This window comes from Aotus nancymaae, unplaced genomic scaffold (assembly GCF_030222135.1).
Source record: "Aotus nancymaae isolate 86718 unplaced genomic scaffold, 86718_ANA_hifiasm-v0.15.2.pri h1tg000019l, whole genome shotgun sequence".
NCBI lineage: Eukaryota > Metazoa > Chordata > Mammalia > Primates > Aotidae > Aotus > Aotus nancymaae.
This window is the reverse complement of record NW_026988431.1, coordinates 355,844-499,624: the sequence shown is the minus strand read 5'-3', so window position 1 is coordinate 499,624 and position 143,781 is coordinate 355,844. Positions and strand designations below refer to the sequence as shown.

General features: G+C 39.3%; 1 protein-coding gene and 1 non-coding gene across 3 annotated transcripts; one reads left to right on the top strand and one right to left on the bottom strand.

Annotated features, from left to right (window-relative positions):
- Positions 1–8,363: 8,363 nt before the first annotated feature.
- Positions 8,364–8,504, bottom strand: LOC135276006 (U4 spliceosomal RNA). The gene has a single exon (XR_010343576.1). It is a non-coding gene; the product is annotated as a U4 spliceosomal RNA (small nuclear RNA).
- Positions 8,505–23,218: 14,714 nt separating this feature from the next.
- On the top strand, positions 23,219–94,802 carry PDCD6IP (programmed cell death 6 interacting protein). 2 transcript variants are annotated; one of them, XM_012435474.2, is made up of 18 exons: positions 23,219–23,539; positions 34,708–34,762; positions 36,366–36,435; positions 41,907–42,034; positions 44,816–44,969; positions 46,130–46,230; positions 48,546–48,677; positions 55,646–55,868; positions 57,502–57,625; positions 60,887–61,064; positions 69,751–69,862; positions 71,061–71,230; positions 78,096–78,344; positions 79,177–79,311; positions 80,476–80,570; positions 89,170–89,293; positions 90,289–90,476; positions 91,403–94,802. In XM_012435474.2, the coding sequence occupies exons 1-18, from the start codon at positions 23,331–23,333 to the stop codon at positions 91,575–91,577; spliced, it is 2,622 nt and encodes an 873-aa protein (XP_012290897.2). In that variant the 5' UTR covers positions 23,219–23,330; the 3' UTR covers positions 91,578–94,802. The 2 variants fall into 2 exon arrangements, with proteins under 2 accessions (XP_012290897.2, XP_012290898.2); XM_012435475.2 differs by having other exon boundaries at positions 23,220–23,539; positions 48,561–48,677.
- The last annotated feature ends 48,979 nt before the right edge of the window (positions 94,803–143,781 follow it).

The following is a 143,781-nucleotide window of genomic DNA, read 5'->3' as shown; positions in this document are numbered from 1 at the left end:
CTGGGTTTTTAGGTAGAGGGCTGCTTTGCTGCTTCAAGGTTAAGCTTGCCTAATACTCCTCTAGGAGCTTTAATGAGCTAAGCAAAAATCACCCCACTGAACCCACCAAACCCTATGCCTCCCTCAGCCTTGCAGACTTTCCCTATCCCCTGACATCACTCTACTAAGTCAATCCCTCCCATCCCTCTTGCTCTGAGAGAGTCCTATATAAGCTTCCTTCAAGTGGTCTCTAATACTATTTTTGGCCTCACTTTATTAGAGTAGAAGGAGGAGCTTGCTGATATCAGTTAGTATTTCTTACCAACTCTGTTTCCATTACAGTAAGTATCAGGTATGTTAGAAGCATGTGTTTGCCTGGAGAAAAGTTCCTTTTACCCGGCTACTCTAGGGCATCTCTATGATTTTGTTCTGCAAGCTTAAGGATGATAAAAATAAAAAGTAGGAGTATAGAACATCCTCATATTTAACATAAGCTGTATTAATCATAATAACCTTCCCTCCTCCCAGCCAAACAAAAAATTAGACTCAGAAACACCACTGATCTTATGCATGTTGGTACTCCCACATAATTTACTTTTAATACATGTCTATTAGAAATCCATATATAAAGTTAACATTGCAGAGAAGCTTAAATGTGTCATTTGTACACCATGGTTGGACCTTGATATGCTTGATTTTTTTTTTTTTTTGAGACAGAGTTTCGCTTTTGTTGCCCAGGCTGGAGTGCAATGGCATGATTGCCACTCACTGCAACCTCTGCCTCCTGGGTTGAAGCAATTCTCCTGCCTCAGTCTCCTGAGTAGCTGGGATTATAGGCATGCTCCACTAAGCCCGGCTAATTTTGTATTTTTAGTAGAGACAGGCTTTCTACATGTTAGTCAGGCTGGTCTTGAATTCATTACCTCAGGTGATCACCTGCCTCAGCCTCCCAAAGTGCTGGGATTACAGGTGTGGGCCACCACGCCTAGCCCACTGGATGTTTTTAAAAAGACTCTACTATAACCAAAGTTAGATCCAAATCCATAAACAGATACGGAACATTTCTTTTTTATTTTTTTGAGATGGAGTCTCCCTCTGTTGTCCAGGCTGGAGTGCAGTAGCGCCATCTCAGCTCACTGCATCCTCTGCCTCCTGGGTTCAAGTGCTTCTTCTGCCTGAGCCTCCTGTGTAGCTTGGATTATAGGCATATGCCACCATGCATAGCTAATTTTTGTATTTTTACCAGGGATGCGGTTTCACCATGTTGGCCATGCTGGTCTCCAACTCCTGACCTCAAGTGATCAGCCCGCCTTGGCCTTTCAAGGTACTAGGATTACAGGCTTGAGCCATCACACCTGGCCATACAGGTAAAATTTCTATGTATTAAGAGAAAAGGCTGGGTGGGGTGGCTCATGCCTGAATTCCCGTACTTTAGGAGGCGAAGGGGGGTGGATCACTTGAGGCTAGGAGTTCAAGACCAACCTGGGCAACATGGCAAAACCCCATCTGTACTAAAAATACAAAGAAAAAAATTAGCGGGGCATGTAGTCCCAGCTGCTCGGGAGGCTGTGGCACTAGAATTGCTGGAATCCAGGTGGTAAAGGTTGCAGTGAGTAAGCTGAGATCTCACCACTGCACTTCAGACTGAGTGACACAGTGAAGCTCTGTCTCAAAAAGAAAAGAAAAGAAAAATTGCATCCTACATGGTACTGACATTCATAATTCTGTAATTGAGAGAAGTATGTATATAAGCCAAAAAATTATAGTAATCAGGAGAAATGAAAAAAGCGGAAAATTTGTTTGCCTCAAAATTGCCAACCCTGGGCATATTTCATAAAGCTTCCACAAAAAAATGGTTTACAGAGCTGAAAATTAATGTGACTGAATCCTAGATTATAAAAATTAGGCAAATCCCATTCTTTGGAATTATCTATTATGTGCTTTTTCATTCTGACTCTGGGACAGCCTGAAGCTGGTAGTGTCTTGCTTAAGCGCCCCTAGTTTGCCAATCCAGGTGCCTAGTACCTTCCCAGAACTGCCTTTTTCATGTAACCCTAATATTCAATCCTCTCCCAATGTTCTTCCTGGTTAACCTGAAAAATAGCTCCAGGATAGTGAAAAGTAGTCTTCTTTTTCATCCAGAGATTAAGTGCATTTTAAGCATGGTCAACTTCTAAAGGAATGAATCATCCTAATCAGGAAAATCTCAGGCACCAGAACAAGTAGTTATATTTTGCTCAGAAATGATTTTAAGGATACTGAGTGAGGTGGTATGTACCCATAATCCCAGCTACTGGGGAGCCTGAGGCAGGAGGACTGCTTGAGCCCTGGTGTTTGAGACCAGCCTGGACAACATAGTGAGACCCTGTATCAAAAAGAAAAAAAAAAGAAAAAGAAAAAAAGAAAATGCCTTCAGGTGCCCCTTTATATTGTTGTGAGTCTTGGTCCCACAAGACAGGCTCCATAGAGTCTGGGTCTTTTCCTAAGCACTGCAAGAAAGGTAAACACAGGTCACTCTGCCAGGCCTACCAAAGTGTGTCTTCAATCTTCCCTGCCCCATCACTCCCTACTAAGACAGCCCACCCCACCATCTCACACTGGGAAGATTCTGTTTAAGTTTTCTCGAACCTTTAGAAACAATGCTGGCCTCTCTGCTGGGGGAAGGAGTAGAGAATGCTGGTATCTGGGAACTGATAGTTCTGTTTGTTCAGAGGAATAGCTCAGTGGACTACCATTCTTGGTAACAGTACAGCTGACCCTTGAAAAACATGGGTTTGAACTGGACAGCTCCACTTACATGTGGATTTCCGCCACCCCTGGAAGAGTAAGACCAACCCTTCTTCTTTCTCCTCTTTCTCAGCTTCTCAAAGTGGAAGATGAGGAGAATAAAGACCTTTATGATGATCCACTTCCAGTTAGTCAATAGTAAATGTATTTTCTCTTCCTCATAATTTTCTTAATATTTTTTCTCTAACTTACTTTATTGTAAGAATACAGTATATAATATGTGTTATATACTGTATATAATACATGTGTTATATGAAATATGTTTTAATCAACTGTTTCTGTTATCAGTAGATTAACTGTGTTATATGTGTATATCAGTTATAGCAGTAGATTAACATGTGTTATATGAAATACGTTTTAATCAACTGTTTCTGTTATCATCACGCTTCTGGTCAGTAGTAAGCTATTAGTAGTTAAAGGTTTAGGGAGTCAAAAGTTACAGGCAGATTTCTGACTGCGCAGGAATAAGTGCCTCTAACTCTGTGTTGTTCAAGGGTAAACTGAAATTCATAGAAATTTTCATGAAAAGTTTAAGTTACTTTTTGTATGTTTCTGGACATAGACTCCCTCTTGTGGTTCATAGGATATATGATATATAAGATATAGGAGATTTTATCTGCATTTTTGCCATTGCAAAGATTACTTGGGCACTGATAGAAAGATTATTATAGCTGAATGCATTGATAATTTTTAAACAAACATTGTAAAGACCTAAGCTAACTTATTTAAGAATTATACTTCTATGAAGACCCGGTAGACAAGAAATTATAGCATTTGAATAAAGAAAAATCTGATTAACCAGCATTTTAAGAGTAATAACTGGCTAGGCACGGTGGCTCATGCGTCTAATCCTAGCACTTTGGGAGGCTGAGGTGGGCAGATCACTTGAGGCCAGGAGTTCAAGACCAGCATGGCCAACATGGTGAAACCCCACCTGTACTAAAAATGCAAAAAATTAGCTGGGCATGGTGGTGTGTGCCTGTAATCCCAGCTATTTGGGAGGCTGAGACAGTAGAATCACTGGAACCCAGGAGACAGAGGTTGCAGTGAGCCAAGACTGCGCCACTGCACTCCAGCCAGAGAGCAAGTCTGTCTCAAAAGGAAAAAAAAGCAATAATTAATATTTATTGAGTTATTTAATGTTCCAGGTACTATTATAAACACTTTATATAAACAATTATGTAACCTTTTTTTTTTTTGAGACAGAGTCTCATTCTGTCACCCAGGTGGAGTGCAGTGGTACGAGCTTGGCTCACTGCTACCTCTGCCTCCGGGGTTCCAGCAATTCTCCTGCCTCAGCCTCCTGAGTAGCTGGGATTACAGATGTGTGCCACCATGCTGGGAGATTTTTTCTGTATTTTTAGTAGAGACAGGGTTTCACCATGTTGGCCAGGTTGGTCTCAAACTTCTGATCTCAAGTCATCCTCCCACCTCAGCCTTTCAAAGTGCTGGGATTACAGGCACGAGCCACCACATCCAGCCTTGTGTAGCTTTTTATTTTGGAGAATTTCACACTTAAGAAATAAAGAAAAAAGTAAAAAGAGTCTCCATATGTGCATCATCCACTTGCAACTATTTATCAACATTTTAACATTTTGGTATACTTATTTATCTATCACTATTATTCACCACACCCATTCTTTTTCCAGAGTATTTAAAGCAAATATCAGATCTCTTATAATTCACCTATAAATATCATAACATTCAAAGCTTTTAATATATTTTAGCTATTTTCGTCCTCAACAAAAAGTAGATATTGTTGTCATTCCTATTTTATGTATGTATAAACTAAGGCAAAGAGTATTAAGTGATCCACGGGGCTCACGACTTAAACCCTGGAGTCTGACTGCAGAGCTTTATAAGTATGTCATTTCTGAGATTAGGCTGTGGCTTTTGTCTGGGGTGTCCACTCTCTCTCTCTTTCCTGGACCACTAGTTCTTGAGGAAGCCAGCTTATATGTCCAGCAGTCCCATGCAGAGGCCCGCATAGTGAGGAATGGGGCCTCTAGCCAACAGCCAGTTAGGAACTGAGGGCTAACAACAACCACATGAGAGAGCTTGGGAGCAGAGTCTCCATCCCTTATGGAGCTTATATTTCAGTGGGCAACACAGACAATGAACAAGTAAACAAACAAGCAAACAAACAAATACATATATATATAAAATGTAGTTTCAGGTAGTGATTAGGTCATATAAAGAGAAACGAGGATAAAGGAGCAGTGTGTGATGGAGTGGGAGACACTCTTTTTGATGGAGCAATAAAATAAGGTGTGCCAGTTCTTTTGCTTTTGGTACAAATAGAAGAAAACCCAACTGAATGTGGCCTAAACAAAAAAGGAAATTTATTATATCACATAACAAATCCAGAGGTAGGAGTGCTCATAGTAACATAAGGATATCCTCGAGGAACCATGTTTTCTCTGCTTTGTCATCTTTGGTATATCAGTTTTGACTTCCAGACAAAAGAAAAATAGAGATTCTGGGGCAGAGTAAGTTTTTAGCTGAAAATATATAATTTGAATATAATTTTAGTATAAAGTCTTTAATATTTACACATGTTTATCAGTATAGGAAAGGAAGCACAGACTTCTGAAGCCTGTGTCTCCAACCAAAAGCAAGGATGGGACCTCTAAAGGCAGAAATCACACATTTTCACAAAGAAAAATGATGGCTTGGTTTAAACAACCCAACTTGGACTGTCAGCTCAAAGTTGATTCGTTATAGTGGAGTTTGGCAGTTGATTGTTATGCTCCAAGTCAGTTTGTTGAATCCAGATAGTATAGGCACAAATTTATCATCAGGCAGCTTTCCTACTGGTTCTGATGAGCTTTCTGAAAAGTGGTTACTTTGGTTCCATCTTCTGGAGCTCTGGGTTATACAGTGTGCAAATCCGAATGCACATACTTGAAGTTCAGCAAACATTTATTTTATCCTTCTCTTCATGGACATAGATGGCTGCAGCAGTTCCAGATGTCAGATCCCGATACACAATATTTAAGGGCTATCTTGTATTATGCTGTAGCACAGTGATTTATTGTCTTCAGTAATCCCTTTCAGCAGTTAGGACTGAATATATACTAGATATAATGTACTGAATTAAAAATGCAACGTTGTTTTACCCTCTAGCAGTGAAGCAGTAAAATATTGGTCAGAACAGGAATCATGGGTAGGTCTAATCATGCAGGAACAGGCGATTCTAAATAAGTTGCCAAAGAAATTCATTTTGCTTCAGATTATCTTCTTTTCTAGGCAAATGTTGTTTAGGAGCTCTTGGTTACATAGCAAATAATCCCTGAATTCAAGGGCTGTTGTATGATTACTGATCATCTTAAAGAGCTTACTTCCCTGCACTGCCTCCCCTACAAGATCCGTATCAATTTCTGTCTAACTACCTGTACAATAGTTGAGGGAAGTGGGCTTTCAGCGAGAACACATTTGGGATAAAAGTAGAAAATTAACGCCAGAAATCATGGCTGTTTCATCCAGAGAAAATACCAGAGCATATTTAAACTCAGGGGTTGTGTGCTGTCTCTGGGGAATTTGCCCTGAGGCTATTTTGATACACGAATTAGAGGTATCTTCGGTGATAGTGTCAGCATACGACATATATTCTTTATAATTTGGAAACATTAGGGCGAGAGTGGAGAAAACAGGAGGGGATTGTTAGCCTAGAAAAAAGGTTGAAGGAGTTGAGGGGGTTCTAGGGACCATGCAGACGTCCTAAACCAGTTTCATGAGTTTACCTGGGGCCAGGTTGAAATGGTTCCTTTCAAAGCTCCTGTATCTGGTTGAACCACATCTCTGCCCCAGGTTTTGTGTAAATTTCATTCATTATTGCAACTGGTTTGCCATTACCTAACTCAATTATTCTTCAATGAATCTGGCAGTGTATTTCTTAGAAACAACATGAATGATGATGGCTTAAACCAGTTTCATGTCAAATATCCCTTCCTAGTTCAGTTCATGTTTTGGGGGCTTTTTTTTTTTTGAGACGGAGTCTTGCTCTGTCACCAGGTTGGAGCGCAGTAGCACGATCTCTGCTCACCGCAACCTCCGCCTCCTGGGTCCAAGCAATTCTCCTGCCTCAGCCTCCCATATAGCCGGGACAACAGGCGTGTGCCGCCACACCCAGCTAATTTTTCTATTTTTAGTAGAGATGGGGTTTCACCATGTTGGCCAAGATGGTCTTGATCTCTTGATCTAGTGATCCATGGACCTCAGCCTCCTAAAGTGCTGGGATTATAGGCGTGAGCCACCGTGCCCAGCCTTGGGGGCTCTTTTTTACATAAGCAGCAGTATATCCCTTTAAAGAGATTTTGAAGCTTTATAGTCCAGTTTAAATTCTGGTTAACTAGTTATACAATTTAGATTGGCAAAGCAGATACAATGCCAGCATAACATTTATTTATTCAACAAATGTTTTCTGAGTGCCTGCTGTGTGCCATAAATAGGATAGCTGTCTCTTAAGGTTTTAACAATACCTGTTTAGCAATTACTATATATTGCTACTGGAGCTGATAGATGCTGTCTGACTTAGTAGAATTTATTTTAGGAATAAATACATATTAATCATGTTTCTGACCTATAACATAATAGTTCATACTTATCAATATTCAAATATTTTTATTCAACCAGCTTGGGCAACATGATGAAACCCTGTCTCTACAAAAATTAGCTGGGCATGATAACATGTGTCTGTAGACCCAGCTACTGGGGAGGGTGAGGTGGGAGGATCACCTGAACCTGGGGAAGTGGAGGCTGTAGTGAACTGAGATTGCATCACTACACTTCAGCCTGGGCAACAGAGTGAGACCCTGTCTCAAAAAAAAAAAAAAAAAGGCTGTAGTGCAGTGGCACAATCTCAGCTCACTGCAGCCTCCGCCTCCTGAGTTTCAGGCAATCCTCCCACCTCAGCCTCCTGAGTAGCTGGAATTATAGGCACATTCCACCACACTTGGCTGATTTTTGTATTTTTTTCTTGGTAAAGACAAAGTCTCCCTATGTTGTCCAGGCTGGTCTCAAACTCCTGGACTCAAGTGATCTGCCCACCTCAGCCGCCCAAAGTGTTGGGATTACAAGTGTGAGCCACCACGCCTGGCCAACATTTTTTAAAAAATTTGAAACCATACACGCAGGCTCACACTTATATAGACAAAACCCTCTTTTGACCCACCAGTTCCCATTCTCCTTTCCTTTCCACAGAGTTGCTTTTCCTGCTGTCTTTACTTTCCACCCTCATACTCTTGGGCCCACTTAGATCAGGCTTCATGCCACCAAAATCGCTCTTGGAGGTTACCCTTAATGATACCAAATTTAATAATCAAATTTCAATCTTCCTAACAGAACTTTGCATGATTGATCATTCTCTCCTTTTTGAAACATTTTCTCCACTTGGCCTCCAGGACACCATTCTCTTATGGTTCTCCTCCTATGGTTTCAGCTGCTGTCGCCTTTGCTGGTTCTTTACCTAACCTCTAAATCTTGGCGGGACCTGGGCTTATATATGGGGTGTGTGTGTGCGTGTGTGTGTGTGTGTGTGTATTTACCTGTTTAATTCATGATCTCATCCAGTCCTATGGCTTTCTTTTTAAATTCAGTCTCCAGAGAGACTGTAAAAAATTGCCAATGCCGACTATATTTTAAGTTGTCATTGTGGGGTATTGGGAAAAGTTTTCAATTAACAACAATCGTGCCTTGGATAAACCTCATTGGCAACGATACTGTCTCTGTGCAAAGCTGTCCTATGGCTTTTTTATCTTTATTTTTTAATTTTAATTTTATCTTATTAAAATAATACATACAGATTTTAAAAAGTCAAGTAGTACCAAAAAGGTTATGATAAAATGCAGCATTTCCCTTCCCCATCCCTCTCTACTTTCTTCCCTCCTTCCTAGGGACAATTATTATTATTATTATTATTTTTTGAGACGGAGTTTCGCTCTTGTTACCCAGGCTGGAGTGCAATGGCGCGATCTCGGCTCACCGCAACCTCCGCCTCCTGGGTTCAAGCAATTCTCCTGCCTCAACCTCCTGAGTAGCTGGGATTACAGGCACGCGCCACCATGCCCAGCTAATTTTTGTATTTTTAGTAGAGACGGGGTTTCACCATGTTGACCAGGATGGTCTCGATCTCTTGACCTTGTGATCCACCCGCCTCAGCCTCCCAAAGTGCTGGGATTACAGGCATGAGCCACCGCGCCCAGCCTAGAGACAATTATTTTTTAATGCTTTTAGCTCTCTCTTCTGCCATTTACACCTCTACCTAATTTGTAAACAATAGGCATATACCACCTTTAGCTATTATCTATCAGCTTCATACTGTAGTAGATGATAATTTATCTGTCTTACAATGCCATTCTGTCTTCTACTATCCTTAATCTTCTTAACATAGTTATATTACAGTAGTTGGTTAAATCGATTCAGTGTTTACATAATTACATATATGTGAATATAATTCCCAGCAGTGTTGCAGTGTTTTATGATTGTGTTTCAATATATCTTCCAGTTTGCTATCTGCTAGAAACCCATTCACGATCTTAAACTTGGTTTATGGTTTCTTTCCATTGTCATATCCAATCTGATTCTTTTTAAAATATGCTATGTTGCTTGTTATAGTTTCCAGTTTCCTGTTGAAATTTTCAAGCATAATTTTTGTGTCTTTTAAAATAGTAAATACAATTGTCTTATTATTGGTGTTTAATAATTCCAATATCTGGAGTCCTTCAGGGCTGTGTTTGACATCACTTATTTCTGTTGGTTCTTGTTTTCGTTATCTAGCCATATGGGTTCTAGTTAGATTCTCTGGGTCCTTGATCTGTGTTTCTATATTTAGATTTATTCCCTATTTGATGAAGCATATCCACCAAGTTAAAGATACATAACAACGGCAGAAACATGGGAAGGATAGCAGTTGACATAGCTCTCTCTCTCATATCACACTGCCCCGATCAGGACTGCTGTGCAGTTGTCATTTGAACATCACGACTTTGCCACCAGCATGGAGAGTCTTTTCCTTTTCTCTGTGTTGAATCTCTCATTTCCTGTATTCTGTATTTTCTTCTTTCTCAGATTCTTATCTTAGTACAGGCAATGTGATTGTGTGATGTAGTAGACAGAATATCGGTTCCCTAAAATGTCCACATTCTAATCTCTAAAACTTGTAAATATGTTTCCTTAAATGGCAAAAGAGACTTTGAAGATGTGATCACGTTAAGAATGTTTAAATTGGGAGATTATCCTGGATTATTTGTGTGGCCCCATGTAGTAATGAAGGTCTATATAATAGGAGAGTAGGAGGTATATCTGTACATGTGCATGTGCATGTACATATGAGAGAAAGAGACAGACAGACAGAGACGGGGAGAGACAGAGAAAAGAGAGAGATGTCCTGGTTTTAAATACGAATGTATGAAGGAAGGGGCCACAAGACAAGGAATGCAGGCAGCCTCTGGCAGGAAGGAAGATAAGGAAATGTATTCTCCTCTAGAGCCTCTGGAAGGGAAACAGTCCTGCTAACATCTTGATTTAGAAATTCCGATCTCCAGAACTGTAAGAGAATAAATTTATGTTCTTTTAAGCTACTAAGTTTGTAGCAATTTGTTATAGCAGCAAAGAAAATCAATACAAATAATTTTTTTTCAGATTTTTTTTTTTTGAGATGGGAGTCTCACTCTGTGCAGAGGTGTGATCTTGGTTCACTGCAACCTCTGCCTCCTGGGTTCAAGCAATTCTCCTGCCTCAGCGTCCCAAGTAGCTGGGACTACAGGCACCCACCACCATACCCAGCTAATTTCTGTCTTTTTATTAGAGACGGGGTTTCACCATGTTAGCCAAGCTGGTCTTGACTCCTGGCCTCAAGTGATCTGCTCTCCTTGGCCTCCCAAAGTGCTGTGATTACAGGCATGAGCCACCGTGCCCGGCCTAGTTTTTTCCAGATGTTGCAAGTGTCTACAGTCAATCTTCACATTGCCAGTTTGGTTGGTTATAGGATTCTAGGTTGGAAGGCATTTTCCTTTACACTGAAGACACTCTTCCATCGTCTTCTTCCTTCAAATGTTGCTGAGAAGCCCAGAGTCATTTTTATTATCATTCCTTATACATGGCCTGTTTTCTACCCCTCTTCAGACACAGCACTATCTGTTTGTCTCTAATGTTCTGATATTTCACAATGTATGAGTCTATAAGAGTAGAAAATTCCACGTCAGAAACTTAGTGCTTTAAAATTCCATAAATATAATGAAAATGCAAGCACAAATTGGGGAAAATATTTGCAACATGAAAAATAAAGGGCTATTACTCTTTTTTTTTTTTTGAGACGGAGTTTCACTCTTATTACCCAGGCTGGAGTGCAATGGCACGATCTCGGCTCACCGCAACCTCCGCCTCCTGGGTTCAAGCAATTCTCCTGCCTCAGCCTCTCGAGTAGCTGGGACTACAGGCCTGCACCACCATGCCCAGCTAATTTTTGTATTTTTTAGTAGAGACAGGGTTTCACCTTGTTGACCAGGATGGTCTCAATCTCTTGACCTCGTGATCCACCCGCCTCAGCCTCCCAAAGTGCTGGGATTATAGGCGTGAGCCACTGTGCCCGGTGGGCTATTACTCTTATAATAGAAAGCACTCCTACAAGAAAAAATACATTCTCCAAAAGAAACATTCACAATAGTAATTCAAGAGAGTACATCTGCAGATCTAGAACTGAAAAGAAAGACAAAAGAAAAAAGCATAAAAGAGTATAAATAATTGGCTAAGAAACATTTAAAAATCCATAGCCTTACAAGAAATTAAATAAATGCAAATTAAAACTGTGAGAAAAAAATTTTCACCTTTTAAATTGGTGAAGATTAAAGAAAACCCTCAAAATAGCTAATGTTGGTTAAGATATCAGCACTTACATACACTGCTGTTAGAAATGCAGTCAACCATCTCTTCTGGATGAGGCAAAATTTTGTAAACCAGATCAAAAGCTTTTAAAAATGTCCATGTTAGGTCAAGCACAGCGGCTCATGCTTCTAAACACAGGACTTTGAGGCTGAGGCAGGAGGATCATTTGAGCCCAAAAGTTTGAGGCTACAGTGAGCTATGATTACACCATTGCACCTGGGCGACAGAGTGAGACTCTGTCCCAAAAAAAAAAAAAAAAAAGAAAAAAAATTAGTACTTAGAATTTATTCCACCAAGATAAGATAATAATGAATGACGAATGTGCATAAAGAGTTAACTACCATTTTGGCCATGTTGTTTACAAGATTAAGAAAGTGGATACAGGTCCGGTGGGGTGACACATCTGTAACTCCAGTGCTTTAGAAGACTGAGGCAGAAGGATTGTTTGAGGCCAGGAGTTCAAGACCAGCCTGGGCAACACAGTGAGACCCTATCTCTAAAAAGAATTTAAAAATTAGCTGGGCATGGTGGTGTGTGCCTGTAGTACTAGCTACTTGGGAGGCTGAAGCAGGAGGATCATCTGAGCTCAGGAGTTTGAGGGTACAGTGAGCTATGATTGCAGCACTGCATTCTACACTGGGTGACAGAGTAAGACCCTGTTTCTCTCAAAAAAAAAAAAAAAAAAAAAAGAGTAGAAACAACCTAAATACTCAACAATAGAAAACTGGCTTAAATTTCCTATGGCAGTGGGATGTTTCAGCAGTTTTAAAGTAAATAAGGCCACTAGCCTGAGGTTGTCTCTGCACCCTGAGCCCTTACATAAGCAAGGTGAAGCCTTATTTTTTTAGATTTAATTATGTTTTTTTTTGAGATGGAGTCTCACTTTGTCACCCAGGCTGGAGTGCAGTGGCATGATCTCAGCTCACTGCAACCTCTGCCTCCCGAGTTCAAGTGATTCTCCTGCCTCAGCCTCTCGGGTAGCTGGGATTACAAGTGCGCACTACCACACCCGGCTAATTTTTTATATTTTTGGTAGTGACAGGGTTTTACCATGTTGGCCTGGCTGGTCTCAAACTGACCTCAAGTGATCTGTCCGCCTCGGCCTCCCAAAGTGCTGGGATTACAAGCATGAGCCACCACACCCAGCCCAAAGCCCAGTTTAGAGGTATTTTTTATAACCGACTTAAATAGACAAACAAAAACAAAGCCCTAACCAAACAAAAACAGCCATTGAGTGGATTGGCTGTATAATTAGGGGTCTCCCGTCAGACTATACCCAAATAAGGCAAACACTTAACTGTAGCAATTCAGGTAATTTCTTTACTTTGCTTCTGTGTTCAGCCTATAAAAGGTAGCTGCTTCCAGAGCAGAGCCCATAACCTCTTTTGATCTTGGTGCATCCAATTCATGAATCATTCTTTTACTCACATAAATGTGTTAATTTCATTTAAAGTTTTTTAAACAGCAAGACATAGTGTTAAATTTATCATATAAAAAGTGGTCATTATTGGTAAGAAGTTGAGTCATGGGGAACTGAAATGAGAATTGGTGAGAAACAAAATTCTCTGAACTCTGTCGATCATTTATTAATAGAATGTTTTCTTTCTAGTTAATAGAATGTTTTCTTTCTAGAGATAAATTATTTCTACTTCTAAACATTGAGGAGATAAAAAGAGGGGCTTTTGGCTAGACATGGTGGCTCATACCTGTAATTCCAGGACTTTGGCAAGTTGAGACAGGAGGATCACTTGAGTCCAGGAGCTCAAGACCAGCCTGGGCAAAAAGCAAGACTCCATTTCTATTAAGAAGAAGAAGAAAAAAGAAAGAGGGGCTTTCAGCAATGATAGTGATAAAATTTAAAAGAAAAAAAGCAACAGTAGCTAACATTGAGTACTTACTGTGTTCCAGGTAACCTGTCAGGTATTTAATGTATTTTATTTAATTCCCACAATAGCCCTTTGGGGTAGGTAGTATTCTTTATCATCTTTAGATGTGAAGACTGAGGCTTGGAGATGTTGAGTGAATGGCTTAGAGTGACACAGCTGATAAATATTATAGTTTCAATTTAAACTCTGGAAGTCAGGATTCCAGACATTCTTATTCACTGGACTGAACTGCCTTAAATAAGTAAAGCAACTCTGTTAGTGGAGATCCCCCAATAGCCCTTTGTTCTTGGAGACACACTGAAGGATCATTTTAATTAGGTAGGAAACACAGGGGAAGGTTGCAGTTGGACATTTGAGAATCGACAAAGAAGCTCTTTTCATCATTTCCTTTGGTACAAAAAGTTTGAAGGCTGCTGGGAGAAAATCAGCAAATTTTCCCAAAGACTAAGCTTCTGGGAAAGCAGTTACTGAGACCGTGACCACTTCCTTTAGGAAGGTTCATGTTACTATATCATCTCTGGTCTGAAGTGGCCTGGACTTGACATGGAAGCAAAAGACAGGAGAAATTCACCACGGAGAGGGGAGCCGAGCCTGGACTGCTTACCTGGGCTTAACATTACTGGCTGCAATGACAAGTTTCTAGCTCAGTTCCTACAAATTTTACTCTAGCATCACAGGTGTGTCCTAGGAAAAAAAGCCACAGAGATTTTTAACTTTGGAACCACAAATTGTCAGAGCATTTAAATTTCAATAGCTCCATCTTGTGAAAGGTCTTGATATAGCAGGCATTCTGTGTCTCAACAGTGACACCTTGTGGGGCAGAGGTAGCAGAGGCTGGTGTCTGTGTGGACTGGAGGAGTTTTCAATCTTTCTTAAAGTCAGTTAGAAGCAGGATTGATCCTTTGGACTCTATTCCTGAACTTAACATGGAAGAACAAAAACATAGAGAAAACATCATGTACTGTGTACATCTAGTCAGTTTGAATGTTAAACACACACACACACACACACACACACACACACACACACACCCCAAAAGGCACATGACAAAATGGCAACGCAAGATATAGGACAAAAGGATGATTTTCTTAAATAAAGAGCATTTATTAGTCAATAAAGATAATGATGAGTAATCCAATAGAAAAAGGTCCCAAATAAGCAGCTAACAGAAATACTGATAACACTTAAAAAAGAGTTTTGATTTCACTCATAATCCTTTCATTAAACATAAAGACTAAAAGTACAATGATACACTACTTTTCATCTAACAGGTTAATAAATATTAAAAAGTAGGATAGAATTTAGTGTTAGCAAGGGTATGAGAAAACTATCAAAAATTATTAATAGAAATAAAAAATTGTGCAAAAATTTGGAAGGTAATCTAGTATAATATATATCCAAATTTAAAACGCACATACTTTATAATCCAGTAATGCTATCATTCAGAATTTAGGAGTGTTTTCTAATGATTTTTTGTTTGTACACTGTATCAATTAGGATGCAGTCATTTGTAAAGAACAAAACAAAAAACCCCAATTCAAACATGTTTAAACAATGGAGGGGATTTATTAGGTAATGGACTGAGATCCCAGAAATAAACTGGACTTCACCTGGGGTTTGATTCAGCATCCCAGAGGTATTATCATCCACCCCGTTTCTTACTAACTCTGTTTTCTGACTTCTGGCACATCAGGCTAATTCCCTATCAAGGTTACAAGATGGCTGACAACAACTCCCAAGGTATAGTGGACATATGCTTTCTTTATGGCCGCAAGGCACCTTTGAAAACCTTTCCTATGGAGAGTTCTCCATCTTATAAGTCCTTATTTCCTCAATGTGAAATTCAGAAATTCTGTTTCCCAGTCTCCCTTGCAACTCTGTGAAGTCTGGTGACATGAAGACATAAGCACCATGCAGAAACCCTCCTGGCAAGAGTGGCAGTATTATCTCCAGAAGCAGCAGTTGCAGAGGTTCAGGTAAAAGTCCCTAGGGCCCAGCACCCTTTCCCAGTGGGGTATTTGTGCTCAGTGAGGGCAACGGTGTTTTCTCTGGAGCAGTTCCGCAATAGTATATACTGTTGTGTGGCTCTCTCTGGGAAAGCTGGATTCTTTGGCATTCCCATAGAATCTGTGAACTCCCTGATATCCTCCAATCAATTTGCTTTCTGCTTAAACTACCTACAGTTCATTCCTATTGTGTGCAAGAACCGTAATACACAAAGATACGTTTTTTTTCAGCCACATCTAGGGAGAGAGGTCACTTTCAGAAATTCTCTCAAAAGAGCAAAGAAGCTTCCTTCTCTGTTATCTCTGGGAAACCTCTTTTTATATCTCTATAGTCAAAATCGGGTCATTTTTGTTTTCTGTACTACTGGGGCTTGAGGACAGGATTATGATAATGATCTAAGGCCTGAGCCACATCCTTATCCCTTAAGGCTTAAGACAAAGAACAAAGAGGGAGAGGTGAGGACACCCAGGTGAGATCAGGATACTCTCAGAGAGGGGTGAATGGGTGAAAGTATATGGGAGGTAGAAGAACCACACCTACTAGACAGAGCAGCTTACATCAAACCCCTTGAACTTCCAAGCTTGCTCCTCACATGTGTGGAGAAGTCTGCATAAACCGCTATATCATGTCGCTGTTGGTTATCACCTGGAACATCTAGACAGAGTCCCCAGGATAGGATTCAGCTTCCTTTCCATGGGGCCAGTCACATTCTTTGCTGTCTTGTTCCTTCATTCTGCCTTTAATGAGGGATGGGTCAACAAAGAAAATGGCAATGACCTTCTCTTTAGTTTAATGGAAAATTCCTCCAGAAGTTCAACCCTCATTGGTGTAGTCCACTTCCTTATTTTTCTCCCCTATTCTTAAGCACCAACATCTCTGCAACAATGTTTCCTTCTTCTCACCTCTCAAAGCAAGACTTCCTTCATTCTTTGGAACAACTCATCCCTTGCAAATAGATCAGACTATACCCTAGCAGTATATTTCTCAAAATTTGAAGGCTGTTCTGAGCAATAATGCTTTTCAAGTGAATTTCACCCTTAGTACTAGTGACATTTGGGGCTGGATAATATTTTTGTTATGAGAGACTGTCCTGTACATTGTAGAGTGTTTAGAAGCATCCCTAGCCTCTATCCACTACCAGCTAGTAGCATCCTCTCCTGCCAAGTTGTGACAACCAAAAATGTCCACTGGAGAGCAAAATTACCCATTTGATAACAACTAAGCTAGACTAATACTCTGGGGTAGAGTGTGCTCAGTAAGGACAGAGGAATTCACTCATATTCCAAGTTAGGATGGGGAATGTGGGGAACTTTGACTATCCAGGTTTCACCAAAAAGTACAGGACAGATAACTCCTCTTGTGAGTTATCAATGAACTTCTTTGTTGTCCTGACTGTGCCGCAGGGGACTGTTGAATCGCCATCTCCCAAGGACAAATGTTAATTTTCATAGAGTACAGCCTAACCACAAGGTAGAAGACATACACATTCCTATCTGTCCTATAATTTTACAAGGCCAATATCTCTTTTGTTTTTTTCTGAGACCCAGTCTCACCCAGGCAGTAGTGCAGTGGCATGATCTTGGCTCACTGCAACCTCTGCCTCCTGGGTTCAAGCGATTCTCCCGCCCCAGCCTCCTGAGTAGCTGGTATTACAGGCACCTGCCACCACGCTCGGCTAATTTTTTTTGTATTTTTAATAGAGACAGGGTTTCACCATGTTGGCCAGGCTGGTTTCAAACTCCTGACCTCAAGTGATCTGCCTGCCTCGGCCTCCCAAAGTGCTGGATTATAGGCATGAGCCACTGTGCCTGGCCGTGGCTACATCTCTTATAATGAGGTATGACAAATTATTGTTCAACACAGACTTAATCCACCTATCTTGCTTCCAAATGTATCTTCTTTGGATCCATCCCTGAGTAATATTTTTTAAAATTCCCTTAGCTACTCATAGGGTTGGCCAAAGATGAGAAATTATTACTTGGAAATGTAATCCTGTAGTTTCTTTTTTATGATGGTGGTTGCTGTGTTATTTAGTACACAGATATTTTGGGTTATCTGACACAAAAGTTTCATATTTCAAACTTTTATCTTTACTGTGGCCTTTAGCTACATTTTTTTTTTTCTGGCTAATTTTAGCCTTTAGCATGATGTTCTTAATTACATTTAAGCCATTTTGGTCCGAATTGTCTGATATCAAAAGAACAAGCCTGCATTCTTACTGTTTCCATTTGTCTGGTGTTTTAGTGAGTCCAGGCTGTTAGAGACTGGGTGGCTTCAACAACATTTATTTCTTACAGTTACGGAGGATGTGAAGTCTAACAGCAGGGTGCCAACATGACTGGGTTTTGGTGAGGGCCCTCTTATTGCTTTGCAGACAGACACCTTTTTACTTTATCTTCATGCGGCAGAGTGACACAGGAAGTAAGCTCTGTTTTGTCTCTTCTTATAAGGGCACTAATCCTATTCGTGAGGGCTCTGCGCTCACGACCTAATTACCTTCCAAAGGTCCCACCTCCAAATACCATTACATTTGGAACTGAGCTTCAAGAAATGACTATTGAGGGTACACATTCAGTCCACAGCACTTGGTATGTCTGTCTATTCCTTTCTATTTAGCCTTTCTGAATCATTTTGTTTTAGGTATATTGCTTGTATTTACCATAATGATAGTTCACTTCTGTTGCATAACAAACCATACCAAAAATTAGTGGCTTAAAAACCAGCCATTTATTTAGCTCATAATTCTGTACATTGGCTTAACGTTTCTGGTCTAGGTTGGCTCAGCTGATCTCTGAGGCGCCTGCTTATGTGTCTGAGATCATCTAGGGTGTTGCCTGGTGGTTGGATGATCTAAGATAGACTTGTTCCTATGTCTGACAACTGTTGGCTAGGACTAGGAGAGTGACTCTACCACATCTCTCATAATCCAGCAGGCAAGATGGCACACATGGAGGTCACAGGGCTATAAGTGCAGTAAGAGAGGACAAAACCTGATGACTGAAGTGTCTGCTTGCATCACAACTGCTAATGCCCCATTGGCCAAAGCAGCTCACATGAATGACCCAGACTTAAAGGTGGAGAAAAGGAGTCCACCTCCTGATAGGAAGATCTGCAATGTCACATTGCAAAATCATGATAAAGGGAGAGGAAAAATTTATGGCCAATTTTATAATCTATCACATAGGGTTTTCTTTTGTGAGTCATTTTAAAAGTCTTTTTCTTTCAATGGTTGATTTAAACCCAAATACATGTATTATACGATGTTATATTTGATTTCAATTTTGTCACATTATTATATACTCTTTATTAAATGTATTCTTATTTTTACTGTATGTCCATGTGCTTACTTTCAGGCTATCTTCTCAATGTGGACTTGAAACACACTATTTTGAAACTCAAAGCTGCCTTCAGCAGGGTTCTGTCTATCCGAAGAGGCAACTATTTCCATTGGTTCAATCAGTGGGATTAAAGATAGGCCCAGAACTAGGAATTTTCAAGAAGGAAAATCCATTGACTTAATATTCCCAGAATATACTTGTTATGCTGAGAATACACAATAAGAACATATGGCATTTCATTACATAGGTGAAAAACTAACATCATCATAAGCAAGTTTAGAAGCAGTGAAACACACACTTGGAAGGCATTATTAATGCTCCCTAATATCTGATTCTTCCTTTTCAGTCCCATTGCAGTTTGGTGGAGCCATGTGAAAGGTTCTAGCTAGTGAAATGCAAGTGGAGGTGGGAGGGCTGAGGTAGTGATGAGCTGCTGCATGATGCTATAGATTCCCTCTTCCGTAGTGAAAGTGGAATCTCATGTTGGGATGACAGAGCTATAAGATCAAAGTAGTCTGGATTGCTCAGACACTGGTTGGAGGACAACTCTCAGCCTGTTACATATTAGACTTCGTGTGAGCAAATAACACGTTTATTAAGACACTAAGATTCTGAAATTGTTTATTGTCAGAGCATGAGCTGGCCGATCTTGACTAACATACCATCATTCTTTGGTCACCGGCCTATTGCCTAATTAGTTGGGGAGCTTGTTGTTGGGAAAAGTATGTTATTTTGAAAGTAGAGTATATAAATATCATACATGTATATATGCATATATATATTTAACAAGAGGTGAAACTTATTTAACAATATTTATTGAGTGCCTGCTTTACCAAGTGCTAGAGACCTATTAGTATAAAAAACATACAATTTTTGCCTTCATGGAGCTTACATTCTACTGGGGAAGTCAGATAAAAATTACATCAACAAACAAAATACTTGTAAGTTAGGATAAGTGTTATGAAGGAAATAATGGCTGAGCTAGAGGTTAACAAGGGAAGGCATCTACTTTACATAGTATGATGATGAGGAGAGGAGACCTTTCAACTGAGGTATAGAGAAAGGGAGAAAACATTCTAGATCAAATGAGGCAAGAAAGATCTTGGTGAGTTTGAGAAAGTAAAACGACCAATGTGACTCAGCAGTAACAAATCAGGAATCAAGAGGCAAAATATGAAGTTGCAGAAAAAGATCATCACGTTGTAGCAGGGAGACTGGTTTTCATTCTAAGCCATCAGATAGTATCACCTTAATCTTCCTTTGATCAATGCCACAAAATTAACATCTTTGTTAACTTCCCTCCCTGCTCCACCCGCCAACTGCCTCAACAAATGTCATGTCCCTCATCTTTCTGACGGTTAATCACTCTGTCTGTATCTTCCTTCCTCTAGTTACCCTTTCTCCTCCTCTTTTCATATATTTTGCTTCTTCATTATCTTCCCAATGGGTCAGTCCTGTCAACCAACCTGCAAGACACCACCCATCCCCGACCATCTTCCATGGGTTATCGATTGGTAATGATTCTACCAATCACTCAGATATTCAGTCCCCAACACCAGGATCTATCCTTGACCACTCCCTTTACTTTTCTATGCAGTTCATTGGTAAATTCTTCAATTTTAAACTCAAAGATATTATCAGTTTGGTTCACTCTTGCTAATGTTAGCTTTCATGATCTTTTGCCTTGATTTCTGAAATGGTGTCATGATTTGCCTCCTTGCTTCCATTCTTTCCTTTCTCTAATGCTTTCTTTATGCATCAGCCAAGGGTGGCTACTTATTTTAATCTAGAATAGCTTAATTAAAATAAACAAAATTTTTTTATAAATTGTGGTAAAATAGGCTGGTGCAGTAGCTCACGACTATAATCCCAGCACTTTGGGAGGCCAAAATGGGTGGATCACTTGAGGCCAGGAGTTCGAGACCAGCCTGGCCAACATCGCGAAAGCCTGTCTCCATTAAAAATACAAAAATTAGGCAGGCATGGTGGCTCTTTCCTGTAGTCTCAGCTACTCAGGAGACTGAGGCAGGAGAATCCCTTGAACCCGGTATGCGGAGGTTGCAGTGAGCCAAGATTGTGCCACTGCACTCCAGCTTAAGTGACAGAGTGAGACTCTGTCTCAAAAAAAAATTGTGGTAAAATAAACGTTTACTATAATGAAAGTAGTCAATGTACTGCAAAAGTTACAATAAAAAATATAGGCAAACCTAAAGAAAAAATACACATTTCCACTTCCAAAGATTACCACTCCTAACACCTTAGAATATAAGCCCACTAAATCTTTTTTCGTTGTACGTAAATACATATATGTGCATTTTTAAACCAAAATGAGATGTAGTAACATACATACCATTTCGTGACTTGCTCTTTTCAGTTAATGATCTTTTCCATGGCAATACAGTCCTATTTTATCCAATACTCAGTCCATCTACATTCATATTTCTTTAATGGTCCTGAAAATGCATTTTATAGTCTGTTCAAAATGGGATCCAATTCAAACTGTTATGTCCATTAAATTTCTTTTCATAAAGCAGTTGCTTTTTCATGACAAATTGTTGAAGAGATGGGCCAGTTATCCTGCAGAAAGTTTCACCTTCTGGATCTATCTAGTTACTTCCTCTGGCATCACTAAATTTGTTCATCTATCAGTCAGAGTCGCGCTCTTTTGCCCAGGCTGGAGTGCAGAGGTGCAATCTCGGCTCACTGCAACCTCCGCCTCCCGGGTTCAAGGGATTCTTCTGCCTCAGCCTCCCAAGTAGCTGGAATTACAGGCGTGCACCACCACGCCAGGCTAAGTTTTGCATTTTTAGTAGAGACGGGGTTTCACCATATTGGCCAGGCTGGTCTTGAACTCCTGACCTCATGATCCACCGGCCTCGGACTCCCAAAGTGCTGGGATTACAGGCGTGAGCCATTGCGCCCGGCCTATCAGTTGTTTTCATAAACTGTGTTATATGCAAAAGCTTGATAGATTCAGGTTAAATATTTTTGCCTGAATATACCATGATGATACTACATACTACATCCCATCAAAAGACAAACTATCCAATTGAACAAGGTGGCCTTTAAAAAATGTAAATTTTAGGCTGGGCGCGGTGGCTCACGCCTGTAATCCCAGCACTTTGGGAGGCCGAGGCGGGTGGATCACGAGGTCAAGAGATCGAGACCATCCTGGTCAACATGGCGAAACCCCGTCTCTACTAAAAATACAAAAAAATTAGCTGGGCATGGTGGTGCATGCCTGTAATCCCAGCTACTCAGGAGGCTGAGGCAGGAGAATTGCCTGAACCCAGGAGGCGGAGGTTGCGGTGAGCCGAGATCGCGCCATTGCACTCCAGCCTGGGTAACAAGAGCGAAACTCCGTCTCAAAAAAAAAAAAAAAAAAAAAATGTAAATTTTAAATATATATTGCTTAAATCTCACACTTCCTCGGCATTTATTATACAATACTAAACAAATTCTTCAATTTGGACTACAAGGTTCTGAACGATTTGACGCCTGCTTACTCCTCCAACTTTATTTCATCCCATTCAGTTTTTAAAGGTCTTGTCACATGTTTCGTTTCCACTCCCGGAACATGGTAAGTGCTTGCCTCCCAGGGCCTCTGCAGGCTTTTGGTTTGGAGGCTCTCCTTTGCCACTCCACCCCTCTCCATTCTTCTCCTCTTCTGATATCAAGCATCTTCTCAAATTACAGGTGTTGTTTTAAATGTATTTAAAATTTTGTTATTTCTACAAAACAGCAACAACAGATACAGGTTCGTTTTCAGTTCACCTAGTCGAAGAAAACCTACTTTATCTTATTTAAATTAGGGTCCATCAAGCGATCTTAACATCCTAAATCCCAAGCACCCTGTTTTTTTCCTGATACTTTTTCAGTTTACCTTAAGGTCTGTGTCAACCTGACAGTAAGATGCACGATGGCAGGGATCTCGCCTATTAGGTTCCCTGTGCACTCCGTACCTGTGCACAGCAGCCCATCAACAGTAGTTGAAGAAACTACATTGGTCACAATAACCCTGGGGCCGCGTCTAGGGGAGGCAGCCGCAAACTCTCGCAGGTGGCAGCGACAGAAGTACTTCTCTAGGAAGTTGTTCGAGTGGAGGAATACTCTTACGTCAAAGTGCTCAGTACACTACAGCGGCAGGAAGGAGGAAGGGAAGAATTCTAGATGCGGAGAAAGTCAGTATTTTACAGCACAGTACAGGTTAAACTGGATCCTGGAAGGCGTCGCCGCCGCGACACCTTCACGTGACCGCGGACGGCCGAAGGACCCCGCGCCCAGTGCGCCTGCGCTGGCGCTCCCGGAAGTGGCCGGACCAGGAACGCAAGCGGAGCTCACGTCCGTCAGCCAGTCAGTCCGCCAGTCCGGCAGCCCGGTACCTCTCTCTCCTCGGCCTTCGTAGCTGTCCGCGGTCTGTTTGGCCCGAACGGCGGCGGAGGCGCTGATCATGGCGACATTCATCTCGGTGCAGCTGAAAAAGACCTCAGAGGTGGACCTGGCCAAGCCGCTGGTGAAGTTCATCCAGCAGACTTACCCGAGCGGCGGGGAAGAGCAGGCCCAGTACTGCCGCGCGGCGGAGGAGCTCAGCAAGCTGCGCCGCGCCGCAGTCGGTCGCCCGCTGGACAAGCACGAAGGCTCGCTTGAGACGCTCCTGAGGTGGGCGCAGGGCCGGGGGTGGGTAGGTTGTCTGCCAGCCGTCCCTCGCCGCCCCTCTTCCTGTCTCCCCTGCTTCCCTCAATCCTGTAACCTGGGCCGAGCCGCCCCGCCCCGGCCTGACCGGGCGCGTAGGTGTGGTCTGCATTCTTTCCTGGTGATCAGGACCCGCCCTTCAGGCCCGCTGTGACTGCCCGCTCGTCCTGCCTGCCAGCCTGCCCCAGCCCTTGGTCTGCCAGGGCTCGGTGGATCAGATGCCTGGGTGCACCAGTCTGCCATGTACGGATCTCTCGCCACATTTACTTATAACTAGTTTTTACTTTTTTGAGTATCTAACTGAAGCTTCCCCCTTTTCCCTCATTTTTCCATCACTGTCTTTCTTGGACCAAACCTAGATTTCATAATAGTAGTTGTTTGAAGGAAGTGGGGGAATTGGGACACTGGACCAAATGTCTGATCAACTCATTACATTGTCCACATGAAATGGACCATCTTCCTCAGTTCAAAATTATCAAATGACAGAAAGTTAGGCGCTACAACTATTTGAAATAAAAATCTGGTTACATAATAGAACCGTTCAAGGTAGGTTGTTTAAAAGCAGTTTGTTCACCAACAGATATATACATAGTGGAGTAAATGTGTTATTTTAGCAAATGCTTATTTAGCTCAGCTGTATTTAATGAGGGTTCCTTTCATGATACTTAATAGTTATGATAAGAACATTATTATAGGACTTTAGAGTTAAAACTTTCTTTTGCCTACCTTGTTAATGATCTCATTTCTCTGTATAATATACTCTACTTGTTTCACAGGAGAAACACAATTGTATTCCGATCCAAGGAGCAGAAACCCAGGCTAAACCTAGCTTGAGCTAAGAAAAGACTTATTCTGCTAACTGACAGACAAGTCTAGGGATGTTCCTTCCTTAGCTTTAGGTATCACTGGAGATCGTCTTACCTACATGATGCTTCCCTCGAAAGCATCATGTATTGACAGGGATGGGTGTAGTGTACTTACGAAAGTCCACAATACTCAGTATCTTAGAGAAGAGAGTAGTTTTCTCCTTAGTTCTGGTGGAAGTCCGTGGGAGGCCTCTGGCCCTTGGGCCATCATATTTGTTTGCACCAGTATATGTTGGTGGGAAATGGACTAATTTAATTGCCCTTGTCTGAGTCATCCAGCCAGTTTAATTTCTCCTTACCCCATGGATCAAAGCAAGATGAGTCCAGACTGGGAAAGGGTTGGTTCTCCAAAGGAAGGAATACTGAATAGATGACCCAGAGAAATAATGACCCCTTGGTGTCAAATTCTAGAGGTAGGACTGTTGGGCTGCAAGGATCATTAGTCTGATAGTATAAGCATTTTTTTTTAAGTTAACCTAGGAACACTTAGCCATTCTTTAGAATTAACATAAACAGTTTCAAAGTAATTTTTGTGTAGGCATGAATAGCATTCAGTGAGGATTTTCCATTAGCAATATTAAGAAAACATAGTTGTGGTACAATGAACTCTATGATAAAAGTCTTGTTGAATAGATCAAATTTGATTCCAGCCCTCAAATTTGGGATCTTCAGAGGCATTTGGTGCATGGGTTTAAAACCAACAGACATGGAAGGATGGTGGATGATGGTTTGGATAAGGCTGTCCTGTGAACTTTAAAAATTCATTCATTTGTTCATACTTTTATTTTACCAGACTTAAATGTGTCAGCTGTTCCTAATAGATAGTGGACCTGTTGTAGATATAGTCTCTTTGAAACTAACCATGTTTTTTTAGTCACCTCTGTATAATCCCCTTCTGCCACATTCATTCAACAAATACTAAGTATTTTCATTTTTTGGTCTTCTAGAGGGGTTAGGTTAAGCTTGGAGATACTACTAAATTTTATAATGGGTGTAGGTACAAAAGTTCCTTAGGTATATATGCTGTAAAATTAGATGTGAGTCAGTTGTGTGATGTTTATTCAAATCTGGCAGAATATCTTATTTTTAATGATTATGTTTGGATAATTGTGTAAACTTAACATTAATTTTTTAATTTAATGGATTTTTAAACTAATGAACTTTGAAAAAGAGGGTTTAAACTAATTCCTAAAGAATCGAAGCTATCTTAGTAAGTCCTGATATGCAGCTCCATATATATAGCTCTAGTGATAGACTTGGCTTCTTATTGCTAACTTGTAGGTGTTCTATTAAAATTTCCTAAAGTATATATTTATGCATATTATAATAATGAGAATGATTACTTAAAAATTCATTTGTTCTAGGTGTGGTAGCATGCACTCATAATTCCAGCTGAGGCAGAAGGATCACTAGAGCCCAGGAGTTAGGGACCAGCCTGAACAACATACTGAGACTCTGTCTCAAAACAAAACAAAAAACAACAAAAAAACCTTTTTGTATGATACTTCTTTCTTCATAAAGTGGCTTTTACTAAAAATTGATTAGACCTTGGTAAATGGTGAACTAGGGTGATCAAATGGGAACCCTGCTGGTTTTTTATTTTTTTTGAAACTTCAGATATACCAGTTAACAGCATTGTGTCATTTCTTTTATGGTGATCGATTTCTTTAGAGAAGAAAGCTTCTAGTCTCCTTCCATGAAAAAGTCTGCTTATCAGCTTTCTAAATTTTATCCTGGGGAATAGAGGTTGGGGATCTTAACAATCATGTATGCAGTCTTTCTTTCAGGAACATCTATTTTTAGTGACACCTCCATTAGGGTTAGGTTCATTTCTGTCTGGTAGATTCCAGATTATCTGAGTTAAGGTTTTCTTTCTTTTATTTTATTTTTTTCCTTGTAATGGAGTTTTGCTCTCATTGCCCAGTCTGGGTGCAGTGGTGTGATCTTGGCTCATCACAACTTCCGCCTCCTGGGTTCAAGCGATTCTCTTGCCTCAGCCCCCCGAGTAGCTGGGATTACAGGCATGCACTGCCACGCCCAGCTAATTTTGTATTTTTTGTAGAGAAGGGGTTTCTGCATGTTGGTCAGGCTGGTCTCAAACTCCCGACCTCAGGTTATCCACCCGCCTCGGCCTCCCAAAGTGCTGGGATTACAGACGTCAGCTGCTGCGCCCAGCCAAGGTTTTATTCTTTTGTAAAAAGTTGGCTGGCAGGTAGTTCTGGTAGCCCAGGTCTTATATAGTGGTTCTGTGAAGTTCATTGAGGTTCAGATTCCTTTCAGCTTTCTGCTGTATAAAACCTAGAATATTGTTCTCAGGTCCAGGTTGCAATCATATTTAAGTTCCAGGTAGTAGGATGGAGAAAGGGAGAAAGGCACAGGGCTCGACCCTTAGGGTGTTACCTGGCAACTATTCCACAACCCCCTGCCTATATGTTACTGGCCATTATGTGTGTCCACTTCTCATAGGATGCTATGAAAAGGGATTTTCATTATGAGCAGCTATATACTCAGCTAAAGATACAGGGTTTTGTTAATAAGGAAGAGGATAGAACTGATAATGATGTAGTCAATTAGCATGCCCTACCCCACTTAGCAGTGCTTGATCTCCACCTTAGTTGTATTTGCTATCTCTGACCTTTTTCTGAGAGTGAACCTACCCTCATAGTAGAGGATCTGGGAGCCTGAAGGTTTCTTTGAAGGATTTTTTAACCATACCTCGTGCTTACATTGAACTCCTACCTTCAGAGGTACCTCATGTTTCTTAATTCAGATCCTTTTCGGGCTTCTCTAGCATGATTTGGCTTCTACTTTGGCTCCCTTCCCTCTTAGCCAGTTAGATTTTAGATTTCTCTTTTTCATTCATTCATTCATTCATTCATTCATTCACTCCCTTCACCTTTTAGTAAATTTTGTTGAAACCTCTTATATGCTCTGTGCCCTTCTCATTCTTTTTGTCCATGTTCATGTACATCTTTTACATTTTTAAATTCTTGTTTCAGTGGGTTTTGGTGGGGAGCAAAGAAGGGTGTTTATTCAGATTTCTTTGTTTAACTGTAAGAGGAAGGTGTTTGCATTTTCAGCTCTCTGCAGTGCTTATAACTGTAAGGCCGGTTGCCTCGCTGGGAGCTCGGATGCACATCCCCCGCCGCTTTTTTCTGAAAGCTCGGACATGCTCGGGTTGTTCCCTTTTCCCCTTCTTGCACAGCCTGGCTTTCCCTTAAAGAACCCAGTATGCAAGCGGGGTCTTGTGATTCTAGTCAATAGCAGCTAAGTCTTTCTAGCCAATAGCAACCGAGTAATTCTAACTAATAGCAGCCAAGTCCTATATGCAAACAAAAGCTAGTAACCTTACCCAATAGTAGTCCTGCTCTCCCACAACCAGTCGAGCTCCTTTACTACCTATAAAACCCCACGTCTGAGAGGAGTCCGTGCAACTTCTCCGGCCCCTCCTTTCGGACCTCAGAACCTCGCCCGGGAGCCTGAATAAATTCCTTCACATTGGATCTTCTTGTGTTGGCCTCAGTTTCTTCCTTTTTAAACTCGGCAAGAACCCAAGAACAAACCTTACAATAACAATTTACATTCTCATCAGCAGGTGTATGGGAGTTTTTTATTCCTCCATATCCTTGCTAATACTCACTGATTAATAATTTAATTTATTGTTTTTGCTAAACTGATTGGTGAGAAATAGTACCTTTAGTTTGCATTCTTCTTATTTTGCTGAGGTTGAACAGTTTATGTTTACTGGCCACTTTGTTTCTTTTTCTGTGATTGCTTGTTCTTTTCTTTTGCCCATTTTCTATTGAGTTGTTTTTTTCTTTACTGATTTATAGGAGTTGTAGCATTTTCTGGATATTTATCTTTTTTTATTACGTGTGTTGCAAAAATCTTCCAATCTGTTTCTTGTCTCCTAACTGTGTTATGCTATATTTTGTCATATAAAAGTCCTCTGAAAGTGTTGTCATCTGCTCATAATTTGTAGTAAAGATTTTTTTTCCTTATTCCTAATGTTGTGCACGTGTTATATGTGATTTTCCTCGCTCAGATTTGCCAAAGGTTTGGAGCCACCTTTTCTTGTTTAAAACCAAGCCTTTTTGGTTGGTTTTCTGCCCTTGTCATTCTTTTTTTATTTTTTTTGTCATTCATTTTTTAAAAAAAATTTTCTTTGTTCTATCTTTGTGTATGGATTCGTTAGTTTTCCATCTTTTTGGTTTTTCTAATATATTTTAGGACCGTATTATTTTCTCAATCTGTATTATTTGCATCCTGCTGTCTTTTTCATTTGTAAAATGAAGTTGATGGAATAGTCCTGTCATTTCTGAAATATTTTCAGAAATTATAGTGTTTTATAGATCAGGAAAGAAAATATTCTGTTTTACTTCACAGCTGTTGTTTGCATTCTGATTGTTGGTTTGGTGGTGAAGATATTGTTGCAGGACTTTTCCTTGTCCCATGGCCATGAACTCTGGCAAGGCCAGAGTTCCAGCTAGAGTGCATCCCACCTGGCAGCTTGAATCTCAGGTTCCACACAGGAAGAAGACAGGCTAGGCTCCTCCCTGTGGAACTTCCAAGGCTCCACCTTAGTGAACAGGCTGGCTGGAGTTTCCCCAGGGACCCCCTTCCACCTGGCTGTCTCAATAATGAGATAATATTAGCACAATGATATTGCTACAATTTGTTAACCAAATACTAATGGAGAGTCTATGTGAACCTTACTATAGGAGACAATGTGGAGGATTTAAGATATACTTGGTCCCTGGTCTCAAGGAATTATTGCCATACCTTTTCGGCTCAGTAATTTTATTCTGCATAGATGAAACATAAGGGAAGATTTTAAATCTGATTTGTTTTTCTGTGTTTTGACTTTTCTGGTGTTTATTAAATAAGAAAACTTAGGACTATCATCATTCTGTGAATCTGTAAGAAGAATCTTCTGAGGTGTTTTATACAGGAGGTTTAAGCCCACACACCTATCTTTATGGCAGAACTGGACTAAGTTCCTGACCTCTTGATTCCCCAGCTAGTTACTTTTTACCATACTCTGCTACAGTAGTGCTTGATTAATGATTTTTCACTTGTTAAATTGGATGAAGAATGAAGTGTGAAAATAAAGTTCACAAAGACCCTGTGAATTCCAGCCAGTGTCTCTGGCCCAGCTCTTCTGATTCTCTTGTTTCTTCCTCTAGTTGATGGTCTGGAGTTGCATATCCCTAAGTACAGATTGGAACTGAATAGGGTTGTGTGAATTAGCATTGCAGTATTATTTTGGCCATGTGGATTGGTTGTTCTTGATCCCCACATTTTCCCCTTAAATTAAAAAAAGATTTCCTTTTTAAAAATTAAATACAGAATTTAATCTTTATTTAAACATTTTAACTTTTTTTTTGAGACAGGGCCTTGCTCAGTTGCCCAGGCTGAAGTACAGTGGCACCATAATCGCCCACGGCAGCCTCGATCTCCTGGGCTCAAGCAGCCCTACTTCAGCCTTCCAAGTAGGTGTGTACCACCACACCTGGCTAATTTTTAAATTTTTAGGAGAGAGGAGGTCTTGCTATGTTCCCCAGCCTGGTCTTGAACTCCTTAACTCAAGCAGTCCTCCTTCCTGCCTTGGCCTGCCAAGTGCTGGGATTACAGGTGTGAGCCACCATATCTGGGCTTTTTTTTTTTTAAACTAGAATTTCTAATGAGAATTTGTCCTGTACTATTTGTGATATTTTCAAAGAAATATATTTATTTCCTAGTCTTTTTTCCCCATGAGATTTTTAAATTGAACTATTATATATTTGTGCTAAAGTGGTTGAGTTTTATAAAATACTGGAGAACATATATAAGCACTTCTACATAGTTGCAAAACAATAATCTATAATAACCATTTGTCTTACATGTATTACTGGGTGTCCAGGCACTATTTTAAGCATTTGATATACAGTATCATTTATTCCTCACTCTTAAAGGAGGTATTATTACTCTTACTTTAGGAAAGATTCAGAGATTGAATAACTTTTTCATGCTCACATAGCTCAGAGTTGGGATTCAAACTCAGGGCTTTCTGATTTGAAAGTCTGTAACTTCATACCTTTTAAATATATTTGGGATTTTATAGTTTTGGTTTAAAAAAATTCACTTATTTCTAAAATGGAATCTATAAAGACACCAATTTTTTTGCAGTGTTATTTTCCACAATGTGCTAGTTTTCTCTCTGGCTTAGTATACTGGCTTTTGCTGTGCCTACTTGTACAAAACTTGCAGCCTAGGTCTACTTTGTTAGAGATACAGCCTAGGCTGGAATCTGCTGCTATGGTAAAGCCTACTTAAATGTTAAAGAGAAGGGTGTGGTAGATTCTCTTGTTTCTGTGGGTTCCCTATCTAGAGAACTTTGATACTTGAGATCTAGGCTGAACTGTGAGGGATAATACCCTGTGGAATTATATTGAAGGAGTAGCTTATCGTAGTTGGTTCTCCTGGAACAGCATTTTGCTTGTTGTAACTGCAGTTAGCAATGACTGCTTTCTTTTGTAAAGTATTACTTGATCTCTCATTTTGTTGGGATTTGCTCCATACTGATCAGATATTGTTGATTTTCAGTGACTGCCTTCCTGTTTTATTTCAACTTCTATAATCTGTCCTAAGATAGCCATTTTACTTTGAGGATTTCATCACATAGCTTCTAATCATTCAAATATAGGATATAAATACACTGTTCCCCCTCATACAACTCAGGTTTTGTGAATTGACCTCAAAAGCTTTGGGGTGAAGAAAATGGGTATGAAAATTTTAGTGCATTCAGTTTAGCCATTCTTTTCTTCACCCATGTGCAGAGCAAGTAACCTCATTTCCTGCTACTACCTTCCTTGTTTACTTTATAGCAAGGGTCAGCAAAATAAGGCCTGCCCAGCTGCCTGTTTTTGTATGGCCTGTGGGCACCACTCCAGTGGGTTAGCATTGTGACTGTTGGAGACCTAACTAAGCTGTTTGCCTCTGTTCCATTCTCCCCTTTGCTTCTAGCTCCTGCCCTGCTGGCCAGTGGCCATGCTTTATTGCTGCCCAGACTTACTCTGGTGCTGCCTACACGTTGGATATTCTGCTTGGCAGTGACTTGGCACTAAATGGTAGAATTTCAGTCTGGAAATTGGTGACTCAGCAAATTACCTTACCTCCAGCCAGCTGGAGCAGGTGCCCATTGTAGGCCCTTTTTGAGAATTTGGGTCTCATTGAGGGCAGAGTAAAACTAACCATGTTGGTCACTCCTCCCGTCTCCCCATGGATCCTCTACATCAGACAACTACTTTTCCTTTGGAGAATGTCTCCAGCGGATGGTACCTGGACAGCTGTGTGCCATTATTTTGGGATGGCCCAATCTAGGCAAAAAAGGTACAGGCCAGGGCAGGGGTTTTTCTCTTGTTTATAAGTACTTAGATACTTTTTACAAGCTTGATTTAGCCTTTTTCCCAGCGGAGTCTAGAATATCACTGTTCAGAAAAAGTTTGCCAGTCCTGAGTCTATAGCCATATTGGCCTCCTTGCTGTGCCAAACACACCTTTAGGTATGGTTGCCTCAGGCCGTTAGCGCTTGCTGTTCTCTCCTTATGGGCTTATTCTTTGATAGCTCCTGTTCATTCTCAAACTAGAATTTTAGGTTTTACTTTTGAGGGACAGAAGAAAACTTTGCATTTTACTGATTCATTTGCTTGGGGCTAGCAACAAAACAGAGAGTAAATACATCCAGTCTTTGCTATCATGGAATATAGAATCCTTTGAGAGAAAAGACAGTAAACATAATCCCACAAATATATCACAAATTGTGTTAAATCCTATGAAGGCAATGTTCAGGGACCTGAGAGATTATAAATAGAGGGAGAACTAATTTTAAAAAGGGGTTATATTGACTTTTTTTTTGAGACAGGATTTCACGCCATGGCCTATCCTGAAGTACAGTGTGTGGGATCACAGCTCACTTTAGCCTTGACCTCCTGGGCTCAAGTGAAACTCCCACCTTATCCCCCTGCATAGTCCCCTTGCAACTGTAGGCCCACCACTGCACCTGGCTAATTTTGTGTGTGTGTGTGTGTTTATGTTTGTGTGTGTTTGTGTAGAGATGAAGTCTCACTGTGTTCCCCAGGATGGTCTCAAACTCCTGGGCTCAAGTGATCCTCCTACCTCAGCCTCCCAAAGTGTAGGATTACAGGCAGAGCCGCAGCGCCTGACCTAGATTGACCTTATCACTTCTGCTGCCACCGTGGACTACATTGATCCATGCTAGCATCATCTCTTGACTGGATTACTACAGTAGCTTCCTAACTGATCTCTCTACTTCTGCTCTTGCATACCTGCAGTCAGTTTTCTATACAGCAGTCATGGTGACTCTATGAAAATAAGTCAGGTTACTGTTTTATCCAAACCGTTTGATGGTTCACCCTCTTAACACTGTATAGTAAAACTCAGAAGTCTTACAGTTGCATTCAAAGCATCATTACTTCTTTGACTTCATCACCCACTATTTTCTCCCTTGCTCTCTCTATGACCATGTTGGTCTCCTTGCCATGCCGGATACCTTCTCAGGTACCCTCTTGTTCCAGGGTACTGGCACTTGATTTTCCCTAGATTGAAAATTCTCAGATATCAGCTTGGCTTCCCTCATCACCTTTTTCATGCCTTTTATAGTCGTGCTGTTTTACAGTTAATTTTTTTTTCATGTAGTCAAACAATCATGTTATTTAAAACGACAACCTTTTTACCTCTCCTTATGTATTCACTTTATTCCTCTTATCTCTGTATTCTCCATGGCACTTACCACTGTTTTCTGTATCATATTTTTACCTATTTTGTCTTCCCTTGTAAAAGCTTCACAAGAGCACAGATTTTTAAATGTTTACTGACCTCATGATCCACCCACCTCAGCCTCCCAAAGTGCTGGAATTACAGGTGTGAGCCACTGTGCCTGGCTAGTTAATTTTTGTATTTTTAGAAGAGACAGGATTTCGCCATGTTGCCCTAACTGGTCTCGAACTCCTGGGCTCAAGTGATCCACCTGCCTCAGCCTCCCAAAGTGCTGGAATTAGAGGTGTGATCCGCTGTGCCTGGCCCTTTCAAGTATTTGTATCTCTGACCTTGAGAAACTTAGCTTCCATTATCTTCAATGTGTTTACTTAATTGCCTAGTTTTTCCTATTTGTTTTTTTTTTTTTTAGATGGAGTTTCACTCTTGTTACCCAGGCTGGAGTGCAATGGCTCGATCTCGGCTCACTGCAACCCCCGCCTCCTGGGTTCTAGCGATTCTCCTGCTTCAGCCTCCCGAGTAGCTGGGACTACAGGCGCTCGCCACCATGCCCGGCTAATTTTTGTATTTTAGTAGAGACGGGGTTTCACCATGTTGACCAGGATGGTCTCTATCTCTTGACCTTGTGATCCACCTGCCTCGGCCTCCCAAAGTGCTGGGATTACAGGCGTGAGCCACCGCGCCCGGCTAGTTTTTCCTATTTGTAACCAAACTCATAGCCATGCCAGCTAAAAGCTTGGTCTCAGATATGTTGGTCACTCCTGCTGAAAATTTGCCCCCAGAAATAATTATTAGAAAAATACCTCTGGTGAAGGATTGGGGGAAGTATAAGAGGAAAAGAGAGGAGGAAAGATTAGAGGCCAGTTAAAAAGCTTGACCTGACCCTTTTCTCTTCCCTTCCCTGCCAGACTTGCTGACTGAAAGCTCACCCTGATAGGGGTAAGACTGCTTTATATTTAGTGATCATTCTGGCTGCTATGCAGAAAACAGGTTGGAAAGAATGAGAAAGGAGATGGAGAGATTGGCTAGGAAACTTTTGGATTCCTAGCTAAAAGAGAGTGGTAGCTTTGATGTGCTGTGTGGCAGTGCTGGAGATGGATAGAGGTGAACTTACCTAAAACATTTGAAAGTTGGTAAATCTGTTTTTAATGGGCAGTTTGCCGGAGATACTAATTTGTCCAATGGATATAAACATAGTTATTTTAGTAAAAAATAGTATTTTTAAGAAACTATTGATTTTTGGAGCAGATGTTAGTTTGCTTTTAGCCAATAACAGTTGATAAATATTTTTCTGTGGTGGTGGATATGAGTTTTTGCTTATAGATTTTCACTGCATTCATTTTTTAAGCTCCTGGTTTATGTATTAAAAGATTTTGTTTAATGTAAAATAGTGCTCAAAGTAAGCATAAATAATTTTTCTATTAAACCAGTTGTATTTACATAAATGTATGTAATAGTTAGCTCTGGTAATTATTTATTCTGCTCTATTTTTTAGATATTATGATCAGATTTGTTCTATTGAACCCAAATTCCCATTTTCTGAAAATCAGGTAAGTCATTAATTCTGTCTTAAAATTATATGGTAATGACAAATCACCCATTTCCTTCTGCCAATATTTTCACTGTCTTTAGAGTTTTATGAGATAGTGTTATAGAAGCTGGGCGTGGTGGCTCACGCCTGTAATCCCAGCACTTTGGGAGGCTGAGGTGGGTGGATCACCTGAGGTCAGGAGTTCAAGACCAGCCTGGCCATCATGGTGAAACCCCATCTCTATTAAAAAAAAAAAAAAAGAGAGATAGTGTTATAAAAATAGAAGCTTTTAGTTCTGTCTGATGTGAATATGTATGCTTCTGAAGAAAGAATCTCCTGGAATTCTGGTCATGTTCTTCAGTCACTTCTCGGGCTCATGTAGAGCAATGGTTTTTTTTTTTGGACTTCATTTTATGTCAGTAGGATCTATTGGCTGATTAATCTGCTGTGTCCTTTCCCTTTGACTTAGGATGGAAACTGCACAATTCAGGAATCATTAGTCTCAGTTTATGTGCTTTAAAAATTATTTGCACAAGTTACATTTGCATGTAAAAGTTGCAAATTCTGTTGTGCTTAAATGTTAATTACATGAATGTCAACTGTATTTTCTCTTTAAAGGCTAGATGTTGAAAATGCTGATAATTTCTTACAGTTTTATTTTGGAGATTGGATAAAGGTTTTAAAATTAGTGATACTTTAAAATTTTAAAATTATCATAAGAAAAGTACTTTAAACATTCATGTACTAAAGTTTTTACAGGTGAAATAATTATATGTTGAGATTTCCTTTAAAATATTCCTGGAAAAGAAGTGTAGGTGGCTGGAGGCAGGGCAAGTTGGGAGGTAGATGAACCAAGAAGGGCAAAAGACTAAAGCCACTGATGGGTATACTGGAGTTTATTCTCTTTATTCTTTTTAGTTTTTCTGTATGTTTGAAAATTTCCTTAATCAAGAATTTAATTTTTGTATTAGATTGCAATAGATAATCTAAATGAGGTTTACTTCTTTTTAATCTTTGTATGTGATAATTCATATTTTAGGAGCAGAGAGAGAGAGTTTTTTAATAAAGTAAACTTTTAATTTTCATGTAGCATACAGAAAAATGAACAAATCATGAGTATCGCTTGAATCTTCACAAAGTGAATATGCCTGTATAACCAGTACCTAGATAAAGAAATAAAATATTAACCCAGTACCTAGATAAAGAAATAAAATATTAACCCCCCAAAGTAACCATTCTCCTACTTTTGTCATCATGGAATAGTTTTTAATTTCATCTTCTAGGAAACCTGTAGTACTTACTTTTATTTTCCTTGCTTTTCTTGGCTTATTTGGCAAGCATCTGTTACTTATTTTGTTCCATTAAAGTCAGTGTGTGTTTATAAATACGAAAAAGATAGTGTTTATGATTAGCAAGGCAGAATGACCATATGAAATATCCCAGTGCCAGTATTTTACTTTGTTAAAATTTTGATTTAAATGAAAAGGAGAAGGAAAGGGAGTTGGGTGGTTATAGGAGATAATATTTTAGACAGGTTGAGATTTTATCCTTTTTTTCATTGTGGATTTCTCTTCGGATTCAGGAAGGTAACACAGTTTTCTCTTTTCTTTCATTCTATCCAGATCTGCCTGACGTTTACTTGGAAGGATGCTTTTGATAAAGGTTCACTTTTTGGAGGCTCTGTAAAACTGGGTATGTAATTTTTAATAAAAATGGTAGGAAAATTGGTCTAACTACTTTGCATTGTTTTTGGTTTTTAAAATTGCCATCCTAATGACTCTTTTTAAATACTAAAGTTGTTTACATCTCATTTTCTTTTTAACTTCAACTTTTAATGCAATTTTGAAATATTTGTAGAGAGCCCATGCCTTGCCAGGCACTGTCCTAGTTATAAAAATGAATAAGGCAGATCTACTCAGTTCTTGGGAACATAGTTGATCATTTAAAAGTGTAATATGTACTATATAAAATGTAATATGTACTATATAAAATGTAATATCAGCCTATGAACAAACTCATGGAAGCATATATGAGGAAGAAAGTAATTCTACCTGTTGAAAGCAGACAATGTTTGAGTTAGGCCTTGAAGGATGAATTTGTAGAAAATAATATTATACGTACAAAATTATAACCAAAGGTTAGAAGGGTGAAGGCTTTTGATCTACCACTCCAGCAAGATAACCTGTCTGTGCCTTAATTTTCTCATCTGTGAAATGGAGATAATACTGTTTATCTCATTGGATTCTTTTTTGTTTGTTTTTGAGACGGAGTTTAGCTCTTGTTCAGGCTGGAGTGCAGTGGCACGATCTCGGCTCACTGCAACCTCCGTCTCCTGGATTCCAGCAATTCTCCTGCCTCAGCCTCCTGAGTAGCTGGGATTATAGGCGCCCGTTACCACCCCTGGCTAATTTTTTGTACTTTTTTAGTAGAGATGGGGTTTTATCGTGTTGGTCAGGCTGATCTTGAACTCCTGACCTCAGGTGATTCACCTGTCCCGCCTTCCTGAACTGCTGGGATTACAGGCGTGAGCCACTGCACCAGCCTATCTCATTGAATTCTTATGTGGATTAAATGAGTGAATACATGTAAAGTCCTAAGAACAGTGCTCAATAAGTATTAGCCGCAATGAAATACTTATATTATCATATAACATTGTAATATAATGTATATATAATATTATAAAGGTATGTATGTCTTTTATAGTATATCCCTTTTATAGTATACATATACATAAGATATGCTATAATATATATCGATATGCCTTATAAGATATATATATATAATATAGTATGTACATACCATATACATACATATATCTAAGGTTTATACTTATATATAGGTGAAGAACTGGAAATATATATTTTATAGTAGATATTATATATAATGTTAATTTAATAATAATTATTATTGTTATGGCTTGTAACCATAGGTTGAATTGAAGATTATAGAGGGTGATGATAATAGAGAGCAGATTATGAAGAGTTGCAAATATTATGCTCCTGACTTTATACTTTCCTCTCTTATAGTGAATGTTTATTGGGCATTTATTTTACCTAGGTACTCTGGAAGGGATTATTTATAAATAATAAGATTATTTATAATAATATCATATTTGTCTCTACGAAAAATATAAAAATTACCCGGACATGATGGCGTGTGCCTGTAGTCCTGACTATTTGGGGGTCTGAGGTGGTAGGATTGCTTAAACCTGGGAGGTTGAGGCTACGGTGAGCCATGATCATGCCAGTGTACTTCAACCTGGGTGACAGAGTGAGACCTTGTCTCAAAAGGAAAAATAAGATAGAAGAAAAATGTAGTGAAAAAGAGAGCAAGTAAGAAACAAAAATACAGTTAAATATTTAAGAAGTCATCTTTGAAAAAAGGAAATTAAATATTATTTTGAAAACCTGGTTTAAATTTAGATGGATAGAAGAAATAAAGGAAAAAAGGTAAGAGTTAATTGCAAGATCAAAATAGGTCTTATATGTAAAATCTCATAAAAGCTCCTATACATGAGAAATTGTCAAAATAAGAGACTACAGTCTGGGATGATAATATTTATGGTCAACATAATAGACTGAGTTACGTATCTGGTATATAAACAGTTTACTTTTATTTCTTGCCTGAAATATATTTTATCCTTCTCTTTTTTCTTTGAAACAGAGTCTTGCTCTGTTGTGCGGCTAGAGTGCAGTGGCGTGATTTCGGCTCACTGCAACCTCTGCCTCTGGGGTTCAAGTGATTCTTGAGCCTCGGCCTCCTGAGTAGCTGGGATTACAGGTGTGTGCCACCATGCCCAGCGAATTTTTGTATTTTTAGTAGAGATAGTGTTTTGCCATGTTGGCCAGGCTGGTCTTGAACTCCTGCCCTCAACAGTTTCACCCGTCTTGGCCTTCCAAAATGCTGGGATTACAGGTGTGAGTCACTGCACCTGGCTGATGTTTCATTTTGTTCCTTGCTCTCTCTTGCCACACTGGCCTAATGTATATATTTATTGAATTATTTAAAGTTATGTTAGGAACTTGAAGGCATTGTTCTCTTGCCTTTTAATATCTAGTGTTACTGATGAAAAGTCTGATTTTGTTATTTTGTAAGTGATCTGTTTCTTTGCTCTTGGGAATATTTTTACAGTCTTCTTTTTATCTTTCATATTTAGAAATCTCAAAAGATCTAATGGGATTTCATTTTATTCATTGTGTGTAGGGCATTTCTTTTTTGGCCCTTTTAGTTAGAACACATATCTCCCTTCAGCTCTGGGAAGTTTTCTTATGTGTCTTTGATAATTTTCTTGTCTCTTTTGTCTGTCTTTCTTTGGAATACTTTATTAGATATTGGTTGGTCTGTATTGTTCACTCATACTTTATATATATTTTCTTTTTTTAACTTTATAGTCTACTTTCTGAGATTGCCTAGTTATTTTAAAACTTTTGAAAAAAATTTTTTTCCTCCCTCCACTGTTAAAACTTTTGAAAAAAAATTAACAATCAAATTTTTAATTTTTAGGAGCTTTTTCTTATTAATTAAAAAAATCCTGTTCTTTTATGGATATACCATCTTTGAATCTGTTTAAGGAATGCTAATTATGATCTTTGAATATTATCTTTTATGACTGGAATTGTCTTTATTTTGGGTTTAGTTTTTCAGTTCACATTGCTCTTCTTTTATTTTACTGCAGGCTTTTTTCACAACTTGATTATTTTAGATTTCCCATATATTTAATACAGTAGATTAGAGTAGCTGGTGTTTATGTCAGCTGTAGTTTAGAATGAGGAGACTAGATTTGGTTGGGAAGTGAGTTGAAAACTGGCTATGATTACATAGGAGGCTACCAAAGTACTGTAACAGGGAGGGCTTTACTTTATGGCACTACTCTGTGACACAAATACACAAATGTAGTGTTCTTATTCTCCTAGATGGTTTGTTCAGTGTTTTTTGTAAGGAGCCTTATTTTGCTTGGTGGTCAATGCCTTGCACATTATGCAAGATCTTGAATTCCACTGTGAATGAATTCTGTAAATAATAGGGAGCTACTGTAGATTCTTTTTTAAAAGTTATTTTTCAATTGTGATACAATATACATAACCATTATGTGTACCATTTTAAGTGTACACTTCAGTGGTATTAAGTACATTTACATTATTGTGCAAACATCATCTTGAGAACTCTTTTTTCACCTCCCAAAGCTGAAACTCTGCCCAGTGAATGATAACTTCCCAGACCAGGTGTGGTGGCTCATGCCTGTAATCCCAGCATTTTGGGAGGCCAAGGTGGGAGGATTGCTTGAACCCAGGAGTTCGAGACCAGCCTAGGCAACATAGTGAGTCCCTGTCTCTACGAAGGATACAAAAATTAGCCGGGTGTGGTGACCTATGCCTGTAGTCCCAGCTACTCAGGAGGCTGAAGCAGGAGGATTGAACCCAAGAGGTAGAGGCTGCAAGGAGCGTGATTGCACTACTGCACTCCAGCCTGGGGACAGAGTGCGACCCTGTCTCAAAAGAAAAAAATAAATAATAATGTTCTGTTCTTCCCTCCCCACTCAGCCATGGCAACCACCATTCTTTCTGTCTCTGAATTTAACTGTAGGTACCTCATACAAGTAGAATCATAGAGTGCATTTAAAAAAAATTTCACAACATGAAATTGATTATCTTAATCATTTTTAAGTGTACAGTTCACTAGTGTTGGGTGTATTTCACATTGCTGTGAAATAAATTTCCAGAACTTTTTCATCTTGCAAATCTGAAATAATGTACTCATTGAACAACAGTCCCCCTCCTCCTGCCAACATCCCTGATAACCATCATTCTAATTTCTGTCTCTATGAATTTGACTACTCTAGGTAACTCATATAAGTGGAATCATACAATATTTGTCTTTTTGTGACTGATTTAGTTCATTTAACTTAATGTCCTCAAGATTCATCTGTGTTATAGCGTATGATTTCCTTTTTGTTTAAGGCTCACTAATATTCCATTATGTGTATATACAACATTTTGTTTATCCATTCATCAGTCCACAGACACTTGGGTTGCTTTCATGTTTGGCTATTGTGAATGATGCTGCTATGAAAATGGGCATACATGCATCTTTTTGAGACAGTGCTTTCATTTCTTTTGGGTTTATGCCCAAAAGTGGAATTACTGGATAAAATGGCAATTCTATTTTTAATATTTTGAGGACCTGCCGTACTGTTTTCTGTTTTCTGTAGCAGTTGCACTTTTTTATTTTTTATTTTGAGACAGGGTCTCGCTCTTTTGCTCAGGCTGAAGTATAGTGGCATGATCATAGCTCACTGCAGCCTTGAACTCCTGGTCTCAAGTGTTCCTCCAGCCTCTGGGTAGTTAGGACTACAGGCATGCACCTTAATACCTGGCTATTTAAAAGCGATTTTTTTTTTTTTAATGTAGAGGTGGGGTCTTGCTGTGTTACTCAGGCTGGCCTCAAACTCTTGGCTTCAAGAGATCCTCCTGCCTCAGCCTACTAAAGTGCTGGAATTACAGGAGTGAGCCACCATGCCCGACCACCATTTTGCATTCCTGCCAACAACAGTACATTAGGGTTCCAGTTTGTCTGTATGTTCATCAACACTTATTTTCTCTTTGTTTTTTAATATGAGCTATTCTAAGTGGATGTCAGGTGTGTGGATTTTTTATCAGAGTTGGGTTTTATCCAAACTAATCTACTAGCCCTTTGAGAAGTGTATTTGCATGAGGGAGGAAAGCATAAGGCCAGCTAGGAGGTAATTGCATTGACTTAGATTTATAGTAGTGAGGAACTGGTGTCACTGTGGTGGGATAATATGATTTTGACAGGTGATGGAAAAATGGAAATAATTTATTTGAATTTAAGAAATTGAGAGAAATAACATGAAAATGACTTTTACATTTGAATTTCATTGTAATAGAAGTATGGAAGTAAAAGGAAGGAGAGAAGGAATAACTTACTGATCTTTAGAGTTTTAGGTGATGGGAATATTGTTGTGGAAATAAATACCTCTAAGGGCAGCTTGAAATATGGGAGCATATGACAGTGAGAAAACAGGTCTGGAAACTTGTTTTTGTGTGAGTCAGTGGGATGATAGAGGTTATAGTACTTCTCTTTGAAACATTTGTTTTCTTTAGAAAAAATAATCTGATAAATTTTTCCTTCTCAATTTTTTACAGCTCTTGCAAGCTTAGGATATGAAAAGAGCTGTGTGTTGTTCAATTGTGCAGCCTTAGCTAGCCAAATTGCAGCAGAACAGAACCTGGATAATGATGAAGGATTGAAAATCGCTGCTAAGCATTACCAGGTATGCCGAAAAGTAGTTATTACATTAATGATCAACACTAAATTGGATTAAGTGGAAAGTAATTTGCGTTTAGGTTTATAGATGCTTCTTATCCAACAGATGTTTTCTTGAAAACTAATGCACTTTTAAAATGAATTGATTCTTATTCTTGAAGCCCTTAGATAAACTGTGTATAGACCAGGTCTGTTTTTCCTCACTGTTTTATACCCAGCACCTAGCACAGTGCCTGGCACATAAGAGAGGCTCAACAATTGTTGGTTGAAGAAATTATGAAATGTCTGAGATTTCATCTCAGACTTGTAGCGTAAATCCATTTTAAATAAATAACCAAATTAAAAAAATTTGTACGTTATTTTTATATGTTGTCTTAGAGTAAGACACACTTGAAATTTCACTGGTGTTACAAAAATAAAGACAAGAAATTAGCAAGAAAATAAAATTTTAACTTTGAGACTTGTGGAGAGGTCATATTTAAATGTGGTCAAACAGCTAATGTTCATAAGTGCCTGATCTGTTTTGGGTTCTAATCATATACTAATATGGCATGTTATTTTGTGGCAGTTGTTTATTCAGCTTTTTTTTCTTTGTTTAAAAAATTAGTATTAAGTAATATATATAATCATGTTGCCATATTTTATATTATTTTCTAATTTACAAAGTGTTTTCATGTACATTATTTGACTCTCAGATAAACCTTGTGATATATGTTATATAATGTCATTCCCATTTTACATACAAGGAGACTAAAGGTCAGAAGTCTTAATAAAGCTGTCCATTTGGGTTTCAGTAGTTCTGATTCCAAATTTCATGTAATTTCAAATGTTCTTCCACTGTTTCATCCCCAAACCTCCCATGAAATTTGCTTGTCTCAGAGGTAGTCTGCTTTTTCCCATTGTTTACTTTCAAGGGAGAGGTGAGGGATGCTGTTCTGAGAAAGTGAAAGGAAAATATACTTTAAGGAAACAACATGCTCCAAATTGTGACTTCCCTTACAGTTTTCAATGGGCGTAGATGACAAACATAATGCATACACTATTTTTTTTTGATGCTATGCATGGAAAATATTTTAAAATGTGAAAACAGACTGGGCGTGGTGACTCACGCCTGTAATCCCAGCACTTTGGGAGACCAAGGTGGGCAGATCACGAGGTCAGGTGTTCGAGTACAGCCTGGACAACATGGCAAAACCCCATCTCTACTAAAAATACAAAAATTAGCTGGGCATGGTAGCAGGCGCCTGTAATACCAGCTACTCGGGAGGCTGAGGCAAGAGAATTGCTTGAACCTGGGAGGTGGAGGTTAGAGTGAGCCGAGATTGTGCCATTGCACTCCAGTCTGGGTGGCAACAGCAAGACCCTGTCTTATTAAAACAAAAAAAGATTAATAAAATAAAATGTGAAAACAAAATTTTATTTAGCTTTCAGTTAATTGCAACTCAGTTAATTGGTATGTGAGATTTTAGAAAGGTCATTCTGATTTATTAAAGAAACATTCCATTCCATGAGTGTTCACAGCAGGGTACCTGGTATCATGGAAAGATAACTGGTGGTATTAGACCTAGGTCTTTGTCTAGGCTGCTTGCCACCCAGAAGCTTTGTGCCATTGGGCAAGTTCTTTAACTTCTCTAGACCTTTGGTTCCTTATCTGTAAATGAGAGACTCAGATACCTTGCTGTTCTAGATTGGTTCATTAGTTTACCAAACAAGGTCAGTTATGCATTCCTAGGAGATACTCTAGTCTTATAATACTTCATGACTGCAGAAACATGCTGTTCATTTTAATACATTTGGCTTTGAGTTTTCTCTGTGTTGTCTACTTATCTAACTCATGACTCTTTTTTTTTTTTTTGAGATAGAGTTTCGCTCTGTCGCCCAGGCTGGAGTGCAATGGCGCGATCTTGGCTCACTGTAACCGCTGCCTTCTGGGTTCAAGTGATTCTCTTGCCTCAGCCTCCTGAGCAGCTGAGATTACAATTGTGTGCCATCATGCCTGGCTAGTTTTTGTATTTGTAGTAGAGACAGGGTTTCACCATGTTGGCTAGGCTGGTCTCAAACTTCTGACCTCAGGTAATCTGCCTGCCTTGGCCTCTGAAAGTGCTGGGATTACATGCCTGAGCCACTGTGCCCGGCCTACTCATGAAACCTTTTAATCCCAGACTGACTTCTTTTTCTTAGTGTAATTTGTTTCATAAAAGCAAAGTTATTTTAGTTTTAACAAAATATAATTGGGACAAAAAATCTGATCGGAACATTTCACTAGGAAGCTCTGAAGGCCAGACAGAAATCACTAGCAATGGGTAGTAATGCTGTTCCTTAGAGGACTAGGTATATGTACTGTTTGGGGTTTCCCCTGACTATGATTATTAATTAAATATTAATAATATTTAATTATTTGAAAGATGAATTTGTTTGGGACCAAAGCAAGAGCATTTCAGTACTAAAAATATTTTAATGTTTATCCCTGCCTCTGTTCTCACGTTAGTTTTGAAGAAGTGTATCTAAAAATAAGCTTAATCAGATTGTTCCATTAGTTTACTTTGTTTTTCCTTGTAATTTACTTTTAATTTTTGTTAAATCTCTTATCGTACTATAGAGTTTTAGAAAGATAACCTTATTGTCTGTAGGTCAGATGTTTTAGATTAGTTTTGCATATTAGAAAAATTTAAATATATTAAATTGTTCACTGAATTAACATTTGAAATGAGTTTTATATGTAACAGTAGCAAATTATGTCTTGTTGAGTTCCTATAGATTTTAAAGAAATTCTTTTTCCCCCCTTTAGTTTGCTAGTGGTGCCTTTTTACATATTAAAGAGACGGTTTTATCTGCCTTAAATCGAGAGCCTACCGTGGACATATCTCCAGATACTGTTGGGACCCTTAGTCTTATTATGCTGGCACAGGCTCAAGAAGTATTTTTTTTAAAAGCCACAAGAGGTAACTCCAATTTGTCTTCCGTTTTGTTGAATATGAAAAGAAGTGATAGACTTTTAAATTAAGGAAGTGATTAGAATATAATATGTTCCATGTAGAATTTTCCTTCTTGAACTTGATACATAGATTATTGAAAATTTTCAGCTATCCTTTTCTGAACTTATGGCACAAATGCACATTTAAGAATGTAGGCTGTGTTTGAAGTCATGAAATGGTTAGTTAGTAATTGTCTTTAAACACTCTGTTCTGGAATAGTATTTATGTATGTTTTTAATACATCAGACATTTATTCAGAAAATATTTATTAGGTACTTACTCTGTGCCAGTCACTGTTCTAGTTTCTAGATAAGCAAAGTTAGAAAACAACCTTACATTTTGGTATTTTGGTGCCGGAGAGATGATAAACAAGAATTAAGTAGCCGGGATAATTTCTTAAAGAGTTGCTGTAAGATTTCAGAAATAATTGCTGTAAAAAATAAGAAAGAATTACATGATAGTGGCTGGTAGTATGGTTATGGAATAGGGATGTAGCGGAAATTGTGCTAATTTTAGATTCATTAGTCAAGAAGGCTTTCTTTCAGGAAATCCTGTTTAAAGTAGACCTAAATGACAAGAAGGAGTCATCCAGGCACAGTCCCAGGCCCTGGGAATGAGGGAATAAGAATTATTCTTATAAGGCATGTAAGTTAGCATGAGAGATTGAAATATGGGCTGAATGTGTAAGTACAGAGAAATCGAAAATAAGGGATCAGTTATCATGTAGAAGAGATAGGAATTGGAATACTTTTTTTCTTTTAAAATAACAGCTTATATTGAGAAAAAATTACTATACACTAAAGTTCACCCTTTTTAAGTATACAACATAATAGTTTTAGTATATTCATAGTTTTGAACACCACTATCTTATTTTAGAACATTACCATCATCCCAGAAAGAAGCTGTGTACCCATTAGCAATCACTCCTCGTTCTCCTTTCCCCACCTGCTGGCAACCACTAATCTATTTTGTCTTTGTTTTAAATTTTGTGCAGAAAACGTGATTTCATCAATAAGGGAATTTTAAGATGCATGTACAAACTTGTGATTTCAATGTTTATACTGAGACATGTCAGATTAGCTCATATTTATTTTAATTATAATGGTCAACTTCATATTTTATTCCAGATAAAATGAAAGATGCCATCATAGCTAAATTGGCTAATCAGGCTGCAGATTATTTTGGTGATGCTTTCAAACAGTGTCAATACAAAGATACTCTCCCCAAGGTCAGTTATTGTTTTTATAAACACTTACTTACTTTGCATGTGGAAATATTTAGACATTTTTTGTGTATGAGAAGCAAGTTGAAACTTACATATTGTAAAGAAATTTGAAGTTTTAATAGAGTTATCTGAAGAATATATAGTGGAAATAGTTTTTCTTTTTAAATTTGAGGTGCATGAACAATTCTTTTATATTTCGGGGATGCCTTTGTCTTTACCTTTTACTAAACTTGTTTTTTCAAGCTAAAACTCTTTCTGGAAAACATTGACGAGCTGTTTTCAATACTTTTATTAAATCAAGGCTTTGTGTAGTTCTGAATCATTGGTGATTTAGTACAAGCATGTATACTTGAGCATGTTGATTATTCACACTTTTAATTATTGTCCTGTTTTCTTAAAGATGAGTCTTAAAGCGCAAAAACAGACATAAAGAAAAAAGGAAAAGAAAACTTAACAAATTCATCTGATACTTTGATTAGAATTAAGTTTTGCCAACAGGGATTAAAAAATTGGGCTGCTAATGGACAGCTAAGGAAAAGCAACCATCTTAAACCACATATCACAGGAAGTATAATGTTTTAATGTAAACCTTTCTGAAGTGACAGTGTGACAATTGAAAAGACTATTCAGTGATGATCATCTGTTAATGACGAAGCAAATGACTAACAAGTAGATTTGGAATGATTAATAAAGAAAACTCAAAAGTTTGAGTGAAATATATGCTTCAACTATTCTCCTTCAGAAATGTTCAAGGAATTAGTTTCATCATATGGTATCATATACCGTATGATAGCATATGCTATTTGTTACATTATTTTTTTTTGGTAGGGGAATTTATTGATTTATAAGTCATATTCAGGAATCTTTGTACATTAAAAAATTGCAGACAACTTGGGGGTGAAGTAAAAATGCACATAAGTGCATCAGTAATACTTATTACTTAGAAAATGATCAATAAAGAATTAATGTGAAGATTCCTGGGGATTTAAGATATAGCAAGAACCTAGCAGAAATTTGCCCAGGACTCTTGGGTGTTAATAGCCTTCCTCTTAAAAAGAGACTTGGGATCTCCTCTCATGTTTTTTTCATCTGAAAGACCTCATGTTCAGCTGCACAGTGTACCGTTACATCCTGTTGGGCCATTAGTTCAGTCCTGTCATGGAGAGAAGAATGTCACCTACAAAGACTTGGAAGCTACCTCTGCAGCATTCCTGGTATTCCTTGAAAATCTCCTGTTTCAGAACCAAGTTGCTCCAGCCTTACCCTGAGAACTGGCATGAGTGTAGTTTGAAATTTAGATGTCTTTTATTTTTTTCTTTTTACTAATAAAGCTCATAAGATATTTTCAAATTCTAGTTATAAAACTGAAATATCTGCAAATAGTGATCCAGGAAGGTAGGAAATTATTCCCTGGAATACAGGAAAGCACACAAGGTAGTAATTCAATTTTTTATTCTCTTGCATTTTTTGACTAGACAGTGATTGTCTAGCCTAATTTCTTGGATTTTTAAATATCATATACTTTCTAAAAGCAGTGAGGTTACAGGTTAGGTTTTGGCATTTTGGAAGAGCCACTACTGGCATAATTGCTTTCCTGCTTTTTGTCTTTGGATCTTTTAAAATTAATTTTGACTGGAATTATTTTCAAAACAAATAGGCAAAATAATACTTTATCATATCATTGGTCATATACTTAATGCATTTGTCTATAATATGTTTTTGAGTATATGATACTGAAATATTAGTGTATCTATGATACTAAGTCATTTTTGTATGGCTAAAATTATTAAGAACCCTCCTAGGATATGAATTTAAGTGAAAATTTACTGTGTTTTTTCTTTTAAACATGATGAAACAGTCAGCTATAGAGCAATTTCATTAGTATATGTGAATAGTGATGGTTTAGTTAACTCTACAGGCTGGGTAAGGGCTCATAAGAAAGCTTCTAAAGCCCTGTCCTTGGTGTTCCTCTGTGAATGTCCATTCTACTTCTCTTTCTAATAATGCATGCTTTTCTTTCTTTTTGTAAACAAAATGTTGACTTCATGGATCAATTAAAGAGAATTATAAAAGCCTAAATTGGCTTCAGTTAACAGTTAAAAAAAAAACCCTTAATTTTAATTGGAAGAAAAAAATTTGATTCGTAGATTTCAATCCATTCAAAATCATGTCGTCTTCTCTGTTTACACCTGATGACTTTACTAACCTATCTCTAAACCATTAATGGGGTGATTCTAATTTCTGTCTTCTTTTCCTTTTTCTTCCTGCATCCCATGTTGTCTGTGGTGGTTTGTGTGGTTGGACTCTCCCCTGGTCAGTATTTTTATTTCCAGGAGGTGTTCCCTGTCTTGGCTGCAAAGCACTGTATCATGCAGGCCAATGCTGAGTACCATCAGTCTATCCTGGCAAAACAGCAGAAGAAATTTGGAGAGGAGATTGCAAGGTTACAGGTGAGTCTCTTGATAATAAATATTTAATTAACTAACTTGGATCTCTGTTTTTTTTCTAGTGAGATTTCCAAGTTTGCCCATAAAATTTTTTCCCATTCATCACCCCTATCAGAGAGACAAGTGATTGTTTTTATCTTTAGACTTTATCTACTAAATGTTTTTTTGAGGTCTCATATTTTGTCTAAAAACATTCATGCAAAATTTATATTCAGATCTCTTTTTTATCCATGTTTGTTTTAATGTAAAAATAATTCTAAATAAATTGCCATGCTCCAGGAGTATGTGCAGTGTTTAACTTGTGGCCGGGTCTTTGTCTAAACTGGGGCATATACTTCCACAACTTGAGGACAGTGGAGATATGTGTATGCACATTTATATATGTATCTTATAAACAACAGAGGACCTTCTGTGCAGTTGTAGTCATACCATTGGTATTGGGTGTGACCTTGTGGCACCTGAGGCAACTTGCCAGCAGGAGCAAGAGCTGTTTGTATGAGTTGTTTGTGTTTTGAGTATTGGTAGGTAGAGGATAGGAAGATGACTTAGGGCATTTGAGTTAGGGAAGTTTAAATATGGACTGATTATTAGAAGATACTATGGATGTCTTGGTTCATTTTGTGCTGTTATAGCAGAATACACGGACTGGTAATTGATAAAGAACCGAAACTTGTCACAGTTCTGAAGGCTGGGAAGTCCAATATCAAGGTGCTGGCTCGTGGTGAGGGCCTTTGTGCTGTGTCACCCTTGGTGAAAGGTAGAAGAGCAAGAGAGTGCTAGTGAGTAAGAGAGAGCCGACCTGTTCAACAAAGCCACTCTCTTGATAACTAACCCTCTCCCATGATAATGACATTAATCCATTCATGAGGGCAGAGGCCTCTTGACCTAATCACCTCTTATGCCCTCACCTCCCAATATTGTGGCACTGGGGAAACCTGAACTTCTGGGGACACATTCAGACCACAGCAATGGAAATGTTGTTTAGGAGGTTCAGATTAATTAGCCTTTTCATGAGAAAACAATTTCACAGTGACCAAATCAGAGAAAGGCTTTTTAAAAAAGTCAAACCTAAGATTTGTCTGGGGCTTCACTTTGATTACAGTAACTTAGATTTATATATAAAAATGATTTTGAGCAAGGAATTTGTGGGAAGGATTTTTTTTTTTAAGGCTATTATATTTAAATTTTAAGTTTAGTTTCTTTATTTTCTAGTTTCTGGAAATTAGATTTAAGTAAGCCCATATTTAGTCTCTGTAAATAAGTCAGAGAAAGAACTCCTTTTGAAATTTAGTCTCGCTTTTAAGTACCCCTGAAAAAATGAAACTATTTCAAATTCACACAGTGGGAGGTAAAGACTTTTCCTCAGTTATAGACACATAGATTTTATAGCTTTAGTTTTACAGCTTTAGTCATAGGTTAAAAGTTAAGACAGAAGTTGAGTGTGATGGCACCTGCCTGTAGTCCAGCTATTCAGGAGGTTGAGGTGGGAGGATTGTTTGAAGCTCATAGTTTGAGGCCAGCCTGGACAATAGAGTGACAACCTTCTCAAAAAAAGTTAATACAGAACACACTCACTGATCCATATTTCAAAGAGCAGTTCTTCTTTCCTGTAGGCATGAAATATTTTTTACTTGATTTGAGCTTCTGAGAAGGCAAACAGAGCAAACAGACAAGAAGTTGACCAATAAAGTATATTCTCTATAGTTTCTCACTCAGTAGAGATAATACTCTGTGATTCTGAAGGAGATCATTAGGAGGTCATGCTATTGAACTAGCTTTCTTTTTTTCTTTTCTTTTTTTTTTGTAGAGACAGGTTTCTCCATGTTGGTCAGGCTGGTTTTGAACCCCAACCTCAGGTGATCCACCACCTCGGTCTCCCAAAGTGCTTGGATTACAGGCATGAGCCACCGTGCCCGACCTAAGCTAGCTTTCTAGTTATGGCTACTAGCAAAGAGAAATAACTTACTGGTCTTGTGCAAACCGGAAACGAAAATAAAATCACAGTCAAGAAAATCAAAACAATAGATAAAATGGCAGCAAAGGTAAAATTACTGCTTAGAATCACTTCTAGGGCCAAGAAAAATTGTACCTGAGCTTAATACAGCTCATATTTCTTGAACAGTGCAGTTTATGTGGCCCTAGAAGATGGATCTTCTAGTTCATTTTGGTGGATCTTCAAAGATGATGCAGTACAATTTTCAAAAAGATACAGAAGCACACACATATAGACACACATATAAAAACATGACATATAGAATTACTATATGTCAAAGATTTATTTAACTCATTAATGAGGGACCTAGCAAGACTGTAAATCTGATTTTGTGAAAGTATTGTTTTCTTAGTTATGATAGTAGGTTGTAGGTATTAAGGAGATTGTCCTTATTTGGAGAATACTTACTGAGGTGTTTAGGGATGAGGGCTTATAGCATCTAACGTCAATTTCAGATAGTTCTGCAATAAAAGAAAAAAGGTACATGATTATGTGCGTGTATGGGAAAGGAATAGATAAAGCAAATATGGCAAAGTGGTAATTGTTGAACCTAAGTAATTATTTTGTGGGCTTGAAATTTTTCAAAATAAAATTGGGAAAAATCCTTTATTCCCACTGCCTCATAGTTAATTTCCATTAGTTTTTTGTTTTTTTTTTCTTTCTTTGAAATAGAAGCAAATACACGCACACACACACACACTGCACATCGTCACTTCTCGTCTACTGCCCCATAGTTAATTTCCATTAGTTTCTTGTTTTCTTTTCTTTCTTTGAAATAGAAACAAATACACATGCGCACACACTCGTGTGCACTCTCTCTCTGCACATTCTCACTTCTCATTCTTACCTAAGTGGTAGTACACTGTTAATATATACAGTGTTGTACACCTTCTTTTCTCATATAACAAAGTATCCTGAAGACCTTGGCATCTTAATTCAGCAATAGAGAGACTGTCCTTAGAGCTGCATTGTACTTCACCACAGTTTATTGCTGTCTCCTATTGGTGTATACTTGCATGTTTACAAGATAGACTATTGTAAAGAATGCTACAGTAAAAAATCAACATACACAAGTCATTTTGTACTTCAGCAGGTGTCTTAGCTTAGGCTGCCATGAGAAAACCATAGACTGGGTGGTTTAAACAACAGAAATTTATTTTCTCATAAGCTCAGGGTGGCCAGTATGGTCATATTCTGGAGAGATTTACAGATGGCCTTCTCTCTGTGTCCTCATACAGTGAACAGCGAGAGCAAGCCCTCTGGTGTCTCTTCTTGTAAGGGCACTAATTCCTTATGAGGCCCCACCTTCATGACCTCATATAAACCCCATTATTTTACAAAGGCCCCCATGTTCAAATACTATCACATTAGGAGGTAGGGATTCAAAATATGAAATTTGGGGAACATAGTTTAGTACATAGCAGCAAGTATATCTTAAATAAATTAATAGAAATGTGATTGCCAGTAGCTATATATAAATATATCTGTAATTTGTTATATATTTGGATTGTTGATCCACTTGGAATTTGTCTTGATGTGTGGTGCTAGATATGGATCCAGTTTTTAAAGTCTTCTTCCAAATGGCTACCCAGTTGTCCCCAAACCATTTATTACAATAACCTTGTTTACCTCACTGATCTGAGATTCTGACCCTATCACACATTAGATTCGTGGTATATATGGGGGTCTATTGTTTCATTGACTTGTTTATCTGTTTATATTCCAGTTCCATATCATTTTACTTATTTATACTTTAGACTGTTTTAATGTCTGGTAGGCATTTTTATCTCTCATTTTTTAAATTTTCCTGCCTGTCCTTGCTTGTTTCCTGAATTTTGTCATTTTCTGAATTTTTCTGACTATTCTCACATATGTTTCTTCATATGAGTTTTCTTTTGTGTAACTATTAAGGAAAATGTCAAACGTATATAAAAGTATGAATCATTGAATTTCTATTACCCAACTTAAGTGATTATCAGTATTTTGCTATTTTGCGTCTTAGCTATTTCCCTTTCCTTCTTATTTTTTTGGAGTATTTTGCAACTATCTCACATATTTCATTCTTAAGCTTTTTAGTCCGTATCTGCAAGATATAAAGATTTTTGAAAAATTAAAACATAAAAATTAAAAAATTTTGCTAGATGGGTCATTATCCCAATCTAGCAAAATTAATATTCTTATGAGTTAATAGTTAATAGTCATAATCCAGTATTATCCACATCTAGTTTAGTTTTCCCTGATTTTTTTTCTCAGGGGTCTTGGTTTGTTCAAATCAGGATCCACATGAAGTCCTCACTTTGCATTTGGTTGATATGCCCTCTAAATCATTTGTAACAGCCACCTCCTTCCCAACTTCAGTGTTGAGTTTTCTTCACTTTTTCTTGTTCTGTATGTTTTTTGCTGTGATTTCTGTGGTGTCACTTTTCCCTTTTGCTCCTTGTATAAATGTCTAAGGCTTGCTTTCTTAATAAATTTGTATTTTTCTTTACTTTTGTGAGTTCTGTCCATTCCCATTTCACATTCTTTTGCTATTTGGCTATCACCCACTCTGGTCTGGGCCATCCGGTCTTCTGTTCTTTTGGTATTGTCATTGTGTTCTTAAGTGTTTTTGTTTATTTTAGTTTTTAGCATGCTGTTTTCATCTACTTTGCAGCAATATTTCTTTGGTGAGCTTTCATTATCTACTGGAAGGATATACTGCTTGTTTTCATTTTTTTCTTACTTTTTTTTTTTTTGTATTGAGAGATGAGCTGCCTTTTCAGTTACTTGTGTTTGAAGACATTGATCTTGCTGATGTTTCCTGTGCAAGGGAATGGGCAGGGTTCGCTTTACAAGCATCATTGTGTTAAGGGCTCCCTCCTGAAGTCCACCTCTCTGGCTCTCAAAGCCCACCCTGGATTAGGAAGAATCCCACTACTTCTGTACCCGTGCTTCCCTGAATTCCTCACAGCCTTTGCGTTTCAAGTTGATGCATCTACTTGTAAGGTTTATATTTTGCTGGTATTTTCTGAGTGCTTATGCCCTTTCTTCTCCTTCCCTACTCTTCTGTTTTCTCTTTTCTGCTTCCTCTAGCAGCCCTGTCTTTTTAGTTAATCTGTCTGCTTTTTTTCTCAGCAGCTTTCTTGGAATGAGGCCCCTCAGTATCACATTTTTTTCCGTGGTCATCTGGTAGCATGATAGGGGCCAGTTCACTTTGCCTTTACCGTCACCTGGCAAGGTTTTCCCCTCCTGTTTTATTGTTTTCAGATTTTCTTAAAGTAGTTTCAACTCAGGGTGGCCCCCTTAGCACTTCTCTTTTTTCCCCCTGTGTATAGCCTGCCTATGGTTCTGGTACTAGTTTTTGCTATTTGGGGGAGTGTTCAACCACATTTACAAATCAGATTTGATTTACAGATTTAAAAAGTGATTTAAATTTGTGCAATTTCTCATTCCCTAATTTACACCGAAGGATAGTGTTTGTTTTGTTTTAGTTATCTTTGTTTCTCTAAGCATGATACCAGCTTTGGAGGTTAAGATTTTTATCATGTTAAGGATATTTCTGTTTCACTAGGATTTAAAAAAATCAAGAATATTGAATTTTATCAAATATTTTTTCAACATCTATGAAGAAATTTGATTTTTTAACTTATTATTTTGGAGAATTACATAAGTAGATTTTCTAGTATGAAACCATTTTTTTATTCTTATAATTTTGGTGTTTCAGGCTTGCCTTATCTCCTCATCTGGTCATTGTATAATTGTAGATGCTTTCTATATGCCTAAGAATATAATATATTCTCTATTTGTGGAGTCTAGCGTTCTCTATGTCTGGCAAACCCAAATCTTCCATAATCTTACACATTTTTTATCTGGTCCAGCCATTGCTGAGACAGATTTGTTAAAATCTTCCACTTTGATAATGGGTAGATGTATCAATTTCTCATTGTAATTGTTTATATAGATACTATTACATACAAAATGTAAGAAATTTGTATCTTTCTGGCAAATTGGCAAATATTAAAAGATTATATATTAAATTTAACCCTAAGAATGCTTTTGGCCTTATTGTCTATTTTATATGATGTCAGTATACCTAATACTATTTAAATTTGTATGAGGCTTATGTTCATTTTTTTATAAGGCCAGACTTTAAAAAAAATTTCTTACTGGTGTTGACATATTGTTCACTTCTTGTGGTGCTGAGTAATTTATTTCAGGTCCACCCTTTCACTGAGAGTTAGGCCCTTTGAGGTTCCTGCCTTCATGTGAAGGAGTGAAAGAGGTGCATCTCAATTCTCTGTGTTGTGTGGTTTCAAGACCCTTGTCTTGGGTCTCCATGAGGGCCGTTAGTAAGTTTTAATTGTTAATTATTTGGTTATTGAAATAACCCAACAGCCAGGCTGGGCTCAGTGGCTCACGCCTGTAATTCCAGCACTTTGGGAGGCCGAGGTGGGCAGATCACTTGAGGTCAGGAGTTAGAGGCCAGCCTGGCCAATGTGATGAAACCCCATGTCTACCAAAAAATACAAAAATTAGCTTGGCGTGGTGACACACACCTGTAATTCCAGCTTCCTGGAAGGCTTAGGTGGGAGAATTGCTTGAACCCAGGAGATCGAGGTTACAGTGAGCTGAGATTGAGCCACTATGCTCCAGCCTGGGCATCACAGAGTGAGACTATGTCTCAAAAGAAGAAGAAGAAGAAAAAACCCAACAGCCAGCTTTTTTCAATGTCAGTTGATATTCATTGGCCCATGGATTTCTTTTATTATCTTGATAATTCACCTGTGTGTTTGTAGGGATGGCTGCTATGTATTATCCTTCAGTTTTCAGGTATTTTGTGATGGGAGAATTTCCAGGTTCTCCTGTTAGCCACATTGCTAGAAATGCAAGTCTTCAAATTAAAGATTTTTTTTTTTTTAAACCAATGCTTAAATATTTGGTGGGGAAAGAGAAAGAAAATCATCTCCCTCTTTTTTGTTGTTGACATTTTTCTTTTTAGCATGCAGCAGAACTGATTAAAACAGTGGCATCTCGCTATGATGAATATGTTAATGTGAAGGATTTTTCTGACAAAATCAATCGTGCCCTTACTGCAGCAAAGAAGGATAATGACTTCATTTATCATGATCGAGTTCCAGACCTTAAAGATCTAGATCCTATTGGCAAAGCCACACTTGTGAAGTCTACCCCAGTCAATGTACCCATCAGTCAGAAATTTACTGGTATGTCAGTTATTCAGACACACTTTAATCTTACTTTTCTCCAGTTTGCTCTGTTTTTCCTAGCTAAAAATCACATAATTGCTATTGTATGCTCTGAATATAATTTGCATTCATCTTGTTTAAAAGGAATATGAGAATAAATATTGTATTATGTCATTAGTGCAATGTTAAGATGGAAAGTAAATGATAATAAAGTATATGTAAAGTATACAATAGTTAGAAGACTTGAAACTGTGTGTTTGATTAAGATTGTAGCACTTGTCATTTTGTTAACATAACATTTGTTATTTAAGATGCTGCCATTAAAAATAAACAAATATGGTTGGGTGTGATGGCTCATGCCTGTAATCCTAACATGTTGGGAATCTGAGGTGGGTAGATTGCTTGAGCTCAGGAGTTCAAGACCAGCCTGGGCAACTGGTGAAACCCTGTCTCTACCAAAAAATACAAAATTTAACCAGGCATGGTGGTGCATGCCTGTGGTTTCAGCTACTCCAGAGGCTGAGGTGGGAGGCTTGCTTGAGCCAGGGAGGTGGAGGTTGCAGTGAGCTGAAATCGTGCCGATGTACTCCAGCCTGGGTGACAGAGTGATATCCCTCTTAAAAAAAAAAAAAAAAAAAAACCCACACAAATATTTCTTTAAACATGTAAACTTCTAAAGTGTTATTTGCATGAAATAAATACATGTTATTATATTGTAGATGTATACAATAGATGGTAGCCTCTAGCTGAGATCCCAAGGATAGCATTCTGTTACTGGGAAAGGATGAGTATATGTTCATTTAGCAAACACGAAAGTGTTTCCAATGTGTCAGGTACTCTTTTAAGCACTTTACAAATATTAGCTCATTAGTTTTCACAAGTGCCCTGACATGGGTACTGTTATTATCCCTATTTCATGAGGATACTGATGCACAGAGTGGTTAAATAATTTGCTCAAGGTCACATAGCTAGGAAGTGTTGGAGTGAGAAATGGTATCCTGCTGCTTTGACCTACTTAGTCAATTTTTTTTTTTTTTTTTTTTTTGAGATGGAGTCTTGATCTGTTCCCCAGGCTGGAAGTGCAGTGGCGTGATCTCGGCTCATTGCAACCTCCGCCTCATGTGATTCTCCTGCCTCAGCCTCCCAAGTAGCTGGGACTACAGGCACCTACCACCATGCCGGCTAATTTTTGTATTTTTAGTAGAGATGGTGTTTCGCCAGGTTGACTAGACTGATCTTGAACTCCTGACCTCAGGTGATCTGCCTGCCTTGGCCTCCCAAAGTGCTGGGATTACAGTCCTGAGCCACTGTGCCCGACTCCTGACTCAGTCAATTTAATCAACAAATGAACAGCGTCACTGAAGATCCCTCAAACTCAGTGATGAACACATCTGAAAAAGTAAAAGAAAATTAAGTTCAAAGAAGACATTGTTGCCATTGTCCATGAATGTAGTGATCGAAAAATTCTCTTTATAATTGTGCTTTCAGTAGTGATTTAGTTTCGATCTTTAAATCTAAATAGACTGTTGATATTTTGATCTTTAAATATCAATTATTTATAGACTATGAATATTAGAAAATATGAACAGTCACTTTTACAGTTTGGGTTTTTGCCTTAAAATTTTGTTGTAATTTCTCTTCCTAATTTTAGATCTGTTTGAGAAGATGGTTCCTGTGTCAGTGCAGCAGTCTTTGGCTGCCTATAATCAGAGGAAAGCCGATTTGGTTAACAGATCAATTGCTCAGATGAGAGAAGCCACCACTTTGGCAAATGGGTAGGTAGAGCTTAATTTTAAAGCCTGAAGTTTACCATTTGACTTTTTTTTTTTTTTTTTTTTTTAATTTCACTATTGAATGAACTGTCTTTGTTTTTCCAAACATGACTTTTGTCAGATTTTTCACAAGTCTGATATATATCGCTTTCAAATACTTTGATTGTTCTTTAGTTTAAGAACATTTTAGTTTCTGAGCTTAGAGCTAAATGTCAAGGGTATATGAAATAGAAAATTACATACTTACAACCATTTTTTGGGAAACACTGTATTTATGAAGCTCTAGCAAATATAGTTGGAAGAAATTATAGAAACAAGGTGAGGATATTTAACTAGAAATTTGTATTTTAAAAAATGTTTATTTGTGGGGAATGAGAAGTAGAAATGAACTAAGATACATAGTACGTTTAGTGTTCTGAACCAATTTTTGTTTCTGATGGATTGAATACTAAGAAGATAATTCATTGATCTAAAAAATTTTGCACACACAAAATATATACTAATCTAAGTATACAGTTCAACAATTACATGTATATGAATGTGTGTGTTTGTATATATACATTTATTTATTTATTTTTGAGACAGTGTCTTGCTTTGTCACCCAGGCTGGAGTGTGGTGGTATAAACATGGCTCACTGCAGTCTCAACCTTCTGGGCTCAAGCAGTCCTCCTGTCTCAGCCTCCTGTGTAGCTGAGGCCACTACACCTGGCTAATTTTTTAATTTTTTTGTAGAGATGAAATCTCACTTTGTTTCTCAGACTGGTCTTGAACTCCTGGGCTCAGTGATCCTCCTGCCTTGACCTCCCAAAATGCTGGGATTACAGACATGAGCCACCATGCCTGGCTATTCAATTAGTCTTGATACATGTATATACCCATGTAACCACCACTATGAATAAGATAGAGAACACTACTATTACCCTAAAAAATTCTCTCATGACCCTTTCCCTTCAGTCCTCCTTCTCTTGGCCCCTGGCCACTGTTGATCTGCTCCCTATCATTATTAGATTAGTTTTACTTTTTATACAATTTAAAATGCATGTACATTTTAGCATGTACAGTAATATGGTATATTACATTATTACAGTATATACATATGCAGTACTTACAGTATGTACAGTATACACTTTAAATGTGTTTTGCTTTTTTCACTTAGCTACTGTTTTTGAGATTATCTATATTATGTGTATCAGTTTGATTCTATTGCTGAGCAGTATTCCAGTTTATGGTTATAGAGCAGTTTGTTAATTCTTTCACCTGTTGATGGTCATTTCAGTTTCTATGAACATTCATGTATAAATCTTTGTGTGGACATATTTTAGTTCTCTTGGGTAAATACCTAGGAGTGGAATTCCTAAGTTGTATGGTTAGCATATTTAATTTTATATGAAATTCCCAGGTTGTTTTCCAAAGCAGTTGTTCCATTTTATATCCCTATCTGCACTGTTTGAGAAATACAGTTGTTCTGCGTCCTCACCAGTAGTTATACTGTCAGTCTTTTTAGTTTTAGCTATTTTAGTGTGTGTGTAGCAGTATCTCATTGTGGTTTAATTTGCATTCCGTTAATTACTAATGATATTGAACAACTTTTCATATGCTTACTAGACATTCATGTATCTTCTGTAAAGGGTCTGTTGAAATCTTTTTTACTAATTTTTAAAACTGAGTTTTTCTTAATCTTTAAACAAGTCCTTTGTCAGATACATATAATTGAGAATATAGTTGACCCTTGAACAACATAGGGGTGCTGAGTCCCCTTTACAGTCAAATCAGCATATAACTTTCAAGTCCTCAAAAGTTAACTAATAGCCTGCTGTTGACTAGAAGTCTTACCGATAACATGAAAAGTCAATTAACACATACTTTGTATATGTATTATATACTATATTCTTACAGTAAAGTAAGCTAGAGAAAAAATATTATTAAGAAAATCATAAGGAAGAGAAAATGTATTTACTACGATTAAATGGAAATGGATCATCATAAAGGTCTTTATCAATGTTGTTTTCATGTTAAGTAGGCTGAGGAAGAGGAGGAAGGAGAGTTGGTCGTGCTGTTTTAGAGGTGGCAGAAGTGAAAGAAAATCCGCATATACATGGACTCACATAGTTCAAATCTATGTTGTTCAAGGGCCAACTGTATTTCTCTTGTAGTTGGCTTGCCTTTTTATGTTTTTAGTTTTGATTAATGCATGGATATTACCATCATTTTTCTTTAACAAGAAAGGAATGTGAGTTTACTCTAGCATATGATTAACAGGCAGTGTAAGATTTTACAGAGCTTATTTTCTGAGGAGTTCATTGTATTACATCACTTCATTTGCCTTTTTGTCTTTACATAGTAGTTAGGTATATGTTCCTTCTTTCCCCATCATGTAAATGCAGTAACTGAGGAATTGTTATTGTGCCACAAAACTGAGAATAGATGAAGATTCTGTAATGAATACTTAGATCATCTATGTACTGTTGACATTTTGCCTAGATGATGTGAAATTATACCTGTTGTTTCTGCTGAAAGAGAGCAAAAAAAAAAAGTATTTTGGTTATTGTTTCTGACTTGTTAGTGATGCTGTAACAATCCAAAGTGTGAAAAAAGACTGCTTTTTTAGGATAGAATGTTTGACTTTTAATTACTTAAGACTGAAAGAAGTTTGAACTGTAAGCCAACAATACCTAATATATTTTAATGTGGTCATCGTTTTTCTTATTTTTCTGCTTTTTTTTTTTTTTTTTTCTTGAGATGGTATCTCACTCTCTTTCCCAGGCTGGAGTGCAGTGGCATGATCTTGGCTCACAGCAACCTGCCCCTCCTGGGTTCAAGTGATTCTCGTGCCTCAGCCTCCTGAGTAGCTGGGATTACACGTGCCTGCCACCACGCCCGACTGATTTTTGTATTTTTAGTAGAGATGGGGTTTCACCACGTTGAGCAGTCTGGTCTCAAACACTCGACCTCAGGTGATCTGCCTGCCTTGACCACCAAAGTGCTGGGATTACTGGCATGAGCCACTGTACCCAGCCTATTTTTTGGCTTTTAATTCTGAATTGTGAACTTAATTTTTTGATTTTTGTTTAATTTTATGAATCAGGGATTTTTTTTTTTGTCTTTTATCTTTGCTTTTTTTTCATTGATAGGGCTTATCCAGTTTTTCTGGGTGCTAACTCCATTGCTGTTGATTTGGTTATAGAAGATTAAATTAAATATTGATGAGCAGTTATTTAAAATTATTTTAGTCTTCAGCATAACATGGTATCTCATTTTTTCAGGGTGCTAGCTTCCCTTAATCTTCCAGCAGCAATTGAAGATGTGTCTGGAGACACTGTACCTCAGTCTATATTGACTAAGTCAAGGTCTGTGATTGAACAGGGAGGTATCCAGACTGTTGATCAGTTGATTAAAGAACTGCCTGAATTACTGCAACGAAATAGAGAAATCCTAGATGAGGTATGTTTTATAAGATTTGTTTTTCAAGTGCAAACACTATAATCCCTTGACATCCAGCAGAGATTGGGACTGGAGACTTCTTCCTGCTGGTTTTCACAGTGTAGTTAGTATTCGTCACTTTGGTGAATTTACTGTGGCCCAGAGCCTTCTCTTTAGCAGAGAAATTCTGGTTGAGTGAGGATGGGTTTCATTCTTATCTTACCGGTAAGTAAGTACACATTAATGAAACTCATATGACCACTGCGTAAACTAGTATACTATGAGGAGTTAATTATCATACAAACCGTTCAAAGTTTTTGTAATTATTGATTTATTTTATACATAGGCAGATCAGCTTTCTTGGTGATCATGGAAATTAGACAAAGGAGGTTAGGCTATCAAATGATTTATGTCACTGTATCCATTTTCCAGTAGAGATGGCATTTTATTAGTAGGAGTGAAATATTCTTTACAGTTCTTTTGGCTAAAGCTAACTGTTTGCCAGTGTTATTCTCTTTTTATAGTGCTTTTACCTCTTCCCTCTGATTGATAAAGTTTCTTTCTGTAGCTATAAATACATTTGACTGGTTATGTGGGCTTTTGCCAGTTTAGGAGTCATGTTATCTCTTTCAGATGACTTCTCTTATCAATGCTTTAATCTATGATGTTTTGATTTTTCAGTTAACTTTCAGAGGATATTGTATTTATACCATTTCCAAGTACTTTGGGGCAGGAGCAGAGTACTTAAGAGAGTGTGAATCTTGTGAATGAGAATATTTTCCTCCCAGGGTTATTTAGAGAATTAAGTAAGCTAAAACAGTAAGATGCCTAGCGTTTGGACATATAGGATATGCTTTAATAAGTTACAGCTATTATTGCTATTATATTACTAATTATGATGATGGTATATTGTAGGTATTATAACTGTTGTGATGACAGGTGGTGACTGTTATTCACCTTTCAATCCAAATCAGCTTTTGAAAAAGGTTAAAGTGGAAATTGACTGCATTGTTGGCTTGAGAAAGCTGCTATTTATAAGGGGTTCTATATTAATTATACCATTAACATTCACTGACCTTATTTGTATAGTCACAGTCAGTAAACAGAAAACAGAAAACAATGGGTATTACATAGTTCAGTACTAAAGCTTTTCTGTGTTGTACTTGTAAAAAATGCAGAATCTCAGGCCCCATCTCAGACTGACTGTATCAGGATCTGAATTTTAACAGGATTCCCAAGTAACTTGTGTGTACCTATTAAAATTTGACAAACACTGCTGTACCTTACAGTTCTTTAAAATCTGTTGATTTGGCCGGGCACGGTGGCTCACGCCTGTAATCCCAGCACTTTGGGAGGCCGAGGCGGGTGGATCACGAGGTCAAGAGATCGAGACCATCCTGGTCAACAAGGTGAAACCCCGTCTCTACTAAAAATAGAAAAATTAGCCGGGCACGGTGGCACGTGCCTGTAATCCCAGCTACTCAGGAGGCTGAGGCAGGAGAATTGCCTGAACCCAGGAGGCGGAGGTTGCGGTGAGCCGAGATCGCGCCATTGCACTCCAGTCTGGGTAACAAGAGCGAAACTCCGTCTCAAAAAAAAAAAAAATCTGTTGATTTGTGGGTAAACAAGCGTGTGATCTGGTGTTTCACTGAAAGGACATTAGAAATTATTAGACATAAGGAGAAGAAAGTGGAGAGTATTGTGTAAGACCACAGACAAGTGACAGCAGCAGGAAGTAATTGTCTCATAGTGAGGGAAGAGACAAACACTAAGAAATGTAGGCATAATGCATCAAAAGAAAAGCAGTCTGGGGACATTTAGCAAATAGAAGTAAGAGTAAATCATCATTTAGTATTTTGTAGTTTACACATAATTCAGTGCTTAAGGACTCAGAATGTAGAGTTTTATTCGGATTTGATTCCTAGCTCTTAAACCTACTTGTGACTTTGGGTAAAGTACTTAACATCTTCATGTTTCAGTTGATCATCCAAAAAAAATGGGGTGAATAGTAGTTAGCCCATAAGTTAGTTGTGAAGTGGAATTTACTTGTGTGTACTACCTAGTAGTTATATAATGTTAATATTACTGCATTTTCTTGATTTTTAAGTTGCTAGCAATTGGAATATGCATGCTTGATTCTATAAATTTTTTTTTGATAGAAATGTTGCCTAATGTGTCAATCGTGAGAAGCATCTTTAGAAATATTAATGTGAAAACTTATAATTGAGGAAAAACTCACATTAGTGTTCATGCATAAGTCTATTTATCTTAATATGAGGTACTTTTATTTATCTTATTTGATGTTCCTAACAGCCTTTTGGGTTAGGGTTAACTATTATTCTGTCACTTGTGCTTGGAGAGTCTGATTTTTTTTTTTTTTTTTTTTTTTTGAGACAGAGTCTCGCTCTGTCGCCCAGACTGGAGTGCAGTGGCGCAATCTTGGCTCACTGCAACCTCTGCCTCCCGGGTTTAAGCAGTTCTCTGCCTCAGCCTCCTGAGTAGCTGGGATTACAGGTGTGTGCCACCATGCCCAGCTAATTTTTGTATTTTTAGTAGGAATGGGGTTTCACCATCTTGGTCAGGCTGGTCTTGAACTCCTGACCTCAGGATCCACCTGCCTCAGCCTCCCAAAGTGCTGGGATTACAGGCGTGAGCCACCATGCCCGGCTGAGAGTCTGATTTTTAAGTAAGTTTATGAAGTAAGTAAATTATGAAGTAAGTTGTTCATTTCTGGTAGCTTGTAGAAATTTTGTTTTGGTCTTGATTTTGATAAATTTCAAGTGTCTACTAGTTTTTTTAAATCATAATTTATCATACTTAGGATCTTTAAATCTTAGCTCCCTATCCGTGGATTCTGTTTGTTCAGTCATTCCTCTTTGTCCATTCTTTCCATAATGTCCTCATGAATTTCTTTTAGATTGATAGTATCAGCTGTACAGATCACTTAACATATCTTTAACATTTTCTCTTTGTGCTCTTATTCTTCTTTCAGGGAGACTGTCTCAGGCCAGCCTTCTAGCTCATTAATAGGCTATTCAGCTGTGTTTTTAGACATTCTTCAGCCATTCTATTGAGTGGCTTTGTTGTTGTTATTAATTTTATTGATCTTTTTCGTTTCTAAGATTTTTTTTGTTTGTTTATTTTGAGACAGAATCTTAACTCAGTAGCCCAGGCTGGAGTGCAATGGTGTGATCTCCACTCACTACAACCTCTGCCTTCTGGGTTCAACTGATTCTCTTGCCTCAGCCTCCCGAGTAGTTGGGATTACAGGCACCTGCCATCATGCCTGGCTAATTTTTGTATTTTTAGTAGAGACAGGGTTTCGCCATGTTGGCCAGACTGGTCTCAAACTCCTGACCTCGGGTGATCTGCCTGCTTCAGCCTCCCAAAGTGCTGGGATTACAGGCGTGAGCCACCGCACCGAGACATTTCTAAGATTTCTAATTCCTATTTTAAAAACTCACCTGTATGTATCTTACAACTATATGTGGGTTTTTTTTGTTTTTGGTAAAATTCACATAATGTAAAATTTTCCATTAACCTCCTTAAAGTGTATGTTTCAGTGGTTTTCAGTATATTCACAGTGTTGTGTATCATCCCCCTAAAAGAAATCCTGCACCCATAAACAGTGTCTCCTCGTTCTCCTTTTTTCCCTGCTTTTGCCAAACACTAATTTAATTTCTGTCTCTATGGATTTATTGAAATGTCTTCTGGACATTTCATATAAGTGAAATCATACAATATGTGGTCTTTTGAGTTTGGCTTTTTTTACTTAGCATAATGTTTTTAAGGTTCATCCATGTTTTAGCATGTATAAGTCCTGCATTTCTTTTTACGACTCACTAATTGTACTGTTATACCGTATTTTGTTTATCGTTTCCTCCGTTAATGGATATTTGGGTTCTTTCCACTTTTTGTCAATTCCACATATAGTAGTCCCCCCACTTATGTGCAGGGAATATGTTCCATGACCCCCAGTGGAGGCCTGAAACTTTGGATAGTAGTGAACCTTAATGTTCTCTGTTTTTTAAAATCTGATAATTAAGATGGCTTCTAAGTGACTAACTGGCAGATAGTATATACAAGACGGATACACTTGACGAAGGGATGATTAATAACCCAGGCAAGAGGAACAGGAGTAAGAGGTTTCATTACACTGTCCAGAACTGTGTACAATTTAAAATTTGTGAACTGTTTATTTCTGAGATTTTTCATTTAATATTTTCAGACCATGGTTGACCTCATAACTGAAACTGCAGAACGCAAAACCATGGATAAGAGGGGACTACTGTAAGGCTGCTATATATCTACAAGTTTTTGTTTGAATATCTGTTTTTAATTTTCTTGGGGATATAACTGGGAGCAGAGTTGCTGCATTATTAGCTGAGTTTAAATTTAGCTTTCTGGCCGGGCGCGGTGGCTCACGCCTATAATCCCAGCACTTTGGGAGGCTGAGGTGGGTGGATCACGAGGTCAAGAGATCGAGACCATCCTGGTCAACAAGGTGAAACCCCGTCTCTACTAAAAATACAAAAATTAGCTGGGCATGGTGGCGCACGCCTGTAGTCCCAGCTACTCGGGAGGCTGAGGCAGGAGAATTGCTTTAACCCAGGAGGTGGAGGTTGTGGTAAGCCGAGATCGCGCCATTGCACTCCAGCCTGGGTAACAAGAGCGAAACTCCGTCTCAAAAAAAAAAAAAAAAATTAGCTTTCTGAGGAACTGCCAAACTCTTTTCCACAGTAGTTACACCATTTTACATTTCTACCAGCAGCGTGTGAGGGTTCCAGTTTGTCCATATCCTTACCAAACCCTATAATTGTCCATTAAAAAAAAGTGTAGCCACCCTGATGTGTGTGAAGTGGTATCTCATTGTGGTTTTGGTTTGCATTTTCCTGATGATCAATGGTGTTGAGCATCTTTTCGTGTGCTTGGTTGCCATTTATGTGCTTTCTTTGGAGAAATGTCTGTTCGAGTCTTTGGCCCTTTTAAAAATCAAGTTGTCTTTTGGTTGTTGAATTATTAAAGTTCTTTATATATTTTGGATGCTAGACCTTATTATATATGTGATTAATAAATATTTTCCCTGATTCTGTGGGTTATCTTTTCATTCTCTAGATAGTATTTTTTTTTTGTGCAGAAAAGTTTTAAATTTTGATACAGTACAATTTATCTGTCCCTTTGTTGCTTGTGCTTTTAGTGTTACATGTAGGATTCCATTGCCAAAAATTTAAGGTCATGAAGACTTATCTTTGTTATTTTAAAGTTTTATAGTTTTTTTTTTTTTTTTTTTTGAGATAGAGTTTCGCTCTTGTTGCCCAGGCTGGAGTGCAGTGGCACCATCTAGGCTCACCTTAACCTCTGCCTCCCAGGTTCAACAATTTTCCTGCCTCAGCCTCCCAAGTAGCTGAGATTACAGGCATGTGACACCATACCCAGCTAATTTTGTATTTTTTAGTAGAGACAGGGTTTCACCATGTTGGTCAGGCTGGTCTTGGAACTCCTGACCTCAGGTGATACGCCCAGCTTGGCCTCTCAAAGTGCTGGGAGGCTGAGGCAGGAGAATCGTTTGAATTTGGGAGGTGGAGATCGCACCATTAAATTTCAGTTGGGGCAGCAAGAGCAAAACTCTGTCTCAAAAAAAAAAAGTGCTGGGATTACAGGTGTGAGCTACTGCACCCGGCTGAATTTTACAGTTTTAACTCTTAGGTTTAGGTGTTTAATTCCTTTTGAATTAAATCTTTGATGTGAGGTGAGGGTTCAACTCATTTTTTTTTTTTTTTTTTTCATTTAGTTATTCAATTTTTCCAGCACCATTTGTTGAAGAGAATGATCTTGGCACCTTCCTGGAAAAATCACATGATTTATATGTCTATACTTATGCCATTACTGCATTGTTTTTACTACTGTAGCTTTGTAGTAAGTTTTGAAACAGGTATAAGTCCTACAACTTTGCTCTTCTTTTGCAAGATTGTTTTGTCTGTTTGCAATCTGTTGCCATTCCATATGAATTTTAGGATCAGCTTGCTGATTTCTGCAAAAATAAGCAGTTAGAAGGTTGTTAAAGATTGCATTGAATGGAATCTTTAGCTCAATTTGGAGAGAATTGCCAGTCTTAACAAAATTAAGTTTTCTAGTCCATGAACTCAGGAAGTCTTTCCAGATTTTTAGGTCTTTTGTTTCAACATTGTTTTGTAATTTTCAGTGTACGTCTTGTCCCTCTTCTGTTAAACTTACTTCTATGTATTTTATTCTTTTTTAATGCTATTATAGATGGAATTGTTTTCTAATTTCCTTTTTGGATTGTTCATTGCTAGAATATAAAAGCACAACTGGTTTTATATTCTGCAACTTTGCTGAATTTATTATTTCTAATAGTTTTTTTGTGGATTCTTTAGGATTTTCTATATAGAAGGCCATGTCATCTGCAAATAGAGATAGTTTTACATCTTTCTTTTCAATTGGATGCCTTTTTGTTGTTGTTGTGATTGTCGTCTAACTGCCCTGGCCAGTGCAGTGTTGAATAAAAGTGGTGAGAGTGGACATTCTTGTCTTGTTCCTGATCTCGGGGGAAAGCTTCCAGTATTTCACTATTAAGTATGTTAGTGGTGGGATTTTCATAGATGGCCTTTATGAGGTTGAGGATGTTCCCTTCTAATTCGTTGATTTTTTTTGGTTATGAGTGTTGAATTTTGTCAGATATTTTCTCTGCATCTCTTAAGATGATCATATGATTTTTCTTTCATTTTACTAATGTATATTACATTAAGTGATTTTCAGTTATGAATCACCATTGCATTCCTGGGGTATCCTACTTGGTCATGGTATATAATCCTTTTAATGTGCTGCTCGATTTGGATTGGTAGTATTGTCTTGAAGATATTGCATTTATATTAATAAGTGATAGTGGTTTGTAGTTTTCTTGTAGTTTCTCTGGCCTTCAACTTGTATGCCCTTATGGTTGTGTCGTTTTTAAATAGCACGTAGCAAGATTTTTCTTTTTAGTTTAACTTGATAATCTTTGTCTTAACCTGGAAGGTTAAACCCTTTAATATAGGCCTGATTTCTTAAAATATGTGAAATATATTTATTTTATATTCTTTATCTTATAATTCCAATATCTGTAGTTTTTGTGGGTTTGATTCTATGCTTTGTAATTTTTGCTGATTCTTGCTTATAGTGGCTTGTTTTCTCTTGTGTTTAGTTTTTTTGTTACTGTTTTTTACTTTAGAACTTTAAAAAAATAGTTTCAGATTTACAGAGAAGTTGCAAATTTAGTGCAGAAGGTTCCTGTATATTTTTCACCTAACTGCCCTGAAAGTTACAATCTTATGCAGTCATGATGCATTTGTTAAAACTAGGAAATTGACACTGGTACAATATTATTACTCAGATTTTACCAGTTATTCCACCAATGTCCCTCCTTCTGTTCCAAGATTCAGTACAGAATACTGTATTGCATTTAGTGTTCAGTGAGTTTTGATTGTGAATTCATATTTTCTGTGATTTATTTGTGGGAATTCATTGAGATCTGGGTTTAAGGTGAATTCTGGAAAGGATTTGTGTTTGCTTCTGCCATAAAGAGGCGCTATATACCTGGCACCTCCTAAAGTTTTTTTTTTTGTAGTTAATTTTTTAGGTTTCTAGTCCCAACTTCAGGCTTTTGATCAGGAATCTCAGATAATACTTCTTTTTTTTTTCTTTTTTTCTTTAGAGCCAAGGCGCAGACAGGCATGTTTTCTTCTGTAGGACAGTTTTCTGTTTTAAAAATTCATCTATTAAGAATCACCTATTTGAAAGTATACCAGTTTGAGGGTGGAGAGTGCTTCTGATCTGACCTTTCCTTTTATTGGCCCTGCCTGTGTTTCTTACTGCCTTTTCATGTACTAAATTTACAGTCCAAGCCAACGGTGAACTACATAGCTGGCAAACTATGAATGGCGGGCCAGTTCTGGCTTGTGGCCTGTTTTTGTATGGTTCACTAGTTGAGGATAATTTTTCTCTTTTTTATAGCATTTTCAAAAAAGAATAATAATTCTATGTGACATAGACTGTGGCCCACGCAACCTAAAGTATTTACTCTGTGGTGTTTGACAGAAGTTTGCTATTCTTTGTCCTAAGCTATCAGGGATTTTCATATATTGCTGGTGCTAGCACTGTGTCTACTGGTAGATTAGTATTTTCTTGTGTTTCTGGCCCCCTACTATCCTGTCGTCTTACCTACATATCAAAAAGGCATTTCAAAATATGTTAAACATAATTTTCTATTTTTTTTTTTGGGTGGAAGTCTGACTCTTATTTTCATGTAATTGATCAGTTTTCCCCTTTGTTTTGTTCGTGGCTTCTGAGGTTGAAAGGTTTTGTTCATGGCTTCTGTTTATTTATTATAATCTTAATACTTTCTTGAAATTGGTATATGGATATAAATAGTCTCTTATTTATTCTTCCTTTTTATTTTACTGAGAAAGATAATAGCTAACTCAGCCTTAAATTTATAAGACTTTTTGTTAAATGCATTATAACTTAGATGTCTGCAAGAAAAAAGTCGAACGATTTGTATTCTAACTAGTAGTATAGAAGTATTCCCATCTCACCAAATTCTCACTTATATTGAGTATGAACATTTTTAAAATACTTTGTTTTTTATGCCAGAAATTACATTTCAGTTTTTTCTTTTTCTTTTTTTTTTTTTTTTTGCTTCCTTATGAAGTCATTAAGGTTGTTGGATGAAGAAGAAGCAACCGATAATGATTTAAGAGGAAAATTTAAGGAACGTTGGCAAAGGACACCATCCAATGAACTGTATAAGCCTTTAAGAGCAGGTAAAAATGTGTATAAATGACCTTTATTTGAATAAATTCCCAATCTGGACCCACATTTTTGATTGATTACTTAGGCTCAGTTGTAAATTCATTTTTACTGAAACTGTTTTTCCTCAGTTTAGTATAAAGATTAAAAAAGGTCACAAAAGTAATCTGCCCATTGTCAGAAGTACAGATTCTTAAGAAGGGAATAAAGTGAAAATTAAAATGATTCTCTAACTTTCATTTCCTATTCTAAGCTCTGTGCATATTTTATTTTTTTGAGACAAGGTCTTGCTCTGTCACCCAGGCTGGAGTGCAGTGGCAGGATCACAGCTCACTGCAGCCCCAACCTCCAGGGCTCAAGGAGTCCTTCTACCTCAGCCTCTTGAGCAGCCGGCACTATAGACATGCACGACCACACCTGGCTAATTTTTGTATTTTTTGCAGAGATGAGGTTTTACCATGTTGCCCAGGCTCGTCTTGAACTCCTGGACTCAAGTGATCCACGTGCCTTCGCCTCCCAAAGTGATGAGATTACAGGCTTGAGTCACCATGCCTGGCCCCTGTGCATAGTTTAAAAACATAAATGAGGGCATATTACATTTATAGTTTTGTAATTTTTTTTTCATTTAGTAGTGAATCCTGGTTGGTAAAAAAAATGAGTTTTAAGTTATTTTGAAGCCACCTTTATGCTTCTTAAGACTTTGATTATTAAGATTTTGTGCTTACTGAGATAAATGCTGTCTTTATGGTGGCTGGAGATTAATTTTGTCTTTGTAAAAAGTTTGTATATTATTGAGATTTTTTTCTAAAAATGTATCTGCTTTTTTTTTTTTTAAGTCACATTGCTCTTTTGAGAGAGTAGTACTTTTAAAATAAGTGTACCCGCTTTTGGAGAGAATGATTTCTTCCTACTTTCATGAGTTGTAGGAAAAGATTAGACTAATATTAATCAGCTTCTATTTGGCAGATAGTAATCGCCAAATATATTTTGAGGTATAACTAGCTATGCTTTTGATTTTATGAGTGATTTTGTCAGCTTTCCAAAAACGAGAATGCAAAGACTGTTAGGTGCTGTTTTTATTATCAAGTGAATTGGGGCCTATAAAAAGGAAAGATAAGTTAAGTTGGAGACTAGAACTCAATGTATAACCAGCCCATAAACGTTGCTGTTAGAATCACTTATGTGCTCTGGAAACTTTTATTTTTCTCCCAGAGGGAACCAACTTCAGAGCAGTTTTAGATAAAGCTGTGCAAGCAGATGGGCAAGTGAAAGAATGTTACCAGTCTCATCGTGACACCATTGCGCTTTTGTGTAAGCCAGAGCCTGAGCTGAATGCTGCCATCCCTTCTGCTAATCCAGCAAAGACCATGCAGGGCAGCGAGGTAAGAAGGACATTTTGATGTGGGTTGTCATCTGCTTGAGAAAACCACATTCAAGCCGTTTTATATAATGAACTACCAGTTTCTTATTGTCATCTTTTAAAAAATGCAGAAATAAATTGGAGTTGTTATATTTTACACTGTGTAATAGGTAATTCCACTGACTGTCCTGTAATAGTAACTTCCATTTATTGAATGCTGTTTTTTGAACTAAATTCTGGATACTTAATATGTCAACAGTATTTAATTCGGTTTTTATAAAAGAGAGAAGCTTGGGAGTATAGAAACTTCCCTGAAATGAAAGGACTGGATATGGCCAGATACACAAATTCTTTGCTTCTTACATTATTCTATACTTCCTTCTACCTTGTTTCACTGGGACTACCTTTGAAAGGAAGATTGGCAAGGTGTGCATGTATATATGGATAGCACCATCATGGTATTTCTGCTGATGACAGGATGGAGAAAATCGAATAGTAGGGCATCTGATTTGGAAAGTCCTAAAAGAAGAGAAAGTGCAAGTCTAATTTAATGGCCTATTACTGGGAGGTAGGGTGAGTTAGTAGGATAAGATAGAGATATCTTATCTTAGTAAGATAAGATAAGATAGGTAAGTTAGTAAGATAAAATAGGATAAACAAGAAAAACAAGACAAAGGATGCAGAGAAAATATCTGACGAAATGTCTGCACAGGAAAACAAGCCAAAGGGCAGGAAATACTGCTGAAAACTTCTTGAGAAAAGTGAATTTCTTGGGATAGTAAGTTCTAAAAAGTATTAGTTTTGTTCCTTATTTGTCTTTCCATAGAAAGACAGAAACATTGTATATATTTCATATATTTATTCTATAGATAGAAACATTGTATATATTTCATATATTTATTCTAAGACTTACTGGATATCTGCTCTGTGTAAGGCACTATGGTATGCCATAGTGAATTATACACAGGCTTTACCCCCAATTTATGATCTGTTATGGAATATTAGTCATATACAAGGATGACTATGATATAGGGAAGACGTTTAAAAATGTCACAGGGAAAGTATAGGAGGTCTATAATGAGGATTTAGATGAAGTACTTAAATTTCAGTAGGAGTTCTCTTCGGAGGCTTCTTAAGAGATTGGTCCTTTATGAGAACAGAATGGATAGGCAGAAAAAGTAAACGTTTAAGTTCTGAGATGGGCTGAGTAGTGGGTGTGTCTAGACAGTTACAGAGGTACAGTGGAAACCAGCCACAGGTACTGGGCACCTCCCAAAGGGAAGAGAAGGCTGCATAGTTGAATGTGCATTGGACCTGAATCTAAAGGGAGAACCCAATGGAACAAGGAGTATCAGTTATTTGCTTAGAGTACATAGGGGAGAAAAGGGAGGTGGCCAGAAGATTAACTTGTGAAGAACAAAGAACCCAAAGAAGAAACTGCGGATCCTTGGAACAGCAATAAATTCTGGTACCTTTTTTAATTTAGAAAAAGATCTCTGTTTAGTACTCTCTTTGTATTTTTTTGATGTCTTGTACCTGACTCAGAATTAGGTGGCTTTTGTCCTTTGATTCTTCGCTTAAAAGCAAAAATGGTTTGTGCTAAGTAAAATCTGTATTAGTATGCACTGATTTGTTGATATTTTATTCAGTTGTATCAGTTTTATTAATCCTTAGTTGTTTTACACAGAGGAAAAGAACTTTTATAGTCAATAAGTAATTTTATGGAAGCTAGATTTTCTTGATGGGCTAACCACAAAAATTTCAGTACTCTATATATTCATTTGTCACGTGCCTTTATCAAATAAGGCAAACATCATGTGTATCAAAGCTGTTTCAGATGGTTGTCGTAATAGTTGATGACACATTTTAGCCAGAGTTTTTATGATAAAAACTCAGTTACTCGATTGTTGATTAGAGTGATGCAATATACATGTTTTATTAAAAAGTCCAAGTTTGATGGTAGGGCTTTTTTTGTTTTTCATTTATTGTGAAGAAGCCTGCTGTCTAGTTCTTATTTTTAGTCTCTTTGGGCATCTGGTTTTAGATATTGATAAACTCTGAAAAATTTTGCAGACTGGTGGTAATTTGTATTTAAAGATTTTTATATTAAAAACCTAAGACCATTGCTTATGATTGGTTGCCTGTAATCTGCTGTGGCCTGAAGTCTAGTCTACGGATGGCTGGCCAAGCCTTGGCTGTAACGTATATAGGGCTGAGTCTAGCCAGAGGAAGGAACATCTGTTTTTTTGCACAAGGATGATGTTCAGTTATCCTCACAGTGTTACATCTGCTGGGAGTAAAAGTTTTTTTTAAAAAAAACCTTTATCTCCTTAGAGGTAGAGCATAAAGAGAACTGTCTAAAACTGTGTGCCCTCCCAGAGGGGTGCCTTTGTTGGATTCATACACAAGTGGAGGATCTGCAATCACAGCTGTTACTCCTGGTTTCTCATGACAAAGTTTGTAGACATGTTGAGAATGGCTAGAATCTGTTTGTTTATTTATTTATTCACCAGGTGTTCTTTTGAAGGCCTACTATTCCAGAACTGTGCTGAGCACCTTCGTCCCTAACGTAAAGAGACAAAAAACTCCTCTAGGTTAGCTTTAGTGTAGGGTAAATGCATCAGGTTTCTGCTTTCTGTTGCTGTAGAGATAGTTGCATATTTGTCTTTTCTGAAAATGACAAGGTTTTAAAAGTGCAATAGAAGATTTCATTGAGGGGATTTCTTATGTCTGTAATTTTACTTGGTGCTATTAAATGCTACAGAGGGTTTTTAATCTAAAACCTGGGGTCAGCAACCTGTGGCTTGTGGGTCAAATCCAGCCTGCCCCTTGTCTTTGTATGACCTGTGAGCTAAGAATGAGTTCTACATTTTTTAAATGTAAAAGTCTACTTTCTACTTCATTTTTTAAATGACTGAAAAAAAGTCAAAAGAATGTTTCATAATATGTGGGCATTTTATAAGATTCAGATTTCAGTGTTCGTTAATATATTTTTGTTGGAATGTAGCTGCACTCATTCATTTACACATTGTCTTTCACACTAAAAGCAGAGTTAAAGAGTTGCAACAAAGACTGTGGCCTACTAAGCCAAAAATATTTTCTATTTGGTCCTTTACCAAAAAAGTTTGTTAGTCCCTGATCTAAAAGACAAAGTATTGACAGCCTAGGTGATGCCGTTCCTGCCATTCTGTTTGACCTCATCTCCTGTTCCGCATTTTGTTTACTATGCTTCAACCAGAGTGGCTGTTTTTTCTTTCCTTTGATCCTGCCAAGCTTGTGCCCGCCACGGGACTTTTACATTTGCTTTTCCTTCTGTGCAGGGCTTTCTTCCCATTTCCATGGCTATTACCTCCTTTTCATTGGTCTCAGATGTCACCTATTCCCCATCTTTGTCATTGTCTACCCACCTTCTTCTATTTTTGTGTATTTGTTTAGTCCTTCCCTTTGCATATTTATTCAGTCCTCTCTGGTTCCCCAAATGAAGGAAAGACTGTTTTTGTTAGTAGTTGTGTCCATAATATCTAGAACGGTACCCAATGCAAATGTATTTGTTGTTTGAATGATCATCACTGGCAGCCTAACTTAATAAAGGGATGCAATTAATTGCAGTTGAAAGCTAGCTGGAGTTGTGTATAAGAAATAAACACCATAGGATTCGAATTATTTATATACTTTGATAGCATGTTAAGCCTCAAATTTGAGTTTATAAGAAAATTTAAGCAGTGGTTTTCTTATTATCTTGGTCATTCATTTGTGGAAGCAGTTAATTCATTTTCTACCTCATTTACTCTGTTAAAATGAGATCAGTGTCATATAATCTGAAATGTGTTGAATTAGTGTACTGTATGTGAATTTTTAATGAAAGATGTTCACAGTATGAGAGATATCTATCTTTGTATAGTAGTCCACAAGTTCGTTCATTAATTGGTTGTTTGAAATGGCATTTTCCCCCCAGAAAGTTAGAATTACTGCATTTTTGAATATTGCAGGATTTGTTAACTATTTGGCCCTCTGTACCATCTTCTGTATCAGTCTGGTTAGATGCCATAGAAGTTGGGGTTAGCTTTTCTTCCTTTGGAGCCACTATGATCGAAGACTTATCCTTTGTTACAAGTTTTGTTGAGCACTTTATATGGATTATCTCAGTCTTCACAATAGTCCTGAAATAGGTACTGTTATTATACCCATCTTGCAGATGAGAAAGTTGAGTTCTCTAAGTAGTAAACTATCCTTAATTGCACAGTAACTAAGTCCATTATCACCTCAAACGGAGTATAGTCAGAGTTGAAATGTTTTTTCTTTTCTTTTCTTTTTTTTTTTTTTAAAGAAAGAAAGAAAAGAATGAAGAAGAGGAGGGAAAGGGAAAAGAAAGAGAGAGAGAGAATGGGAGTATTGCTTTCTTGCCCAGGCTAGACTGCAATTTAGTAATGGGTATTGAAAACCTCTTTTATACCAATAATTATACTTAATGATGTAGTCAGGAAGGAAAAAGGGAAGAAAATAACAAACAAACAGCCAACCAATATTTCATTTAAACCTATGAAATGCTATGCGATTACTGAGGAGTGATTTACTTCCAATTATGTAGTCACTTTTGGAATAGGTGTGAGGTGGTAATGTATGTTTTGTGTATTTGAAGTGGAGAGTTCTATAAATGTTTATTAAGTTTACTTGTTCCGGGTCTGAGTTCAAGTCCTGAATGTCCTTGTTAATTTTCTGTCTCATTGATCTATAGAATCGTTAGCTCTTCTTGTTACATTGATCCTTTTGCCATTATGTAATGTCCTTCTTTGCCTCTTTTGATCTTTGTTGCTTTAAAGTCTGCTTTATCAGAGGCGAGAATTGCATCTCCTGCTTTTTGTTATTTTGAAATGTTTTTTCTTATATAATTATGTTTCACTTTGATAATTAGTTCATTTATTTCCACATTCAAGTTTTGACTTAATCTTGTTTTTTGAGTGTGTAAAACATGTTCATGATTCAAAAGGTATATACGGAGAAGTCTCATTCCTTTTCCTTCTACTTCTTTTCAGTATACTTCCTGCAAGTAACCATGTTTGCTAGTTTCTGGTTTGTCCTTACTGATTTTCTTTTTGCAAGAACAAACAAAAAACAAAATCCCAGAAAGTAAGCATACATATATATATATGCATATTATGTATGTGTATATTTATTTTCTGATTTTCCTTCTCTCACTCAAATTGCATTATACTATATATGCTTTTGTACCCTTTTTTTTCATTTAATATATATATCCTGGAAGACACTTGGAAGATTTTTATTCATATCATCTAATATCAAGTTCTGCTAGGTCTTTAAACAGACTTTGTCATATCCATCCAGGTATGATTCTTTCTCTTCCTCCTTCCTTTTAGAGTTTCTGTGGTTTGATGCTTTCTAGACTCTAGGAATCATATTTCTTTTTCTCTCCACAGCCTTCTCCCCATCCTTCTTCTTGGTCTCCCTCCCTTTCTCCTTCCTCTCCCCCTTCCTCCCTCTCTTTTTCTCCTCCCCCTTCTCTTCCCTTCCCTTCATTCCATTTTAAAATTAGGATATTTAGGAGATATGGGTGGTAAATGGAGGTCAAAAAGGAAATTCACCCAAATTTAGAAGAAACCTTGAGTCTCTGGTCTTCACAAAGGGATGTTACTCTGGACAGTCCTATCAAGGAGCTAATAAGACTGTGGAAGGAAGAGTAGGATAGGAATTTTTAGAAACAGGCAGTTGGTGGGGAGATCCACGGGAATTGGAATTGCTGCTGGTGATGAGAAAGACAGGTGTGGAGACAGGGCTCATGATGTCCTCTTCTTCCTTTGTATGCGCATCATTGGGGCAAGCAGAATAGAGAGATTGAGTTGATATTCTTCTTGGTCCTAGCAAAGTATGAAGAGGTGAGCGAAAGGGACAGCTTGAAAGTGCTCATTAGAAAGCACTTGGACACTATTAATATAAAGGGGTGTTTATGAATCATGTGGATGTAGGTCAGAGAGTGTCTTGACTGAATTCAGTTCTCCTGCCTCAGCTTCTGGAGTAGCTGTGACTGCAGGTGTATGCCATTGTGCCTCATTTTTTTTTAATTTAATGTAGAAATGGGGTCTCACTATTCTCAAACTCCTAGGCTTAAATGATCCTCCTAAAGTGCAGGGATTGTAGGTGTGAACCACTACATCTGGCCCAAAACTCTTAATGGTAAGAAGAGAGGCACAAGAACTCTCTTTCCTACTTCTTCTCCCAATGTATAAAATAAATGTGGTATGTAGCTTTAAATCTGTATCTTTATTTCTTTCTCCATCTAGCATGCTTGCTTTATAACTGTCTCTATTTCTATCTTCATAACTATTTTTCTATCTCTCAGTCTCTCTAGGCAAAATAGGATATCTACTTACTTAGCAAAATTATACCTTCCCCTGCTTCACAGCCATGGTGGGGAGGGAGTATAGTGTAGAGTGGGTAAGAGATTGGTTTTGGAGTTAGTCAGACTTAGGACTCAAATTTTACCTCTGCCCCTTAGTAGCAGTGTAACTATGTCACTTAATTTTTCAGATTCATTATCCCTATCTTTCGAATAGAGGTAATAAAATATATACCCCATAGGGTATTTTAAGGAATACATAAAATTATATTTCTGAAGTATTTAGCATGGTACCTAACATAAGCGTTCAGTAAATTGTAGCTGTTTTTACTGTTATTAATGCTGCTTTTGTTTTAATCTGAGTCAACTGAAGGTACAGTGTCTATCTATATAAACCTGATGTTCAGTTTATGTTTGGCTCTCTGAGAAATCATCTCTCTCTCAGCCTGAATGAACCTTTATATATTATTTCCTTCTTGAAATTGGCTTTTTTTTTTTTTTGCAGTTAAACTAAGGTGTCTTTTTTATTGTTTAGGTTGTAAATGTCTTAAAATCCTTATTGATAAATCTTGATGAAATAAAGAAGGAAAGAGAGGGTTTGGAGAATGACTTGAAATCTGTGAATTTTGACATGACAAGCAAGTTTTTGACAGCTCTGGCTCAAGATGGTGTGATAAATGAAGAAGCTCTTTCTGTTACTGAACTAGATCGAGTCTATGGAGGTCTTACAACTAAAGTCCAAGAATCTCTAAAGAAACAGGAGGGACTTCTTAAAAATATTCAGGTGAAATTTATATATTTAATAAGATTTATGTTTTAAAAATTACAGAAAAGATGCATCTTAACTAAACCTATATTCATTTGGGAAAATGACATTGGAGAATATAGTTAAGAGTAGGACTTAATAGACATATTTTGTAAAATTGAACTTGGCACATCAGTTTTATTTAAATCTATGAAACAAAGTCATACTTCTATGGCTAAAATGTTGCATATTACTTAGGAGTGCTTGATACTTCAGATATTTTTGAATTTCCAAATTTTGAATACCTTTGATTTTTTTTCTCATATGGGAGGAAAATCAAAATTAGTTGGAATTACTGATACCTTTAATTTTATGACTAACATACATACAGACTTTAGTCATTTTTTTTGAAAATAATACAAAATTAAATATGTTGAGATGTTTGAAGTTAGTGTTCGTGTTTACAGATAGATAGTTTGGACTAACAAAGACTTGAAATTTTGCCCTTTTAGTAGTTAATGTGTAGAACTAAACATATATTTCTACTCCTAAACATTATATATATATATGATATAAAGTATTCCAAAAGGTAAAATAATTTTCATGTTATGTTTTTTGCAAGTGTTATATGCTAATAGAAATCCGCGATCATTATTGGTTATGTTTTGACTCCTATTGGATTTATGAAATTTTTACTTAAGAAAGATTTAAAGCATAATGCGGCTTCAAAAGGAGTATACTAGGTATTTCTAGTAATTTTGCCTATATATTTAATCACATATGATTTTCATAATTGGAAAAGATCAATAAAAATGTTATGAGCTATATTAATTTTATAAATGTAAATACATAAATCTTCTTTTTAAACAAGGTCTCACATCAGGAATTTTCGAAAATGAAGCAATCTAACAATGAAGCTAACTTAAGAGAAGAAGTTTTGAAGAATTTAGCTACTGCATATGACAAATTTGTTGAACTTGTAGCTAATTTGAAAGAGGGCACAAAGGTATGAAGAACATGCAAAAGGAACCATAGCTAGCAAGTACAGATGTGAAGGTATAGTTTGGAAATTAAATGATGTTTCCAGTTGAACCAAATTACTCTTTGCCTGGAATTTTAGCTTTAATGCCATTGCCTCTGTGAAGTTTGTTATAGGAGAGGGAAAGCTGAATGAAGGTGGCAACGTTTCATGGGAACTTTGAAGAATGAATTGCATATTCCAACTGACAGAAAAGGGGTATAAACATTCCAGGTAGCAGGAATTAGCAGAGATGTCAATGACACCTTTTTAAGGGATAGGAAGTTGATTAATTTGATGAATTATGAGGGGACAGAAGTAGTCAAAGCTGATTTGTGATGGGAAAAGTCTGGGACATGACTTTTATATTCTGTGTGGTCGTTCGCTGAGGATAGACTTGTGGTCTGCCTGAGTATTAGAGGGTTTACTAAATATGTAAGTACTTTCTCGCTTTGTCCTTTAAAAAGTTTAGGGAATTCGCTTATATTTCTTTTTTACCAATTACTTTGTTTTTGAGGGAACAGTGATTTTTAAGTTTTTCAGATGCATAATTCCTTTTGTTACTTAACTTCATAATGATCACTGAATAAAGTTATCTTCATATAAATACAGTAGGTAAAAATGTAAAACCCTTTGAAGAGAGAGTAAAAATACTGAAAAGCCTTCCAAATAGAGAGGATAGTAAAATGCCATTTTAATTTGGTTTAAAATGCTTCGTTTAAATAGATAAGCTGAGAAAACCTTCCAGAGAGCCTTTGGACATTCTTTAAAGGGTTTCTGAAGTATACTTGCATTTCTGTATTGAATATGAAAATCTGATCCTTCCACTTAAATAGATTTAATGTTATTATCAAGCAATTGACTTTTCTCTAGGAATTAGGAAGATTTTCATGATCATGAAACTTTTAACTTGTTACATTTAATTTTCGATGATAATGTTCTGTAAGAATGGTTTTATTTTTATTTTCTTTAGGAATCTTAGGCCATATTCAATAATAAGTTGTTAGTTTTGGTAAATTGTGTGAATGTATCTTATGCAGATTTCAGTTCTTCAGCTTTAACTATCGTTGACAAATTAGCTTTCGATCACATTATTCCCTGGATTAAATAAATTCTTCTTGTTCATTACTTGTATTTGTTCTTTGCTTATAGTTTTACAATGAGTTGACTGAAATCCTGGTTAGATTCCAGAACAAATGCAGCGATATAGTTTTTGCACGGAAGACAGAAAGAGATGAACTCTTAAAGTAAGTCTGTTTTATGTATCAAATTCAACTAAAAGAATTTTCTTTTAAAAAATTATGTAGAGACTTTTGGTGTGAACTAGGTAGTATGAGATAGCAATTTCCTTCCTTTTCTCCTGGAAGAAGGAACTAGATCGAATACTTTACAAGGCAACAAGCAAACAACTGCACAATCTGGGAGGATAAAAAGACGTAGAAACTCTAAATACAGGAAGTAAAGTGAGGTCACAGAAATGATAGAACAGTTCAGGGTGGCAGATCTCAGGGAGTGACAATAAATATATGCAATTAATATTGAAGTGGCAAATAGGTTCCTTACATAAAGCTGGAGCTACAGAACATGGAGGAGACAGGGTGAATAGCTCAGAAAATACCAGCAATATCACTTTCTGAAGGAGGCTACTGAGAAAGCAGGGCCAGTTAACATATGACTCATTTCCTGCTGAGTAATTGATACGGAGTGGCACAGCACTGATAAAAGGTGAAAGAGATTAACAAAATTTAAATAAACTTAATAGATAAAGAACATTTACCAAAATAATATCACAGAATAGATGAAAATTATGAGCAAACATCTGACCATGAACTAAACAAAAACAACAAAAAATGCAAGAAGGCAGTCATTCTACGACAGGGGTCCCTAATCCTGGGGCTATAAACTGGTACTGGTTCGTGGCCTGTTAGGAACTGGGCTGCACAGCAGGAGGTGAGTGACAGGCAAGTGGCTGGGCCACCCACTTACTTCCTGAGCTCTACCTCCTGTCAGATCAGCCACGGCATTAGATTGTCATAGGAGCGCAAACCCTATTGTGAACTGCCTATGAAGGGTTCTAGGTTGTGCGCTCCTTATGAGACTCTGACTAATGCTTGATGATCTGAGGTGGAGCAGTTTCATCCTGAAATTATCTCCTGCTCCCCCGTGGAAACATTGTCTTCCACGAGACTGGACCCTGGTGCCAAAAAGGTTGGGCACTGCTCCTCTAAGGAACACTTTTAGCAGAAATGCCAGAACTGCAGGAATATGGTAAGAAAACAGGAAGTGATAAGATGTGAGGTGTCAGAATTCAGGAAAGAAGTAGAAGGGAAGAATAAAACCATCAAGAAATGGGAAGGAGCACAAAGGGAGAATAGATACTGAAGAACACGCAGGAACACAGAGTAGAAATGAGGAAATTAAAGAAAATGAAATCGAAGTCAAGAAAGAATTACAGAGGATTAGAGAGAAGATAGGCACAGAAGATCTAATGTATGCAAAATTGAATTTCTCTCAAAGAAGAAAAACCAGACAGAACAGTTATTTAATGACACTACTCAAGAACATTTTCTTAAAATAAGTGAAGGTTGTTGAAAGAGTATATCGTATGGTAGGAGAAAATGATCAAGAACTGTCAGCATCAAGGCATATAAATTATTAGACTTAAAAGATAATGGCAGAATCCTTTAGGCAGTCAGGCAAAATAATCAAGTCAGTTTATAAAAAGATGAAAAAGATTTAGGCTGTCAGTGCTATATGCTAGCAGAGAGTGGAGTGATTGCTGTAATTGCAAGGATAATAAATATGAGCTAAAGATTTTATATCATCATATAGTAAATATGAGCTAAAAATTTTATATCTTAACTGTCTTTCAGGTACATAAAAACCATATATTCATTAGTAATAAATAAAAGAGCTGAAAGAGTCTTACACCAATGACCCTTTCTGCCAACTAGATCTTTATTCACCTCTCTGTTCATATTCACGAACAGAGAATGAACATGTTCATGTTCATTCACCTCTCTGCTCATGTTCATGAGAGAAGTTATCATTTTCTTCTACTTCTAAGAAAGAGCAGCGTAGTTGTTTTTAGAGTGTTTCTACTAAACCTATAAAAAGCAAATAATTAGATTGTTTTAAAAAGAGGTTTAAAAAAGGATGAATTTTTTGAGATGGAGTCTTGCTCTGTTACCCAGGCTGGAGGGCAGTGGTGCGATCTTGGCCCGCTGCAACCTCTGCCTCCCGGGTTCAAGCAATTCTCCTGCCTCAGCTTCCTGAGTAGCTAGGATTACAGATGTGTGCCACCATGCCTGGCTAATTTTTGTATTTTTAGCAGAGACAGGGTTTCACCATGTTGGCCAGGCTTGTCTCTTAACTCCTGACCTCAGGTTATGTGCCCATCCTCTCCCAAAGTACTGAGATATAACAGGCATGAGACACTGTGCCCAGCCTAAAAAAAGATGAGTATTCTCCATATTAGTCTTAATGATAAAAAATCTAACAAAGAATAATATGAAACAGTCTACAGATCAGTTTCAGTTATAATATGGATACAAAAGTCCTAAATAAAGTATTTGCCAGTAATATTCACCAGCATTTTAAAAAAGAATTATTGACCGAGGCCGGGCGTGGTGGCTCACGCTTGTAATCCCAGCACTTTGGGAAGCCAAGGCAGGCGGATCACGAGGTCGAGATCGAGACCATCCCGGCCAACATGGTGAAACCCCGTCTCTACTAAAAATACAAAAAGTAGCCGGGCGTGGTGGCACGTGCCTGTAGTCCCAGCTACTCAGGAGGCTGAGGCAGAAGAATCGCTTGAACCCAGGAGGTGGAGGTTGCAGTGAGCCGAGATTGCACCACTGCACTCCAGCCTGGCAACAGAGCAAGACTCTGTCTCAAAAAAAAAAAAAAAAAAAGAATTATTGACCAAGGGGAGGGGTGCATTTATTCCAGTATTCAGTATTTTCACATCAAAGGAAAGATCACAGGTTTGTCTTGATAGATGAGGTAGAAGCATTTGAGAAAATGAGTGTTCTGATACTCAGTAAAATAAGAATAGATAGACGATAGATGCTTCCTTAACATGAAAATATATATATGTGTGTATGTATGTGTGTGTGTGTGTGTATATTTCTGCCCAAAACTCAGCGTAGTGAATAATGGAGAAGCACTATAAACAGTTCACCCTCAAGTCAAGAACAGACAACAAATGGCACTATCGGCACCATTTTTTAACAGTAGACCGCAGTACCAGCCAAGACTATCACACGAGAGGAATTGGAATTAAAAAAATTGGAAAGGAAGAAGTAAAACTAGCACTATTTACAGACATTGTGATTGTACAACTACTTGAAAGCCCAAGAGAATCAACCCCAAAACTCTGTAAATAATAAGATAATTATTAACGAAGTTGTTAATCATAAAAATAATTTGTAGAAATCAGTGGCTTTCATGTAAATAAACCTATAGAAGATAAAATGAAGGAAGAGACCCACTTAAAATAGCAACAAAAAAGATAAAATATGTAAGTTTGTCATATGAGACCTATGTGAAGAAAACACTGTTTCAAGGACACAAAAGAAGACTTGAGCAAGTTTAAAAACATATGTTCTTGGATAGGATGACTCAACTTCATAAAGATGTCAATTCTAAGTTAACTTATGCATCAACTGGGCGTGATGACATACACTTCTAGCCCCAGCTACTTGGGAGGTTAAAGTGGGCGAATGGTTTGAGCCCCAGAGTTCTAGGAAGTAGTATGTTGTGATTGTACCTGTAAACAGCCACTGCACTCCACCCTGTGCAACAGCGAGACCCTATCTCTAATAACAAACATAAGTAAAGAAATAAACAAACGTGCATTCATCATACTTTTGATTAAAAAAATCAACAACTTTTCATTTGGAATTAGAAGTTCAGGTAGAAAAAGAAACAAGATTAGCCAGGAAAACAATAAAAAGAATAGTGAAGGGATGCTAGTTCTACCAGATATTGAGGTATATAGTACCATCTTTAATTAAAACACAGTGGTACTGGTACATGATTAGACAAAGACAGAATAGAAAATAGAAATAGATTCAAATACATTGTGAATTTAGTGTAAAAAAGATCTTCAACCAAGCAGAATACGTTGTGGACAACTGCCCAGCCATTTAGAAAACAAAAATTATCTTTATACCAGAATAAATTATGAGTGGACCAAACTTGACATTTGTAAATGAAATATAAGGTGTAAAAGAGAATGGAGGAGAATTCCTTAATAAAGCTGGGATGCGTAGGATCTCATAATTCCAGCTGAAAATCCAGAAGCCATTGAAAAGGAAAGAAGAAGTTCCTTATAGAAATACGATAAACAGATTCAGGATACGACAAATTGGGAATCCAATATTTGAAACTTATTCACAGGCAAAAGACTAATTTACTTTATTTAGAAAAGAACTCCTAGAAATGAATGAGAAGAAAACCCAATAGAAAACTGAGGAAAGGATGCAAACAGAACTTTGCAGACAAGGAAATACAAATGGCTCTTAAATAAATGAAAAAAAAAAAAAAACAAAAAAAAACCCATCATTCATTATAAAATGCAAATTAAAATAAGTCGGAAATATTTTCAGATTGGCAAGAATCTGAAAGTTTGATAACATGCTTTGTTGTCACATGTTGGAGAAATAGATTTTATACATTGCTGTGAGAATACAGAATGGTGCAGTCCTTGTGTTGGGCAGTTTAGCTGTAAAGAATAAGACTACAAATTCAAAAATCCTTTAATCTAGCTATTCTGTTTTTGGGAATCTGTTCTGAAGTTAGAATATGCTAGAAATGACATATTTATGAGCTTATTCATGTCTGCATTGCAAATAGCAGTAAAAAAGTAGAAACAAGTGACCAGGGCTGGTGAAATAAAGCTGTACTTGTACAGTGAAATGCTGTGCAGCTATTTTAAAAAACAGGATGTTTTCAATTTAATGATATGGAAAGATTCCAAGATGGTTATGGTAAAAAGACACAGAACAGTGTGTAGGGTAATGCTTTGTGTAAAAAGGAAGAAAATAATAAACATATAAATTGGCTTGTTTATGCACAAAGAAGCTCTGGATATTTTAAGGAAGAAAGATTTAAATATTGTCATTTAAAATATTTTATATCTCAAATCTCTAAAAATCAGGTTTGTTGCTATTTGTGTATATATTATATACATTTGTCAAGTATTTTCAGTTCAGTGATTGAAAGGTGAATGAAAGATGGAACAGTAGGCCATATAATAATATTAGCTTTTGAATACCTCAGAGTTTATTTTATTAAAGTCATTGTTAATACTCAAGGCCAAAATTCTTTAATATCTTACTGAATGTAATATATACCGGAAAAGTTTATCTAAGTGTATATCTTGTTGAATGTTCACAAGCTGAGTACACCCAAGGCAACTACCATTTAGATCAATACACAGAAAATTCTCAGCACCCTAGAAGCATTGTTAATGCATCCACCCAGTCAGTCTTTATCTTTCTCTTCCAGGGCAACTGCTATCCTAACTTGTAAAAACATAGATTACGTTCTCCTGTTTTTGCATTGTATATAAATAGAATCACGCATTATGTACTCTTCTGTGACTAGCTTTTATTCTATATTATATTTGTGAGATTCATCACTATAATTGTTTGTATTTGTAGACCTTTTATTCTCATTTCTGTATAAATTTTATTGTTTGAATATGCAAGTTATTTATTCTACTGTTGAATATTCAAGAAGTTACTAGTTTTGAGCTTTTATAAATAGTGCTGATATGAATGGTGTAAATCAGTGCTGTCCAATATTGTGGGTAGCAGTAAAAATACAGAAACAAATCAAATGTCTGGTTCTGGTTGACTGAACTACATTTATATGGTGAAATACTATGCAGTGACATATGCAATTGAAAATGTAAAATTTGTAGTAGCCATAGTAAAACAAAACAGAACAAAACAAAAAACCAGGTGAAATAAATTTCAATGTTTCATTTAACCCATATGTCCAAAGTATTTTAACTTATAATCAATGTAAAATTATAAATGAGAGATATTTTACATTTTTTTCACACTAAGTCTTAGAAATCTAATGTGTATTTTATACTTATAACACACTCAATTCAGACTAGCCACATTTCAGATGTTTGATAGCCATATGTGGCTAGTGGTTACTGTATTAGACAGTTCATGCTTTTGGTGAGTATGTATATGCAGTGCTGTTGGGTGTATAGTTGATCAAAGGGTATGTGTATGTTTAACGTTAGCTGATATTGTCAAATAGTTTTCCAACATGATTGTACTAATTTATATTCCTCCTAGCAGTACATGAGAGTTCTGGTTGCTCCACATTTTTTCCCTTAGCTATTCTGCTGAGTTTGTAGTATTATCTGATTGTATGATTTTAATTTTCATTTTCCTGGTGATTAATATGTCCTCTTTATATACTTATTAGCTGGAGGCTTTGCTTTTTAATTTCTGTTTTCATTGAAATCTTTCATCAGAAATTTAAAGAGTGTAAGAAGAATGAATGTTTTACTCTGAACTTTACTTTCTTTTTACTAATGGTTTGAGTACCACTGCCAGTAGGTTGTTGGGCATAGGAATACTGGTGACATTTTATTTATTTATTTATTTTTATTTATTTATTTTTTTTACATTTTTTTTTTTAAAAATGGTGTTTCACCATGATGGCCAGGCTGGTCTTGAACTCCTGACCTCAGGTGATCCACCCACCTCGGCCTCCCAAAGTGAGCATTTTTTTTTTTATATCTTTTTGCTTTTTTACATTATTGGTTTTATTTAATAGCATCGATTTATATCTTTTGTAAGTGGCTAGGAAATTCTCATTTGCCTTTTAAATGTGTTATTTACTGCAACCATCCCTAGAGTTTATCAAAGGAAAATAAAGGTGTTTTGTTAAAGCTTTATAATATACATACATATTTTAGATATTTCAAAATCTGACCTTTTAGAATTTTGATAGTGATTAAAAACTTATTTATGTCATAAGCAGTTATTTACATATATTAAGAAGTAGTTTTGTTTTTTCGATGAATATATACTAGTTTTCTTTATGTCTGAAGAGATTGTGGCCCTTCTTGAGAGGGAAGGTTGGATATGGACAGTGTGGGGCTTTGCTGTTAATTGTTAAATCAGGGCAAAAGGTACTGTCTCAGATGTTTTGGGACACGTTATATTTACTACTATGTGTACGTTAATCAGTGCAGTGAAAGTTGATTGACACTATATATTACATGGAGTGCATTTTACTTTAGGTATTGTTTAGTGTGATTTTGGGATAAACTTCAATTGACTATTAGAGGAGACAAAATTTTCTTTTCTAATTTTTAATACTAAATTGTAATACTATTTTCAGCAATAAATCTTTCATGAGCCTACCTTAGTGACAGGTCATGTCTCAGTGCCACATTTAAATGTCTCAGTGCCATATTTCTTTGAGTATCTTCAGAAATTTTTTATCTAGAAATTTGCATAATGGTTTGCATAAAAGGTTAGCTTTTTTACCTTATTTCGTATAAACTGATATCGTATAGTGATTAAAACATTAATTGATTAGATAACTGAGTTATATTAGATAACTATGAGTTACACTGATTAGATAACTATGAGTCATTGTAGTTTTCTGATAACTTTTAGGTAGATCATATTGGGAGCTTTTTAAATCCAGGGGCTACCTTTTATTAAAGAGTGGGTAGTCTTTTAGGATTACTTGCCCAGTTTGATATGTTTCTTACTCTAGCTGTAACTGTAATCTCTGAAAAAGTTTACTTTTTTCTCCCAGTCTTCAGAAATAGAAAAAGATACAACTTCATTTTTTTAAACGGTAAGGAAGAAAGAGGATTTAGATTCTAGTCAAGAATAGAAATGTAGTATATTTTATTTTTTTCAGTTTTTTTATTGATAATAGTACATATTTATGGAGTACATGTGATATGTTGATACATGAATATAATGTGTAATAATCAAATCAGGGTAATTAGGATATTCATCACATATTTATGGGGTACATGTGATATTTTGATACATGAGTACAGTGTGTAATAATCAAATCAAGGTAATTAGGTTATTCATGATCTCAAACGTTTATCATTTCTTTGTGTTGGAAACACTCCAAATCTTCTAGTTATTTTGAAGTATACAGTAAATTGTTGTTAGCTATTATGGTGCTATTAAACACTAGAACTTATTTCTTCTATCTAACTGTATTTTTGTACCCATCATGCAACCTCTCTTCATCCCCATCCCCTACTCTTCCTTGACTCTAGTAACCATCATTCTACTCTCTATCTCCTTGTTTTTAGCTCACACTTACGAATGAGAACATACAATATGTGTCTTTCTGTGCCTGGCTTATTTCACTTAACGTAATGTCCTCCAGTTCCATGCATGTTGCTGCACATGACAGAATTACATCATTTTTTATGGCTGAATAATGTTCCATTGCATATATATACTATACTTTATTCATTTATCTGCTGATGGACATTAAGTTGCATTCATATCTTGGCTATTGGAAGTGCTACAATAAACATGAGAATACAGACACTTCTTCAGTGTACGGATTTCCTTTGTTTTGGATGTATACCCAGCAGTGGGATTGCTGGATCATATGGTAGATCTAGTTTTAGTTTTTAGAGGGATCTTCATACTGTTTTCCGTAGTGGCTGTACTAATTTGAAATGTAGTATATTTTTTAAATACCATCATTGTTTGGAGTCCTTTTTCTATGTTTCATGTATGAAGAAAATAAAAATAAGCTGGTATTTTATGTGTGTCAATTTTTTTCTATTGTGTTAATTTTTAACACTCTGACTTTGATAAGGGACTTGCAACAAAGCATTGCCAGAGAACCTAGTGCTCCTTCAATTCCTACACCTGCATATCAGTCCTCACCAGCAGGAGGACATGCACCAACTCCTCCAACTCCAGCGCCAAGAACCATGCCGGTTAGTAGGAAAATAAATATTTTAAACAGAAATTTTACATTAGTGATGATTATCAAGAATTCTTGACAAAAAATGCTTAACCTGAATCTAACCAAGCCCTTAAACTTTCTGTTTACAGCAAATACAGCAAATGATAAAATAAGAGGTTAAATTATGCCATTAGGAAACAATTGGACAAATCTATCACATGGGACATTTACATGAAATAACTGGGTTGATCTTTTCTAAAAGTGAATGTCATAGATTAAAAAAAAGGAGGCATATTCTAGATGAAAAGAGATGAAAGTTTCATTATAATCAAATGCATGTATGAAATGTGATTTGATTTTGGTTTATAAAAATAGCTGTATGAGCTTTTTGTGTTAAATAGGGAGAATTAAATTTGGAGTGGATATTTGATGACATTGGGGAATAGCATTAGTTTTTTAAGGATGAAAATGATATTGTGATTATGTAGGAGGATATCATTATGAGAACTTGAGTGCTGAAGTCTTTAGGTCTAGTGTCATGAAGTTTGCAATTTACTTCAAACGATTCTGCAAATATATATGCATGTAGTTACAGATAAAACAGAAATGGCAAAATGTTGATAGTTGTTAAATTTCATTGTTAGATGTGTGATTATTTTATATACTATTCTTTTAAAGTTATTTGGTGTTTAAATTTTTCATATGGAGTCTGGAGACTGGGAGGAGATGATTGTAGTAAACAGTACCTGTGCTGCTTCCTTCCACCTCAAATGCCCAACCACCAGAGGAAGCAGTGAATGATTAAATAGTAGTTATCAGGAAAAGAACAGCGGCTATGGGGTTTCTACAGATTGGAGAGTTATTCAACTATGATATATTTCTATAGTAATAAGCCAGTATTTAAGAATGGGAATTAAAAATATATTTGGTCGGATTCTAGAGTTTCTCATGTGTCCTTGTTAATTTTAAGAGTAATTTGAGATAAATATGAAACATTTTATAGTCCATGCTGACTTTTTCTTATAGCCTACTAAGCCCCAGCCCCCAGCCAGGCCTCCACCACCTGTGCTTCCAGCAAATCGAGCTCCTTCTGCTACTGCTCCAGCTCCAGTTGGGGCTGGTACTGCTGCACCACCTCCATCACAAACGCCTGGCTCAGCTCCTCCTCCACAGGCCCAGGGACCACCCTATCCCACCTATCCAGGATATCCTGGGTAAGACTGCAAAATTGTATATCCCAAGTTGGCTAATGTTGTTTCTAGGCTCTGGCTAACCTATTAAAAACAGGTCACCCCTTCTTCAAATGGAGGTGTCATGAATGAATAAGCTATACTGTCAGCTTATCCAGAAATAAAAATAATGTTATGGTCACTTACATGAATAGTTGCATAGCTATTTCCTAGGCCTTTTAAATTCATGTTTTTATATTTTGCATATCGGGTTTATAGTAAATACATCTCTTCTGTAGAGAGTTCAGTAGGTGTTTCCTTTGACTTTAGGTGACAAACAGGTGCCTTTTCTGAGCGTAGCATAGCAAAACTGATAAGGCCTTGTTTACGTCCCTATACTTCGAATACTTGGCATTTAGTAAACCATTGGATGAAAATTTATCTGATTATGGGTTGCACTTTCTTAAAGATTAACCTATTTGTGGTAATTTCTTAATCTTAAAAATCCAAACATTTGACTACTTTTTAAGATGTGCTCTAAATTTTACTTAGTAAGTACATGTTGTCTTCCAAATATTAGAACTTTATAAATTGTAATTTATGTACATTACAGTGAATATTGAGTATTGTGGAAGAGGAATGTATTTAGATTATCAGTCTTGCCATGTTAAAATGAAGGGTCTCCATTTTTTTTCTTTCTTTAATACTTAAATATTTAATCTTATTTTCTTCAGTTTTTTTTTTTTTTTGGATAGTATTAAACATTTGGTACTCTTGTTTTAATTAACAACAGGATAGGAATGATTTTCTCTGACAAGTGCCTTAAAACAAGTTTTTTCTCTCCACTTTTCTTTAATAGACTAAAAAATAGAAATGACTTTCATGGAAAACATAGTTCTAGAATAATAATTATTTTACTTTTTAGTATTTGATTTACCAATCAGATTTTTTTGTTTTCTTCTCCCTATCAGGTATTGCCAGATGCCCATGCCAATGGGCTATAATCCTTACGCGTACGGCCAGTATAATATGCCATATCCACCAGTGTATCACCAGAGTCCTGGACAGGCTCCATACCCAGGACCCCAGCAGCCTTCATACCCCTTCCCTCAGCCCCCACAGCAGTCATACTATCCACAGCAGTAATATGTCTGCTCATCAGCTCAGCTGATTCAGATCAGAGGGAAAGAAATACCAACCCTGCAATAAGTGTACTAAACTCTATGCTCTGGTTAATATGATGTACTGTCCTGGACTGAATGCAGTGTATAATTTCTGTCTGCAGCTAGAAGCTGTGCCCCAGTTTCACATTTGATTACACATTTGAGATTTGCTGCTGTTGCAGTATAAACACTAGGTATAATAGGATTTGAAATTGTATTACAGTTCATAAAAATTGAAAATGAGAAATTAAACCTGCAAGTGAAACGTTTGAAATTATTATACTTTCTACGTAAGAAACGGTTGGGACATCAGATACTTACAAAGATGGTTTAAGTATGAATACTCGAGAAAATTAAGTTTTTTTTCTCTTTTGGTTTATTGATTTGGTTTAATTTCCATTATGCTATTTTGCATAATCAAGGCACTGTAAATCTTATAATTTTAAAATAAATTACTTAAGAACAATTGTCATTGTTATGTTTTGTTATTGATTCTCATTACTGTCTAATTTTTGTTCTAGAATTAGTTTCATTTTGTATGTATATAAGTTAAACAGATACTGTGTTTAAGTGCATGAATAGTCCAAGTTATTATCAAGGACGTTTTATAGGGAAACCAGAAGAATAGTATCGTAGTTTTATCTTTCGTATGCTGATTAGTAAACTACTTTTGACATTTATTTTAAAAAGTCCTATAAGGTGGAAGAAACACACAATTGCTACCAAAGATTCTTCAAATAAATATACAAATAAATGTGTATATTTAATGTTTTATTGTTAGCTTCTTCAGGAAATTGATGCAAATTCTGGTAATAATTCTTTCATTTTTTTCCCATAACCTGGTTAAAATAAATACGCCATTGGCAGTACTTCATAAAGTAATGGAATTGTTTGGGGAACACTTACTGTACCCTCTTATCCTTTTTTCCACCTTACTGTGTTAACTTAGTGACATTTAATGCCAAATGTGTATGAATAGATCTAAGCCATTGAATTTTTTTCCCTTAAAGGTTGGACTATTTTATAATTCAAGGAGCACACAAAACAATTGTTGGGAACATACGCCAATTCTGGAATAGGCTATGTATTTAATAATCTCTGCTGTTAGGATATCTACTCACTGTATAAAACCTCAGTAAAAATAGTGAAGACATGCATCGTGGAATGAGAAAATGAGAAAGGAATGAGTTGTCTAACATCGCAGTGGGATCTGTTTTGAGTGTTCATTTCTGAACACATTAGGCATATGAGCAGATTTCCAATGAATCTATTTATGTTTATTTTCTGAGTTTCAATGCTGACCTTTTCTTGCATTATTGTTTCATTTTAATGATAGTGTTACTTGTCCCACTGTTGTTTTCCTTGACAGTTTGGATTTATATTTTAAATGTTCAACTGAAAGTATGATTGTAAAAGGGAGTGAATTGGTTTAAAAATATGTGTATATTTTAAACTTTGTTGTGTGTAAAAAACATGAAGGCATGTTAATTCGATATAAATGACCTTTGATTACATGGAATATTGAAATTGGTTTAAAGTCCAGTAGTTAAACCTTGGCAAAAATCATTTTTTACTTTATCAATTGCTAAGTTTTAATACTTAGGATTCATCGAAGTGTGACATGGGCTTGTTTGACTATTCTGTAAGTGGCATTTAAGCTCCACATTCTTATTACTTGAGGTACTTTATACTAACATAAGACACTCAGTGAGAGTTAGAGGTATTACCAGTTGCTAGTTTATAATGTCTTACTAATGCAGAAAAAAGGAAAATAACAAAATTGGCCTGAATATTCTCTTGGGGAAAGAGGGCACCAAAGGAAAGGGTAAGTGCATCTGAGGACCAAAAGAGATGTATAAGCCTTTTAGCCCATTCCCCATGCTGGGCCTGCTCCCAGAGAGCCACAGGAAGATCATTCAGAAACTCGGAAAGGAGCCCCACAGCTGGTCCTGGCACAGCACACCCGACTCACTCAGCTCTGTTAGTGTAACCTTTTAAATGTAGCAACCCAGACCCATTCCCTCTTGTCAGTTCACTCAGCCTTTAGTTTGTTTTTGATCACCTGTGTCTGGGCACAGACAATCACACTAAATGCATGTTTATGTAAATGTTACGGATAATACTGTTGGAGTTGGAAGGGCACCACTCTAGGGTTCAGGTGTGTTGTACCCATGTTTATAATTACGCTTTATTATCTTCCTAAACCAAGGAAAGGAAATCATCCCCAGACCATTTATGTTGAGCTTTGGAATTATGCTTTAAATAATGGATTATACTTCAAATAATTTTCAACTGGATTATACTTCAAATAATGAAGTTTTCAACTGGATTATACTTCAAATAATGAAGGTCTGCATAGAGGAATTAGTCAGAAGTGGGGAAAACACTAATTTTTATCAGTCTGGTATAAAGTATTGATCTAAGAGAACTATCCCTGTGCCCCTTGCTCTTTATTCTCAGTTAAGGAAAACAGTCACATGTCACCACAAACCAACCAATCTTTATGAGATATTCCTGTATCCATACCCCAGCTTGTTTGCATTTTATGATCCTCCCATTCAAAACTAAGGAATTACAGAAAAAACAGAATGGATTTCATACAGTCTTGTGTCCCTTAAGTTCTATCCCAGTCAGCAGTCTTTTAAAGTGTTTTCCATTTGAGCTTTACAGTTTGCAAAAGTGCTTTTATACATTTTCTAATTTCAGAAACAGGATAATATAATTTAAGTTTCAGTTTGCTAATAGGGATTTTTTGTGTTTTTTAATTTTCAGCATCTCTTGAAGAATCTTGCTACAGCCAAGTGGCATCTCTCTTTTAAAAGACGTTTGGAATTATTAGTTGACTCACAGTACAGAACGAAGTATAAAGGATAAAACCCTGCTAGGTAGTGTTATAGTTGTTGGATTAGAAATAGACTTTAGAACTAACAGGTTCATTATAAGATTTACATGGAAGAGCAAAGAAGGAAAAATTATATTTTTAAAGAAAGAGAATATTCAGGCTTTATTTCTGGTATGAAGTTTATATTTTTTAAAAAAATCCTATATTATTGCACCAGAGATTTTAGATTCTTTTCTGGTTAGAAACATTGCTGGTAGTTGGATTATATTTTTATTGTATTCATTTATCGTAGGGGGAAAATTGTAAAGAAAAAAAAAGGTCCAGATGAATGTATCCTAGAAATAAAAGTTGAAAGATTCTTACTTCTTTGGAGTATGAATTCTTATTTAAAGTGTTTATCCTTCAGCTTTATAGTTTCCATTATTTCTTTGACAAATGGTGAATTGGAAAATGTTAAAAAATACCCACTTTGACTAAATGCATGATACTACAAAAGGAAGATTGTGTTTAAATATATATATATAAAATTAAATATATATATATAATTAAATATATATATATATTTAAACACTATCTTCCTTTTGTAGTCTCATGCATATATATATATATATATATATATATATATATATATTTACAGCTGCAATCTGATAATTTAGCGGTCATGGATGGGCCATGTTTTTCATTGCTTACGTGATTTACTCTAGGAGTGTTCTTTTCAAATGCCACTTTTTAGGTTAATTTTTGGAAATGATCAGCAAGATCATCATAATCAGCTGATGAGGGGAGTGGGGATGGGTTCTGCCGCAGCCTGAGTGAAGGTGACTGAGAAGCTGCATACTTGGCCTGCTTTAGCATTTGCCACCACCACAGGGCAGGACTGGCTTAGGAACTCCCTGTGAGCAGACCCACCAGAGCCTGTGAGCCAGAGAGCTTCATGCCACTGAGCCTCAGGCCACAGGCTACTGCCAGTCAGTGTCCCTGCCTTTGTAGGTTATCAGTTTGGGGCACATCCAGGTTGTTTGCAGTTTCTCCTCATTGGCACTCTGCAAAGGATCCTGGTTTCTCTCAGTTCTGTGGCTCCCGAGATCCATCCTTTCTGCTTAAAAGTTGCTTGTCATGAACACAAGTGATGTAGGTGAAGAGGTTCGAGTCTATTACCATTGTTTGAAAGTTTTCCTGTATTTTTAGCTGTTTTAAGCTTTACACACTTTGAAGCCCACATGATTAACATTCATCAATTATGTCTTTATTGTGAACATGAAGTGGCCCTTTTCCATCTTGAAGTATATTTTATTTTTGAGACAGGGCCCCACTCTAACCTAGTCTGGAGTGCAGTGGTGTGATCTCGGCTCACTGCAACCTCAAACTCCTGGGCTCAGTCGATTCTCCCTCTTCAGCCTCCTGAGTAGCTGGGACTACAGGCACTTCCCACCATGCCCAGCTGATTTTTGTATTTTTTTTTGTAGAGATGAGGTTTCACCATGTTCCCTAAGCTGGTCTTGAACTTCTCAGCTCAAGCGACCCACCTGCCTTGGCCTCCCAAAATGCGATTACAGGCATGAGCCACTGCACCTGGCTGCTTTGTTATTTATATGACTACTCTGGTTTTGTTTTTGGATGCATTAGCAGATTTCCTAACCTAATGTGTGCACCTGCCTTAGTTTTAGATGTTTAGATTTAACTATTTGACCCAATCTTTTTTTTTTTTTTTGTAATTTAAAAGGGAAGTTTAAAAATTTTTGGTAAAATTAAATGATCTTTTGACATTTTTGTCTGATGGAAGTATTTTATCCTTTCTATTTCCTTTGCCTGTCTTTCATTGCTTAGATTATTTGTTCTTTTTATGTTTTCTAGTTGTTTGAAATATTATTACCTATAATTTTTTAAAGCATTAGTATTCTTTTCTTCTCAGCCATATGTTGTTTCTTAAAAAGTAGGGGGATGGGCCGGGAGCCGTGACTAATGCCTGTAATCCCAACACTTTGGGAGGCTGAGGAGGGCGGATCACTCGAGGCCAGGCGTTTGAGACCAGCCTGGCCAACATGGTAAAACCCTGTCTCTACTAAAAATACAAAAAATTAGCTGGGTGTAGTGGTGGGTGCCTGTAATCCCAACTACTCAGGAGGCTGAGGCAGGAGAAACGCTTGAACCCGAGATGTGGAGGCTGCAGTGACCCGAGATCAAGCCATTGCACTCCAGCCTGGGCAACAAGAGTGAAACTCCATCTAAAAGCAAGGGGGTTGTTGAGGGGGAAAGGAAAACATAAACAGGGTTTAGGCTCATAATTGCTAATGCACTATTATTTTTACATTCTTCATCTCTTGATTATAATTGTTGATGTTTGCATTCAGTTTTTATTACTCCATTTATGAAATGTGTAAACATGATCTATTATAACTTGGTTATAGCTGATCCTCTTTTCCCTTCTTGGGATGGCCTTTGAACATTCAGCAGGTTTGGTCTTGCCCTCTCTCTGACACCACTCTCACTCTGCCTCCAGCCTGTGGGCTTCTCTGTTGCCAGTAGGTGCCAGTGATTCCTGATGAGGAGCTCCCTGAGGGGCCAGTGTCCTCTTTTTCCACTGAACCCTAGAAGAAAGGGGTTGCCCAAGAATGGCCCCTTTCAGGCTTCATCAGCCCACCACAGTGGATGGGGCTGCATAATGTGTTCTTTGTAAAAGTAATACATTTTTTGAATAGGCAATACACGGTATAAATTTCAAAAGGTAGGAAAAAGTATATGATAGAGATTAAGTGTCCTTCCTGCCCCGTCCCTTGACCCAGTTTTCTTCCTCAAGACAGTCTCCGCCAACAGTGCACACAGGGTTCACATTGTATTTAGACTTACCAACTCCCAGAAGCTGTGTGTTGTGACCCTCTGTGGAAGGGACACAGTGAATTGTGGTAGTTGCATCTAAAACTGGATTTTTCTTCTTGACCGAAGACTGTTTTTAGCTAGAGAATTATTTCTTCGTTCAGCTACACTTGACATTAACAACACTTACATGTATTTAATCAATCTCTAATCCCACTATGCTTTATGTTTTTTCATAATTGTCCAAAGTGTCATAATTTTTTATGAAGATCTGCATTTTAGACTGATATTTAAGTAATTTTTCAGCAAGAAACTTTTAACATTAAATCACAGAAAATAGCTATACCTACAAAGGGACAGAGCATAACCACATTTAATTCTTTTTGACAATTCCTTTTGTCATTCCTTTTGACATTTAATTCCTTTGACAATTTGACAATTTGACAATGGAATTAACCACATTTATTTCCATTGTCAAATTATCTTAGGCCTATGTCTATGTCCTGTTCCTCAGCATCTGTGAACACATTAGGCTACGTGGTGGGAAATTAAGATTGCAAATGGAATTAAGATTCCTAACCAGCTGACTTGAAAATTGGGAGGTTATTCTGGATTATCAGGCTGGGTCCAGTGTGATTTCGTTTTCCTAAAAGTAGAAGGAGGAGATGGAAAAAGGAAAAAAAGACAGGGCAGAATGAAAATGACTTGACCCAATGCTGCTGGCTTAGAAGATGAAAGAAGGGACCATGAGCCACAGAAAGTGGGTAGCCTCTAGAACCTGGGAAAGGGAAGGAAGTTTCACCCCTAGATCCTACAGAAGGAAGGAAGATTCACCCCTAGATCCTACAGAGGGAGGGAAGATTCACCCCTAGATCCTACAGAGGGAAGGAAGATTCACCCCTAGATCCTACAGAGGGAAGGAAGATTCACCCCTAGATCCTACAGAGGGAAGGAAGATTCACCCCTAGATCCTACAGAGGGAAGGAAGATTCACCCCTAGATCCTACAGAGGGAAGGCCTACACAGGCCTGCCAGCACCTTGACGTCAGTTCTGTGAGAGTCATTTTGGACTTTGGACTTCCAGAACCGTAAGATAGATTTGTGTTGTTTTAAGCCACTAAGTTTGTGGTAGTTTATTACCTCAGCAATAGGACATAAATTATACTCAGTTCGGTTTATTGGCAATTTCCTTCTTCTGCTCCCTGGGTTATACCGAATATACTGTGTTGTCTAGCTTCTCTCATCAGCAGAAAGGTGGGGATTTACAGCACCGTGGTGGCTCCTCAAAGCCCACGTGGCCCAGCATTGGCTGTACCATTCCGTTTAATGAAAGAATATTTGCTTCCTAAAGGAAGATTCACTCTCTTATTTCATATTTTAGGGTTTTTACGTTATTCCCTTTGCATATCAGTGTCTTTTATCACCGTTGGAGTTTTCAGAAAGGAAATACAATGTAGATGGAAGTGAGGGGACCACACAAGGGAAGGCACTTTGAAGAAGACCACAGTGCTGTGGTCTGTAAGTTGACTTTTGTTCCTTCTAAGTAATGTGGTGCAAAACCACATTAGAATTAGAATTGAGATTTTTTTCTCCAGCAAAGATCTGTCTGTAGTCAAATTACCTGGTATCACAAGAACTTTAAAAAAAATAGATTTTTAAACAGCAGTTTTAGGTTTAAGGAAAATAGAGGAGAAAGCATGGAGTTCCCTTATATCCCCCTTGCCCTGCCCCCTCACCTTTTTCTTCTGTTGTTAACATCTGGTATTAGTGAAGCTCACTGATGATAATCGATGATCCGGTATTCACACATTATTATTAACTGAAGTGCATAATTTATGTTAAGGCTCATTTTCTGTGTTGTACATCTGTGGAGTATCCACCATCACAGTTTCATATAGAATAGTTATGCTGTTCTAAAAGTCCCTTGTCCTCCACCTACTCATCCTTCTCCCCAACGCTTGGCAACCACTGATCTTTTTACTGTCTCTATAGTTTTGCCTTTTCCAGAATGTCACACGGTTAGAAACGTACAGTATGTAGCCTTTTCAGACCACCTTCTTGGCATGTAAATTTCCTCCTTGCCTTTTTGTGGTTTCATAGCTCATTTCTTTTTAGTGCTGAGTAATATTCCATTGTATGAGAATACTGGGTATATCACAGTATTCTATCTTTTGGTTATCCATCTGTCTTTTGAAGGACATCCTGTTGCTTCCAGTTTTTGGCATTTATGAATAAACATTAATGTGCAGGCTTTTATGGACATGAATTTTCAACTTGTTTGGGTGAAAACCTAGAAGCACAATTGCTGGATCATTTAAGAGTATGCTTTGCTTTGTAAGAAGCTGCCAAATTGTCTTCCAAAGTTGCTGTACCATTTTGCACCGTCCCACCAGTACTGAATGAGAGTTCCTGTTTCTCCACATCCTCGCTAGCATTTGGTATTGTCAATTTTGTGGATTTTGGCCATTCTAATAGGTGGGTAGTGGTGTATCACTATTTTTATTAAATGTGCAATTTCTTAATGATTTATAATGTTGAGCATCTTTTCACATGCTTGTATGCCATCTCGTATCTTTGGTGAGACACCTGTTCAAGACCTTTATCCATTTTTGAATTGGATTTTTTTATTGTTGAATTTTAGTGGTTTTTTGGGGGTATATTTTGATGTAGTTGCTTTATTAGATGTGTTTTGCACAGAGCAAAAGTTTTTAATATGAATGAAGTCAAACACCAACTTTTCCTTTCATGGCTCATGCGTCTGGTGTTATATCAAATCTTATGTCAAACCCAAAGTCACCGAACTTTTATCCTATGTCATATTCTGGAAATTGTATAGTTTTGTGTTTTATGTTTATGTATACGATCATCTCTTTTACTTTTGAAGGATAATTTTGCCAAATACAGAATTCTAGTTTGGTGATTATTTTCCTTCAACACCTTAAATATTTCCCTGCTTCTCTTCTTACTTGCATTGTTTGTGAGAAAGTGTAATGGAATTCTTATCCTTATTCTCCTATAGGTAAGGCAGGTTTTTCTCTGCTTTCTTTCAAGATTTTCTGTCTTTGATTTTCTGCAAGTCTGAATATGATTTGTTAAAGTGTAGACTTTTCTGTATTTGTCCTGATTCATGTTCTCCAGACTTCCTCGATCTATGGTTTTGTATCCGTCGTTAATCCTGGAAAATTCTAATCCATTATTACTTTAAATATTTATTCTGCTCATTTCTTTATCTTCTGGTGTTCCCTTTGTGAATATATTACATGTTATGTTATTGTCCCACAGTTCTTGGATATTCTGTTCTAATTTTTCATTCTTAGCATTTCAGTTTGGGAAGTTTCTCTTGACATATCTTCAAGCTCACTGAGCTTTTTCTCATCTGTATCTAGTTTACCAGTAAGCCCGTCAAAGACATTCTTCATTTCTGCTACAGGGCTTTTGATTTGTAGTATTTTCTTTTGTTTTTTTCTTAGAGTTTCAAGCCGTCTGCTTTCATTACTCATCTGTTCTTGGATGTTGTTCACTTTTACATTAGAACCCTTACCATATTAAGTATAGTTATTTAAAATTCCAAGTCAAATAATATCAAAATATTTTCCATATGTAAGTCTGGTTCTGTTGTTTGCTTTGTCTTTTCAGAGTGTTTTTCTTGCCTTTTAATGTGCCTTGTAATTTATTGTTGAAAGGCAGAATTGATATATTGGCTAAAAGGACCTGAGATAAATAGACCTTTAGGATAAGGTATCTGGCTAAGAAGTTGACTGTGCTCATCACTTACCGTAGCTGTAGATGTCTGAGATTTCAGTTTTCTTTAGTGCCTTTGTTTTCGTTTTCCCTGTTGTTTTGGGTTTTCCCTTGACATTCCTTCTTAAATAGAGCCTGTTGTTTTGGCTGTAATCTGTGATCACACAGGAGTTCTATTGATGTGGTGTTGAGGTGTGAGGGTAGAAGTGTTCTATAATCGTGTGATTTGGTCTCAGTCTTTCAAGGAGCCTGTGGCCATGGCCTGTGACCCTCACAAGTGCTTCCCAGCTTTTGTTTTACCCCTTAGGTGAGACAGGAAGTTAGTTAAAGGAAGCTGGAGTTGGGTACAGTTGTCCCTCAGTATTGGTGGGTACTTGATTCCAGGACTTCTCACAAATACCAGAATTCATGGATACTCCAGTCCTTGATATAAAATGGCATAGTATTTGCATATAACCTATGCACATCCTCCCATATACTTCAAATTATCTCTAGATTACTTATAATACCAAATGCAATGTAAATGTGATGCAAATAATTGTTATACTGTATTGTTTAGGAAATAAGGACAAAGAAAGTCTGTACATGTTCAGTACAGATACAATTAAACATTTTGTTTTTTAATTTTTGGTCTGAGGTTAGTTGAATTTAGAGATGCGAAACCTATGGATACAAAGGGCAGACTGGATTTCCTTCCCCCGCGTTGTAACCAGTATAGTTTCCCTGGAAGGCAAGTGGAGAACAAAATGCTCAGATGGTTACTTTCCCCTCTGCTGGAAGCATCAGGAGAACAAAATGCTCAGATGGTTACTTTCCCCTCTGCTGGAAGCATCAGGAGAACAAAATGCTCAGATGGTTACTTTCCCCTCTGCTGGAAGCATCAGGAGAACAAAATGCTCAGATGGTTACTTTCCCCTCTGCTGGAAGCATCAGGAGCTTTTCCCCAAAGTTTCACCATGAGACCCTGGTAGGGCTTTTGGAGGTCAAACTCATGAAAATGTGGGGGTCCCTCTAGGACTGGGCCCCTGGAGTTTTTAACACGCAGGCTAGCTCCCACTCAGTTTCCAGCAGTTTGTCCACTAGTTTGTTTGCCTTCCAGATCCTGGCTCCAGTGGCTTTGGCTCCTGGTTTTGTATTGGTCTGTTTCTCCAGTTTTGGGGTGTTTGTTTGCCCTGCAATCTCAGTTCTCTGGTGGATCAAAAAAGAGCTGTTTATTTTCAGTTTGTTTAGCTCTTTTCTGTTGTGAGGATGAAGGGGTGGCTGCTGAGCTCTTCACATCTCAGAGTAGAACCGCTGAAGTCCAGATGAGCTTTGGCTGCAAATACTCAAGCCTTTGAGAAGGCTTGGAGGATTGATCACTTCTCTTCCATGTGTTCTCGACTGCCTTTCAGAATCTCTATTGTTACAGATACTAGATCTCTCCACATATTTTCTATCTATGCAGCACATAATAAATGTTTAATAATGTTAGCTACTATTATTTTTTACCCATTATTTTCATCTTCAACCTTTTTCTTAATTGGAGAAGTTTCTTAAAATAATCTTCTAATTCGCGGTTCCTTTTTCTGCAGCATTTGGTCTGCCACACACTGTCACCAACGCATTTTTAAAAATTGGTCCAAGCTTATGGGGTACATGTGAAATTTCGATACATGTGTATAATGCGTAGTGATCAAGTCAGGGCATTCATGGTGCCCATCATCCAAGAACAATACGTTTCTGTTAGGCATAGTCACCTTACTCTGCTATCAAACATTGAATTATTCCATCTTATTCTGTGTTTGTGTTCCTTACCCCAATTCCCTTCTTCTTGTCGCCACTCACCTTTCCCAGCCTCTGTTGTCTAGTTTTCCACTCTCTACCTCCAAGTGACCAAATTTTTAGTTCCCACATTTGAGTAAGGACATGCAGTATCTGCCTTTCTGTGCCTGGCTTATTTCACTTAAGATAATGACCTCCAGTTCCATCCATGTTGCTGCAAATGACATAATTGTATTCTTCTTTATGGCTGAATGATATCCTACTGTGTGTATATATACTACAGTTTCTTTATTTATGTTTGCATTTATCCTATGCAAACATCAACCTAAGCATATGATAGATGCTCAGGTTGATTCCATACTTAGCTGTTGCGAATACTGCTGCATAAACTTGTGGGTGCAGGCGTCCCTTTAGTATATTGATTTTGTTTTCCTTTGAGTAGATAATAGAGCGGTTGCTGGATCAAGTGGTAATTCTGTTTTTAGTTTTAAAAAAACTAAGTAAAAAACCCAAAACTACATTTTTTTTAACTCTTTTTTTTTTTTTTTTTGAGACGGAGTTTCACTCTTGTTGCCCAGGCTGGAGTGCAATGGTGCCATCTTGGCTCACTGCAACCTCCGGCCCACCCCTCGCCCCACCCCTGTTCAAGCAATTCTCCTGTCTCAGCCTCCTGAGTAGCTGAGATTACAGGCACCTGCTACCATGCCCGGTTAATTTTTTGTATTTTTAGTAGAGATGGAGTTTCACCATGTTGGCCAGGCTGGTCTCGAACTCCAGACCTCAGATGATCCACCTGCCTCGGCCTCCCAAAGTGTTGAGATTATAGACATGAGCCACTGTGCCTGGCCTAACTAACTCTTTAATACTCAATTTTTAAAATTGCTTGTAGATATAGTATTTTTTGCAATTTACTTTTTTTCTTTTACATTCTCAACATAGCAAAATACTGTAAGGATGATTAGGGACTGACATTTAATAGAGTCACCACTAAGTTTTACTTCTCAATTTACTCTTTGTTATAGAGAATGTGTTATGTGTCCAACCTCTGATTTTTGGTTCTTGTGAAGTGCTTTCTTGTGCGGATAGTCATTCAATTTAGGGTTCTTGCAGAGGGGATGATCGCTGGAGGATTCTCTGTGGCCACCTTACTCCACCTCTCCTATTTTAGTGTTTTTTGATAAATCTCTGTACAGTTTTCCATGGTGGCTGTACTAGTTTACATTCCTACCAACACCGTACAAGAGTTCCCTTCTCTTCAGATCCTCACCAACGTCTGTTGTATTTGTCTTTTCAGTAGTAGCCATTCTGACTGGGTAAGATGACATCTCATTGCGGTTGTGATTTGCGTTTCTCTGGTGATTAGTGATGTTGAGCATTCCAGAGCATTTTCAAATGTGGTTATCATATTTTATGATTTGGTACAATTTGTACTGACCTCACATTTTCCCCTGTACCTAACAGCTGCTCGATTTCACTGATCGCCGCTTTCTTCCATGTAATAGTGACTTGCTCAACATCAACTATGTACTTGCACTGTGGTGAATGTTTGAATAATTCATTTTATTTTTACTTTTCAGAGACAGAGTTTCACTCTGTTGCCCAGGCTGGAGAGCAGTGGCACGATTATAGCTCACTACAGCCTCATTTGGGCTCAGAAACATCCTCCCACCTCAGCCTCCCAAGTAGCTGGGACTACAGGTGTGTGCCACTTCACCTGGCTAATTTTCATTTTTTTTTTTTTGTGGAGATGAGGGACTAACTATTTTGCCCAGGCTGATCTTGAACTTCTGGCCTCAAGTGATCCTCCCACTTTGGCCTCCCAAAGTGCTGGGATTACAGGTGTGAACCCCCCAAATATGAAACAGGTCTTGGTTAATTTAGAAAGTTTATTTTGCCAAGGTTGAGGACACACGCCTGTGACACAGCCTCAGGAGGTTCTGACGACACGTGCCCAAAGTGGTCAGAGCACAGTTTGGTTTTATACATTTTAAGGAGACATAAGACATCAGTCAACATGTGTAAGAGGAACATTGGTTCAGTCTGGAAAGGCGGGATGACTTGAAGCAAAGGCAGGAAGACTCAAGCCGGGGGTGGGGGCTTCCAGGTCATAGGTAGATAAGAGACAAATAGTTGCCGCCTTTGAGTTTCTGATCAGCCTCTCCAAAGGAGGCAATCAGATGTGCATTTATCTCAGTGAGCAGAGCGGTGACTTTGAATGGAATGGGAGGTAGGTTGGCCCTAAGCAGTTCCCAGCCTGACGTTTCCCTTTAGCTAGTAATTTTGGGGCCCAAGATTTCCAAGCTTTTCCTTTCACACGGGTGTGAGCCACCGTGCCCAGCCAGTAATAATTCATTGAAGTTTCGTACAAACCCTGTGAAAATTGTATTTTTTCATTCATATTCACTCAAAACAGAGGAGTCAACTTAGTTGCAGAGAAGCTGAGCAACTCGTCCAAGGCCCACGTGGCTGCCAGGTGGCTGAGCTGCGGCTCGGGTTTCTTTCACCCTGTTGTCTCTCATCTGAACTGCTCCAACAGCCCTTGTCTGCTGCCCCTGCCTCTGCTGCTGAGAATAGCTAACACTTACCGAGTGCTTGTCATGTTGCAGGTCCTCTTCTGAGCATTTAAAGTCCATCAACTTATTTTAGCTGAGCCCCTCTTGTGCGGTGGCCACTGATTTGATGTCCCATTTTACAGGAAGGGAAGGAACCAGGTGCAGGGAGCTTGCGTACCTGGGACTGGCCTGTGACGGAGCTGGGATCTCACTGCAGTTAGATGTTAGTTTTCAAAGTTTTCTCCTGTTTCATGGGGTTTTGTTTTCTAGAAACACTTTTGTTTTTAATTCCTCATACCCATCATTTATCTCTTCATTTTTTTTTCTTCCCAGTCATTCAAAGCTGTATGTTGTGAGACTACTTACTCTTCTTTTAGGTGCTGGGGATTAAACCTTGCCTGGGAATATGTATTCCAGAAGAGAAGGAAATTGAACCAGAAGGATGGGTTTGCAAGCGAACACTGTATTAAGGTGTGAATTGGTGGGTGGCAGTGCTCTGGTCTTTGTCCCTGTTTTCGTGTCCAGCCAGGTGGCCAAACCCACTGCATATTCCTGCCCCTGGGATTGTTTGTTGGGTTGGAGTGTGAGTGGAGAGCGGAAGCTGGGTCTCAGACAGGAGTCAAAGGGAGTGGTAACATTTCAGAGGGGATGGCTTTTTGGTGTAGGAGATCACAGCATTCCCTGAGGTGTAATGCTTCAAATACGGTAGAGCTTCCACATCTGAAGGGACAGTGAGGCCAGGCAGCAGCCCAGGGAGTGGCACCCACTAGGCTGTTTGTGTGGGGAACCCATAATTACTGAGACTGAATTTCTCAGCACCCTGTGGAATGAACTTCTGAGTTGGAAACGAATTCAATCAATCAATCAGTGAGTGAACATTTCTTGTGCCCCCGGTTTGGTGGGCTTCAGTTCACAGCCACCCACCACATTTGGGCCATCTCTGGAATGGCAAAGAATATTTATGTCACGCACAATGGCACCCCATGGTCCGATGATGCCGCCCACTGGAGAACTGGTCAGCAGAAATAACAGGCTCTCAGAAGCCGCTGTTGGGAGTGGGGTGAAACTGAGTTTGAAGAGTAGCCTGAATGCTTTCACTCACTGGTCAAATACGGGGGTCACCAGAATGGAGAGGGGGTAAATCACTTACTCCTCAGTGCTGAGGAGATTGTTTTTTTCTTATTTCCCAGGCAAAATGCCCTATGACTGAGAGAGGGACCTGAATCTTGGCGTTCAAGAATATTTCTACAGTGGCCCAGAGTGGTCATGCCTTGTAAGGCCTAGTCAGTGCATTGCCGCACGAAGCCTGTTTTGCCATGGTGGAAATGAACCCACTAGAAACTATGGGTGTTTCGGGGAGAATGAAGCTCCCACTTGGGCCCATGAGAAGAGCATTTGAGTCTTGTTGGGGCCCATTTCTGAGATGCACCAGATCAGAGGCTGAGAAACTGTGGACCTCTGTGACATCCCAAGGGTGAGGCCCTCGGGCCCCTGGGCTCTCAGAGCACAGGAAGCTTCAGCTGCGTCTGATTACTCAGAGCTCTTGCTGCTGTAACCATCACCAGCACGTAGCGGGCTGGCATAAAGCGTCTGCGCCTACCCAGTGAGGACAGGGTGCAGGGGGCTCGTCCTCAGCTCTGGGCTTCACAAGCCAGGGCTGTGCCTTCAGAACCAGTGTGGACAAATGTGAGTGACATGCCCCATTGCCAGCTCTATCTGGCAGACCCTCACTCTCACATCTGCTCCCAACCACAGACGCTGTAAAGGCTGGGTACTTTACAGTGGGTGATGGAAACCAGTCAGAGAAGGCTGGTTTTGGTGGCTTGCACTCAGGCAATGTCACCAAAGCTAATTATCCTGGAGGACTCTCCCAAACTCCTGGGAAATGGGCTTTTGATCCTGGGTCCCAAGAGTGAGGGTCTACACTCTGCCCTTGGTGGGGGGCCCTGCTGGTAGGGGGTGGGCACAGTGAAGTTAGCCAGGCATACCCTGCCTTGGGGGTTGGTCCTGAGGAGTCCACTGGGATGTGTGGGGAGACAGGGGACATTTCACAGTGTTCAGCCATAAGGAGATCTTGCACTTGGTGTCAATGGCTGAGGAGGGCTTTGGGGCAGGCTGGGGAACGGGAATCCAGGGTGGGCCTGGAGAGTGGCTGGTGGGAGAGCACTGGTGCTCCTTCCCCGGAAAGGCGCTGCCCGCTCCGTGCGTGCGTTCGTGCGGAGCGGGGAAGGTGGTGCTTGTGCTGCTGGGCAGTGGAGCGTTTCAGACAAAGAGCCACGTGTTGGGGGTTCAGAGTGAGAAGCGGCAGCAGGCAGGAGACCTCGGTGAAATGGAAAAAGCCCGCAGAAGGTGTAAGCACGGGAGAGACGTGGTAGGATGAGGGTTAGATAGCTCAGCAGGGAGAAGGAGTGCATTCGGAGTTGGTGCGAATTCCTTGGTAGATTAGAGGCTTACAGAAAGGGGCATGGGTGCTCCAGCCAGGGGGTCCTTTGTGGGTCGTGGGTGCTGTGCTGTGGGGCTGTCAGCTGACCTTCAGTCTTGCCCCTTTGCTGCCTCTCCCAGAGGCACGGATACAAAAGGGAGCCTCTCCGCGGACTGGCTTTTCTCTTCGAGCCGTGGGGACCCATAGGGTCTTCTGGGAGGGGGTCATTTGCATTAAGGCAGTGCTGGCCTCACCACCAAGAAGGTGTATGACTCTGGGCAAGACTTTTCCATCTAAGCCTCCATTTCCTCTCTGTTGAAATGAGGGTAATGATCCCTTCTTGAGAGCGGTAGAAAGCCAAACACTGGCCCTGGTAGGGGCTCAGACACTGCTGGCTGTTTTAACTATTCCTTGTTCAGGCAAACCTGCCCCCACCCCCCCCACCGCACGCTTGTGGAGATTTTGCTGGGTTTACTGGGCCTCCTCTTCCCCTGTCCTCTCTACACTTTATTTTGCTGAAATTCACTTCAACAGGGGGATGTTCAGCCAGGACAGGACAGAAGCTGGTGCTCCTGACTGTTCTGGATTTTTTTCATCTGTATACAGTGCTTTGAGTTTGACCATTTAATTCAGATTTCCTAGTTCTCATGCACTTTGGAGAATTTTTCCCCGGGAATACTACAAAATTGGTAACTTTGCCTCACGTAGAGAGACTGTTCAATGAATAGATTGAGCTAGATTAGAACAGCTGGGTTTCATCAAGGGGTCCAGGAACAGAATTCAAGGGTCAATTAACTAGAGGGCTGGGCGTGGCGGCTCACACCTGTAATCCCAGCATTTCGGGGATGCCAAGCCTTCAAGAGCTCAGTGAACTAGAATGGGAGATTAGAGCTTAACTTCTGAAATTTAGAATTTCCTTCAGTTATAAATAGCAACAAACCAACATTTGTAGTATTACCAGAACCTGAGACTTTGTCATTTCTAGAAATCTCAGCTATTCACATATTGTTACAGCTGCTGCTGATTTCTCAAAACGTCCTTTATGCTCATCATAAATGAGTGTACCATGAATTTACGGTAATTAGACCTGCTACCAGGTCTTGTTATTTACTGTTAAAAAAACACATCTATCTGCATATCCACCACTTGTTTAATAATTAGATAAATTAATTGAAATACAATTAGTTTTCTTTGTAATTATGAATTTCAGAAGAAGTTCATAGGCTTTTTCTGACACTAAAAAGTTTATTAACTTCTAGACATTGGAGAACTGGAAGGATAAAGTGGCAATTCCCAGTTTGGCCACAGGAGGGAACTATTTCACAACTTATGTTTAAAAAGCTCACAGCTGAGATTTTTTTCCCATTCCCTCTTAACTCGTTCTAAAATTGGTTCAGGTTTTCTTCTTTACTGTTAGCAGCGTAATTGGGGCGCTGTGACGAGGCTCTGAAGCGGATCTTCCGCCAAGAGCTGAAGCGTCCCTGACTCATGAACCTAGGAAGACGTGATATGAAAAAGTGAGTCTCAGAACCAGTGTGGACGAGATGAAAATGTGAAGTTTAGTGTCCCAGCTTGTCTGCTGTCTTCCCCCTGCCCCCTGAAACCCTGTAGAGCAGAGAGGATACCTGTTTTTTTATTCTCATAGGAACAGACCCTCCTTCAGGTTAGAAATACAGCTGAAGGTTTTCCACGAATACAGTGGCTGTTAGAAGAACGTGTTGTTTGTGTGTATCTGTGGAAGGGGGCAGAGGCAGGGTTGGCAAGGGAGGGAGGGAAATGAGAGCTTTGGAGGTGGAGAGAGGCTGTGATCCTATAATAAAACCCCAGAACTTGGCCAGGCCTTCCACTTAGTTATGCAGTGGTTGCCCCTAGGGCTGATTTTAATGGGAACAATTCCACACGTTCCCTTGTCGTTTGACCACATCAGCACTTAGGTCACTGTACATATTTAAGTGCACAGAATTGAGGTCTTAGAGTGTCTAATTGCAAAGGGCAACAGCCACTTTCACAAGTCAGCATCCTAAGGCGGAGCAGCTCTGCAGTCCCTCACTGGCCCTGAAGTAGGTCAGGCTGGAGGAAACGGAGCAGATGTCCACGTGGGCGCAGTCATGGCCGCAGAGCCTAGTTCTGAGTTCAAACCTACCCGTGCCTCCAAAATTAACATTTGTTACACTTTCTGCCTCTCTGGCCTTTAGGGATTGTTGCCTGTTTGTTTATTTATTTATTTATTTTTATTTTATTCCCCAATGTTAGTTATGAGCAACATCGATTGATTCATTCAACAACTCACTGTTGAAAGTAGGGCTTTACAGGCTCCGTCCTGAATGCTGGGGCCATAGGAGGGAACCAGTCACAAGTGCTGTGGATCCCTAGAGCTCACAGGACGCTTGGCACGTGTTAGGTAAATGCGACCCCTCTGAAAAGGATCCTCTCAGGTGCATCTACCGTGTGCTCAGCAAGTTGTTGATCATCTCTGAGCCTCAGTTTCCTTATACATAAAATGGGGAATTCTTTTTTTTTTTTTTGATATAGAGTCTCGTTCTGTTGCCCAGGCTGGAGTGCAGTAGTGCAATCTCGGCTCACTGCAACCTCTGCTTCCCGGGTTCCAGCGATTCTCCTGCCTCAGCCTCCGGGGTATCTGGGATTACCGGCGCACACCACCACGTCTGGCTAATTTTTGTAGTTTTAGTAGAGACAGGGTTTCGCCACGTTGGCCAGGCTGGTCTCGAACTCCTAACCTCAGGTGATCTGCCTGCCTCAGCCTCCCAAAGTGCTGTGATTACAGGTGTGAGCCACTACGCCCGGCCTTAAAATGGGAATTCTTACACCTCCTTTAGGAGAGTGTGGTGAGAAGTAAGGAAACAGGTCGTGTACACAGTTAGCAGCATGCCTGGCGATTGTTACTGAGGATCACAGCTTTGTTCCTTAAGCATTGGTGTGCATGGGAGAGGCATGTATTAGCAGCCAAGAGCGTGGGCTGCTGGTGTATCCTGCCTCACTCTGTGGCACTGGTGCTACCGATAACCTGGTGAACTTAATAACTGCTCTTCGTTAAAGTGCCAAGATTTATTTTGTGAGATGACAGTGTGATAAGCTGGTGTAGAGCGTGGGCTCTGGAGCTGGATGGCCTGGGCTGAGTCCCAGATATGACTTATGGCTGCAAGACTTTAAGCAAGTTCCATAGCGTCTCTGTTTTTAGTTTCCCATCTTTTGAATGGAGACCATAATGGTACTTTCTGCATAAAGTTATTAGGAATTAATGCATGAAAAGCACTTAGAATGGTCCCCAGCACATAGCAATTACTCAAAATTATGAGCTATTAGTATTACTGTTACTGTCCTAGACAACTTGCTAATACCTCTGATGACAAGTTTAAAGGGTTGTGTGAATCTTCTAGACAGTCTAGACCAGTGGTCTCATGCCTCTGGACCCTGTTTCCTCAACACGGTAGGGTGGTGGGGTAAGGATGGGATGGGGGTGGATGGACCTGGGTGGTATAGTGGTGGGGGCGATGGTGGAGGTAGTGGGACTGTGGTGGTGCCATTGTGGTGGAGTGATGGTTGGGAGAAGGCTGAGGGGTAGTGGAGTGATGGTGTGGTGCTGCCTGGGCGGTGTGGCTGTTTCTGGGGTAATGGTGCTGGAATAATGTGGACTGGTGGTGGTGGGTAGTCGTTATTGGTGGGGTGAGGCGGGGTGGTGGATTGGCTGTTGTCTGTGATGGTGACGGAGTGATGGTCAGGTGGTGTTGGTGTGGTTGTTGCTGGTGATGGTGTTGGTGGAATGGTGTGACTGGTGGTGCTGCACGGTTGGTATGGTGGGGTAGTTGGTGTTGGTGGAGTGGTATGCGGGTGGGGGTGGCTGTCTGTGATGGTGGTGAAATGATGGATGGTGGTGTTGGTATGGTTGATGGAATGATAATGAGGGGTTGGTGGAGTGAGGAGAGAGCTGGTGGTAGTGTAGGCTGGAACATGATGATGGAAGTTGGTGGTGGCGGTGATGGAGCCGTGAGGGTAGCAGTGTGGTGGTGGCGGGCTCTGGCAGCACGTGGTGATAAGGTAGAGGACCAGCGCTTCTCTCTGACTCCTTGGAGGCCATCCTTGCTGTGACCACCATGGTAGCGCCAACTTCAAGAACGAGGTGTGTGCCTGATTCCAACTCTGCAGGACTCCTGGCTGTCCTCCCAGAGGGCCCTGGTGTTTCCTCGGCCTGGGTCAGTCCTGGCTGTGCTGGAATTCTAAGCAGCAAGATCGATTTCTGCCTGTGGTCTCAGAACTTGTTTCATTTATTTATGAACATGCCCACATTTCATTTTATAGTCTTGCCTCATACTCCACTTTTTTCTTTGCGAAACCACAGGCACTTTAAACATATTGTACGAATATTTCTTATAACGCCCTTTTGATGCTGGGGTCAGGTAATGGAATCTTGCTTTATAGGTGACAAAATTGAGGTGATTCTCCAGGTTACATGCTTCTTAAACCATAGAAGTGGCATTTGGTTTACAACCCTTCCTGTGGCTGGTAGAATTAATTTTTTTTGGAAAAAAAAAGGTCATTTTGTTATATTTAAAGCTCCTCTCAACTATGAAAAAGGAGAGCTGTTTCTTTTCTTTTTTCAGAGCCAGCTGGGTGCCTTGTTCCTGTATATTTGTCCATGACCCTAAATTCTTTGCTGACGCGAGTGAGGTACCAGGAGTGGGGGTTGCAGAGTGAGGGAGGACACAGGAGTGGATGTGAAGTTTTCATTTGAAGCTTCAGTAAATGGGATCTGGACTACCCTTGTCATCCCAGGGAACCATTTTGGAGAAAAAAAACAAAACAAAAAACTTCTGTTATTTTCGACCACTTAAAAAAAATATTTGCTTCGCATTCGGTAAAACTGAGAAAAATCACATTTTCCTTGATGAAAGCAGCTGCAGTTTCTTCCGTAGCACCTTTGAAGATGGGATGGGATGGCAGCCAGGGATGGTGCGCTGTTGTGCGTGGACCAGGGCAAGTGAGTGCTGGTCGCCTTTAAGCCAATGTGTTTAAAATGAAAAAGGAATGAAAGGGTACGCTTCAGGACATACTTACCCCCAAAAGGCTGCTTCCTAAAAGTGCTAATTGTGCATGTTAAACAGAAACCATAGGCTCCCGACAGCCTCACAGAGTCCTGTTTGTGGGTGTTTTATGGAGGTATTTAAACCTTGGGATGCTTCCTTTCTTCCCCATCGTGAAGGATCTTGGTGTCATCAACTCATTAACTCGTAGTCCTGTTATGTGCCTGCAGTTGCAGTCCTCTGCTTTCAATAAACGGGCCTGGCACCGTCAGGGGACATTGGAGTCACAGAGGTGGCCTCACTGGGTAATCAACAGTGATGACAACTTTGCAAATTTAAGAACAGCACACGAGGCAGAAATGAGAAGCCGCATGAAGTGCTGATGAAGAGCAGCTTTCTAATATGCTCATCCTGCGGTTCCACGTGAGCTGTGAAGGAAAGAGAGTTATGAACCAACGGGTGCTTGGAATTGAGATTCTCAGCGTCCACCCATGCTGCTTTGTGGTGTGGAGTCTTGGGGCATTTATTCGACAAAGACATCCTGGGGACCTACTCTGTGCAGGCCCTGGGCTAGTGCTGGAAGGAAGTGATAAGGAAACGTTAAGACGTGGACCCTGTCACTGGTGAGTGAACAGTCACAGGTGAGAGAGGTAGGTTACCATGGTTACCAGGAAGTGCAGTGAGGAGTGAGAAGTGCTGCAAAAGAGTGTCGTGCCAAAAGGGATTCAAGGAAGCTGGACGTGTGCACAGGCGACGCAGGAATACGTGAGAGAGAAGTTCTGCTCTGCTGGATTGCAGATCAGAGTGGAAAAGATTGTCAATGACCCCCTGCCACAGGCACCAGGAAAACACCTGCAGTTAAGATTGGGTTCCTAACTGGCTACGCCAAAGGAGAGTGAGTGCCACAGAGAAGCGTGGATGTCTGGATAAGAGGGAGTTAGCAGGTTGGGGAAGAGTGCAGTGAAGTTGGGCTCTGGATTGGTGCTGTTGGAAAATGGGGCAATTTGGTGAGTGAGCATCTTACACTAGCACTAGTATACTCATACTGGGGTTAGAGGTGTCATAGCAACCATTTTAGCCTCGGGAGGGGGAGGTTTGGTCACTCTTGTGACTGCACAGGGTCTTTGTTTTTACCTCTGTTCAGGTCTTACTATGGAGTGGCCTAGTTTTTGTCTTACTGAAGTTCTCGACTGCTACTATAAAATTTTTTGTGTTCATCATGGGAATAACACAGTCTAGCAGATAGAAATTAGGCCAGCTACCAGCTGAAAGCTCTCAGGCTGCTCACCTACCACCCCTCCACCTCTGGGCACTGAAGGATGAGTAGGAGTTTCCCAGATCAAAAGGTCAAAAAGATATGGGCATATCAGGCAAGAAGGGGTATCTGGGCTAGGCATGGGGAGGTACTGAGTATCCCAGGAGGCTGAGGGACACCGGAAATAAGGGTGTGTGTGAGAACCAGGGGGTGTGAGGCCCAGGAGTCAGACAGGGCCCTATGTTCGGGGCCGCTGGGGCTTGCTAAGGAGCTCAGATGGAATCCTTTGGCCACATTCATCTAAGTGCTTAGCTCAGAGCAGGTGATCAGCAGATGTTTATTGAATTGGAATATTGGTTATTGAATTGGACCTCTTTTTCCATGCAAACTCCACCCTCATGCACCCCATATATTGCCATCAAAGACAAGAAGAAAAGCTACCTGAGGAAGGGATATCCTTCTAGGAGTCCAGATGTCCTTCCCTTACAGTCGCTTTTAGAATATGATAGTCACAGAGCTGACAGGGTTCTTATGGCACATTTGGTCTGCCCCCCTTCTTTTACGAAAGATCACCCGAAGCAAGGTGTGACAAAGTGCTTGCTTAGTCTTCACAGCAGATTGTGAAAGAATGAGGACTTGAACTCATGTCCCCTGCTTCCTTGTTTCTGTCCTTTTCACTTCAGCAATGCTTGTCCTTGTCATCTGTAACTTTCCCAAATTAGTTCGTCTATAACCCTAGTGAACCCTTGGGATCCACATGGCTCAGTCTCCGCAGAGTTCTCCGTAGACAAAAAACAAAACAAAATTCAGCAGCCAGAAGCACTTGAGGAGGAACTCTATTTGCTGCATGACTCTGTTGAACTTTGAGGGGATAAGATGCACCAGCCACAGTTTACACTTTTCAAAGGCCCTTCCTCTACTCCTCAGTTCCTCAAGATGGTCTCTTGTGCCAGCACCCAAGCTGCTCCTTTAACCACAGTCCGGAGCTGATTTTTCTCTTGCTTCTTCCTTCCTCGTCTAGTTCTTTATGAAATAGATTGACCTGGCCTCTCCACGCATACTCTCCCTGCCTTCTTGACTCTCAGGACCCATCTCTCCTCTTTTATCTGCCAGTGTTGTGTCTGGCAGCAAGTTACAGAAATCTCATTACAGTGGTTAAAATAAGTTAGAGATTTATTATCTCTCCCCAGACAAGAATTCCATAGGAAGGTGCTCCACAGCCAGCAGCAATTTCTGCTTTTCTGCTCTGCCATTTAGGGTGAGTGGCTTTCTTCATCTCACAGGTGGCTGCTGCACCTTTGGGTATCATGCTCACATTCCAGGTTAGATGAGGGGGAATGGCCAAAAGCAAAAGATATGTGCCTACTGAATGGTCTCTTTACATCAAAAAAACACTTGCTTTTCTGGAAACCCCAGACAGAATTCTACCTACATCTCATTGACCAGAGATGGTCACGTGGCCATTGCTAACTGCAAGGGAGCCTGGGAAGGCAAGTATTACTGGTCACCTTGAAAACTAAAAAAGAAAATAAGGCCCTATTAATAGATAAGGGAAGAATAGATACGTGTAAGAAGCTAGCAACGTCTGCTATACTCATTGTATAGCTTTTGCATCACAAAAATCTGGGAGCTGATTTGGCAAAAACAAGATTTATTTCCCTGTTGGTTTGGGGAATAGGAGCTGATTAAGCAAAGTTATTTGCAGATGAATAAATATTAGCCTACATGAATGTGATTGAATCTAGAGCACATTGATTTTGTTTTCACATTGCAAATTTTTAGCCTTTAAAAACAGAAATTTAAATGTGCATTTAGGACCTATTGCCTATAGGCAACTAAACATTTTTTCTTAATGCATTATATTCAAGATTAGGGCTTTGCTCTGAGATTCCCAATTCTAGGAAGAAAGTTTCTAAATACATTCTACTTGGAAAAATTACAGTAGTTTTTCTCCTATGCACTAAAATAATATAAGAACAGAGAAAAAAACACCACCAAGTTTTTGGTACTGTAATTTCAATTGTCATCTTTATCAATGTGCACATAGGCATTTAGTGTTATTGCAATGAATGCATATCAGTTGATTGTGATCTGTTCTTTTCCATTTAACGTTATTTTATGGGCATGATTTTATAAACATATAGTTCATATAGTTATTTTTAGTAACTATATGTTTTGATATGTCATAATTGGCTTAGTCATTCCCCTTTGACCAGCGGTAATTTAAAAAATATTTAACAAGTGATATTCATATTGATCAATCAGAATACTCTAGGCTGTAGAAACAGAGCATGTCCTGGAGGTCTCTGCTGGACCTGACATTAATTCATTTGTTCTTGGATTGTAGAGTGTTGGTGGTTGAGAGATTGGGTAGGGAATATTATTAACTGATATGGAAGAAATGTAACTATTTTTTTAATTTAAAAAGTTTGTTTTTATAGAGATGGGAGTCTCGCTATGTTGGCCAAGCTGGTCTCAAACTCCTGGCCTCAAGCAATCTTCCTGCCACAATTCATTTTTATTTATTTATTTGTTTTGTAACGACAGGGTCTCACCATGTTGTCTAGACTGGTTTCAAACTCCTGGGCTCAAGTCATCCTCCCGCCTTAACCTCCCAAAGTCCTGGAACAGGTTCGAGCCCCTGTGCCTGGCCTCTGCAACAATTTAATAACCAGTTTACAAATTTGTTTTTGCTGTGTAACAAGCCGTTCTAAAGCATAGTGACTTGAAAGAAACAATGCATTTAGCCCATAATTCTGTGGGTTGGTAATTTTTGAAATTAATATAGTTTTTAAAATTTCAATAGCCTTTGGGGTATAAGTGTTTTTTTGTTACATACATGAATTATATAGCAGTGAAGTAGATTTTAGTGCACCCTTTACCTGAGTAGTGAACACTGTACCCAATGTGTAGTTTATTTATCCCTCACCGTGCCCCACCCTCCCTCTTCTGAGTCTCCAAAGTCCATTATCTTACTCTGTATGTCTTCTCATAACATAGCTCCACTTATAAGTGAGAGCATATGGTATTTGGTTTTCCATTCCTGAGTTACTTCACTGAGAATAATGGCCTCCTCTCCTTTGTAACCAGTGGGCCAGGAAAAAAAAAAGAATAATCGCCTCCAGCTCTATCCAAGCTGCTGCAAAAGACATTATTTTGCGCTTTTTTATAGCTGAGTAGTTTTCCATGGTGTGTATATATATCACATTTTCTTTATCATTGTTTAATAATCACTTACATTGATTCCATTTCTTTGCAATTGTGAGTTGTGCTGTAATAAACATATGCATGCAAGCGTCTTTTTGATACAATGACTTCTTTTCCTTTGGGTAGATACCGGATAGTAGGGTTGCTAGATTGAAGGGTAGTTTGACTTTTAGTCCTTTAAGGAATCTTCATACCGTTTTCCACAGAGGTTGTACTATTTGTATTCTCACCAGCAGTGTGTGAGTGTTCCCTTTTCAGCACACCCACACCAACATCTATTGTTCGTCAACATTTTAGTCATGGCCATTCTTGCAGGAGTAAGGTGGTATCTCATTGTGGTTTTAATTTGCATTTCCCTGACGATTAGTGATGAGCATTTTTTCATGTTTGTTGGCTGTTTGTACATCTTCCTTTGAGAAATGTCTATTCATGTCATTTGCCCACTTTTTGATAGGATTATTTGTTTTTTTCTTGGTGGTTTGTTTGAGTTCCTTACAGATTCTTGGTATTAGTCCTTTGTGGAATGTATAGTTTGCAAATATTTTCTCCCACTCTGTGGGTTGTCTGTTTATTCTGATTATTCCTTTTGTGGTACAGGAGCTTTTTAGTTTAATTAGGTCCCATTTATTTGTTTTATTTTAGTTGCATTTGTTTTTAGGGTTTTAGTCATTAATTCTTTGCCTAGGCCAATGTCCAGCAGAGTTTTTTGTAGGTTGTCTTCTGGAACTTTTGTGGTTTCAGGTCTTCAATTTAAGTAAGTCTTTGCTCGATCTTGAGTTGATTTTTGTATAAGGTGAGAGATAGGAATCCAGTTTCATTTTTTACCTGTGGCTGGCTAGTTTTCCCAGCACTATTTATTTATTTATTTCATTTACCAGTTTATTATAAAGGATATTTCGAAGGATACAGATGAAGAGATGCATAGGGTGAAGTATAGGGGAAGGAATTTGGAGCTTCCACGCTCTCCCTGGGTGGGCCCCGCTCCAGGAACCTCCACATGTTCAGCTCTCCAGAAGCTCACTGAACCCTCTCAATTCCTCTCTAGTTTTTATGGAAGCTTCATTACATCAGCATTCCTGTCCCCCAGGGGATAGTATGTGACCCTCTCGTGGGAGAGTCTTAACACCTACAATCTGAAAGGTGGGGAACATTAGAGTCTTATCTTCGGGCAGGTGAAAGGAGGGCAGGAGAAGGTCAGAGGCCTAACACTCCCAGCATTCTAACAAAAGACTTCAACAAGGGTTATGGGAGTTATGAGCCAGAACTGTAGAACTGTGGATGAAAATCAATATATATCATAACACCACAGGCCACCCTGATTTTTAACCATGGATCTCTTACATCTATCTATCTACCTATCATCATCATTAATAACTAGTTCAGTCTGTCATCTTGTATTAATGTTTCCCAGGATGAGACCACTCACATTTGTAGGTTTCCTCTCAATCTTGTCAGGTTCCAAAAGCAAGAGTGACCTTGATAAATATACACCATCACCCTTACAGGTATCTGCTGGAATAATGAGCTAAGAGACAGTGTCATCTCTTGTTCCGAGACTCTTGAGTTGGTAATGTAACATTGAATTTTCTTCAATTATTAACCCACCTATTTATTTCTTAACTCTCAGCTACTACTTCTTCTTCTTTCATTAACACCCAAACTTTTTCATCTTTGGAAGGGGCATGAGACTCACCAGCACCATTTATTAAATAGGGTGTCCTTTTCCTAATTTATGTTTTTGTGTGCTTTGCCAAAGATCGGTTGGTTGTAAGTATTTGGCTGTATTTCTGGGTTCTCAATTCTGTTCCACTGCTCTCTGTGTCTACTTTTGTACCAGTACCATGCTCTTTTGCTAACTAGAGACTTGTAGGATAATTTGAAGTCCAGTAATGTGATGCCTTCAGATTTGTTCTTTATGCTTATGATTTCTTTGGCTGTTTGGGCTTTTTTTTTTGGTTCCAGATGAATTTCAGGATCGTTTTTTCTAATTCTGTGAAAAATGATGTTGATATTTTGATAGGAATTGCACTGAATCTGTAGATTGCTTTCGGCAGTATCATCATTTTCATGATATTGATTCTTCTAATCCATGAGCATGGGATGTGTTTTGTTTATTTGTGCCACCCATGATTTATTTCAGCAGTATTTTATAGTTCTCCTTGTAGAGATATTTCAGCTCCCTGATTAAATATATTCCTAGGTATTCTATCTTTTTTGCAGCTGTTGTAAAAGGGATTGAGTTCTTGATTTGATCCTCAGCTTGTTAGTTGTTGGTGTACAGCAGTGCTACTGATTTGCATACATTGATTTTGTAACGTGAGACTTTACTGAATTCATTTATAAAATCTGGGAGTCCTTTGGAGGAGTCCTTAGGGTTTTCTAGGTATATGACCATATAACAGTGATTGTCTGACTTCCTCTCTCTTGCAGTTTGGATGCCCTTTCTTTCTTTCTCTTGTTTAATTGCTCTGGCTAAGACTTTCAGTATATGTTGAATAGAAGTGGTCAGAGTGGGCATTTTTGTCTTGTTCTGGTTGTTGGGAGATGCTTTCACATTTCCCCCTTCAGTGTGATGTCGGCTGTGGGTTTGTCATCTATGACTTTTCTTATTTTGAGGTAAGTCCCTTCTATGCCTAGTTTGTTGAGGTTTTTTTTTTTTTTTTAAAATCATATGGGATATTGGATTTTATTGAATGCTTTTCTGTATCTATTGAGGTGATTATTTTGTTTTTGTTTTTAATTCTGTTTATGTGATGTATCGCATTTATTGGCTTGGATGTGTTAAACTATCCCTGCATCCCTAGGATGAAACTGTGGGTTGCTAATTTGTGCTGGCATCAGCTGGGTGATTCTTATGGCCTTGGCTAGCATCAATCATGTGTCTGTGGTCTGCTGCTGATCAGTTAGGCATCTGCTTTTGGATTTTGAGGGCTCAGTTGGCGTGGTAGGGATAACTCACCATGGGTATTTCATCCACCAGAAGGCCAGCTTCGGCTTTTCATATGGTGGAACAGAGTTCCAAGAAAACAAGCAAAAACATGCAAGGATTCCTGAGGCCTGGGCTCAAAACTGGCAGAATGTCTCTTCTGCCATACTTCATTGGTCAAAGCTAGTCCCAGGATCAGACCCAAGCGACAGACATAGATTCCACCTCTGGATGGAAGGATCTGCAAAGTCACATTGAAAAGAGATGTTGCTATAGGGAGGAGAATAATTTGGGCCTTTTTTGCAAAACAAATCTACCATGCTGTTGCATACCAGAGTGGCTGGCTGACAATTGGCTCTGTTGGAAATTAAGCATTTATGATTTGCATTTTTTGGACATTACATGTATCAGTGCCATGAATATCATATTCTTCTTGATGATCTTGCCAAAAGTACTTACTAAAGGAATAGGTTTAGAAGATCTTTAGTCATTCAGGAACCATTGCTTCAGCACCCCTCTGCACTAAGTGAAGGGATAGCATAAGCAGCAGATACATTTGTTTGGAGTCTAGCAGGGAAGATACACAACAAAGCAGCACAATGTGGAATGTGGTTTCTGTTTTGGTCATAGTGGGTGTGAAGGGGTTTGAGAGTGTGTGTGTGTATGTGTGTGTGTGCATGTGCGTGTGTGTGTGTGTGTGTCTTGTGTAAAGCAAGGCTTCCAGTACTAATGGCAAAGTTTAGTTTTGAAAAATGAGTTAGTCAAGGACTGTGGTGAGAGTGAAATCCAGGAACCATAAGGCATTTTGTCCCAGATACTGAGGTTAGAGAGCAAGCCACAGTGAGATGGGAGTGAAAAGCAGGGCAGGTCCCAAGTGCCTTCAGCCTGTCCTTGACCTTTATCTTGGAGGCAATGCAGGATCACTGACAGGTACACATTTCGTTGTGTAGATGCCCAGGGCTGGTGCTGAAGACAGGGGCCCTGTCCACTGCTGGCTGTTTGATTGCTTGCAGTAAGTCCTTTTCTAATGCCAAGAATGGTAAAGTCATCTGGTTCTAGGTTCTTGTCCTAGAATCAGAGGAAGGGGATTTCTTTTCTATCTGAACACAGCTTGGTTCTCTGTGAAATCACACTAGAAGAAACAAACTTGGCCTTCCCTCACATTTTTCACTAAAATAAGTTCCAGGTAGATCAAAGATTTGGGCATTTAAAAAATAAAGTCATAAACTATTAGTAGAAAATGAGAGAATTATTTTAATCTCAAAATGGGCAAGACTTTTCTAAGAATTATACAAACCCAGTTGTCATATTTGACTACATAAAACAAAAACGGAAATAAAAAAAAAACCTGGGTTGCAAAAAACACCATATGGAAAGTAAAAAGCCCAACAAATTAGGAAAAAAAATATTTGTAATGCGGTGGCCCTGCTATCAGTTATTTAGTTTTCCAAACATTATTTTGTTGAAAAAAAACCCCCATTTCTTACTGACTCAGAGTATAACGTTGGCCATATGTTATGTGTTTATCTATTTATACATACTCATGTGGGTCTCTTTGTGAGCTTTACATTCTGTTCCTTTGATATATTTATTCTTTTATGTGTCCTGCCATATTATTTTAATTACTATAATATGGTAACATATCGTAATATCTCAAATTGCTTTTTAAAATGAGATGTTTGTTAAAAAGCTTTCTTTGTTCATGTAAAGGATTTTTCTATTTAAGAATATGGTATACCTTCTTATTAATGCAGGTTTTTTTTTATACATCCTTCAGGGGTTATTTAAGGTTTTCTTCACATAGATTTTACATGTCTTAGGTTTATTTCTATGTATTGTATCATTTTTGGTTATTACAAATGAGATGTTTTCCTCTATGTTATCTTCAAACTGGCTATTCAGTTCTCTATATTAATTTTCTATCCCTCTAACCTACAAAATGTTTTATTGTTTATGATAGACTTTCATTTTATTCTCTTGGACTTTTATTGGTTAATTATCATATCAACTACAAATACTCCTAACTTTGTCTTCACCTCACTTTTTTTGTACTTTATATTTCTATCTATTGTTGACTTCATTGGATAGAATTTCCAGAATCATGTTAAATAATAAGGGCAATGGTGGACCTTCTTCTTTTCTTCTTGATTTTAACAGAGTGCTTCTTGTGTTTTCCCATTAAACATGAGGCTTGTTTAAAAGATTGATACACTTATATCTATGACATCAACAGAGCATCTATCATTAGCAGCGTCTGTTGTAACCACCTCCTTAGGGTAGCTGAGTATCTACTTTTTTTTCTACGTGGAACACATTTATTCCTGCCCCAAGGGGAGTTCCATTTGGGTCTTGCCTCTGACCAAAGGCCAGTTCTGTCCATGAAGTCTAAATAGGCTTCCCTTGGTTTATTGTTATTATTATTATTAGTTTAGAGACAGGGTCTTGGTCTGTCACCTAGGTCAGAGTGCAGTGGTGTGATCATAGTTCACTGGAGCCTCGTACTCCCAGGTTCAAACAATTCTCCTGCCTCAGCCTCCTGAGTAGCTGAGATTACAGGTGCATGCTACCATGCTCGGCTAACTTTTGTATGTTTAGTAGAGACAGGGCTTCACCATGTTGGCCAGGCTGGTCTCAAACTCCTAACTTCAAGTGACCAGCCTACCTTGGCCTCCCAAAGTGCTGGGATTACAGGCGTGACCCACTGCTCCCAGCCATCTTCTCACACGTTGTTCCTTCCCTCGCCTTACCTGCCTAGCAGAATGTCTTCATATAGTCACTCACCAAATATTTATTGAGCACTGACTGGATGTCTGTCAGGCACCCCAATCTTGCTTCAAGACTCAATTCGTTCATCACTACCTCATAGGAGCATCTCCCAGGTCTCTGAGCCCCAACACATTGTAGAATCATCCATGACGCTCCTTGTCTAGTGCCAGATTTCAAAGGGAATGCTTCCAGTTTTTGCCCATTCAGTATGATATTGGCTGTTGGTTTCTCGTAAATAGATTTTATTATTTTGAGATACGTTCCGTCAATACCTAGTTTATTGAGGGTTTTTAGCATGAAGGGCTGTTGAATTTTGTCAAAGGCCTTCTCTGCATCAATTGAGATAATCATGTGGTTTTTGTCTTTGGTTCTGTTTATGTGGTGAATTACGTTTATAGACTTGCATATGTTGAACCAGCCTTGCATCCCCGGGATGAATCCTACTTGATCATGGTGGATAAGCTTTTTGATGTGATGTTGCAATTGGCTTGCCAGTATTTTATTGAAGATTTTTGCATCTATGTTCATCATGGATATTGGCCTAAAGTTTTCTTTTCTTGTTGAGTCTCTGCGGGTTTTGGTATCAGGATGATGTTGGTCTCATAAAATGATTTGGGAAAGATTCCCTCTTTTTGGATTATTTGGAATAGTTTCAGAAGGAATGGTACCAGCTCCTCTTTGTATGTCTGGTAGAATTCGGCTGTGAACCCATCTGGACCTGGGCTTTTTTTGGGTGGTAGGCTCTTAATCGCTGCCTCAACTTCAGACCTTGTTATTGGTCTATTCAGGGTTTCGACTTCTTCCTGGTTTAGACTTGGGAGGAGGCAAGTGTCCAGAAATTTTTCCATTTCTTCCAGGTTTCCTAGTTTATGTGCATAGAGTTGTTTGTAATAATCTCTGATGATGGTTTGAATTTCTGTGGAATCTGTGGTGCTATCCCCTTTATTTTTTTTTTATTGCATCTATTTGGTTATTCTCTCTTTTCTTTTTTATTAATCTGGCTAGTGGTCTATTTTGTTGATCTTTTTGAAAAACCAGTTCCTGGATTTATTGATTTTTTGAAGAGTTTTTTGTGTCTCTATCTCCTTCAGTTCTGCTCTGATCTTAGTTATTTCTTGTCTTCTGCTAGCTTTTGAGTCTTTTTGATCCTCTAGCTCTTTCAATTTTGACAACAGGGTGTCAATTTTAGATCTCTCCTTTCTTCTCATGTGGGCACTTATTGCTATATATTTTCCTCTAGAAACTGATTTAAATGTGTCCCAGAGATTCTGGTATGTTGTGTCTTCATTCTCATTGGTTTCGAAGAACATCTTTATTTCTGCCTTCATTTCATTGTTTATCCAGTCAACATTCAAGAGCCAGTTGTTCAGTTTCCATGAAACTGTGTGGTTCTGAGTTAGTTTCTGAATTCTCAGTTCTAACTTGATTGCACTGTGGTCTGAGAGACTGTTTGTTATGGTTTCTGTTCTTTTGCATTTGCTGAGGAGTGATTTACTTCCAATTATGTGGTCAATTTTAGAGTAGGTGTGATGTGGTGCTGAGAAGAATGTATATTCTATGGATTTGGGGTGGAGAGTTCTGTAAATGTCTGTTAGGTTTGCTTGTTCCAGGTCTGAGTTCAAATCCTGGATATCCTTGTTAATTTTCTGTCTCATTGATCTGTCTAATATTGACAATGGGGTGTTAAAGTCTCCCACTATTATTGTGTGGGAGTCTAAGTCTCTTTGTAGGTCATTAAGAACTTGCCTTATGTATCTGGGTGCTCCTGTATTGGGTGCATATACATTTAGGATCGTTAGCTCTTCTTGTTGCATTGATCCTTTTACCATTTTGTAATGTCCTTCTTTGTGTCTTTTGATCTTTGTCGCTTTAAAGTCTATTTTATCAGAGATGAGAATTGCAACTGCTGCTTTTTTTTGCTCTACATTTGCTTGGTAAATCTTCCTCCATCCCTTTATTTTGAGCCTTTGTGTATCCTTGCATGTGAGATGGGTTTCCTGGATAAGCACATCGATGGGTTTTGGCTTTTTATCCAATTTGCCAGTCTGTGTCTTTTGATTGGGGCATTTAGTCCATTTACATTTAGGATTAATGTTGTTATGTGTAAATTTGATACTGCCATTTTGATGCTAGCTGGCTGTTTTGCCTGTTAGTTGATGCAGATTCTTCATTGTGTTGATGCTCTTTACCATTTGGTATGTTTTTGGAGTGGCTGGTACTGGTTGTTCCTTTCTATGTGTAGTGCCTCTTTCAGGAGCTCTTGTAAAGCAGGCCTGGTAGTGATGAAATCTCTGAGTACTTGCTTGTTCGCAAAGAATTTTATTTTTCCTTCACTTATGCAGCTTAGTTTGGCTGGATATGAAATTCTAGGTTGAAAGTTCTTTTCTTTAAGGATGTTGAATATTGGCCCCCACTCTCTTCTGGCTTGTAGGGTTTCTGCAGAGAGATCTGCTGTGAGTCTGATGGGCTTCCCTTTGTGGGTAACCCGACCTTTCTCTCTGGCTGCCCTTAGCATTTTCTCCTTCATTTCAACCCTGGTGAATCTGAAGATTATGTGCCTTGGGGTTGCTCTTCTTGAGGAATATCTTTGTGGTGTTCTCTGTATTTCCTGGACTTGAATATTGGCCTGCCTTGCTAGGTTGGGGAAATTTTCCTGGATAATATCCTGAAGAGTATTTTCCAGCTTGGATTTGTTCTCTTCATCACATTCAGGTACACCTATCAAATGTAGATTAGGTCTTTTCACATAGTCCCATATTTCTTGGAGACTTTGTTCATTCCTTTTTACCTTTTTTTCTCTAATCTTGCCTTCTTGTTTTATTTCATTGAGTTGATCTTCGACCTCTGATATCCTTTCTTCTGCTTGGTCAATTCGGCTGTTGAAACTTGTGCATACTTCATGAAGTTCTCATCTTGTGTTTTTCAGTTCCATCAATTCACTTATATTCCTCTCTAAGTTGTCCATTCTCGTTAGCATTTCGCCAAATATTTTTTCAACGTTCTTAGTTTCTTTGCATTGGGTTAGAACATGTTCTTTTAGCTCACAGAAAGTTTCTTATTACCCACCTTCTGAAGCCTGGTTCTGTCATTTCATCACACTCATTCTCCATCCAGCCTTGTTCCCTTGCTGGTGAGGAGTTGTGACCCCTTGTAGGAGGAGAGGTATTCTGGTTTTGGGTGTTTTCATCTTTTGCACTGGTTTCTTCCCATCTTTGTGGATTTATCCACCTGTTGTCTTTGTAGTTGTTGACTTTCAGATTGGGTCTCTGAGTGGACGTCCTGTTTGTTGATGATGAAGTTATTTCTGTTTCTTAGTTTTCCTTCTAACAGTCTGGCCCCTGTGCTGTAGGACTGCTGAGGTCCACTTCAGGTCCTGCTTGCCTGGGGATTACCTGCAGCAGCTACAGAACAGTAAGGGTTGCTACCAGTTTCTTCTTCTGCTATCTTTGTCTGAGAAGGATACCCGCCAAATGTCAGTCTGAGCTCTCCTTTATGAAGTGATTCTTTGGATATACAGGGGTCCGGGAGCTGCTTGAGGAGACAGTCTGTCCTTTATAGGAGCTCAAGTGCTGAGATTTGAGCTCTGTTGTTCATTCAGAGCTGCTGGGCAGGTATGTTTAAGTATGCTGCAGCAGAACTCATAAACCCCTTTTTTTCCCCAGGTGTTCTGTCCTGGGGAGTTAGGGCTTTATTTATGAATTTCCATTGTGCTGCTGCCTTTTTTTTTCAGGGCTGCCCTGCCTAGCAAGGAGGCAGCCTAGTCACTGTCTGCCTGCAGAGGCTTTGCTGAGCTGCTGTGGGCTCTGCCCAGCTGCCGTGTGAACTTCCCTGCAGTCCTGTTTGTATGGATGTAGCTAGAACTGCCTTGGCAATGGTGGCCCACCTGTGTAATGGCGGACTCTCTCTGTAATGGCAGGTTGCCTTGGCAACAGCAGGCTGCCTCAGCAATGGCAGACTACCTCCGTAGTGGTGGAGTGCCTCGGTAATGGTGGATGCCCCTCCCTCACAGAGCTGGACCGTCCCGGGTTCAGCTGTGCTTGCTGTGAAACTCTCAACCCAGAGTGTTTCCAATTGCTGTTTTTTTTTTTTTTTTTTTTTTTTTTTGTGGGGGTGGGACCAGCCGAGCCTGATCACCTGGCTCCCTGCCTCAGAGCCTTTTTTTTTTTTTTAAGTTGAATGGTTGACTCCCAGGTGTTCCAGTCGCCTGTTGAAAAGGCACCAGGATCTGTGTGATTTCCCATGTGGCGACCCACTGCGCCAGCTGAAACAGTGGCGCTGAGATTCGTGGCGCTTTTTTGCCCAGGAATCTCCTGGCCTGGCTCCCTGTTTCAGTCCCCTTTTTTTTAATCAGATGAATGGGCAACTCTGCCTTCCTGGAGCTCCCCTCGCTGGCTAGAAGGGGACCCAGTCCCGTTTATTCTGCACCGGGAACCGCTGCGCTGGCGCACTGGCAAAACAATCGTGCCGGCCAAAACAGCCACGCTGGTGACCCATGGGGCTCCTCCGCCAGGGAATCTCCTGGTCTGTGGGCAATAAAAATCCATCTGGAAATGCGGCATCCATTCACCCTCTGCACTTTCACTGGGAGCTGCAATCCTGAGCTGCTCCTAACTGGCCATCTTGGATCTTCTCTCTCAATACATTTTTAAAACATGAATAAATGAATGAGTGAGAAGTTCCATTTTGTGTCAGATTTTTAAAGGAAAATAGAGAACATCTTTCTGTCCTTTCCCACTGTCCCTCCCACCCACACACAACAGCCCTGATGGAGACAGTTGACAGGACAGTTAGGTGGCTTCTGGTGTTCAGACCTACCACCCAGAGTCTGTTAGGACAGGCGGAACATTGAATTAATGGCTGAGGAGAGCCCTGAGAGCATTTGCAGGCAGCACTGGGTACAGTGCACAAAGCTGTTGGTGGTGCCAGGCTGTGAGGCCATTAGTACAGGGAAAAGGGCCTGCTTGGAGAGCCCTGGCCAATTACCAGGAGAGCAGGAGACAGGAAGGTACATCCAGGTTCACACAAGTCCCAGCCTGCTGGTGTGTTATCTAATGTGACAGACTCAGTGTGACCCTCCTTCCTTTTGGAGCAGAAAGATGTCATTTAGTATTTTTTGACTCAGGCAGGAGCAGGAAGCTGGGATGAGAAATCTTTTCTTGCCAACTCATTAAGGATTGGGCTAGGGCCTCAGGAAACCTGCAAACTCAGGCCACTTAGCAGAAAAGTCCTGAAGGCATGTCCTTAGCTGCAGAGACTTTTACTTCTTCAGGGCTTCCATTTTGCTCTCTGGTACAAAAAATGCAAGGAAGTATAAGGAAGGCTGAGGAAAGTAAGTGGGTGGGATTGAGGGAAGATGTCAAGGGCACAGGGACTGCCTCTCTGAGGTCTCAGTGTCTCCCCACCTTTCTTAGGGACCCACGTGTCTGAGGAGCTTTGCAGTCTGCAGCTGTGGCCTTACTACGAGTCAAGGATGTCCTGCTGCTGAGTAGGTTCAGTGTTACAAACATCTGCTGTGTTTCAGGCCCTGTGCTGGGCTCTGGGGGTCCAGAGGTGTCTGGGAAACTCATGGAGATCAGATGTGTAAGCAGTTACCCTTAATCCAAAGAGATATGGGCAAAGTTAGAAAGATTAGAGGCCTTGTACCCTTGATAGCAGCTGTGCCCAGGAGAGGGTGGTTGGGCTACCATGTGTATCAGGGAAGCTTCTAGCAAAGAGGGGTGTAGGCAGGTTCCCCACAATGAATGGATGCTTGGTAAGTGGACAAGGGCATTTTAAACAGGAAAGTCACAGAGGTGCCAAAGAGCATGATATATTTTGACAACTACCACACTGCTATGTGACTCCTGGCTGAAATGCATTGCTCATTTACCAAGTGCCAGGGAACGCCTTAAGAACTGTCCTTATCCCATTTCATAGTTTGGGAACTGGAGCACAGGGAGCTTGAGTGACTTATCTGAAATTCACGTTCATAAGTGGCTAATAAGGAAGGAGTGGATCAGGTTTGTTGGACTTCAAAGTCCAGAATAATGATAATGATAATAATAGCCAGAATCGAATGATTGTAGTTAATGCTTTCTGCACACTTACTAAGTGCCAAGCAGTGTGCTAAACATTATTTTAGTTAATTCTCACAACATTCAAGTCTGTACAATTTCATCTCTACTTTGCAGATGAGGAGACCAGGGAATGGTTAAGTGATGCCCAGAAAGATAGCTCGTAACTGGTGGGGCTAAGATTTGCTCCCAGGCAGCTTTGAGGTAGAGCCGATGCTTGTACCCATTGTCCTTTCCTGGTGGAAGGTCAGAGTAAGGGAAGTTGAATCTAGGGAGGCAGGCATTTAGGCCCCAGCCTTGAATGGCCTTGTTTGCCATATGTGGAGTATTAAGCAGAACCATGGAGTATTAAGCAGGACAGTCATGGAGTCAGGAAAGATTACAGCTCGAAAGGCCCCCATCACTGCTGGGGAGGCTGCTTTGAAAGGGCAACCCCAGTGTCTCCTCATTTCTCCAGTTGGGGTCCAGTCTCCTTGAATTCCATCTTTTTTTCCAACTAGAGTGTCAAGGTCTGATGGGACAGAGGCTGTGCTGTCTGCTTCTCCTTGGTCCCTTCAGCGGCTGCTCATGTCTCAGGTCTCAGCTCAAACATTATTTCTTTGGGGAAATGTTTATTGATTAATCTGGACTACCTAGATGAGGTTCTCCAGTTATAAGTTCTCAGGGCACATGTTTCTCTTCTCGGTAGCACTTATGACCATTGCAATGAAATAATCATTATTTTGAGTATTGGTTTAATATCTATCTTTTCCTAGACTCCACAAACTTTAACAAGTTAATTAATTATGTCATCTATTTAACAGATGTTTACTGAATGCCAGTTGCTGTTGTTTGGATATGATTTGTCTGTCCCCAACAAATTTCAACAACATTCAACACCATCCCCAGTGTGGTGGTGTTGGGAGATGGGGCCTAGGGGGAAGTGCTTGGGTCTTGGAGGCAGGTCCCTCATGAGTAGGTTAAAGTCCTCCCTTGGGGTGAGTGACTTCTCTATTAGTTCCCGGGAGAACTGGTTGTTAAAAGATCCTGGCACCTCCCACCTCCACCTTGCTTCCTTTTGTCATGTGATGCCTGCACAGGTGACTCCTCTTTTTGCTTCTGACACGAGAGCTGGTGCCATGCTTCTTGTACAGCCTGCAGAACTGTGAACCCAATCAACCTCTTTTCTTTATAAATTATCCAGTCTCAGGTATTCTTTTATAGCAACATAAAATGGACTAAGACAGCAGGCATGTGCTAGTCATTGTGCTAAGGGGCTGGAGATATAGTGGTGGATACAAATAGATCCTGTTCCTGCCCTCAAGGAATTTATAATCAGGGAGACCCACATTACGTACTAACTACCAAAGCGAAAGTAAAATTGCAGTATAGGTAAGCTCTACAAAAGAGGGTGTGCGTGGCATTGTAAGCCTCTCGAATGAGGGAATTTGAAACAGTTAAGAGGCCAGGGAAGGCTTTGCTGAGTGCTGAGATGTGGAGAGTAAATGTTCACTAGGAAAAGGCTGAGAGTGAGGGAAGGGTGTGGTAAGACAGCTGTAACCACACCCTGGTGGGAGGCAGAGTGGGGTATAGAGGACTGAAAGGAGAGGCTGGAGGGCGGGGAGTAAAGAGCCGCCTGCAGAGCACGAGGCTGGGGAGGTGGCTGGGCTAGATCCCCAGAGTCCTCTCCACCAAGTGAGGAGTTTGGGAAGGGGCTATCATGAATTTAACTTCGGACATGTTGAGTTTGAAAGAACTTTGAGATATTCAAAGATTGATCCTGTGCGGGCAGTTAGATATAGAGGTTTGGAGTTCAGAGGAGAGGTGTAAGCTGAAATACTCGTGAGTTGGTGACAACCGAAGTCATTGTCAAAAATATGATTCCCTGGGAAGTAACTCGCCATTGGTTTTTTGGTGCCTTGGACTCCTTTGGCAGTCTAGGGATGCCAGTGTTTTAAAAAATGAAATGCATAGGATAAGAGTGCAAACTAATTGCATTGAAATATAGTTATCAAATGTTACAAATAAATTTGTGGTGTGAAAGTACGTATGCTTCTGTATTAACTCCTTAAATGCCATTATACAGTGGAAGTTCTTACAATTACTATAATTCCAAAGCAGTGGTGAGTGTGTATTTTGAGACCTCTACAGCAACTGTTGTGTAGGATGAAGACACCTGGCGTCGTTATCGGAAAGTCACACGTCCTGCTAATACTGCTGGAGTTTGTTGCCTGCATTCATAATCAAAGGAGTTGCTAAATTTCAGGAAGAGGTGAATGAAAATAACGAAGTAGCTATTTTCACATTCATGTTTACTGCCAACCCCCAACCCAGAGTCCTGGGGACCCCAAGTTAAAACTCCTGGTCTAAACTGAGAGGAAGAGAGCACCTAAAATGCTAGCATGGAGTCTTGGACCGAGCAGAGAAGGATAAGGCTGCACAGGAGAAGCAGGAAGATGCGGGTAGGTGAAAAACCAGAGTTCATCCGTAGAAGCCTCGGGAAGCAAGTGCTCCAAGAAGGGGGTGGTCAATTGTGTCAAATGCTGAAAAGTTCCATAAAATAAAGACTGATAAATGCCCGTTGGATTTAGTGACATTGCAGGAATATATTTGTCTTATTTATTGCTTAATTCCTGGTGCATTTCAGGGCACATGGTAAGCATTCAATATCTGTTGAAGGAAGAGACAAGTTGCTATCTTTCCTCATTAGGTCCAGCAGGAGATTGTCTGCCTAATGGAACAGGCAATGAAGCCTACAGACACTTCCTTAAATTGAGTTTTTTCACTGAGGACTGTGGAAGCTGTAGAGACTCTGCAGGGATTAGGAATTCCCAGACATTTGGAGGCTTTGCCCATGGTTGCTGGAGCTACTCAAACTCAGAGCTGACTGTTGCCTAGTGGCTGACGACCTCCCCTGAAGACTCACCTGCATCTTTGCATCCTTTTCTAGGGACCAGCCGCAGGTGGGCAATGGGTTGGTCCCATTTGTATAAGAAATGCTCTGAGTGGAGATCTGGATTATTACTTCTCCAGTGCCTTCCTGGGTGACCTTCTGCCAGCTGTCCAATCCTCACGGTCTACTATAGCCCCCTATGAAGCGGGGTCACTTCTGTTGCTTCTTGCTTCCCCGTGCTTCAGTGCTGTGTGGTGGAAGAACTGGGTCACGTATCATTACCCCAAGTGAAGTGATCATTATAATTTTTTGTCCTAGACATTTTTCCATTCTATATTTGAAGTGTTTAAAACAGCAGGGCATCCTAAGATGGTGATTGGGACGATGACGGCTGAACTTGGCAATGAGAATATGAAACTTGGGATTTGGTGAGGATTTAAATCTTAGTTGAAGGAGTTTCGGTCTGTGCTCCAGGGATCCCTAAGGGTCCCTGAGATGCCTTGGGGGCTCCAAGATTGGGAAAAGGGAGGACAGGCAGGTGGGATTCAGGCACAGGGCCTGCTGGAGCATCTCCCTTGCATATTCGAGCATCTCTTTTATATACTGAGACTCCCTACAACATAATGTGAAGGAAGAAAGAAATTTTGAAAATGACTGATTTAATCCAACTCTCTTATCTTACAGAAAAGGTTATTTATGCCCAAAGAGGTAGAAAGCTGTGTTCAAGGTCATGGCCATACTTGGTGGCAGAGCTGCAGACTAGCTCTCAGGTCATATATGTAGTATTTTTTTTCTCTTTTTTTTTGAGATAGAGTCTCGCTTTATCACCCAGGCTGGAATGCAGTGGTATGGTCTCAGCTCACTGCAGCCTCTGCCTCCCAAGTTCAAGTGATTCTCCTGCCTCAGCCTCCTGAGGAGCCAGGATTATAGGCACCCACCACCAAGCACGGCAATTTTTGTATTTTTAGTAGAGACGGGATTTTACTATGTTGGCCAGGCTGGTCTTGAACTCCTGACCTCAGGTGATCTGCCGGCTTCAGCCTCCCTAAGTGTTGGGATTATAGGCATGAGCCACCGACCTGGCCAGTATATAGATTTTTTTTCCCGTCACTTCCCTATAGTTTTTTTTTTTTTTAACAGTTTGATTAAGTAAATACTTATAAAGTCATGCATATTATCATTTGTTTGTATGTAAAATACCATGATTATACATGGGTCATACGTGATTTCTTCTAATTATATCCTCTTCTCCCCGCTTTTCCACCAAGTTTAAGTGTCGAATTTGTTTGCCCTGAAAGGTGTTTGGGGAAGGGTGCTTTGGATTTTTACAATTTGGAAACTCTTTTTCGCTTTCCTGGCTTAAGAAGCACATAGTAAATTGAATAGGGCTATGAAGATGTTGAGTGTTTTTCATACACACAGAATTGAACCCCAAAAGAAAATGGTCTAATGGGGTTAATAAAGGTCAGCATTCCTCAGGGAACTGGGAATTAATCTGATGGCTCAAACCTCTGAGGGGTTAATGGAAATTGTAAAGCAACAGCTCTGCATATTGAAAAGACTATAAATAGCTCAGAGTCCTGAACCACCTCCTGAAGCTGTGATATCCTCCATATGAACTTCAGCAGCTTTATGCCAGGCTAGGCTACAACCTGAATTTATTCCAGCTGTATCCAGGAGACCCTTGCAATATTTTTCAGCCATGACCAAAAGAGTGGGGAGATGGATGGAAGGCTGACTGGTTAGAATTATGTGCCAAGTCCTTTCAGAGTGAATGGTAAGGGAGTGTGTTTGTGTGTGTGTGTGTGTGTCTGTGTGTGTGTGCATGCGTGTGCGTGGAGAGAGAGAGAAAGAGAGACAGAGAGGGAGAGACGGGCATGGTGGAAAGAAATTTGTATGTGGCATCTCAATTTGATTAGAGCATGTAGACCTTCTGAGGCTTAGAATTTTTTTTTTAAGTCTTCATTTTTTTCCTTCGGTAATAGGATTTTGAATAACAGGACATGGTAGACTCATTTATGAGTACTAGAGAGTGTCTATTTCAAGCTCCTCATTTTTCATGTGAAGGGCCTCTGAGCCCATAGAGGGAAGGTCACTTGTTTTACTTTTTGTTGATGGATTGAATAAATGAGGGATTTCTTAGGAGAAATCATCTAAGAGTCCAGTTTTCTTATGAGGAAGGACGGGAGGTCATGAGAAAAAATTTCGAACAGAAGCCGAGGACTGCCCCCTCTTCTCTAAATTAAGAAATAGTAATGCCTTCATTTCTACAAAATTGGTGGTTACAAAAACTGTTCATTTACTCCTCCTGATAACTCGTGAGAAAGACTGGGGAGGTATTTGTTATCCTGATTTCATGGATGAGGAAGCGGAGGCCCTGGAAGGCTCAGCACTTGGTCAGGGCCACACAGCTGTCCAGAGGCCAGGACGTTCTCCAGTGCTCGGCTGGAGTCGTCTTCCTTACTCTGGGCGGCTGCTTTGCTGGATTGTCTTAGGAAAACCTCGCAGGAAATTTCCGAGTGAGAGAAACCATGGCCATGCATTGGCAAAAGAAAACCAGAGTTAGCATCTGTTTAGTGCTTTTGATGTACCTTCTCGTAAATCATCTCATTGGTCCCCACAGCAGCCCTGAGATGCTGCCGCTATCATCTCAGATTGCATAGACGAGGCAGTGAGTGATTTGCTCCTGTCATCCGGTTGATAAATGACAGCACTGGAGCTAGGCCTTGGGGGCTCCAAGATGAGGCTCTCCTGAGCCTCAGCTCCAACCACTGAACCACAGAGCATCAGTACAGAGGATGACGGGAGAGTCTGGGAGAAGGAAGGGAGAGCCCATCATCTAAGGAAACTGGATGCTGTGTATAAAGAGGGTGGGCATTCCTGGGCCAAAAGTTGGGCTGGAGATGGGGCTGCTGGGAGACTCTGATAGGCGGGTTTAGAACCCAGAGGAAAAGAGGGAAGTCGAGAAAGGAAGGTGCTGCAGAAGATCAGAGAACAAGCAAAAATAAGGGATAGGAAAGAAACCAGCGGATTTATCCACAAGACAGGGAAGGGAAGGAATGATGTAAGCCAAACAAATGTAGAGAAACAGAACATATAGTTCTCCCTGTGAAACGCTTTTAAGCTGCAAAGTGTAAAGAGATGTTATTTTTGTATTTGTGACATTTTAGGCTTCCGCTACTTGCAATTGAAAATGAAAAAAAGAAAATCCCAAATCAACCCAACTTATTTCTTACGGAGTTAAGGGAAATGACAGAGGGAGGGCACAACACTTAGCTGCTAATTGCCATTCTTTGACAACCCACGAAGACTATCCTCAGCTTATTTAAAATAAGCATGTTCTCAACTCCTTACTTTTCTTCACTGACATCACTGTTAAGGAAAAGGTGGTGAGAAAAGACGAGGAAAACACGTCAGAAATCAGGAATCAGAGCAAGTTTAAGAAAATTATCATCATCGTGAAGAGAGGGCTCTGGGACTGAAAGGGCAGCTCAGGACACCCTTCAGAGGCAGAGGTGGGGTCACCTGGGGGGTTCCGTGGTCTTTGCAACTCCTCTATCGCCAAGTCCTTTTTCCACAGAGGGCTCGCGGGGCTCTCTGCAGGGCTAAACCCTGCAATCTGGCTCTTCCCTTTGAGGTTTTGATTGATCTCAGATTTAATTTTGTCTTGCAGGCTTTCCTGATATATCTCCAAGCAGGAAACAATATTATTTTTCTTTTCTTCTCTGTGAAAAGAGGGCAGGACCTGGTAACAGTGTTTCTTTGTAAAAGAGGATGAATTCAGATATTTGCAGGCTAGGAAGGAAAGAAAAAAAGATCATAAATAAAAGGATCTCAGTAGGGCCTAAGGAGTGAACCCCAAACGATAATGGGTAGCTACTACAATCAAATGAAGAGCTCCTCCTCCCAACCAAAGATTTCAGCTGCCTCCCTAGTGCTCCCTCCCCGACTAAACACTATTCCTAAGCCTTCAGGTGAATGGGTTCAAATCCGAACTGGAAACTGTATATCTAGTGCTACTGGATTTGTCAAAATGTAATTTTCAAAAGTGAAAATTGAATCAGGATTTTATGGTCTCTCTAAGACAAAGCTGTGTCTTAGAGACATTGTTCTCCTACAATCAAAAAGTGAAAACGTATCAAATACTTATTTAACTAATTAATTAACGAGGGAATCAGTCGGGTGTAAAAACTATTCCCGGGAGAGGGCGGTAACCCAGACATCTCACCCTTCTTGGGAGAGGATCCTCCTTGGCTCTACGGGGCTGCTTGGTTGTGGCCACAGTTTTTGTCTTGCAGGTAGATCAAGATGGAATCCACACATCTGCAGGGTGCCCTCTGCGAGTAGCTTTGATGTTGTTAGACTTCAAAGGAACATCCTCCTCCCCTCTGGCTCTGTGTTGTCATGTGTAGGATATAACAGACTCTTGCAAGGGGCGAATGAAACTGCTCTCTTTGGCAGCTGAGTTGAGTAAGATTGATTTTTAGATGGCAGCCCCTTCTCAGACAGGCTTAAAATAAAAACAGTCGAGATGAGTTTGTGAGTAGGAATTTGGAAACCAGACCTCAGAGGACCTTGCAAAGACTGAACTCCTTTGTGTTAGATGCCCACTCGATTCGTCCTAACACAGAGCCTAGCACACAGTGGGTGCTCAGAAAATGTTTGCTGGATGAATCTCAAGAGTTTCCCTTAGGCATCAAGGACTCACTTTCCAGGAGCGGGTAGGTTGAGGGCTGGAAGAAAGTGAGGAGGCTGTCATGTTCTGCTGAATGATCTTCATTGCTGAGAACAGTTTCTTGCTTTCACCCCCATTTCATATTCCAGCTCTTCTTTTTTAAGAAGAGTATGAATTTAAGAGTATTTCCTCTTTTCTCCCTCATTCTTCCTCTTTGAATGTGATGACATCACTATCATAACCCTCATGGTTGACATTTTTCAGTGACTCACCACTTTACTACGTTGGTGGTTGTACATTTCAGTAGATAATTGTCTTTCCCTCTCCCCTGAGCGTGACACCCACTCACAGCTGGAGACTTCCAACACAACAAAGCCTCACCAAGCAGCACCTCACTGAACCCGGTAGTGAAAGTGAGAGTTACTTATGAATGAAAGATGGTAAGTGAAGTTGTGGATGAGAAGACAGGCCTGCTCCACCAGGCATGAGCTGTTAGTCCTAAAACCACCCCAAGGCTCAGCATTTCTTTGACGAGGAGAAAAGGGAAATCTCCTGGGAAATGAAGACCACTGTCCTTGACACTAAGCATGGCACAGGTGTTCTAAGTGGACTGAAGCCCTCAGGGCGCTTCATCCAGACACCCCTGAGGGAGGGGGAGCTTCCGAGAAGGAAAGTCCCAGAGCATGGTATTCTGGGGTTTAGTCTTGTTTTTAATGGGTCAGAGGAGTTCCTCTGTCTCTGGGAAATGCCTCCATTTGTTGTGTGGGTCTCTTCACAGGCAGCATTCAAGGTGGCTTGGTCAACTGAGACTCAGGCTCAAACTGGCTTCCCCGCTGCCTGGACCTGCTTTAAGTGACCCTGAGTGACTTCTGCTGCCCTTGCTTCCATTGGTAATAATATTCTCTAGGGTTTGTATGATTACATTAAACATACTTGCTCATGATATTTATTTTACGGTGATTTTAAATTCTTATTGAACTTGTAATGCACTGAAATTTTGTGTGTTACTTCTCTGTTTTGGCCCCTTGACTGATGTACTAGCTTACCGTATCTGTAAGACTGCCCCATGTACCTATTAAGAGGCTTTTGTCATTTTGTGAGGATAAGAGACTCTTCAATGAGTAGGGAATCACTAATTTATAGAACCAGAAGCTCAGCATACTAAACCGTAGGGACTTTGTCTTAGAGAGACCATAAAATCCTGATAGGTCACAAAGGGTTAAGTCCTTTTTTATTATTTAACTTTCCTGGCATTTATGACTTGTCTCCAGATAAAACGGTGTGCATTTTGTAACAGGGACAATGCATTATTGTTTACTGAATTCCTCATAGCACCCAGCACAGGGCTTTGCCTGTAGTTAATGCTCTGTAACTACTTGATATTATTTGAAGGTTTAGGTTTGATAATGAACCCAGCTCCACTCATTCATTCATTCATTCATTCATTTCACACAAATTCACTGAACATCTTACCATGTGGTGGGCACTGTTCTGGCACTGAGGATTCAACGGTCCCTGCCCTCACGGAGCTTTTATTCAAGTAGGGGAGACAGACAATAAATAAGACAAAGTAATAAAATATGCAGTATGGGAGGTAGTGATAAATACCAGGAAGAAAGACCTCAAGGAGGAAAGGTGCATGCAAAGCTTGGTGGGTAATCAGGGAAGGCCTCACTGAGAAGGAGGCTTCTGGAAGTGAAGGAGTGAGTTTCATGGATTTCTGTGGGAAGAGCTTTCAGAGCAGAAAATGTAACAAGTGCAAAGACCCTGAGGGCGAGGTGTGCCTGGCGTGTTCAAGAGTCCCTACCCTGGCCAGTCAGCCCTGGAGGATCGGGTCTTTGGCCTCTATGACCTCTTCTCCTCCCACTACCTACCTCTTTCTCTCCACACCACCCCACTGACCTCCTACCAGTGGGAAAGAGTGTACCGCCTGGACCTCTTGTCTTTCCCTCTCATCAGAAGGCCTGCAAGGAGGAGAGCCGGCTCTTCTGACCTGGCCCTTCATTGCATGGGGCTTGAGCTTTCTCTTGCCCCTTAAGCCTCAAAATGGGACCACTTCCGGAAGGACAAATGGCAGTGTCCTCCCGTGCAGTGTTTTTAGCAGGAACTTGTCTGTGATGGAAAGGATGGAGGAAGCTACCTTTTAGTCAGTAGGAACACAGTTCAGGTTCAAAACAAGGAAAGCAGATATGGAGGAAAGGGAGGGGGAGGCTCCAGGTGTCTCAAAAGAGCATCATTCGGAGACCACTCCACTGGCGTCCTCTGGAAGTGAGAGGATGCTGGCCTGCCCTGAGCACCTCAGCTGGATGTTCTGATGCCAGTTCTTTCAAAACTTGCCCCAGTGTTCCCATCTGTAACCCTGAAGTCATTTGTTCCAAGGCTTTCCTGGAGATTTGTTGCAAAGTACTGCCAGCCCTCCAAAGATTTGCTACCTTTAAAAAAATCATTTTATATAGAATTGATATTCAGATATAGAAAAACAGAGCAGTGGGAAGCCAATGGGAGAGGATCACCTGAGCCCGGGAGTTTGAGGTTGCAGTGAGCCATGATCATGCCACTGCCCTCCAGCCTGGGTGACAGACCTTGTCCTGAAAAAAGAAAAAGAAAAATACAATGGAAAAGGCCTTGGGAAGAATTACTCAGAACAATGCAAATGTATTCACCTCTCAGTTCTTCTAAAGCTTTAGCTCTTGGCTGCTTCTCAGGCTGATTATGGGTTCAAATAACAAAGGGATTTAGCAGGCAGACAACTCTTTCTAGCTATCAGATTGAGGAAGCTGGAACCAGGAATAAACTTTGTTAAAAAAAGTTTATAATCTTTATTCCTTTATGTGGGAATTTTAATACAGGTTAGTCTGGGTGAAATGACTTGAATAAAGAAAACAACCTCTGTCTTCCATAACTCCTCACTGTCAGCTCCTCGGGGCCTCAGCCTGAGAACTGAGCAGGATTGCCTGTCACCCACCACTGTCCTGGGTGACACCCACTCCTCGTGGTGCCACCTGAGGGCACAAAGCCCCCAGGGCTGGGACCTGACTACCTGCTTCTCCTGGCCAGTGGGTAGGAGCAAGGAAGATCTTGCCAAAATCAAAGCTGTGGCCATCAAGTAGAAGAGTGGGGGAGGAGGTGCGTGAGCAAGGCTGGACCCGCCGCCCAGCTGGGTTATCAGTTGTCGCATTCCCTTGGAGAGCCATTTGCGACTGAGGAGGCAGGTTCCAGAGGCTTCAGCAGAAATCAAAAGGCAGCAGCAGTTATTACCTCGTCTGCTCCTCACATCTCTCTCTCCACCTCCCAGCTTTTCTTAATATAAGGGTCTGCTCTTGTGGCCTCGAGAAGTCCCTGCCTATTCTTATACTCATCATCCCTCATAGAACAAAGTGACAGTCAAGGGCAGTGCAGCAGGGGGCTTGGTGCCTCCCTAACAGTGATCGTAATGGTAGTGAGCCGCTCAGTGCCAGCCATAGGACTGAATTGTTCTGTGTGTATTGTCTCAGTCAGTCGGTCATTATTGTCCCCATTTTATTGAGAAGAAAACTGAGGATGAGGCCACACTGTGTGTGGTGGAGTCAGATTTTAAGCCGCAGGTGCAAGGACTTAAAACCCTCCCCTATGCTGTCCACTGTGGCCGCAGGCGTCCTGCACACTCCGGGCTGTTGGCAGCAGGGTTGTCCTGTGCTCTGTGCGGGGGCCGCTGTGCTGTTTAGAGACAGAACTGAGGCTCCATCTGAGTACTTCGCTGCTAACGAAGTCTTGATGAGCCTCTGTTCCTCCTTTAGCTCTTTGCTTTTCAAGAATAGCCTCTTGTCCAGCAGCATGGACACTGCCCGGGAGCTTATTAGAACTGCAGACTCCTGGATCCACCCACCCCAGGCCTGCTAGATCAGAATCTGCATTTTAACAAGGTCCTCCAGTGTCCCGTTGGAGAAGCGCTGCTCTCAAGGTGTTTTTGCTGTACAAAAGCTAGTTCAGGGGCTTCTTTCAGAATAAGGGCTGGGGCACACGTAACACCTGGAAGTCCCATGCTGGTGTGTCCCTGTGGTCAGAACCCACAGCTTCCCTGCAAGGGATGGGTAAAGCCAAACCCAGCTTCAGTATTTATTTCCAGGGGAGTGAACAAAATAGCTCAAAGAAATGCTCTCAGCAGCTCTCCGAGGTAGGCAGACCCGCCAGTGTGCAGACACTAGATGGCAATGAATGGCCAGGCACGGGCAGCAAGCAGGCGCAGCTCCGTCACTGTCAAGGGGCAAGACAAAGTGATAAAGGCAACGTCGGGGGAGGAAGTGCGCTTGAGCACAGTCGGGCTGTGAAGGGAGATGGTTGGGATGATATTAAAGAAACGGAGACTTCACCAGCAAGTCTGGGAAGGCTGTTTTGTGGAATGAGAGATTTGGGCAAGAGTAATTGCTTCTTTTTTGCCTCTAGCTATGTTAAACACATGCAGTCTCTCCCCACAGGAGAGGGATGTCAGCAGCTGGTATAGTGAAGCTGAGGGAATTAAGCCTGGGTAAAAAGTTCCTAATCTACTTCGCTCTGCTCCCTGAGGTCAGGGAGGCAGTGGCAGGCGGTCTGCAACGCTGGTTAGTGAAAGCTGGCCTGCGGGAATGAGCACTTTCCCACCATGCCCTGTGCTGGCAGGAGGTGCCCACACACTGCCCAGGTGCTCATGGGTAACACCCTCACGCCTCTGAAAGACTTGGAGGTGAAGTGCTTGCATCACAGTCCTCTTGTGTCCAGCTGTTTGGCTGAACCAGGGCTGGAAAAAAAAAAACCAGAATTTTCCTGGATCCTAAGGTTCTCTTTTCTTCACCCTCCACAAGTTCCCTGGGACCAACTTGTAGGATGGAGGCCTGTCACGCCCGTATCGGAGAGGCTGGAGTCCATCTTTGGACTTGAGGGATTTGGCTTCTAAGAAAACAAGGCAAAGGAAAGTTTTGTGAAATTCTCCAAATTGTAGGGTCACCTACAGAGCTGCCTCTTTTATTCTATGGTGGTTGGTTCCAGGAGGACCCTGTTGTTTGGTCAGTGGAGCCAAAAGCTGAAGAATTTTGTTGGAAAGTCATTGAAGAAAAAGTCATGTTTTCTTGACTCTTTGGTGGGAGTGCTGTCTGAAGTATCCTGGAGTCGTGACAGGTGGGTGGAGACACATGATTCTTGGAGATTTTAGTGTTTAAGTTCAGGGTCTGGACTTTTGCAAGTTATTCTCTTTCTCGAAGCTGAATTTAGGCTTGGCTGGACAGCTGACCAGTGCATACGTCTACAAGCCTATTGGCAGTAGGGTTGCAGAATTACGGGATGAATGCTAGAAATTATTCTGTCTCTCTCTTGTCTTGTTCAGATGGAAAAACTGAGGCCCAGAGAGTTCCATTTGGTTTATTTCAGCAAAACATAGGCAAGTGCCCACTCTGGGCCAATCCCTGTGCTGGGGATCTAGGTTATAATGAAGAGTAGGAGACACAGTGTCTATCTGTATATATCTGTATATGGATTAGTGATCAGCTGATCCACCTAGTTTATGGATCAACTTATAAGCCCAGGTCACCTGCTGGTGAGTGATGAACATAGCCATAGACAGACTACGGAAGGATTCGTTTCTTCTTCCTTCCCCCCCTCCCTTCCTCCTTTTTCCTTCCCTTTCTCCCTGCCTTCCTTTTTTCCTTCCTTCCTTCCTTCATTTTTTTCTTTTTCTACTTTCTTTTTTTTTCGGAATTCTGATGATATTTTAAGCCTAAGGGGCCTTGCATTTACCAGATGGAAATGAGTAAGCAGTAATATTAGTGATTCCAAGGACATGTCTGATGACCTTTGCCCTTCCCCAAAGGCCTTGATGTAAGACATAGTGCTTTTAGACCTGAGGAAGCAAATTTACTTATTTTTATTTATAGGAACTTGCCTTGAATTCTAAGTGGGGAAAGTAAAACAAGAGTGTAAACTTAAAGGTTTTTTTTTTTTCGGCCTGAGGAAATACACCCTCTACGATAGATAAGCTCGAAAATACCCCCAGGAAGATGCTGACCAAGCTGCAACCCAAACACAGTTTATTGGTGGGCTGCACTAATCTCCAAGTTCTACTTCTTTTCTTTTAGGGTGTATTACTTGAGTAGGATTTGTAGGTAGAAAGAAATGGTAAATTAAACAAAGATGTTACCGTCTTCTCTGGAAAATTGCTAGTGAATGCCTGCGTCAATTACACAGTGGTATGCAATGATATGAAAATCTCATGCAAATCGACCTCCGGTCCTCCTCACTGCTGCAAAATCTTGTAAAGCCTATAGTTTGGGCTTCTGTGTCTGTGCTGGCCAACAGGAAGATTGGAGACCTGAACATCAGGCACCTGAAGTTTGCATATAACTGAGATTCCAGGCCTCTAACAATCTTACATTTTATTCACAAACACAGGCATCTGCTACTAATTAAAGTATCAGGGTATAATTATACCCTTTCTTATTAGTAGATATGGAATCTGACAGTTGCTTAGATACAAAATAAGCAAGTGCAGATTGCGTTCTGCACGCTCTTCATAGGCTAGGGAAACAACAACAGAATTTTCAAATGCTCTGTGTAAATGAGTCTTGTTGCCCAGAAAATGTGAAGTTCTGAATGATCATTGGTAAATTTGCCTGGGAACAGATGTTAATCCCATCCCAACTCTGTGATTTGAGCTTTAATATCATTCAGTTGTTTCCCTTGCCCGGTCCCCTCACCCCTGCCCTGCGCCCTAACCACCAAACAAAGGCATGTGTCTTTCCAAGATACACACTGTTAAGGCCTGTCGTCTAACAGGATTGCAGGGAGAAAGCGGTTCTGGCTTCCTCAGGAGATTCTGGAGCCTGAAGAACCTGTCTAAAATGGCAGGGCTGTGTTGGGGCTGGTTTAGCCGTTGGGTTTTTCCCCCAGGGGCCACTTTGGGCTCAGTGGTGTGGATTCTGTGTCCAGGGAGCCTCGTGGTCAGTTTAAGATACCCTTTCCCCATTGCCCAGCTATGTCATCACATCATATCATCAGAGAAGTCCCCTGGTAGCCCAGCAGCTCCGCGAGCTCAGGGACCCCAGCTTTTTTCAGTCGCCTGGTATATCTCCAGTGTCTAGTTTGTTGCTTGACGCTTAGAAGGTGCTTAGTAACTACTTATTGAAAGAATTGATTCTGCTGAGCCCTTACTTGCTACCATCCTGGGAAAGGTGACACTGTCAACCTCAGGAGTCCTTTAGTCCTCAGAATGTGTGAATTGATTAGATCAGGAGTTGCCAGGCACAGCCCAAATTCTG

Excerpts from the sequence above, each read along its gene's own strand:
- PDCD6IP (XM_012435474.2), top strand. The coding sequence starts at position 23,331 with ATGGCGACATTCATCTCGGTGCAGCTGAAAAAGACCTCAGAGGTGGAC. Across the intron at positions 55,869-57,501 it reads CATCAGTCAGAAATTTACTG|ATCTGTTTGAGAAGATGGTT; the intron begins GTATGTCAGTTA and ends TCCTAATTTTAG. Across the intron at positions 80,571-89,169 it reads GAAAGAGATGAACTCTTAAA|GGACTTGCAACAAAGCATTG; the intron begins GTAAGTCTGTTT and ends GACTTTGATAAG.